Source organism: Acomys russatus, chromosome 5 (genome assembly GCF_903995435.1).
Source record: "Acomys russatus chromosome 5, mAcoRus1.1, whole genome shotgun sequence".
Classification (NCBI taxonomy): Eukaryota; Metazoa; Chordata; class Mammalia; order Rodentia; family Muridae; genus Acomys; species Acomys russatus.
The window spans coordinates 28,504,738-28,642,517 of NC_067141.1; the positions used below are offsets into that span (position 1 = coordinate 28,504,738).

General features: G+C 50.7%; 6 protein-coding genes and 1 pseudogene across 7 annotated transcripts in view; 5 read left to right on the forward strand and 2 right to left on the reverse strand.

Moving 5' to 3' along the window:
• The first annotated feature begins 14,335 nt into the window (after positions 1-14,335).
• Positions 14,336-39,881, forward strand: Majin (membrane anchored junction protein). The gene is made up of 10 exons (XM_051147062.1): positions 14,336-14,442; positions 23,626-23,671; positions 27,815-27,890; positions 28,372-28,497; positions 29,740-29,771; positions 30,245-30,336; positions 32,076-32,139; positions 37,714-37,786; positions 38,850-38,958; positions 39,759-39,881. The coding sequence occupies exons 1-10, from the start codon at positions 14,342-14,344 to the stop codon at positions 39,802-39,804; spliced, it is 765 nt and encodes a 254-aa protein (XP_051003019.1). The 5' UTR covers positions 14,336-14,341; the 3' UTR covers positions 39,805-39,881.
• A 3,609-nt stretch (positions 39,882-43,490) lies between these two features.
• Positions 43,491-44,290, forward strand: Gpha2 (glycoprotein hormone subunit alpha 2). The gene is made up of 3 exons (XM_051145961.1): positions 43,491-43,621; positions 43,749-43,933; positions 44,021-44,290. Exons 1-3 carry the CDS (start codon positions 43,522-43,524, stop codon positions 44,120-44,122), a joined length of 387 nt encoding a protein of 128 aa, XP_051001918.1. The 5' UTR covers positions 43,491-43,521; the 3' UTR covers positions 44,123-44,290.
• Positions 44,291-44,364: 74 nt separating this feature from the next.
• Ppp2r5b (protein phosphatase 2 regulatory subunit B'beta) lies at positions 44,365-52,063 on the reverse strand. Its single transcript, XM_051145959.1, has 14 exons — positions 51,744-52,063; positions 50,840-51,413; positions 49,970-50,166; positions 49,236-49,337; positions 48,985-49,077; positions 48,718-48,848; positions 47,818-47,877; positions 47,609-47,717; positions 47,213-47,266; positions 47,097-47,147; positions 46,867-46,986; positions 45,790-45,917; positions 45,497-45,598; positions 44,365-45,101 (listed from the first exon to the last, which is right to left on the reverse strand). Exons 2-14 carry the CDS (start codon positions 51,036-51,038, stop codon positions 44,954-44,956), a joined length of 1,494 nt encoding a protein of 497 aa, XP_051001916.1. The 5' UTR covers positions 51,039-51,413; positions 51,744-52,063; the 3' UTR covers positions 44,365-44,953.
• Positions 52,064-55,748: 3,685 nt separating this feature from the next.
• On the reverse strand, positions 55,749-56,729 carry LOC127190012 (40S ribosomal protein SA-like; annotated as a pseudogene).
• Positions 56,730-59,157: 2,428 nt separating this feature from the next.
• Positions 59,158-80,015, forward strand: Atg2a (autophagy related 2A). 2 transcript variants are annotated; one of them, XM_051145962.1, is made up of 40 exons: positions 59,158-59,447; positions 62,041-62,203; positions 62,302-62,454; positions 62,582-62,681; positions 63,137-63,371; positions 63,715-63,811; positions 63,892-64,053; positions 64,151-64,291; positions 66,082-66,319; positions 66,412-66,559; positions 66,638-66,730; positions 67,467-67,622; positions 67,700-67,943; positions 68,093-68,189; positions 68,287-68,443; positions 68,999-69,141; positions 69,222-69,337; positions 69,443-69,600; positions 69,933-70,083; positions 70,200-70,393; positions 70,506-70,586; positions 70,845-70,951; positions 71,038-71,130; positions 71,572-71,642; positions 71,838-71,914; positions 72,337-72,507; positions 72,645-72,774; positions 72,855-73,069; positions 73,478-73,686; positions 73,916-74,051; positions 74,765-74,968; positions 75,157-75,258; positions 75,347-75,428; positions 75,521-75,653; positions 75,746-75,818; positions 75,939-76,021; positions 76,283-76,404; positions 77,646-77,800; positions 79,008-79,160; positions 79,230-80,015. In XM_051145962.1, exons 1-40 carry the CDS (start codon positions 59,277-59,279, stop codon positions 79,464-79,466), a joined length of 5,751 nt encoding a protein of 1,916 aa, XP_051001919.1. In that variant the 5' UTR covers positions 59,158-59,276; the 3' UTR covers positions 79,467-80,015. The 2 variants fall into 2 exon arrangements, with proteins under 2 accessions (XP_051001919.1, XP_051001920.1); XM_051145963.1 differs by having other exon boundaries at positions 72,337-72,501.
• Positions 80,016-95,215: 15,200 nt separating this feature from the next.
• Ehd1 (EH domain containing 1) lies at positions 95,216-118,604 on the forward strand. The gene is made up of 5 exons (XM_051145964.1): positions 95,216-95,715; positions 99,296-99,393; positions 112,226-112,638; positions 115,747-115,911; positions 116,362-118,604. Exons 1-5 carry the CDS (start codon positions 95,312-95,314, stop codon positions 116,884-116,886), a joined length of 1,605 nt encoding a protein of 534 aa, XP_051001921.1. The 5' UTR covers positions 95,216-95,311; the 3' UTR covers positions 116,887-118,604.
• A 7,263-nt stretch (positions 118,605-125,867) lies between these two features.
• The window catches only part of Cdc42bpg (CDC42 binding protein kinase gamma), an 18,923-nt gene continuing 7,010 nt past the window's right edge, over positions 125,868-137,780 (forward strand). Inside the window, exons 1-27 of the mRNA XM_051145965.1 lie at positions 125,868-126,148; positions 128,403-128,494; positions 128,576-128,659; positions 129,009-129,104; positions 129,444-129,592; positions 129,982-130,075; positions 130,213-130,413; positions 130,519-130,767; positions 131,330-131,409; positions 132,795-132,892; positions 133,026-133,132; positions 133,228-133,407; positions 133,606-133,698; positions 133,841-133,962; positions 134,050-134,125; positions 134,352-134,458; positions 134,536-134,650; positions 134,974-135,122; positions 135,200-135,288; positions 135,533-135,585; positions 135,676-135,774; positions 135,847-135,906; positions 136,135-136,240; positions 136,490-136,623; positions 136,730-136,869; positions 136,962-137,043; positions 137,408-137,624. Coding sequence (XP_051001922.1) covers positions 125,989-126,148; positions 128,403-128,494; positions 128,576-128,659; positions 129,009-129,104; positions 129,444-129,592; positions 129,982-130,075; positions 130,213-130,413; positions 130,519-130,767; positions 131,330-131,409; positions 132,795-132,892; positions 133,026-133,132; positions 133,228-133,407; positions 133,606-133,698; positions 133,841-133,962; positions 134,050-134,125; positions 134,352-134,458; positions 134,536-134,650; positions 134,974-135,122; positions 135,200-135,288; positions 135,533-135,585; positions 135,676-135,774; positions 135,847-135,906; positions 136,135-136,240; positions 136,490-136,623; positions 136,730-136,869; positions 136,962-137,043; positions 137,408-137,624 — 3,232 coding nt within the window. The 5' untranslated portion in view covers positions 125,868-125,988. The remainder of the gene's footprint in view (positions 126,149-128,402; positions 128,495-128,575; positions 128,660-129,008; positions 129,105-129,443; positions 129,593-129,981; positions 130,076-130,212; positions 130,414-130,518; positions 130,768-131,329; positions 131,410-132,794; positions 132,893-133,025; positions 133,133-133,227; positions 133,408-133,605; positions 133,699-133,840; positions 133,963-134,049; positions 134,126-134,351; positions 134,459-134,535; positions 134,651-134,973; positions 135,123-135,199; positions 135,289-135,532; positions 135,586-135,675; positions 135,775-135,846; positions 135,907-136,134; positions 136,241-136,489; positions 136,624-136,729; positions 136,870-136,961; positions 137,044-137,407; positions 137,625-137,780) is intronic.

The window sequence follows — 137,780 nt, forward strand, 5'->3', positions numbered from 1 at the left end:
GACAGACTGTAACTGTCTTTGACAACCCCTTTTTATAGTTTTAATTTTTTTTTATCAGGAGTATCACCTGTTTTATCACTATCACTTGTTACTGAAACTGGAGGGATGTTAACTTGGGTTTTCCATTGTTGTAACAGATCTCTTCCCCATAAATTTATGGCTATATCAGCCACGTATGGCCTTAGTTTTCCCGTTTGACCTTCTGGCCCTGTACCTTTCAGCCATATGACACTTTGTCTTGTTTGAGATAATGTTCCAATTCCTATGAACTGGGTAGATACCTTTTGAAGGGGCCAAATTGGATGCCAGGAATCTTGAGAAATTATACTGACATCTGTGTCAGTATCTAGTAATCCCTCAATCTCAATGCCATTTAATCGTAATTTTAACCTTGGTCTCTTATCATTAATTGTAGTTTGCCAAAATATTTGTTTTTTATTATCTTCATTACTTTTTATTTTATCTCTAGGGGCATTATTATCTCCATTAATTGGGTTTTCTAAGTCTTCAGTAGTCCTTTCTGTTTTATCAGACCTTGAATTTTCTTGTTTTCTTTTAGAATAATCCCCTTTTGGTGAATAGGAAATGTATGGCTCCTGTTCTTTTTTGTGGGGTCTTGAGCTCAGCCCCTTAGTCAGTTTTCCGAAATCAGGGAAATGCCTTGGATATCCATGGATGACCTACATTCATGAGCCACATGACCATTCCTTCCACATCTTCTACATTTTACAGGAAACCTTCTCCCTGAATTATTATCATTATGGAATAATTTATCTTTAGGAATATTTTGTTCAGTATGATTCAAATTTTTACAATCACAGCAGTGAACATTTTGTGTTTTGATGGCTCCTGTGGTTTTTTGTCCAATCATAGCTGAATCATGAGTATTTACTTCTATGTCTGAAGTAATTTTAACCCGATCATGAAGAGGTGCAGATCTTGCCCTCAAGGGCCTAATAGCTTTTTTACTTTCAGAATTTGCATTTTCAAAAGCTAGACATGGAAGTAGGATTTCTCTAGCATGTGGATCTGCTATGGTTCTATTCAGAGCTTTAATTATTCTCTGTAAAAAATCAGTGAATGTTTCATTTGAACCTTGGGTTATTTTTGTAAATGATTCCGTTTGTCCCTGATGTTCAACCTTATCCCAAGCGTCCATGGCTATTGTTCGGCATTGATCTAAGACATTGTCATCAAAGGCAACCTGTACTACTAATTCAGAATATGGGCCTTCACCTAACAACTGATCCCTGACAATATCAACGCCTCTAGTCCTATTGTGCTGCTCCATAAGTGCGGCCTCATCTTTCCACCATGGCAGTCATTAAATCTCTCCAATCTTTTGGAATTACACGATTCTGTGTGGACCAATTATTAAGTATCTGTCTAACACACAGTGAGTGTAAACCATAACTGCTTATTGCCTCCTTAAACCCTTTAAATTCTTGTGTTTCTATAGGTTGCCAATCAAAACCCTGACAAGCTTGTGGATTTTCCACATCTCCTGGGAGTTCTCTTATGAATACTTGGAAAATAAGTTTTGGATTTTAAACAAATAATGAATACCTTGTAGTCTTGTTACAATTTTGTGTTGTATGTTCTGATCTTGTTTCTTCAGTTTCTATCTCTATATTATTATTCTTAGTTATAAGCCTTTCTAACGTCTCTTCTAAAGTTTGTTTCCAAATTTCGTATTTTTCATTTTGCTTTGTCTCCCATAGTCTAGTATTTTCCTCAGTCCAATCCATAAATTTTTTTTCTCTAAGTTATTATTCTTAGTTATAAGCCTTTCTAACTTCTCTTTTAAAGTTTGTTTCCAAATTTCATATTTTTTATTTTGCTTTGTCTCCCATACTCTAGTATTTTCCTCAGTCCAATCCATAATTTTTTTCTCTAATGCTTTTTCCTTTGAAGAATTATAGAAAGCTAGGATGAGTAAAATAAAAATAGTGTTCATAATCAGTAGCACAATTTCTTTCTCTCTTAATTGTATCACAACATTATTTAAAAAAAAAAAAAAAAACATTTAACAAGGCCCAAATATTTTGTGTTAGTGTGTCTTGCATCTTTAAACTACCAAATTATAACAAAGTATAACTTTTTTTTTGGAGCTATTTTTCCCACCAAACTATAATAAGGCATCCTTTTTCAAGGGTGTGGATATACTGAATACACTGGGCACCAATTTGTATCGTATTTTGTATCCGTTCAGCCTACAAAGCAAATAACTGACACAGGGAGACTGAAACGTACTTTAAAGCTGCCAGCATTTCACAGGGCAGAGTCTGAACTGATTCTAATCTACTCGTAAACTAAACAAACTGCTCTAAACCTTATAGCATACATATATTCCAAGCACTTGCCACTATGACCCCTGGGCCGGTCCTCGTCACTCCATCAACCAACATCTCAATGTAGGCAACTGAGACATTCCTTTTTTGTTTGTCTGTAGACTAGGCTGGCCTCGAACTCACAGCAATCCACCTGCCTCTGCCACCATGCCTTTACATACATTCTTCCTCCTCCTCTGGTACCTGTCCTTCTTTCTCCTTTCCTTTTTCTTTTTCTTTTAACTTGTTTACATTTTTTCACTGGGGGCACACACAGTTTCTCGGTGCTTGTGCTTGGGCCGTCAGGCTTACGGCATGTGTTTTCACTCTCCGTGCCTTCTCGTGGCCCATGCTCTTCTTCCTCTGTTGTAGTTACATGAGAGCATCGCTGTCTGAGAGTTCACTGATATATACCTATGGCATGTGCTATTTTTGTCTATGTCTGACAAATTTCAGTAAAGATGAAGTTTCACAAAGGTATTAATCAGCTCCAGACACATAACAATTGCTTAATTAATGCTAGAGCTTCTTCCCCACACTGCACATGTGTGTGTGCACATGTGTGTGCATGTGCGTGCGTGTGTGTGTGTGTGTGAGAGAGAGAGAGAGAGAGAGAGAGAGAGAGAGAGAGAGAGAGAGAGAGAGAGAGAAACGGTCTCCTTATGTAGCCTAGGTTGGTCTTGAACTTCTGGAATCTGCACTTGCCCTATCCCCCTCCTCAGTTTCCCAAAAATAGGGGTTACACACGTCAATCACCATGCCAAGCTTAAATTAGCATTAGTTGTGTGTATATTTGTGCGTGCAGTGCCCGTGGATGGCAAAAGAGGGTATTGGACCCCTTGGACCTAGAGCTACAGGAGGTTGTAAGTCACCATGTGGGTTCTGTTCTTCCACAAGAGGAGCAAGTGCTCTCAACTGCTGAGGCATCTCTCCAGTCCCTTCGTAAATGCTAATTCCTAAGAAAGAATGAAGCCAGGCTTTGTAGCTCATGCCTTTAATGCTGGCACTTGAGAGGGAGAGGCAGGAGGATTGCTGGAAGTTCTAGGCCAGCCTGGTGTATATAGTGACACCCTACTTATCTCCGACTCCTCCAAAATCTGAGAGTGGTGGTATGCACCTATAATTCTGGTATATGGGAGGTGAGGCATGTTGGTCAGGAGATTGTGACCAGCCTAGGCTATTTCAGATTCTGTTTCCAAAAAACTAAATCAGTCAACAAATCAAACACACACATACATACACATACACAGACAGACAGACATAGACACACACACATACACACACACAGCAATGATGGCACATGCATTTACTCCCAGCACTCAGGAAGCAGAGGCAGGCAGATCTCTGTGAGTTCAAGGCCAGCCTGGTCTACAACATGAGTTCTAATACAGCCAGAGAGAGCTACACAGAAAAACCCTGTCTCAAAAAACAAAAAACAAAACAAAACAAAAAAAGCCAGCAGTAGTACTTGGAAGGTGGAGGCAAGCAGCCAAAACAAGGACTAGAATACTTGCCTAGCATGTGCGCCATGAATGAAAGGCTGGCAGGAGACAAGAAGGGGAAGAAAAAGAGAAGGAAAGAGGTGGTTGGGGGAGAGACACACCAGGTCCTTGCTGCCAAGTGGGAGGCATTAGCAGTCAGAACCATGGACAGATCCGAGCCTGCCTTTCAGGCTTCTGATGGAGAAACAAGGTTTGAGACCCAGACCTTCCTTCGGTGAGGGCTTGTCAGTGCCTTTAGGGCCATTCCCCCCAGCAGCCAGGACAGAACTTCGTGGGGACTGTGTCTGTGCGGTCTGAGTGTAGATTTCCATTCCCTTACACAAGGCTCTACAGCCCCTCGTCTTTCTAAGGCAGTGAACACTGAAGTCTTCCCAGGGCGACTTGCCCTGGATCTCACAGATCCAATGGCTGTCCCCACCCTTGAAAGTTTTGTCTGTCTGTCACAGACTTGTGTTTATCTGGCATGGAAGAACATGACAAAGACCCCCAAACTCAATCATGACCAGACCCCTGAACCTCACCCCTATGTCCTATGTGCCATGGGTACCTCGAGCCCTTGCAAGGAGCACCCTTCTAAAGGTCTTTCTCCAGGCGTGTGTGTGTGTGTGTGTGTGTGTGTGTGTGTGTGTGTGTGTGTGTGGTTTCCTGGCCAGCTGTTCATCTTTTTAGGGATTTTACATTCCTCCTGAGATTTTTTCTTTCCCTTCTGTCCTATGTAGCCACCACCAGCATGGACCACCTCCACTCCTCAACTAAACACAATGGCAGCCAGGACCTGGAGAGGCGCTTCAGAGCTGTAGGAAGCCACTCTGCAATCCTCTGCTACCCCATCCCTTCTCTAAACCACATGTCTCACACCTGGCTGGCCAGCAGGCTTTAGCCACTTACAGTGACCCGGATAATCCAACACAGAGAAGGAGTGATACATGAGCTGACTAAACAGCAGTCTCTACTCTCGGACACACCCTGCTCCATACCCCGGGCTGCTTTCCTGAGCCAGCCAGCTTTGCTCCCACTGGCCTTGCCAGGCTCTAGCCTGGCCTGCTGGCTTTCCTGAGCCTCTGAGAGCTGTTGCCTGGCAAGTAATTGGCCCCCCGGGAAGCCCAAAGGGAGATGGGAAGGGATTGGGGAGGAGCTCTAAGTGAAGTGAAGTAGGAAGTAAGGCTATTAATTGGCTCCTCCCTCAGCTCTAGGGACCCAGGAGCTACTTAGGCAGCAGGGGTTCTTAAAGGAGACACACACTATTCTGACCTTTCATCTCTCTAGAGGATTCCAAGTCTTCCAGGTATTGATCCAACAGCCCTACAGGGTGATGGGCTCTAATCTAACACCCTACCCCTCCTCCCTGCAAGTCCACTCCTTTCTGAGGACAGGATTTGTACTGGGAGTCCCTGTGAGCAAAGGATCAGGCTAGGGTTAGATTTAGGTTTAAAGGAGGTGGGTTGGCCTACAGGGCGTGGTGGCGCATGCCTTTAATCCCAGCACTCAGGAGGCAGAGGCAGGTGGATTTCTGTGAGTTTGAGGCCAGCCTGGTCTACAAAGCAAGTCCAGGACAGCCAAGGCTACACAGAGAAACCCTGTCTCAAAAAACTAAAAGAAAAAAAAAAAAAAAAGGAGGTGGGCTAGCAGTAGCCTTGAACTCAGATCTACCTGTCTGGTGTAGCACCATGAGCAGCCTTCTGCCTTCTGGTTTTTGAGGCAGGGCTGTCTCCCTAAGTCCTTCCATTTCCTGGTGGTTTTAAAATCAGAATATGGAAGATCTGTCTTCGAGTATGCCAATGAGGATTAAAGGAGAACATATGCGACAGGGCTCTGCATAATGCCTGGCACACAGCAGAGACCTCCAAGTGATATATACTGAACTGGACTGTGCCCAGCATGGAACATGTGGGAAAAAAACAATTCATGGATAAATCTCAGTGAAAAGCACACTTGGGCATCTGGCCCATGATGACCTTAAGTGTGGTCCTGTAAGAATTAAGAAAGACAGCTTGGGACCAGGCTCAGTGAAGATGCTTGCAGCATTAAGCATGATTGCCTGAGTTCAATTTCCAAAACCTACCTGGTAGAAGGAAATGAAATGCCACGTGTAAACTGTCTACACACACACACACACACACACACACTCACATATACAAATAAATGGGAAAGGGTTTTTGTTTTTGTTTTTTCAAGACAGGGTTTCTTTGTATAGCCTTAGCTGTCCTGACACTCACTCTGTAGACCAGGCTGGCCTGGAACTCACAGAGATCCGCCTGCCTCTGCCTCCCAGGTGCGGGGATTAAAGGCGTGCACCACCACCGTCAGGGAATGGACAAGATTTTTCAAGTAACAACAACACAAAAGAGAAGCTAAAAGCACACAGCAGCCAACTCAGAATACAAAGCTGCAGCGGGATAGGTCACGAGGCTGTGCGAGAAGCCCGAGGGTATGCAGGTCTTGCATAAGCGTTAGCTTTTGTGAAGTCCCGCCCTGCCTCAAGCTTGCGCATGCGCAAAAGATTTGGCGGGAAGTTCTGAAGCTGCGCTTGCGCAGAGCTGTCTAGAGGCTGCGTTCAGTGGCGAGACGCGATCTGTATTCCTTGGCCTGCAGTCTTTTGGCTTCGGCGCTCTCTCTGAGAAAAGGTTCCTGAGCGGGAACTCAAGCGTGGCCACTTCTCTGAGGTGTTAGAGGACCCCTAATCAGTGTGGCCGAGCCTGGGCGCTTCGAGGCTGAGGTAACCGCCCGCCGCGCTGCCTGGCGTTCCTGTGAGTCTGGCTTCGAGTGTGTTTTGCCCTCGAGGGGAGTTTCTGGGTCTGGTCCCTGTCCTCAGCCTTTGTAGTGATCCCTTCTCAGGCGTGGCTTGGGGATTGCCCAGCACATCTGTTGGGTGGCCTTGAGGTGTAGGCTGGGCCCTTGGAGACTTGAGTGTGGAGAGCTGAGGTGGCAGTGAGGGAGGAATGGCAGCCGTGAGCACTGGCCAACTACCAAGTCTCAGCCAGCTTGCAGGACCCCCTGACTCCAGATGGTGACCAGCTCAGAGATGAGGAGAACCTTTGCCTTCTGGGCTACTGAGGAATGTTCTTGAACCCCATCACACCCACGGTGGTGCCGTGTTCCCTATGACACAGACTCAGCTTTTACAGCTTCCACAACCCAATCCTTCTGTGTAGAAATTTCCAGATAGTCCCTAAGCCAGGCTTATTACTCTACACACACACACACACACACACACACACACACACACACACACACACACACACACACACACACTCGCCCTACTTTCCATTGAAATGTTTACACGCATACACATACACCCTAACTTCCCTTGAAATGTTTCTCGTCGAGCCGGGTGTGGTGGCCTGCACTTGGCAGAGGCAGGTGGACCTCTGTGAGTTCGAGGCCAGCCTGGTCTATAGAGCGAGTTTCAAAACAAAAAACAAAACCCAACCAAACAAAACAAAGAAATATTTCCTGTCAAAACATCTCCCCTCCCCTCCCCTCTCCTTCTCTGGCTTTTTGAGACAGGGTTTCTCTGTGTAACAGTCTTCGGTATCCTGGACTCACTTTGTAGACCAGGCTGGCCTCAAACTCAGAGATCTGCCTGCCTCTGCCTCCTGAGTGCTGCGATTAAAGGTATGCTCTTTCTTTTTTTAATGTAGATGAGTGCTCTATCTGCATGCACACCTGCAGGTCTGAGGAGGGCATCAGATCCCTGTACAGATGGTTATGAGTCAACATGTGGTTACTGGGAATTGAACTCAGGACCTCTGGAAGAGCAAACAGGGCTCTTAACCACTGAGCCATCTCTGCAGTGGTTTTGTTCTTTGTTTATTTTATTTGTTTTTGTTTTGGGTTTTGAAGTCTCAAGGAGTCAGGGTCATATGTAGCCCAGTCTGCCCTGAAACAGTTTATAGTTTAGGATGACCTTGAACTTCTGATCCTCCTGCCTCCACCTCCTGAGTGGTAGGATCAGAGGTATGGGCTTATTTTCTGGGGCTGGAGGTATTGCTCAGAGATTAGGAGCACAGGCTGCTCTTCTAAAATAACCAGGTTTGATTCCCAGCACCTATATGGGGGGTTCATAGCTATCAGTAACAATAGTTCCAGGGGATCTGATGTCCTCTTTTGGCCTCTGTGGGCACCAGGCTTGATGTGGTGCACAGACATACATAGAGGCAAAGCACCCATACACACAAAATAATAATAATAATAATAATGATAATAATATTTTTTTTAAACAAAGAACTTACTTTACAAGACTCCCTGTTTCCCCAGGAAGGGCATATGTATGTCTTCAGTTAGGTGTTCAAGTAACCAGGGATCGCGCTTTGATTGCTCTTTTTGTTGTTGTTGTTTGGGGTTTTTTTTTGTTTTGTTTTGTATTGTTTTGTTTTTTGAGACAAAGTTTCTCTGTGTAATTCTCCCTGTTCTAGATTCCATCTATAGGACAGGGTCGTCTCACAAAGATCCACCTGCCTCTGCCTCCTGAGTGTTGGGATTAAAGGCATGTGCTACCACACCTGGCTCTTTGCCCTTTTTTTTTTTTTAAACATTTATTTTTATCCTTCTGTTTTTACATGCATGTGGTGTGTGGTGTGCATGTGTATTCACATGTGCATAAGGCCTGAGGTTGATGTCGGAATTAACCTCCGTTGTTTTTCCTCATTAACTAAGGTAAGGTCTCTCAGTCAAACCCACAGCTTGTCAATACAACTAGTCTTGCTAGCCATCTTGCTCTACCTTCTGAGGCTGGGATGACAGGCCACCAGGCCTTTCCGTGGGTTCTAGTCTTCATGCCTGGCAAACACTTCAGTCCCTGAGCCATCTCCCCGGCTATCTTTCCTTGTCTGAGACAGGGCCTGACTCCTGAGCCCAAGCAGTCTTCAAACTGAGAGCAGTTCTCCTCCTACCTCCGCCTGAGTGTTAGGGTTGCAGGTGTGAACCGAGATGCATAGCTATGGAGTCATCTTGGACTGTTGCTTTTCTTCACCTTGTCAAGCCACCAGAGCATGAGTGGGCGTCTTTGAAGTCACTCTGCATTTCAGCTCTGCTTTTATCACTAAAGACCATGCTCCTGTTAGCTGCTGTCTGGAACCGCAGTCTCCTTAATCTGATCCTTTCCATCTTCTCTTGCTTGCATTGTCTTAGTTACTGTTCTATTGCTGTAGAGACACTGTGACCAAGGCAGCTCTTAGAAAGGAAAGCATTTAACTGGGGGGCTTGCTTACAGTTTCTGAGAGTTAGTCTATAATCATGGTGGGGAATGTGGTGACCAGCAGGCATGAGGCCTCTGCCTCCCGAGTGCTGGGATTAAAGGCATGCACTGCCACTCCCTACTAGGCCAGAGATTTTTTTTTTTTTTTTATGACATCCTTCAATGCTTTCTGATCTCAGGTAGGCTCTGTGGCTCACAACCGGCCTCATAGGAAGGCCTCTGTCCCTTCTCTGCACTTCCTAGATGAGCTCATCCCTCCTAACAGCTTCAAGTGCCGCGGAAACAGTGATGACTCAATTTTGTATTTCCATCCCTTGCACAGTAGGACACTGCCTCCTCAGCATAACCATTTAAAGGGTAAGTCCTGTTAGACTTCACAGAAACTGAGCTATGGGTTCTAGCTTCCAGAACTCTTTTCTCCAGAACCCCAAATAAGAGTAAGCACTGTTGCTCACCTGATTTCCAAAAGCCATCCTTGATTCCTATATCTGTCCCTTCCAGTAAGATAAAATGTGTCTCAAGTCCAGTTAGCACTACAAAAGCTCCAGGCCCAAGTTAGCAGCAGCTTTCTAACTGTCTCTCAGCTTCTGTTCTTGTCTCTTACAGTTTTTTCTTCTTAGAAGCCAGATTCTAAAGTTCTTGGTTTTTTGTTTGTTAAAGTTTTTCAAGACAGGGTTTCTCTATGTGTAGCTCCCTGGAATCACTCTGTAGTCCAGGCTGGCCTCGAACTCACAGAGATCCGCCTGCTTCTGCCTCCCAGAGTGCTGGGATTAAAGGCTTGTGCCACCACTGCCAGGAAATATATTAAAGTTCCTAAGTCAGGGCCAGTGACATGATTCCATGGGTAAAGGTGCCCGCTGCCAAGCCTGAGAGCTGAGTTCCACCTAGGGGTTCCACTTGGCAGACCAGTCCTGTGACTTCCCCATGTTTGCTCTGGCACATGAGTACCCCCAAACACAATTCTGAGGTTAAAGGTGTGTTCCACTATTTGTGGCTTCTTGCCTCGTCTTAACCTTGCTGTCTAACTTTGCAAATCCTTCAGAGAAAACCTCTTCAACAGTAAGGGTTGGCGGGGTGGCTCTGTGGGTAAAAGTGCTTGATCTGCAATCATGAGGATACAAATTCTAATCCTCAACACCATATAAAAAGCCAGGCATGGGGGCTGGAGAGACGGCTCAGAGGTTAAGAGCATTGTCTGTTCCTGCAAAGGTCCTGAGTTCAATTCTCAGCAACCACATGGTGGCTCACAACCACCTACGATGAGGTCTGGTGCCCTCTTCTGCCTTGCAGGCAAACATGCGGGTAGAACACTATACATAATAAATCTAAAAGAAAAGAAAAGAAAAAGAAAAAAAAAAAAAAAGCCAGGCATGACTAATGACTGCATTGCCCATAACCCCAGCATTGAGGGTGTGGGAGCTCAGTGGTTAGCCAGCCTAGCCGAATCAGGAAACTTCTGGTTCAGTGAGAGACCTGGTCTGGAAGCAGAAAGGTAGAAACTGATATAGGAAAGCTCCCAGTGTCCTGCTCTGTTGTTTTGTTTTTTGTTTTGTTTTGAGACAGGGTTTCTGTGTGTAGTCTTGACTGCCCTGGACTCCCTTTGTAGACCAGGCTGGCCTCGAGCTCACAAAGATCTGCCTGCCTCTGCCTCCCAAGTGCTGGGATTAAAGGCATACGCCACCATACCTACCTGGCAGGATTTTTAATTCCAGGCCATCCTGGGCTACATAGTGAGAGCCTAATCTCATCTTTTATGTCTTTGGCACAATCCATACTTTCTGTAACTTTTCTTCCTTTGTTTTCTTCCATTGTGATTTGTAGTCACCTACAAATGGGTTGAGAGTCTGACCTTTATTCTATAATAATAATACTCAATATACTTAATATATTATAATAATAAAGCTTAATAGTTACTGACACCTAGTGTCACCATGACTACAGTAGTCAAAGTAGGAAAATAACCCTGTGAACTACTTGAGCCACTATTGCCCTGTGGTTGTTTTGGACTGTGCTGTCTAATGAGCTATTAGTGTGTGGTGTTTGTATCTGAAGCAGGCAGGCAGCAACAAACAGGAATAGACCTAGGTTAGAAGAGAGGGTTTTTTGTTGTTGCTTGTTTGTTTTCCTTTTCTCAGCCAGCCAGCTGTGGTGCAGCACAGGAAGCTTCCACTTTGGACTGTCATTTTTAGCACATGTCCTTCATTTCCTTTGCTAAGATGTCCTCAAGCCTTACGCTGCGGGGAGGTTACTGCATCTAGAGTTTCTGTGGCACCAACCTGAGCCTCACGGGGTGGGCTCCCTGCCTAATTAGAAAAATGATCTGCAACCAAAGCTGGTCAGCTTTACCTTGGATTCCTGCCATGCCTTGGGCAAGGGACATTTACCATCCAGTCCCCCATCCCCACCCCCGCCCCAAGGATATGCGCAGCATTTCCTCTCCGGTAACTTTGCAATTGGCAAAACTTACTTTTTCATTTTTGACTGAAGTTCTAGTCTAAACAGTCCCTGGCTCCAACCACCTCCCAAATGGCCCAGATCAAACACCGGGGTATCTCCTTACTGCCAGCCCAGACTTGAACCTTGGAAATTTCAGGAAATTCAGTTTCTTTGGCACATGGCTTTTGTGATGCTGCCATACAAGATCTCCCTCTGCTGACTAGAAATGGGGTACAATAATACAGAAGAAAAAAATAACGAAAATAGTACAGAATGTGGTAATACATGCCTATGATCCCAGCACTCTGGGAGACTGGGCAGGAAGATTGTTGAATGAGAGGCGAGTCTGAGCCACATTAGTGAGCTTTGCTAGGAGGCATGTGGAAACTGGTGAGGCACACCTTCAATCCCAGCAGGCAAGGACAGATGCATCTCTGACCTAAGGCCAGCCTGGTCTACAGAGTGAGTTCCAGGCTAGCCTGGTCTGCAGAGTGAGTTCCAGAACAGACAGGGATGCACAGAGAGAAACCCTGTCTCAAAAAACCTGGAGGGTGGGGTAGACACAAAACCAGAAAAAAAAACTTTTATATGCATGCCTATATGATATTTTTCTATTTACAAAATGGTTTCATGCTTATTATCTTGGTTTCTTTCTCTTTATAACTTGAAGTTAGACTACCAGAGTGGTTGAAGGACATACACTCCTTCAATAGTGCTACTGTTTCCTAGACTGTCAAGTTTATACTACTGGTTGCATACGCTTATGGCAAGTGAGATAAAACATATTCAGCATGTGGAATAGAGTGTAACAAAAATAGTTAGCTGGTCACTATGACACACCCTGCAGCCTAGCTATACAGAAGGCTGAGACAGGAAGATCACTTGCTCAGTAGTTCTTCGCTAGACTGGGTAACATACTAAGACCCCATCTTCAAACCAAAATAAAATACAACAAAAGAAAACCCTGTTATCCCAGCCCTTGGGACTCTGCTGAGGATCTGTCCAAGGTCATCCTCAATTACATGGGGTGTTCAAGGCCAGCCTGAACTCTGTGTCGATATTGTGTAAGAAAACTAAGTACAGGTGTGGTGGTGCACACCTTTAATTCCAGCACTCGAGAGGCAGAGGCAGGCGATTCTCTGTGAGTTCGAGGACACTTTGGTCTACAAAGTCAGTCCAGGACAGCCAGGACTATGAGAAACCCTGTCTTGAAAAAACTAAACAAAACAAAAACCTAAGGCTCAAGCTTGAGGCTGGAGGATTGCTATGAGTTTGAAGGCAGCCTAGGATACATTGTTCCTGGCCAGCCTGGATTACAAAGTAAGAACTTGTCTGAAATTTTTATTTTTAAAGAGAAAAGGAAAAGATGGAGAGAAAGAAGAGAAACTGATGTTCAGAAATCAAGTAGGGACATTAGGGCTGGGATTCAAGCCAAGGTTCTCTTTGGTGCCCATTCTGTTTACTGCATTTCAGTTACTTCTAAAATCAATGTCCAGAGTTGTATATAGAAAACTTTGATCCTTGGAAACTGGACCTTTTTATTATTTAAAGTTCTGCATGTAAATGCCAAGGGACTGCAGTGTTTATTTTCTCTATTTTTAAAAATTATTTGTATTTTATGTACATTGGTGTTTTGCCTACGTGTATCTATGTGTGAGGGTGTTGGATCCCCTGGAACAGGAGTTACAGACAGTTGGGAGCTGCCATGTCGGTGCTGGGAATTAAACCCAGGTCCTTTGGAAGAGCTGCCAGTGCTCTTAACTGCCAAGCCATCTCTCCAACCCCTATTTTCTCTATTTTAAGACGGAGGCATGGAAAAGCACTAATAATTTAGAAAATCACAGTGTCCTTAATTTTTTTTTAAATCTCCGAGCTGATGCCAAATGTGACCTGTCTTGGTTTGCTTTCTATTGGTGCAGTAAATCTCCATGACCAAAAGGAACTTGAAGAGGGCTTATTTGTCTGTGAGGCTCCAGTCCATCATTAGGGAAAGCCAAGGCGAGACCCGAAGCAGAGACCATGGAGTAATGCCTTTACTGAACTACTCCCTGTGGCTCGCTCAACCTACTTTCCCATACAAGCCAAGGCCTGCCCAGCGGTGATACCTCCCACAGTGGGCTGGGTCCTCCCACATCAGTCAATAATCAGAGCCCCACAGACTTGCCTACAGGCCAATCTGATAGAAACATTTTCTCAATTGAGGTTTTCTTTTCCAGATGATTCCAGCTAGTGTTAAGTTGACAAAAAACAAAAACCCCACAACTAACCAGCACAGTCACAAAATGAAAAATTAAAGCTTGAATGTTGCTGGGTGGTGGTGGCATATGTCTTTAATCCCAGCACTCGGGAGGCAAAGGCAGGTAGGTCTCTGTTCCAGGTCAGCCTGTTCTACAAAGTGAGTTCCAGGACAGCCAGGGATATACAAAAAACCCTGTCTTGAAAAACTAAAACCCACCAACCAACCAAAAAAGGAAACCTTGAACGCTGTATTTTTGTCTTTATATAGATGTTCCAATACACCATGTATCTTCACTATATAGGCAAGGGAATGGTCCAGGTAATCAATAGCAAAGCTCAGCCTGGTTTATGGCCACTGGTATTGTGGTACAGATTGGACAGGCTTCCTTTCCTATATTTAAAGAGCTATCTTCGGCTATTTATTTATTTATTTATTTTTGGTTTTTTCGAGACAGGGTTTCTCTTTGTAGCTCTGGCTGTCTTGGAATTCACTCTGTAGACCAGGCTAGCCTCAAACTTACAGAGGTCAAGTGCTGGGATTAAAGGCATGTGCCACTACTGCCTGGCTCCATCTTTTGATTTTTACTGATTTATATTTCTACTTTTTTTTTTTTTTTTTTAGGCTACATCAAGAAACAATGAGTTTAAAACCATTCACCTACCCATTTCCAGAGATAAGGTTTCTTCATGCAGGACCCAATGTGTATAAGTTCAAAATCAGATATGGCGACAGTATCAGGTAATTTGAAAGGTAGGAAGATAGCTCATGCAAGTGCACTCCTCAGGTCATCCTCTCTGCCTTACTCAGTCCAGGGAAGAGCCTGCAATAGCACCTGGCCAGGCTCTTCCCTACGTACTGCATTATCTGTTTATATAATTTCCTAAGTGAGCAGCAGTATGCCTTTGAGGAGATACTTCTCAGAATTTTTTCAGTTGGTCTCGTCTTAAAATGTAAGTAAGTAGCCAGGCATGGTGGCACACACCTTTAATCACAGCACTCGGAGGCAGAGGCAGGGGGCTAGCCTGGTCTACAAAGAGAGTTCCAGGACAGCCAGGGCTATTACACAGAGAAACCCTGTCTTGAAAAACAAAACAAAATAAAACAAAAAATGTAAGTAAATAGGGCTGGAGAAATTACTTCTCAGTCAAGAGCACTGACTTTTCTTCCAAATTCCATTTCTGTTTCCTGAACCTATGTGGTGTTTTTTCCTATAACTTTAGTTCCAGTGGATCTGATGGCTTCCATGGACACCACATGCATGTGATGTGTACATATAGACAAAACAACTATATATATAAAACCAGGGGCTGGAGAGATGGCTCAGCACTTAAGAGTGTGCATTACTCTCCCAAAGGACCCTAAGAAGATTCCCAGATCTCAAGTCAGATGGCTTAAAATTGCCTGTGACTATAGCTCCAGGGGATATGACACCCTGTGTCTCCGAGGGCACCCACACTCATCCATACACTCACACACACATCCATACACCCACACAGATACACATATATACATGTGATTAAAAATAAATATTTCAGAGCTGGGCATGGTGGCATATGCTTTTAATCCCAGCACTCGGGAGGCAGAGGCAGGCGGATCACTGTAAGTTTGAGACCAGCCTGGTCTACAATGTGAGTCCAGGACAGCCAAGGCTACACAGAGAAACCCTGTCTCAGAAAACCAAAATAAATAAATAAATAAATATTTCAGAGGTATTGCAAAGAACTTATCAGTATGGCCTAGTGCACAAATAACCAACACAGTGAGATTATAGTGTATTTTAAAGCTGCAACCACTATACTGGGCAGAATCTAAATTACTCTAATCCTATGGCCTCAAAACCTACATATATACCAATAATTTGCCAATCGATGACTCCTGAGGCATCTCCTTTCTCAACCATCAACTGTCAGCTACTAGCTCTTCCAGCCGCTTCTTGGAAGCTCTGTCTTCTACGTCCTATCCTTCTGCCCAGCTGATTGGCCAAACAGCACTTTATTGACAACTGCTACACCCACTCAAGGCATCCCTCCACAATTCCCCCTTTTAGTCTAATAAAAAGCCCCCCTTTACTCTTTATCAATGTAAAAACATCTAAACTCCTAAACAACTAAGCTTAATCGTAAACTAAATTATCTGTCTTTAATCCCATGAGAAACTTGAGAATGAATAAAATTAATTACCTGAGTAAACAGGAAGTGCAGGTTAGCAGCTTCCAAAATGGAAAAAAATGTCAGAGACATTTTGCTGCCTGAACAGTCACTCAAAACCCTCTAACACGTTGGAGCATCATCTTCAGCCTTCTGGCCCAGTATAGATGACAGACATATTTGTGAAGTAGGAACTATTAAGGACTTGCCTACCCTGTCTTGGCAGAGTTTGGCCATCAACTTCACCTGCATCCAAGCTTGCCCATATCTGTCTGTGGCAGAAAAGGAGGAGATTTTTGCCCAGTGGCCTGTTTGCCACATCTGAAGCTATCTCCATAAGGAGGTTCCTCGATGCTCATTACCTTCTTTGAGACAGGCTGGGTGTTTCTAGGAGTCAACCTGTCTTGTTTTCTTTTTTCTTTTTCTTTTTCTTTTTTGGTTTTTCAGGACGGGGTTTCTCTGTGAAATATCCCTGGCTGTCCTAGACTCACTTTGTAGACTAGAATGGCTTTGAACTCACAATGGATCCGCCTCCCTCTGCCTCCCAAGTGCTGGAATTGAAGGCCTGCGCCACCACTGCCTGGCCTGTCTTTTTTTCAAAGAATCCTTAAAACAATAAAGACATCAGCCAGGCGTGGTGGCGCACGCCTTTAGTCCCAGCACTTGGGAAGCAGAGGGAGGTGGATCACAGTGAGTTCAAGGCCAGCCTGGTCTACCAAGCGAGTCCAGGACAGTCCAAGCTACACAGAGAAACCCTGTCTCAAAACAAAACAAGAACAAACAAACAAACAAAAAACCAAAAGCAAAACAAAAAAATCTTTAAATGCCATATTCTATAGGTCTCTGAGACTTTTGAAGATCTTATCTAAATATGTTACCTTATCTATCTATAGAATCTTATCTGTCTGTTAAACGTAGGATGTATATTCTTGTGATAAAATAGAGTAGTATTTGACATGACCATGAGTTGATCAACTAACAATTAACTTGTGTTGCTAATTATCCTAAAGTATTGGAAATAAACCTGTATCATAAGGGAGTTGCCTGAGTACAATGCCTCATATTAGGGTAGAAATGATGTGTGTGAATAACAATCTTAATTTGAATTCTGTACCAATGTATCAAAATTAAACTTATTTTGCATCAATATATGAAATTCTATACAAGTGAATTAAAAATAACTCTATTTGTGAGTAACAATTAAGGCCTTAAATTGATTCAATAATCTATTTTTTGTCTTAACATCCCTATATATTTCTATATTCTCTTTTCTTTTCTTTTTTTTTTCAAGACAGAGTTTCTCTGTGTAGACTCGCTTTGTAGACCAGGCTGGCCTCAAACTCACAGCAATCCACCTGCCTCTGCCTCCCGAGTGCTGGGATTAAAGGCATGTGCCACCACACCTGGCTTTCCCTTCTTTCTTTTAAGCCCCTACCTCCATACCTAAGAAAGATAAAGGAAAAGAGAAAAAAAAATTCATGAATCCAACATTATTTTCTCTCTGAATAAGGCCAATAGTAACATAACCAATTCCCAATGAAAATAAACATCTGTAGCCCAAGAAAACAACCAAAACCTTACCCAACACCCCCTTAAGGGAAATGGAATATCACTCTCTTTTTAAGGCTTCTTCCAGCATATTTGGGACCATAATACCTTTGGAATGGCCCAAATAAAATTGGGAAAATAGTTTAAAAAGCTAGAGATAGCATTTGTGGTCCAGCCTCTAAATATTGAAAAATTCCAGGCTTAATAGAAGTCCTTTGTGGGATAGTGTGAAATGCTGGATCAATTGGAATTAGAAGCTTTCCCTGAAGCTGTCCTGGAGCTGTTCTGTTCTGATGAGGAACAGCAACCAAAGCTTGTGGCTGGAACATGAAGGATGCATGATGTCAGTGTCTCAGCATGCTGGAGGATGGCTCCTGTCAGATCTGATCCAGCGTCAGTGTCCAGTTTTTTTGTTCTGAAAACATATCATTTCTCACAAGCATTTTACAGTCCTAAAACTGTAAATGTATGAGGTGTGCAGGATGCACAGAACAGTCAAGGTTGGGTCTCTGCTTTTTATATGAGCAGAAGAAAGACCTATGTAAATCTTCATTCATGCAGTACAAAGAATGGCGTGTAATAATATGTCATGGGCATTCTGTAATTAACAAGAAGCATTGGCTATGCATAGACATTCATGTCTCAGCCGGTCTCAGTTATTCCCACGTAGTGGGGTTAGTAATACATGTTACCTGCTTACTCTGTTGTTTGAATTTATGTACGTATAGACTGACTTAGGTTAGCAGTCTCCCTTGTATCCAGGTCTGTTTCATTTTGACCTCTTTCAAAGAGGAAGTATAAGATTACCATTACCACAGAAGATACAGCCATTATCTAACTGAAATCAAAACAAGATTGTATAATTCTAAATGTCTTTCTCCAAGCTCTATGGCGCCTGATGTATAGGCCAGGCGGCTACCTGTTTCCGTAGAGAAAGCATCCTATTTAGAGACAAGCTGGTTGTCTTGAGCAAAAGAAAAGGCATTAAGCTTTAAATAAACTTATGCACACCCTAGGCATCTTGTACCTGGGTTTTTACATTTGTTTTAGGTGTTTTTGTCTCACCCCTTCTCTCCATAGGGTAGGGACACTTCCACCTTTTAAGCATATGAAGTGTAGCTTTTTGAGTTTCTGGGACCTAACTAGCCTGGTGTGTACTTTGTCACCTGTAAGTCCTCTATGTCTCTTTGAATCAGGTGTGACTGCCACCTGTCCCCAGTGAAAGTGGCTATCATTTAGAGGGATAAGCTGGCTGCTAGAGCAGTGACACCTCAACTCAATCAGCATACAAAAGCTTTTTGACATGGAAGGCTGCTGCTTGCATGTCTGTCTCCTGTAGTTTTTTTGTCCAACTATAACTGAATCATGAGAATTTACTTTTGTGTCTTCAGTGGTTTTAAACCATTCATGAAAAAGTACAGATCTTGCCCTCAAGGATCTAATAGCCTTTTTGTATTCAGCTTTAGCATTCTCAAAAACTAGAGATGAAAGTAGAATTTCTCTAGCATTTGGGTCTGCTATGGTTCTAGTCAGAGCTTTAGTTAGTCTCTGTAAAAAGTCAGTAAAAGGTTATTTGAACCCTGGGTTATTTTTATAAATGATTCCGTTTGTCCCTGTTGTTCAACCTTGTCCCAAGCATTCATGGCTGTTGTTTGGCATTGTTGTAAGACAGCACCATCAACGGCAATCTACTCTAGTTCAGAATATGGGCCTTCACCTAACAACTGATCCCTGACAATATCAATGCCTCCAGTCCTATTGCGCTGCTCCATAAGTGTGGCCTCAGCTTTCCACCATGCCAGCCATTGTAATTGGGGACCCGGCTCTAAGATGGCAGTCATCAAATCTCTCCAGTCTTTTGTAATTATGCGATTCCGTGTGGCCCAGTTATTAAGTATCTATTTGACATATGGTGAATGTAAACCATAACTGCTTATTGCCGCCTTAAACCCTTTTAAATCTTGTGTATCTATAGGTTGCCAATCAAAACCCTGATAACCTTATGGATTTTCCTCATCTCCTGGTAATTCCCTTATCAAGGCTGGGAAAATCATTTTGGGTTTTTAAACAGATAATGACTGCTCTGTAGTCTTGTTACAAAGTAATGTTGTATGTTCTGGCCTTTTTTTCTTCTGGTTCTATCTCAGTATTATCATTCTTAGTTATAAGCTTTTCTTATTTATTTATTTATTTATTTATTTATTTATTATGTATACAGTGCTCTGTCTGTATATACATCTGCAGGCCAGAGGAGGGCATCAAATCATATTATAGATGGTTGTGAGCCACCATGTGGTTGTTGGGAATTGAACTCAGGACCTCTGGAAGAACAGCCAGTGCTCTTAACCACTGAGCCATCTCTCCAGCCCCAGTTATAAGCCTTCCTAACTTCTAAAGTTTGTTTCTAAGTTTCATATTTTTCATTTTGCTTTGTCTCTAATACCCTAGCATTTTCCTCAGTCCAATCGGTAAATTTTTGTAATTTTTTTCTCTAAAGCCTTTTCCTTTGAAAAATTATAGAAAGCAAGAATGATTAAAATAAAAATAGTAGTCACACTGGGCGTGGTGGCACATACCTTTAATTCCAGCCCTTGGGAGGCAGAGGCAGGTGGATCTCTGAGTTTGAAGCGAGCCTGGTCTGCAAAGTGAGTCCAGGACAGACAAGGCTACATAGAGAAACCCTGTCTCAAAAAAAAAAAAAAAAAAAATAGTAGTCACAATCAGTAACATGATCTCTCTCTCTCTCTCTCTCTCTCTCTCTCTCTCTCTCTCTCTCTCTGTCCCTCTCCTATTTGTATCTCAGCATCATTTAAAAGAGCATTTAACAAACTTCAAAAATTTTGCATTATTGTGTCTTTCATTTTTATATGCCTTTTTGTTGTTGTTGTTATCTCTTTGGGAGCTTATTCTCCCACCAAGCTATGACAAAGTATGATATTTCAAGGGTGTGGATACATTAAATTAATTGGGCATCAATTTGTTACAAGTAACTTATCTGTATGGCCTAGGAAGCCAATAACTGATACAGTGAGACTGTAGTGTATTTTAAAGCTGCAAGCACTATGCTGGGAAGAATCTAAACTACTACTAATCTACTAGTAAACTAAACTACTCTAATCCTATGGCCTCAAAACCTACATATACCCCAATCACTTGCCAATCTGATCCTTTTTGGGTGACTTCTCTCCCCAACTGTCAGCAGTCCAGCAACCAGCTCTTCCAACCTCCCTTGAAAGCTGGCCTTTCACTGCCGGTCCTTCTGCCCAGCTGATTAGCTTAACGAGTGCTTTATTGACAACTATTACATCCGCTCAAAGCATTCCTCCACATGAAAGTCCACATGAGTTATGTCACCATAAAAATCACTTTGCCTGTGCTGCACATTACAGGTTAGGCCATTCTGGACATTGCTTTGAATATGCTGCCACCTGGCCCCTGCTACTTTGAGGCCCAACAAAATCCATTGTGTTTAATTCAACCAACTGAGCAAAAGCATCTCCAACACTAAGGTCTGGCACAGAGGAAAGGGGCCACAATAAAGCTCTTCAAATGTGCTGGTGTCCCTCTCACCATTTTCCATCTTTGAGAGTTAGTGGAGGACATATCTTCCTGGCCTTCCCACAGTGGACTATTAGGTTTTACACAGTATACCAACTTTAGCATTGCAGTTTCCCTGAGCCATAAAAGCCCTTCATCAAGCCGGGCATGGTGGTGCTCAGGAGGCAGAGGCAGGAGGATCACTGTGAGTTCGAGGCCAGCCTGATCTACAAAGTGAGTCCAGGATGGCCAAGATAACATAGAGAAACCCTGTTTCAAAAAAATATATAAATAAATATATATATATACACACACACACACAGCCCTTCATCGATATTAAACTAAAGGATATCAGGTATCTCCAACTCCTTTTCAGTAGGCCATCTTTTGACAAATATTTCAGCCAACCATTCAAACAAATTTTTTGACATCTGTACAAGCTTCCAAATTAAAACTAGGCTCAAGCTGGGCAGTGGTGGTGCATGCCTTTAATCCCAGCACTTGGGAGGCAGAGGCAGGTGAATCGATGTGAGTTCAAGGCCAGCCTGGTCTACAAAGGGAGTCTAGGACAGTTAGGGCTACACAGAGAAACCCTGTCTTGAAAAAAAAGAAAGACAAAAAAAAAAACTAGGCTCGGGGCTGGAGAGATGGCTCAGCGGTTAAGAGCACTCACTGACTGCTCTTCCAAAAGACCTAAGTTCAATTCCCAGCACTCACGTAGCAGCTCACAACTGTCTGTAACTCCAAGATCTGACACCCTCACATAGACACACATTCAGGCACAGCACCAATACACATAAAATAAAAATAAAAATAAAAATTTTTTTAAAACCTAGGCTCTACAGTAAATTAAGTCTGATTCATTTTTATGTTTCTTCCACCATTATCTCATACCCTTGAAATCCATTTCCACTCATACTCCCCAGACTTCTGCGTAGATGAATTAGCTCTTTAGCAGTGTAGTGCACCTCCTCATGGACCAGATTTCTTTCTCTCTCTCTCTCTCTCTCTCTCTCTCTCTCTCTTTTTTTTTTTTTTTTTTTTTTTTTTTTTTTGCTTTTCAAGACAGGGTTTCTTTGTGTGGCTTTGGCTGTCTTGGAACGTACTTTGTAGATCAGGCTGGCCTTGAACTCACAGAAATCCACCTGCCTCTGCCTCCTGAGGGCTGGCACAGGCTTGGAATCCCAGCACTCAGGAGGCAGAGGCAGGCAGATCTCTGAATTTGAGGCCAGCGTGGTCTACAAAGAGAGCTCCTGGACAGCCAGGGCTGTTAAAAAAAGAAATCTCATTTCACAAAATAAAGAACAAAGCCGGATGGTGGCACACGCCTTTAATCTAGCCCTCGGGAGGCAGAGGCAGGTGGGTCGCTGTGAGTTCAAGGCCAGCCTGGTCTACAAAGTTAGTCCAAGATAGCCAAGGCTACACAGAGAAACCTTGTCTCGGAAAAAGAAAAAGAAAAACAAAACAAATAAATAAAATGAAAGATATTTGTGGCTATACACTTTCTATCTCCCTTCCAGGAACTTGCTTAGTTATAGGTCTAGAGGCAGCTATTGGTGAACCCTGAGGGACATCAATATTGTCTTGTCTGGCATCTCCTTCAGAGAAGGCCATGCTGGTATAGCAGACAATGAAAGATTAGGTTTTTTGTTGTTGTTGTTGTTGTTGTTGTTTTTCAGTCAAAGGTAGAAAAGGCAATATTTCAGGGGATTGAGCTGAGAATACATCTGCTGAGGGTAGAAAGACTACTTCATCAGATGAAATCAACTCCTGAGAATCTGAGGGTTCAAAGTTCTCAGCTTCAATAGGGTCCTCCCACACATCTGCATCCTAAATTATAGGATCCCATTCCTTAACTAATAAGTGCCCTTAGCATAACTGTTGATACCTTCCAAGCTAGGACTTAACTTTTGCTGTCATTCAGCCAACCTTATAATAGAGGCTTTGGTTTGATTTTTTGAAATTTGAGTTCTGTGGCTGCTGGGAAGATTTGCTCATGCCTTTCATCCCAGCACTTGGGAGGATCTCTTGTGAGTTCAAGGCCAGCCAGGCTTACACAGAGAAACCCTGTCTTGAAAAACAACAACAAAACTTATTTTAAAAGTTAGAGTAATCCTGTCTTGAAAACCAATATGTGTGTGTATATATATATTTTATTAAACTATACACAAGTCTAATAAATTACTAACAATTACAGCAGAAATATAATGTCTTAGAAGTTTAACAGAGAAGACTTTTTTTTTTTCAAGACAGAGTTTCTCTGTGTGGCCTTGGCTGTCCTGGACTCACTTTGTAGACCAGGCTGGGCTCGAACTCACAGCGATTCGACTGCCTCTGCCTCCCAAGTGCTGGCATTAAAGGCGTGGGCCACCACGCCCAGCTTAACAGAGAAGACAGAGAGCAACCTTGTACCAATGCTCAGACCACACCGTGTAATGTGAGCACTGGGTCAGCCACAGACTGTAATATATCTTGTTTCAGATACTGGACAGAGCTTTCTCCCCCCCACCCCCAAGACAGGCTTTCTCTGTGTAGCCTTGACAGTCCTGGACTAGTTTTGTAGACGAGGCTGGCCTTGAACTCACAGCGATCCGTCTGTCTCTGCCTCCTGAGTGCTGGGATTAAAGGCGTGGGCCACGAGGCCCAGCTCAGGGCTTGCTTTCTTATGGTACCTGTGTTTGCCTTGTAGAGGAGAAGAAATCGAGGCTAAGGAAGTCATCATCCAGGAACTAGAGGTAGGGGAAAAAATCAAACAATTTCTGAAGAAATTACTCCTTAATTCAAGGATGAATCTACACCCAAACTTGTTGTTTTGTTTTATTTATTTATTTATTTATTTAATTTGGTTTTTTGAGACAGGGTTTCTCTGTGTAGCCTTGTCTGTCCTGGACTCACGTTGTAGACCAGGCTGGCCTCGAACTTAAAGAGATCTGCCTATCTCTGCTTCTGGAGTGCTGGGATTAAAGGTGTGTGCCAGCACGCCCAGATGGTTTTGTTTTATTGATAAATTGGTATCTCTGTGCAAAGAAGCCAGTTTTTCAGGAAGTTTTAAAGCCCATATCCTTTCTCAATCCTCACTAAAGTAGGAGCAGAACGCCTTTTAGTCTGGTGGTTGTTGTTTCTACTGAGGTTCCCAGACAGGGCAGCTCTGTTGTGGCAGTTGGCACAAAGTAGCTTCCGGAGGACTGCTGCCTTCCAGGACTCTGGAAATGCCATGCTCCCAACCACCACCTGGTGTTTGCCAGTCAGGAGACTGGGCAGTAAATATGCTTGATGAGTGGCTGAGTCTTCATTTAATTGGAAACATTTACCATCGCTTTACTCCAAGTTCCTGCTCATTCCTCTTCTGCACAGCTCGGCTTGTTAGAGATTTCCATAAAAAAAAGACTGAGCAGGGATACAGCTTTGTAAACTGGTAAAAGTATTTGGCCAACAATTAGAATTCTGGGGCCTGGCCTGTATTCTAGTCTGTTCCTTCACCTGTCAAATGAGGTTAATCTGTTTCCAAGATGATGGTGTGGATTTCAGATGTGTCCAGTGCTGGACACACATATAAACAAGAAAGCATTTGCATACATTTATGTGCATATTAACATTTGCATTCTACTTTTTTGTTTGGTTGGTTTGATTTTGGTTTATTTTTAGATACAAGGTCTCACTATATATTCCTGCCTTGTTGTGTAGATGAAGCTGGCTTTGAACTTTTAGTGACCCATCTGCCTCTGCCTCCTAAGTCCTGGTATTACAGGTATCAGCCTCTACTGTTGGTCTTTTCTTTCTTTTTTTGTTTTTTGTTTTTTCGAGACAGGGTTTCTCTGTGTAGCCTTGGCTGTCCTAGACTTGCTTTGTAGACCATGCTGGTCTCAAATTCACAGAGATCCGCCTGCCTGTGCCTCCCGAGTGCTGGGATTAAAGGCGTGCGCCACCACACAGGCCTTCTGCTGTTGGTCTTTTGCGTGTTTCATTTTTGCAATGAGGTCTCATATATCCCAGGCAGGCTTTTCTTTCTTTTGGTTTTTCGAGACAAGGTTTCTCTGACTGTCCTGGACCCTATTTGTAGACCAAGCTGGCCTCCAACTCAGAGATCCGCCTGCCTGGAATTATAGCTGTACATGACCATACCTGGTTTATACAATGCTGGGATTGAATTCAGGACTTCATGCATACTAAGTAATAACTCTACCATCTAAGTTGCATTTCTTTTTTTTTTTTAATTAATTTATTCATATTACATCTCGATTGTTAGCCCTTCCCCTATTTCCTCCCATTCTTCCCTCCCTCCCATTTCTCCCCTTCTCCCCTCCCCTATGTCTGTGACTGAGGGAGACCTCCTCCCCCTATATATGCTCTCAGAATATCAAGTCTCTTCTTGGTAACTAGCTATCCTTCCCCTGAGTGCCACCAGGTCTCCCCATCCAGGGGACATGGTCAGAAAACGGGCACCAAAGTTCATGTGAGAGTCAGATCTCACTCTCCACTCAATGATGGAGATTGTCATGTTCGTCGGCTAGGTCTTGGTAGGGGTTCGAAGCTTACTGCCTATATTCTCCTTGGCTGGTGCCTTAGTTTGAGGAGGACCCCAGGATCCAGATCTGCCTGTCAAAAAGTTCTTCTTGTAGGTTTCCAGGACCCTGTGGCTAAGTGCATTTCTAACTCTTTTTAAATTTTTGTGTTTATGTGTGTGGTACTTTGCATATATGTCTGTGCATTACATGTGCATCAGGTGTCTGAAAAGGCCAAAAGAGAGTGTTGGAGCCCTTAGGACTAGAGTTACATATGGTTGTGAGCCACTACATGGGTGTTGGGAATTGAACCCTGATCTTTTTTTTTTTTTAAGAGAAGATCTCACCATGACCCTAGGTTGGCCTTGAGTTCATAATCCTTCCCCTGCCTTAGCCTCCCACATGCTGTGATTATGAGCATGTGCTGCCATATCCAGCAGCAATACTTTTTATATTCTTTTGTTTTTACAAATTTTATTTATGTGTGTGGATGTTTTGCCTGCATGCATATTTGTGTACCACCCATATGCCTAATGCTTGCTGAGGCCAGAATAGGGTGTTGGATCCCCTGGAACTGGATTTATAGGTTATAAGCAGCCATGTGAGTGCTGGAAATCAAACCAGGGCCCTCTAGAATAGCCCATGCTCTTTGCCACTGAGCCATGTCTCCAGCCCTGCATGTTCTCCTTCAGTCTTTACTAGTTTCTGGGACAATATTATCATTCTCTTTATTCCTTTAGAAAATACTAACTGAGAAGTGGCATGCAGCCTTATTATTCAAAACATCAGCTCAGGGGGCTGTAAAAGTACCTACAAAAGCAGGAGGACTTGAGTTCAGATCCCCAGCAGCCATAAAAGCTGAGCTGAGCACTGTGACCCCAGGGCCAGGGAGGCGGAGACACTGGATCCCTGGAGCTCATAGGCTGGCTAGCCTCACCAGATCAATGAGCTCCAGCTCCAGTGAGTAACCCTGTCTCCAAAGCTAAGGTGCAGAGATGGAGGAAGATACCGGCGTCGGGTCTCTGGGCCCCTATATATGTGTTCATAGGTGCATCAGTTGAACTCAGGACCTCTGGAAGAGCAGTCAGTGTTCTTAACCGCTGAGCTATCTCGCCAGTCCTGGTAATATCCATTATGATGATGCCCTCTTCTGACCTGCAGATATACATGCAGGCAGAGCGCTGTATATATAATAATAAATAAAAATAATAAAAAAATAATAGATATTACCTACTATTATAGGCAATACACCATGGTAGATAGAACAACAAATGACAGTTTCTGTTTCCTGGGGCCCAAACTTGAGGAAAACAAGCCTTACCAAAGTAAATTACAAAAGTTGAAACTGGCCAGGCGGTGGTGGTACATGCCTGTAATCCCAGCACTCTGGGAGGCAGAGCCGGGGAGATCACTGTGAGTTCAAGGCCAGCCTGGCCTACAAAAGCGAGTCCAGGACAGCCAAGGCTACCCAGAGAAATCTTGTCTTGGGGAAGAAAAACAAAAGTTGAAACTGAAATTCAAAATTTATTCCAAAGAAATGAGTGGTCTTGGGCTAGGGACATGATTCAAAGGGGGAATACATGATACCCACAGCAGTAGGTTCAGTTACAGTATCCATTCTTCCCCCTAAAAATAGGTCATAGAAAATTATTTAAAAAACAAAACAAAACAAAAAACTAGCCAGGTGTGGTGGCACATGCCTTTAATCCCAGCACTTGAGAGGCCCCGGTAGGCAGATCACTGTTAGTTGAGGCCAGTCTGGTCTACAAAACAAGCCCAGGACAGCCAGAGTAACATGGAGAAACCCTATCACGAGGCGGGAGGGGGGGTGGGGAGAAAACAACAAAAACCATTTAGTGAGACAGGCATGATGGTGAACACCTTTAACTCCAGCACTCAGGAGGTAGAAGCAGGTGGATCTTTGTGAGTTCAAGGCCAGGCTGGTCTACAAAACAAAGCCAGGACAGCCAGGGCTACACAGAGAAACCCTGTCTTGAAAAACAAGCCAAAAAAGCCAACAACAAAAATACTGAAAAAATAAAATAACTGTTGGATCATAGGCTGACTCAGTAGAGTAAAGCTCCTACACTAGGATTGGGAACCTGACTTTAATCCCTGATACCCATATGGTAGGAGAAAACCAATTCCTCCGGGTGTGGTGGTGCACACCTTTAATCCCAGCACTGGGGATGCAGAGGCAGGAGGATCGCTGTGAGTTCAAGGTCAGCCTGGTCTACAAAGTGAGTCCAGGACAGCCAAGGCTACCCAGAGAAACCCTGTCTCAAAAGAAAAGAAAAAAAAAAAGAATGAAAGATGTAAATGGAAAGATAAGCTGAACTTCAACAGTATTAAAATGATTTTTAAAATCTTTTTCAGGATTCTGTCCGTGTAGTCTTGGCAAACATGGATAACCTGCAGCCGTTTGTTACAGAGCACTTCATTGTGTTCCCCTGTATCCTTTCTTTCCTGGTCTCCCCCAGCCCCTCAAGAGTGGAGTTTGATGTTTAAGGTAGGCCCTATTTCATGTGTCCCAGGCTGGGTCTACTTCCACTTCCCAGGTGCTAGGTTACAAGTGTAACCCTGTGCAAAACACCATGCCTGACATGGGCTTTTGAGGTAGGTAGCTGTGACTGGTCTCACTAGGTAGCCATGGCGCCCTGCTATTCACTATGCCGTCAAGGGTAGCACAGAATTCACAGTAATCTTCCCGCCATGGGCTCCTCCTCAGTGCTGTGATTGTAGGCATGCAACACCACACCTGGCTTTTCCTAGCTGTCACTGAGCTACAAATGACAGCTATAGATTCAAATGGAAGCAGTGAGACCAAAGGCAGTTTGGAAGGTAAATCAGAGAAAGAAGAGCTAGTGCCTCAGCCTCAAATAGTTACAGGTGCATACTGGTCTCCTTCCTCACTTCCTTAGCACCATCCTCAGATAAAAGTAAGTGGGAGAGAGTTTCCCACCTGAGATTTAAACATGGAGAGGTCACCCTGACCCCCTATCCATTTGTTTTTACTCTCTATGTAGAGATGAAATGGTTTGCTGAAAACCTGCCTTCAGGTAAGTAGGATGATGAGAATGAGGATGATAAAAAAAAAGGAAATGGGCAGGACTATGAGCTGAGCACCATGTAGCTGTCTGCACAACTGGGTGTTACCCACACAGGGCAGAGCTCTGGAACATTTCTTTCTAATTTGATTCAGTACCTTGTGGCTTAGGCACCATGATAAGTTATTTAATCTGCCTGTGTCTCCTTTGTAAAATGGTGAAGAGACACATTAATTATAGGAATTGTATACATAAGTATTGGTGGGTGGGAATACATAGTGTATGTGTAGAGTAATTGCTCAGTGACAGATACCTATGTAAATAATTTTGGTTTTGTTTGTGAAATGGGGTTTCTCTCGGTAGCCCTGGCTGTCCTAGAACTCACTATGTAGACCAGACTGCCCTCAGACTCAGTAACCCACTTGCTTCTGCCTTATGAATACTGGCCTTCTCTCTCTCTCTCTCTCTCTCTCTCTCTCTCTCTCTCTCTTTTTTTTTTTTTTTTTAATGTATGAATGTTCTATCTGCATGTATACCTGCATGCCAGAAGAGGGCACACAATCCTGTTATAGCTGGTTGTGAGCTACCATGTGGTTGCTGGGAATTGAACTCAGGATGTTTGGAAGAGCAGCTCTTAACCTTTGAGCCATCTCTCCAACTCCCTCATAAATGTCTTAACACCATCCCCGAGTTACTAATCCCTGGAGGATGTGTTTATTTTGCTACGAGGCAAATAAATGCATTCCATATTGATTTGAAATAGTACAAAAGAAGGCAGAAGAGATGGTTCAGTAGATAATAATGCTTGTTATACAAACACAAGGGCCTGAGTTTAAATCCCCATTGCTCGTGGCCACATGGGGGGCGGGTGTCAGTGTGTGTGGCAGAGACTGGGTAGGTGCTAAGAGGTCACTGGCTGGCCAGTCTACCTGAAATGTTGAGGTTCTGGCTCAGTGAGAAGTACAGCCTCAAGAGAATTAGATGGAGAACAACAGGAGATACCCAGTTATTCATGTAGTAAAATCCATCCTCTTTTGAGAGGCATGAATCAATTCCATTCCAGCTTAGAGGTAGCAGTTCTGCAGCAGGGTGGGGCGGAAGCTCAAAGACCCTGTGTAGGGAAAGTTGGACTAGGCAAAAAAGGAAAGGGCCCAGGCAGAAGTTTTGTCTCAAGCCAATTACCATAAATAAATAAAGTCTAGAAACCCTGGTAACAATCTTAATCTATTATGACAGTCAAATTTCCCATTGTAGGGAAACCAACAGACGATATTCCTCTTGAGTTGGTAAGTTTTTCTTCTTCTATACTAAATGAAAATTGTCTTTCTTGTGTCAAAAGTGCTGTTCTTGAGCCGGGCATGGTGGCGCACGCCTTTAATCCCAGCACTCGGGAGGCAGAGGCAGGCGGATCGCTGTGAGTTCGAGGCCAGCCTGGTCTACAAAGTGAGTCCAGGATGGCCAAGGCTACACAGAGAAACCCTGTCTTGAAATAAACCAAAACAAACAAACAAACAAACAAAGTGCTGTTCTTGTGTCTTCTGCCTTTGCCCCTCAGTTGCTGCTCAGGTCCCGTCACAGCTGTGAACATGAGACCATATGTCTCTCTTCCTATAGATTGCAGAAGCCATGTCTCTGGCAGAATGTCTTGCTGAGATGTTGTACATTGCCTTAGGCCAGCAGTCGTCTGTGCTAGGCCCTCCTAAACTGTGAGCCACTCTAGAAGAGGGAGGCTCCCAGGAGTCTGGTTTCCTCTCTACAGGTCCTAGCTGAGAAGGATGCAGAAGAAGCTGCAATGAAGAAACAAAAACTCATGAAAGAACCCAGCCCCCGAGGCAGGCTACAGCCACACAGGTCAGTGGCATCGAGAGGCTTTGCCACCTATTGCTGCTTGTTGGTTCTGTCCTTGCAAGTTGCTTGATTTGGAGGTTTCATCAGTACCTTGCCCACTCCAGGGCTAAACTAAGGAAAAGAAATAAGTTGATATTTTCTATTTCATTTGAAGTCTGTCAGAAAAGTAAGATTGTTCTGTTCATCAAGATGAAGGCTGAACTGGAGTTGTAGCTTGATGGAGTGCTCACCTAATAAATGTGAGGCCGTGACATCAAAAAGGAAAAATACAGACAAAGACTAAGAAGAAACACAGCCAGATCTATAGAACTGAACTCAGCATAGTCAGTGGGTACATATGGTATTATGCGTAGAAAACACACAGCCTAGGGAGTCTCAGAATGTTACACAGAAACAAAAGGAGGCCAAAGAGATGTCTTGGTTGGTAAAGTCCTTGCCCTATAACCATGAGGACCTGAATGTGATTCTGGAACCCATGAGGGTGCCAGGCCTGGTGGCACAGGCTCATAGTTGCAGTGTGGAGAGAGGCAGATGTGTAGACCTACGGGGTCACTAGCTAGCCAGCCTAGCCTACTTGGCAAGCTGCAGGCCAGTAAGAGACCTGTCTCAAATTTAAAAAGTGGACAGTGCTTGCGGAACAGCACTGGTGGTTGTACTTAGCTTTCCACACAGGTGTATACATGTGTACATTCACATCCCCGTACCTATACACATATGAATATATACATACAAAGAACTTTGAAAGAATGAGAACAAATAAACTAGAATTTGTTTTATCCCATGAGCAATTGGCTAAAATGTAAACATGTGCAAGATATTGTGTGTGGTGGTATACACTCAGAAGCTCAGCATTCAGGAGGCAGAGACAGTAGAATCACTCACTGCAAGAGGCCATCCAGGAATACTAAAAAGATCTTATCTTTTTAAAAAAATGTAGTGTCAGGCAGGGTGTGGTAGCACATGTTCTTAATCCCAGCACACAGGGAAATAGAGGCAGTTGGTGCTGTCTGAATTCTGGGATATCCTGGTCTACAAAGTGAGTCCAGGACAGCCAAGGCTACACAGAGAAACCCTGTCTTGGGGCGGGGGTAAGCAGTGTGCATGAGTTGTTAGAGGGAATGCTGAACATATCCCAACATGCTGAAGTTACTTGTGTCCTTTTGTTTTTCTGTCAATGGAAGAATTAGTCACCCTTGGCGTCCCAGAGAAGCCACCTGGAATAATCCAAGGTGTGATTTGGTCCTCAGCCCCAGGTGCTTTATGCCAGGCTCGCCTAGGACTTGAGGCCCTAAACCAAAAGAACAGTGAGGGAAGACTACCACAGGCTGACTGTGCATTTTGGGTGGGTGTGTCAGCGACAAGTAGGGAGTTTGTTCCAAACCATGTGGAATGTGAGCATATTTGAGGCATAAAACTGCTTTTATTTTATTTAGCTGGTTTGACCACAGAGATGAGGCCCCAAATATCTCCTGGGTTTTGATGCACAACTCAACATTTCATAGTCTGATACCCCTGTCCTTCACATTTTCTGCTTCTCAAACCTTCCCTTAAATGTCGGCAATTGAAGTTCTATTGTGAATTAAAGCGACCAAAGAAAATTTTGCCATGCAATTTTTACTGCCAGCCAGTCGTAGTATAAAAATAGCCAACTTGCTGAAATATTCATCTGGGCTACCTTTGCTTGAATGTGGTAAAGTTGCCACAGCCAATGACATTTTCTGGGCTTTCCTCCCTCATTTCAGAGCCAAGACAGAGCCTTGTAGTGAAGATCCCAAACGTAAGAAGGCACTGAAGGCAACCAAGAGGGTAAGCATCGGTGGAGGTGCTGAGGCTCCTGACGGTTCCTTCTCTGTTACAGGCCAGGCTCCTGTGACACGCTCAGCTTGGTCCTTGCTACAGACTGAACTGACTGAACTCATTCTTGGGTTTCACTCTCTGTAAAACGACATTCTCCTATTCTGCAGTTGTCACAGTCTGTCCCCAAAGTTGTTGTATAATGAACACACCCATGCATCTTTTTGTGTTAAGAGTCTTTTCAACTTAAAACTGCTTATGTTCAATAATTTAAAATAGGTCTGTATTGAACGAACTGAAATCCAGTATAGAATCCTCACTGTAGAAAACTTCTTGCCTTAATCTACACTGGAGTCTGGGTCTGAGCATGTCTTGTTTTAGCAGGTGAGATGAGCATGTATCAGCACTAGGAATTGGTAAGGAGTGGAAGTGCACAGCTATAATTCCAGCGCCCTGGCCAAGGCAGCGAGATGGCTAAAATTTGAAGCCAGCCTAACTAAGCTATACGTTTCAAGTCAGCCAGGGCTGTGGAGTGAGACATTCTCTGAAAAAAACAAGGAAGAAATGATGTACGAGCTGGAGGGTGAGGAGGAGGAGTGACGTCTTCAGGACACGTCCAGTCAGTGCATTCATAGACCCGCAGCAGCAGCAGTTAGCGGGATTAAACCTGTACAGGGTCAGTCAGTTATCACCCCTTCATGGAAGGGGAAGGCCACGTGAAGCTCACCCTGAGCCAGGGTGCCAGCAGTTTATGAAGTGTTCTGGAAAGGGGAGTCTTACGTAGGAGTGTAAGCACTGGTAAGCTGCCCATGGTCCAGGGAATAACCCTCCTCCCACACACATGCAGGTAACCCTAATTGAGTTGTGAGTCCTAAGGAAAATAGACATGAAAGCAGGAGAATGATGTGTTAGGGCTGCAGAGTGAGGAGGATAAAAATGGATTGGGGAGTAAAGATGATCAAAACATTTATTTTAAGCCGGGTGTGGTGGTGCACGCCTTTAATCCCAGCACTCGGGAGGCAGAAGCAAGCGGATCACTGTGAGTTCGAGGCCAGCCTGGTCTACAAAGTGAGTCCAGGACAACCAAGGCTACACAGAGAAACCCTGTCTCGAAAAACAAAACAAAACAAAACAAAAAAACCAAAACAAACAAACAAAAAAAAAACATTTATTTTACATGTGTGGAGTTGTAAAAGTATAAGTTTTAAATTATTTTGTAAAAAATGGAGGAAGCTGGTCATGGTGGACCGTGCCTTTAATCTCAGCACTTAGGAGTCGGAGGCACGATCTGAATTCTCTTGAGTCCACAGGCAGCCTGCTCTACACAGAGAGTTCCTGGCTAGACAGGGCTGCATAGTAAGACGCTGTCTCTAAAATAAACAAAGGGGTTGAGAGCTAGTTCAGCAGTTAGGGGTGTTCACTGCTGTTGCAGAAGGACTGAAGTGCACTTCCCAGCCTCCATGTTGGGCGCCTCACAACTGCCTGTAACTCCATTTCCAGAGGATCCACGACCTTCTGGCCTCTCTAGGCACCTTCACACATGTACTCATACACACACGCATATGTAAATAAATTTTTAAATATTGAAAACCAAAAAGCCAAGCTGGGCATGGTGGTAGCACACGCCTTTAATCCTAGCACTCCGGAGGCCAAGACAGGCGGATCACTGTGAGTTCAAGGCCAGCCTGGTCCACAAAGCCAGTCCGGGACAGCCAAGGCTACACAGAGAAACCCTGTCTCAAAAATCTAAAAATAAACCAAAACAACCCAAATAGCCAGTGAGATGGCTCATTCGGCTGCCATGCCTGATTGACTTCCATCCCCAGGACCCACATGGCAGAAGGAAGGAAGTGACTCCCAAGAGGTATCCAGACTTCTGTGTGCATGCTGTGACACAAGCACACCCTCATGCACCTCACACCTACATCTTATAAACAAACGTGTAAATGAACCAGGGTGAGATTGCTCATGCCTTTAATCCTAGCACTTGGGAGGCAGAGGTAGGCAGATCACAGTGAGTTCAAGGCCAGCCAGGCCTATACAGGCTCTGCCCCTGTCACCTAAAAAAGGCAATTAAAAGGACTGAAGACATGAGTCAGTGGTTTTGGAGGTTTTAAGTTTGATTCCCAGCATTTAGGCCAGGCACTTATAACTGCTTGTACCTCCAGCTCCAGAGGGGTCTTTTCTGCCCACAGGGGCCTCTGTCTTCTGTGGGTACTGCCTCACAAGCACATATCCACACACATATAGGTAGTTTAAAATACAGTAAGTCTTTTAAAATATAAAAACAACAACAAGAAAAAATGAACAAAGTAGAGGGGGGCAGGTGTGGTAGTGCATGCCTTTAATCCCAGCACTCAGGAGGCAGAGGCAGGTGGATTTCTGAATTGAGGCCAGCCTTGTCTCCAGAGGAAGACCAAGCATAACCAGGGCTACACAGAAAAATCCTGTCTTGGAACCTACCCGTTCCAGCAACCCCCCCCCCACCACCACCAAGTGGCACTTTTTTATTTCCTCCTTTTAAATATCTCTTAACTTTTTTTTGTTTTTGTTTTTGTTTTTGTTTTTTGAGACGGAGTTTCTCTATGTTATCTGGGCCATCCTGGACTCACTTTATAGACCAGGCTGGCCTTGAACTCACAGAGATCCACCTGCTTCTTCCTCCCAAGTACTGGGATTAAAGGTGTGCGCCACCATGCCCAGCTTAACTATTTATTATATGTGCCTTTTTTTTTAATTCTTTGTTTCCAAAGTAGCTCTGATCCTAAGTTGCAGACACTAACAGTCACTTCCTTCACCTTCTACGATCTACAACATGATTAGTAAAGGAGCAAAGAACTACCATATGCATTCATTCAAGACACCGTCCTCTGTCTACTGTGTGCCAAGTAGTTGGGCTCTCATGCCTCTAAAGCCATAGGAATGTCAGGCCAGTCAGATAGCTATGTGCATATGGGAAGCACAGGGTACCTAGTAAACACAAAGAGGTCATGAGGGAAGAGTTCCTTGGGGAAGCCAAGGCCTTCATGAGCCCAGGCCAAACGGGAAGAGTGTGACACTTTTTATGCTGCAGGCCAGTGCTCCTGGGGCTCAGGGTGCAGCACTGGGAACTGTTGGTAGACAGATGAGCATGGACTAGACACTGATAGGCCTTACGTCCACCAAGACCACCGGAGTAAAGTAACGAAACAATTTCACTTCCAGTCTGCTGTTTTGTCATTTGTTTAAGGCATGTTGAGTGCCAGGACACCCAACACACATATAAAGCCTGGCTGCTTGCTTCCAGGAGTTCATCAGGTCCTTGACTGGGACCTGGCATCTAGACTTCTGCCTCTGGAGACAGGGTTAGACTTGGGGTCCCAGTTTTGTGTCACAGCCCCACAGCACACTGAGTGGTTTTAGGTAGAAAGCTGTCTCCTTCTACACTCCCAGCCTTTGGAGAGTCAAGAAGAGAAATGAGAAAGTACAAGGGGGTACGTGAAGCTTTGGAGAACAAAGCGCTCCACACAAGCAAGATAATTGCTGTAAAGGAGCATTTCCCTCGCACTACCCTCCGTACCTTCCTATTCTTAGTTTGACACATCATCTCCTGCAAGAACAGTACCCACAGCTTCTTACTCAACATAATTACCTTTTCAACCTGACTCTGGGCTTAGAGAAAAGCTGAGCAAAAGGAGCATGTTTATTGATTTTGACTCAATGCCCAAAGACAGCTCTATCACAGACCCTGTTCCCAAGGAGAGGATTTCTCCTAAATTAAGGTAATCACAGTGACTCTCAGTGCAAGCCACTTGAGCTGGAAGAATTGAATTTGCTCCTATGGTTCAGTGCTTGGCATCCCCCACCCATTTGTGGGAAGTTTGAGTTATAGGATCACATACGGCCAGGAGGATTGTGCGTGTCTGAACACACTGAAAAGCTTTAGCAGGGAATGCTTTTTTTAAAAAAATACATTACTTGTCTCATGAGACATGTTTGGGGAAGAATAAGGAAGGGAAGACCCTTTCATCTTGTTTCTTCAGATCCCAGACCTAGAGACCCAGACTACAAAAAGATTAAAAGACAGGAGAGAGCAGATAAATGGCCCCAGTGTGGACCAGCCTGCCAGTGTGTTCTCCACTTCTAAGCAGGCCCTGGCCTTTCAAGGTGTGACGCCCTGCTGGCCCTCTCCAGCCGTACCACAGTCTTCCTCAGCTGTGTCTTTCCCCTCAGTTTGTGCCTGTACACTGCCTTCAAGGGACGCTACCCTTCTTGTGAGAGGAGTCTCCATGCTTCTGGGAAGACCTTTGTCCTCTATACCGCATGCTCAACCCTCATAAATGCTGGCCTCTTTGGTCATTTCTGCCACAAGATTTAAGTCCAAAATCATAGTTTCATTAAATTTGTAAGAATTATCCTTTCAAGAAACTAGAGCTAGGCCCTCTAAATCCTGCCTTATTGTCTAGGAGGGTACGAGTAGCTAGCTCTGTCTGTGTCTGTGTCTGTCTGTCTGTCTGTCTCTCTTTCTCTCTCTCTCTCTCGTCTCATCTCATCTCAGAAAGATCTACCATTCTAACTTGAAACTTACGCTTAGAGTAGGGGCCAGTACTGACTTTCTAGGGACCTACTGCAACTATGCCTCCCCAGCACCTTGTACAAATTCTTTACCAGAAGCACAGCCTGAATAGCATCCACGCTGCTGTGCAACCAGGCTACGCTGGGTGAGGACAGGCCAGCTGGCAGAGATTCCAAAGGAAATGTATGCTTGTGTTTTTGACCATCAGAGTGTGTACTGGAAATCTGGACCTGGAACCAGGTTGTAGCATGTCCTCTTCAACATACAAAGGAATTTCTACAAAGCAGTGGCACATATAAGATTGCATTGTATTATTCTGGCTGTTCAGCTGTCATGTTCCCTCCATCCCTGGCTCTAGCCATTCTGATTGTAGTTACTCAGTAATGGCATTGTGCCCTTTTCATTTGTCTCTTCCCAGAAAGCCCTGCTCTCCCTGACCGGCTCCTCACCCCAATTATGACAAACTCCCATTCATCCATCAAGGCTCCATCCAGATGTCACTTCCTCTGTGAAGCCTTCCTTGACAACTGCCACCCACTTTGCAACCATAGCACTACAGACTCCTGGGGCAGCCTCACTGCAGGGGCTTGCTTGTCCCATGGACTGTACCAAAAGACATTTGGTTCTTCTAGTTTCAGCACCAGCAGGCACTCAGCGATAGGGACAGAGGCAAACCCAGGTAGGCTTGTCCTGAGCTGCTGCAGCCGGGCGTTAGAGGGACTGTTAGGAAACTGGAGTAGACAAGAATAGAAGGAAGTGTAGGACCTGCCTGGGCAGTCGGAAGCCAGTAGCACCAGATCATAGGCCCTATAGGACGAAGTCTTAAGTTTTCAAGCCAGCACTCAGGAGGCAGAGGCAGGTGGACCACTGTGAGTTCAAGGCCAGCCTGGTCTACAGAGGGAGTTGTGGGACAACCAAGACTACATATACAGTTAAACACTGTCTCTAACAAAAGGAAAGAAAAAGGGGGGGGGGGAGATTTTATCCTTGGTCTTTTGTTGTTGTTTTGTTTTGTTTTGTTTTTTTCGCAGAGCAGGGAAGGAGAAGCCCAGCAGGAATATCAGGACGCCCCAGCTTCTGATGCCACTGATGTCCAGGAACAAGGTAGGTTTGGGAAGATTCTTGTTTGTTTGATGGGAAGCTTTGTTCTTTGAGACAGGTTCTTGTGGTAGAGCCCAGGCTGGCCCTACCTCTTGAGCCTCCTGTATGCTGAGATTACAAGCATGAGCCACCATGCCCAACCCCCCATGCTTCTGACAGTGAACTCAGCAGCCCTGCAATTCCAAAACAGTTCCTAATAGAGTGGAAGATTTCGAAGGAAAGTTGGAAGGGATGTGGTTCCCTCTTCTGTGGAGCTGAAGAACTATTTCTGGGAAGCGCTTTCTCCTCCTTGCCTGAGGCATCGGCATTAAAATTGAAGGTGCAAGCCAGGCTTGGTGACACACACCTTTAATCATAGGAGGTAGAGGCAGGTGGATCTCTGTGAGTTCGAGGTCTACAAAGTGAGTCCAGGACAGCCAAGGCTACACAGAGAAACCCTGTGTTGAAAAAAACAAAACAAACAAAAAAGATTGAGGGTGCAGAGGCTGGCACTGGAGCTCAGTTGGTAAAGTGCTCAGTTCACTTGCTGAGTCCTAGGGACAATCGCAGCACCTTGGAAAGCCAGGCAGTGTGCACATCTGTAATCCTAGAACTCTAGTGGGTCACTGAAAAGCAAGTTAGAGGCTGACCTGTGCTGCATAAAATTTTTGTCTCAAAAAGCAAAAAATTAAATTGAAGGTATAGACAGGTGCTCTGTCAGGCGGAGGAGTGCCCTTCTAGCTCTCTGATCTTTTACCCAGTTTGAAGACTTGGAGTGGGGTACAGTTATCCAGGACCAGGCTGTGAGCATGTGAATTACTGGACAAGTTGCAGTTCCTTGTGGAAACATGTCAGCTCTGGTGGATGGCTGAGATTTGAGCTGTATAAATATCTTAAGCTAGACTTTGAGAGTACGCCAAGGTCAGAATAGAATCTTGCTGAGCTGAGATGAAGTTGGAAAGGTCAGAGCAAACGTTTCACCTGGCTCTAAATAATTCTTGGTGTATGTGGCTGTCCTGTGATCTCCTCTCAGATCACGGAGCCTGTGGGCTAGCCTCTTTTCCCTGCCTGTGTGTTTTCTTTACAGATGCTAAGTTGGAACACAGCCTGCCGGGGCTGGCTGTGCCTCCGCTGCAACATTGCAATCCACCACCACTGAAAGAGGCAGGAGCCAGTGGCCTCTTTGGGTTTCTAAGGTAAGATAGAGTGTTTGCCGTCAAAGCTGAAAAGCAATCTCTAGGACCAGTTGCTTCATTGAGTCTTGGAGGGGGAGATTCTTTATTGAGATTTCTCAGTTGTATTACAGTTAGATGGTAGAAATGGAATTGAGAACAAGGACCCTAATTCAAAAGACTGTGTACTATATATATATATATATTTTTTTTTTTTTTTGAGACAAAGTATCACTGTGTAGCCCTGGCTGTCCTGCAACTCACCGTGTAGACCAAGCAGAGATCCCCCTGCCTGTGTCTCCAGAGTACTGGAATTAAAGGTGTGCTACCACACCAGGCTCCTCTCTTTTAAGACAGGGCCTCACTTTGTAATCCAGACAATTTTGAGCTTGGACTGCTCTGCTCTCTGCACATTTGTGTACAGTTCTTTCCACTGTGAGGGGCCCACATATGACCTGTTTCACAAACATTGCTAGAGCAGAAACGTTTATCTTTCTTGGGTCATTCAGATAAATGGAGTCAGAATGTTTTCAGTGTTCCCTCTGAATCTAGGTGTGTATTCAGAATCCTTTTTGCAAAGAGCACTGAGCAAATCTTTTTCTGCCTAGAGCTTAGCTACCCTACTGCAATTCTTTTTCCTTTATTTCCCCCTTCCTCGTATAATCTAATTTAGGTAGCTTTTCAAATGCTGTTTTGGACTTGAATTTCCATTCAGTGGTTCCCCAGAGCAAAATGGCTGGGCTAATGAAGCACTAATGGGAACCAAGGAGAAGGGACACGACCTTCTCTGCCTCAGCCAGCCGCCTCTGCTCTCATCCCTGCAGCACTCTCTTCCCGTTTCGGTATTTCTTCAGGAAGAGCAGTCAGTGAGCCATCCAGGCACCACAGCATGGGCCGTGGGTCCCGGGTCCCGTCGGAAAGAGGATTTTCTCCTGCAATGACTCCTCCTAAACTATACCATGCCTCTTTTACTTCCATTTTCTTTTTTTCTTCTGTTTATTTTGAGACAAGCACTACTGTGATATAGCTTGGGCTGGCTTCAAGTCTGTCTTGGCCTCCCAGCATGTACCATCACACACCATCCTTTTCTTTTGTTGTTGTTGTTTGTTTGTTTGTTTGAGACAGGGTTTCTCTGTGTAGCCTTGGCTGTCCTGGACTCACTTTGTAGACCAGGCTGCGTTTGAGCTATTGTTGATCCACCTGCCTCTGCCTCCCGAGTGCTGGGATTAAAGGCATGCACCACCACATCGTCCGACATCATCCTTTTCTTTTTTTTTTTTTTTCATCATCCTTTTCTTATAACTCCTGGGTCATGGGGATAAGAGCAACAGACTGAATCCTCATGTGAGTTTATCCTGTTGTTTTTTCCTATTTGAGACACTAAGGATGGAACTGGAGAGATGGTAGTTAAGAGTACATACTGCTATTGCAGAGGACCTGAGTTTAGTTCTCAGCACCTGAGTCAAGCAATCCACAGTAACCTGTAACTCCAACATTCTTCTGGCTTCTGCAGAAACTTGCACACACCACCCTCTCTTCATAATTAGAAAAACAAAGCAAAACAGCACTGAGAAGGGCCAACAAGGTGGCTTGGTGGATAAAGCATCTGCAGCCAAACCTGAGTTCAGCCTCCATACATGCACCATGGCTTGCATATTCACACAAAATAAAATGTAATTTAGCCGGGCGTGGTGGCGCACACCTTTAATCTTAGCACTTGGGAGGCAGAGGTAGGTGGATTTTGTGAGTTCGAGGCCAGCCTGGTCTTCAAGTGAGTCCAGGACAGCCAAGGCTACACAGAGAAACCTGTCTCGAAAAACCAAAAAATAAAAAAAAATTTTTTTAAATAAAAAATAATGTAATTTTATTAAAAACAAAACAAAAACAAAAACACTAAAGAAAGAATTTTACTGCCCCAAAGCCTATGTCTTTTGTCTCTAGTACTTAGGTTTCTAATGCCAGTAGTTGCTCATGATGGATTATTGATTAAACTTGGTGAATTAGAGCATCAGAGAGAACAGAGAAGCAGCCATGGCCTCCCCATCCCCCTAAGTCACGTGTTATGAACCGCAAGAGATGTGCACCTGCCCTCAGCTCTTAGGGCTCTTTACCAGGGTCAGGGAGTAGGGTCACACAAGGTTTGCTGGCCTGAGCCCCACTGCCCTCAAGGAAACTGTCTCTTCCTTATTTGGTTTGGCCCAAAAGGATAGTGCCTGGAATGTAAAATGCTCCCTGCCTGCTTATCTCTCTGGTTCTTTGACAGGAACACAGACTAACTAGTTCATCAATGTAACTGGAAACCAGGGCAAGTTAGCACCCCTGGAAAAGACCAAGGTACCCAAGCCCTTTCTTCACCTAAACGGCCATCTAGAGATGCATCTTGGGCTTATGTGGCCTCAAGAATAATGGATGAAAATTTAGAAAAACTCCATTTAGCTTTTTAACTTTTAGTGAAGTCCAATATTAGAATGGACTGCCTCAGGTCTTTAAATAGCCATTTGCCTGTCTCATGCCAGAGGGGTCCTAAGGGGAAGTCGGTCTAGAGTGCTGAAGTCCCTCTGAGTCCCTTTGCTTGGCTGCCTCTACCTTTGATAGGGAAAAGGAAGAGAGGTATGGTGCTCTCTGAGAGGCCAGGCAACCAAGGACCTGGGACCTGAGCAAGGAGCCAGCACCAAAAGGCAAGCAAGGGTGTAAGGATGAGCATGTGAGCAACATGGCACTGCTGGTTTCTCCCAAATCCTGTTTGTTATTTTGTCCTACGATCCAAAGCATAACTTGACTGACAGCTGCTGCTGCTGGGCACAGCTCCAAAGCCTGGAGATCTCAGTGCTCATACCGACTTGGACTATCTAAGCAGAGGACCTCTGTGGCCCTTTATTCTCATCTGGAAAACAAGAGGTAGGATTTGAAGAGCTCTGAGGAAGCCTTGAGCTCTGGCAGCTGTGGACTATGCCACTCTTCTGAGTGTGCCCATGGTCTGAGGGGCTGCCTCTTGTCACCATAGACCTTCTGGGCTGGGCCCTTAGCCAACTTCCAGCTAATGTTGACTAAGGTTTTTGTTATTGTTTAGTTTTTTGGGGTGTGTGTGTGTGTGTGTGTGTGTGTGTGTGTGTGTGTGTGTGTGTTGTTTTGGTTTGTTGGTTTTTCAAGACAGGGTTTTTTTCTGTACAGCTTTGGCCGTCCTGGTCTCTTTGTAGACCAGGCTTTCCTTGAACTCACAGAACTCTTCCTGCTTCTACCTCCCAAGTGCTTGGATCACAAGCATGCACTACCTCATTGAGATTTTTTTTTTTAATGGTGCTAAAGAGAGATGAACCCAAAACCTTGAGCTGCTAGGCAAGTGCTGTGCCGCTGAACCACATCCACAGCCCTCAACATGTCCCATTCTTGTCCTGGGTCATTCAACACCATGGGTAGGTAGTAGGTTATCTGAATGTGACTTTTAGTGGGTAACCTTTCCTGTGTAGCCAGAGCTGGACTCAGATCTACTGAGGTTGGAGTCCAGCTCTGCTTCTATGGAGACAGGTCCCTGTTATTCCAAGAATCAGACTTTCACTCTGCAGCTGCCATACAATGAGAAAGCATTCACAGGGCCTGGGGGCCTGAAATAAACCTACCCTAGTCTGCAACCAAGCACAGCTAGTGGAGTGCCCCTTGAACACAAGAATCATGTTCTTGGGCTGGGGCGTAACCCCATTGGTGGAGTGCCTCCCTAGCATGGACAAGGCCCTGGGCTTCACCCTTGGTGAATGGTGGCTCATGACTGTGACATCAGGACTTGGGAGGTAGAGGCAGGAGGATCAGAAGGAGGATCCCAGAGATTGCCTCTGGGATGCATGAGATTATCTTTTAAAGGAAAAGACATTTTCAACCCCATTCCTTTGCAGTCACTAAAAGGCAGATAGGCATCAGGGCTGAGGATGGTAGTTTTCACACAGAATGGCTGATCAGGGCAGAGTCTTGCCAAAGCTTACAGAGTGTGTCACTGGGGCACTCCTGGGCTTGCCTCACTCCCTCCAGTACTCTATGCTAGACAGCCTTCTGGAGAAAGGAAATGTCAGCAGAGACTGCCCTCTGAAGAAACCTCAGATCCTGATCTCCAGGTGGGACTGTGCAAAGGCTTCGGGCTAGGAGGGGCCTGAAAGCTGATACCTAGGAAGGCGTGGCTCTAAAGCACCCGCAAATAAAAGCCTGGCAAGCCCAGCACCAGTTTGGAGACCAGCAGGAGGCACTGGGAGTCTACAGCCCTGTTTCTGCTGGACGGGTAAGCTGCTGAAGCAGAACAGGAGGGAGGGCAGGCGGGTGGTGTGCCAAAGTGGCACCCGGCTAGGGGAAGAGGTTTGCACCCCAGATGGTGAGGGGTATTCCAGGGGTAAGTCTGCTCAGGAGGATGCTGCACAAGTCCCACCCAGAAGTGGCTGCTCATGCCCTTCCAGAGTAGCCCAAGCAGGGAGGCAAATACCCCACACGTTCCTGCCCAAGGCAGAGAGGGCAGACAGCACCACCCAGGCAGAAGACCCAGCAGGCTGGCTTGCTGTGGAGGGGCACACCTTCAAAGGCCTCCGCCTCCCACCCACTCCATTTCAGATGCCCATGGCACCACGAGTCCTGCTTCTCTGCTTGCTGGGCCTGGCAGTCACTGAAAGCCATGGTCGGGAGGCAGCCATCCCAGGCTGCCACTTGCACCGTGAGTAACTCTGCTGGGAGAGTGGATTGGGAACAAGAGCAGAGGTATCCCACTGAACTGCAGGCTGGAAATGAAGGTAACCCCAGCCAGCACAGCCTTCACAGGCTGCATGCTTATCTCTTTCCAGCCTTCAATGTGACAGTGCGAAGTGACCGCCAGGGCACTTGCCAGGGCTCCCATGTGGCACAGGCGTGTGTAGGACACTGTGAATCTAGTGCCTTCCCTTCTCGGTACTCTGTGCTGGTGGCTAGTGGCTACCGGCACAACATCACCTCTGTCTCTCAGTGCTGCACCATCAGCAGTCTTAAAAAGGTGAGGGGCCTGAGCCTGATGGGGACATGAGGGTGGGGACCCAGGGTGGGAAGGAATGGGAACAAACTTGGGTCCCTTCTCCAACAGGTGAGGGTGTGGCTGCACTGCGTGGGGAACCAGCGAGGGGAGCTTGAGATCTTCACTGCCAGGGCCTGCCAATGTGACATGTGCCGTCTTTCCCGCTATTAGTCCTGAAGGGCTCAGGCTCCAGTCCTGCCACTGATATGCTACAGGATGAGGGCGCTCCTTCGGCTCCGACCCTCTTTAGAGTCTGTGAAGATGAGGTTTCGCTGCCTTTTACCTGGCCGCCTACGCAGTCTCATTGCTATGCTTTCCTGCACTCTTGTCCTCAATAAAGCAAGCAATGTTTGAGTTTCTCTCTTTATTAAGTCTGCCCCCTAGCCAGGTGAAGGGGGCAGACCATGATTACTGTGACCCCCCCCTGCCCCAGGACAATGTGAATCTCTTCTTGCCTGTGCCCTCACCCCTCCCTCTGCCCAATAAATAAAAAGGGGACAAGGAAGTGAAGTACAGGGCAAAGGAGAGGAGAGAAGGATGTCCCTGGACAGTGTCTTATTGAGGGTGAGCTGGGCAGATGAATAGACTGTGCCCCCATGGTGGGGATGAAGAAGGCCCTGGCCAGCTGAGAAAGGCCAAGCCAGGTGCTGAGTGCCCATGCCCCAGGCCAGGAGCAGGGGGAAGAGTCCAGCTGCAGCCTGGAGCCCAGCTGTGTGGGGCAGGGGAGGATCCCTGATGGCAGCTTCCCAGTAGTACACTTGCCCTGGTCTACCCTTGCCAGAATCTTGCCACAAAGGCCTGAGAGTTCTGCTGCCAAGACTACCATCTTGCCTTCTTGTCCTGCCCCCCCACCCCCATGAAAGCTGTTCCCATGGGGCTGGCAGGGAGTCCTAGAGCCATTCTGGCAAGGCCACGGGGAGGCATGGGCTTCACGGGGCCCCTGGGCAGAAGGGATGGAGGGGCTGATAGCTCTGGGTTTAGCTTCTCCCTTTCTAGATTTGTCTAGCTCTGACCCCCACTGGTCGCCACCTGGGGTGTAGGCCGAGGGACAGGGGCTTCCTTGGCCCCTTGGGTCCCCTGTAGCCGGCGTAGCCGCAGCTCCTCCAAGCCTCGCCATAGCTCCTGACGCTCCTGGGCTTTCTGCTGCTCCCTGGGGAGAGAGGGTGAGGCAGCTCTTCCTCTTCTGGCAGCCAGCAGTCTGATCTGCCTCTCCGCCACCCTACTGTAAGTGACTGGGACTCTGTGGAAACCCTCTGCTTAGAAAAGAGGTGAGGAGAGAGAGGAGAGGAAGAGCTGGGCTGTGAGCTGCCCTGACTGAGGCATTGGTACAGGGGAGTCAGAGCAGCCAGTGGGCATGAGTACTGAAAAGAAGGGCTGGGGGTGCAGTGGGCAGCCGCACCTGCACAGGACAGCTCTAGCTCGCTGCTGGAAACAGTGAGGCTGACCACACCAGGACGGGTCCTCTTCATACTCCCTGCAGCCTGAGGGTCTGACTCCTTACTTTTCTGTCCCTCCCCAGTGGCTCACCTCCTGCCCAGTACTCACTGCTGTTTCTCCAGCTTGTAGGAGGCTGTAAGCTCATCGAACAGCTTTCCATTCATCTCCATGAAAGTCTTGAGCACATTGTAGATCAGGGAAACGATGGTTCTGGCACAGTCAAGGAGAGGTGTGAGGAGATTAGTGCATTCTGCTTGTCCCTGAACACTGCCCGTTTCCCTGCTCTTTTAACTCCCTTTGGCGACCTGACGTTGGCTCTCTGTTCAACTAGGAGTGGCCCCAGGGGCTGGACTAGCTGTGATGTCTTGTCTTCAAGGGTTGGACAAAACTTGAGCACTCACTGATTCCAGTGCTCCTTGGACACTTGGTATAGGGTCCCAAATACCGCAGGCAGCACAGTGTGGCAGTTGTCCTCAATGAGGCTCAGGATGTACTCATTGTTCCAGAAATACAGAGCCCGCTCTGCAACCTGGGCAGGTGAAAGAATAGAAAGGGCCCAGTAGTGGCTTTTGGGTGTGCAAGGTCTGTTTTTCATCCTTACCCCAAACCCCCTGATCTCCAAACCCCATCTTGAGGGTTTATCTGATGCACTGGAGAAAAACGGAGGAAAGACATGGGCAGTGTGACTCCTCCAGAGCCCGCTGCCTGCAGCACGTGTGCGGCCTTGGTGAGGCATTCAATGTCTCAGCCTCAGCTGCCTGCTGTGTGAATGGGGCTAAGAATACCCATCTCCACCATCTGTTGTCAGAACAAAATAAGTCCTGAACCTCAAGGTGTCTTAAAAGTGGAATACTGCCGGGCGTGGTGACGCACGCCTGTAATTCCAGCACTTGGGAGGCAGAGGCAGGTGGATCTTCAGCCTGGTCTACAAAGAAGGTCCAGGACGGCCAGGACTCTTGTCTCAAAAAACCAAACCAAAACAAAAAAAAAACAGGAAATACCAGAGCCATCATGATGAAGAACTAACTTCTACCAGGTTATGGCTCCTAAGAGTGTGAGTGAGTATAGGCTAGCATGGGGAACTGAGCCTTCTAGCCAGAGAGTAGGACCAATGAAGTCTAACGTTACCAAGAAAAGAAGAAAGGGGCTAACAGTTCTGCAGCCCACTCTGGGTCAGTTTCCCTAATGTATGTACAACTCTGAGCTCTTGTTCCTGCCACTACTCTATAAAGAGACTATTGCTGACCCATTTTATAGTCAAGGAAACCTACTTAGATAGTGATTTTCCCAAGGCCTCTCGGCCAGTAGACGATAGATCTGAGGTCTGACCTAGGTCTCATGACCCTAAGGCCAGCATCTTCCTATTATCAGGCGTAGGGCTAAAAGAGAATCTGAGGGGTTAGGGGGCTGGTTTAGGCCAACTGAGAAACCATGCTAGGCAGGTCCCTTCCCTGACCCCACCTGCCTTTGTCACATACCTGGAAATGGGGACTGGAGACACAGCGAGCCACCTGCTTGAAGAGGGGCTCCTGAATCTTCACAAACTGGGAGGGCTCAATGACATCAAGAATCTCTTCCATCTCCCCCAGGAACATCACCTGGGGAGAGGACAGGGCAGCATCTCACATTCCTCCAAAACACACACTTGCTCTGCTTCCAGAAGCTGAGCCCTCCCACCCACTGTCGAGGTTGGGAGAACCCATCATACCTCCTTCTGGGTGCAGGTTTTAGGCCAGTATTTGAGGAGCCCCCGAATAACCTATAGGGTGGAAGAGGGGTCAGACCAGCAGAGTGAGGGGCCCACCTTCCCTCCAAGGTACTCACATGCTCTGTCAAGGTGGCATCCTTCTCCAGGAACTGCACCACACAGTATGCCAGCTGCAGGACCAGGGTGGAAAGAAGGAGCCAAGGTCAGGAGGGGCTGGGAGCCAAGAACTAGCTACCCAGGACAGCGTGCCAGGCACTCGCTCATTACTGCCTTCACACTCTTGTTTACTGAGCACTTACTGCTGCTTTGGACTTAGAAGGCACCAGGCTCTGAGTGCTGGAGAGGCACAGAGCTGGTGTCTGAGGTCAGCTCTCAGGTAGAGGAGACTGAATTAGTAGAGACTCGGGAATAAGATATGATTCAGTGAGCGTCAATCTGACTTCCTGGCCCCACAGGCAGTCCTGAGTGTCAGCAGCAGCAGCTACTGCTGCAGGGCCGGGCCTGGGGCTCACCTGGGCATGAAAAACAGACAGTGACTTGACAGAGTGCAAGGGGATCAGGACTCGAACCAGGAACTGCTTGTGCTCAGTCTTCAGGGGCAGCGCAAAGCCATTGATGATGCTTTGGAGTGGACAGAAAAGAGGAGCAGGGCTCAGCCAATCAGGCCCTCAGGCCCTCCTATCAGAAACCCCAGCTACAGCCAAAGCCCAAGAAGAATTACCTCCCTAAGATCTCCAGCAGCTCAGCCACACCGTTGAAGTGCTCCAGCTCATAGATGAACCTGCAGAAGGAGGACAGAGAGTGGGAGAGTCTGGAGGGTGGGAGCATTGGGCCAAGGCCAGCTCGCTATCAACCTTCCCGCCAGCCACCCCAACTCACCCCACACCGCTGTCGAACTTTGCCCAACCCACAGGAGTGCTCCCTTAGAGTTCCTAAGTGGGGAGGCTAATGCACGCTGAGCTCCTGGACAACATGACCACAGCTTCTCTATTTTATCACTAGAAACAACAGCTAATGTTTCAGGGGCCCCACCTCAGGCCAGGGGCTTTGGAGGCCCATCTGGCTTCATCTGGAGAGTGGCCCCACATTAGCACAGGCAGTATGCCAACTTCAAAGGATGAAGCAAGCAGAGAGTCTTAAGGACTTGCCCAAGTTCACCCAAATACTGGAACCAAGGGGCGCCCAGTGTCCAATGGGTAAGGTGCTCAGTACTTATTTGTAGAAGGAGCTTCTCATTACAGGCAGATAAGGGTCAGAAGATCTAGATCCTAGATTCCACAGAGCTGCCCTCTTCCTGCTACACTGCTTTTGTTTCTCTGTGTAGCCTTGGCTGTCCTGGACCATGTAGACCAGGCTGGCCTCGAACTCACAGAGATCTGCCTGCTTCTTCCTCCTGAGGGCTGGGATTAAAGGCGTGCGCCACCACACCTGGCTCCCTCTACACTACTTAGCTGGCCTCTATTTCCTCATCTGTAAAATGGAAATGAATACTCATTCTCTGCTGACTTCACAGGCTTTGTATAATTGATACTACATTAAACATATAGCCCGGGAGTCCCAGCAGCTCCCTCCTTCTTTGCCTCCCTCCCAGGTCTCTGCTAGGTAGGCAGCAGGCACGCACCGGAGGAAGATATGGTTGCACTGTTTGCGGATATAGGCTCGGAGACCCAGGAACTTGCCGTACACCCGATGCAAGATGGTCTTGAGGTACTCACGTTCCCGGGGGTCCTCACTGTCAAATAGCTCCAGGAGCTGCAGGACCCAGGGTCAGGGTAAGATAAGACCAGATGTCAACCCGTTTCCCCCCCGCCCCCAGCCTATCCCCCATGTCCCTCAGAGAGCCTGTGCCTGCTGTACGGTACCACCCAGCCTGGGCTCCCCAAGTCACCATCAGGACAAACTTTTGATCCACGTATCTCTTGGCCACAGAGGGCTGGAAGTCTGGACTCTCCAAGAAACGCAGGAAAAACTCATATACCAGCTGGGAGTAGAAGACAGACCAGGAGGTGAGTTTAATTACAGCCTTGCCACTTCCCTTACCCTGCAGCTCATAGCCAACAGTCGGGGCCTATACAGCCTCCCCCCCCCCACCCTCCAATCTACTCTGAAATACAGACCCTGGTCCCCAGCCCTTCCCACCTGTAGATGTGGCCAGGAAGGTTCAAGGTTGGGCTCATCTTCTTCAGGGTCAAATTCAGGGTTCTCACTGGGTGGCAGGGTCCGGAAGATATTTACTGATATCTAGAGGGGAGGATGGGGGGTTCTTTAAAGATGAGACCATAGAGGCAGAAGTCTTGGGAACCAACTCTCAAAGTTCTATCCCAGGCAGGCAGTGACCTTGTGGCCCTCCTCCCTCAGCTTCTTAAATAACTAGGATTACAGGCATGCAACACCAGGTCGAGCACTTTCTAGGTACCCTGAGTGGGGGGGCGGGGGCTTGAACCTGAGGCCTGGCACTGAGTTTTACCACCAGCCCTTTGCTCATCCAGTTCTCCTGGACTGACCTACTACTCCCCAGCAAGCAGCTCACTTCTCTGGGAATCTCCACCTGAACACGCAATACAGAGGTCTGACACTTCCCTACGTGGATATGATTCAGAGGCGATGGGAGAGGTGAAAGCAGAAGTCCCCAGGCATTCAGGGCCAGAGAGTTTCCAGATGGACTTTGAGAGAGGGTTTCATGGACTCGCCCCATGGAGGACAAGTAGGAGGAGGACAGATGCCCTAGGCCCAGCTCCCACTGGTGCAGCAGTGGGGCTCAGTGAAGATGGAAGCATAGCCCGAGGCCAAGATTAATTCTTCCCACAGGGGTCCTAGAGGGGGCCAGAGAGAATTCTTGTCATACCCCGCCCCAGGCTGGGCACTGTGCTTACCATGCGGATGATGTCTGGGTAGACAGGCTCGATGAGGACACCCCGGGTGCTCCCCACACATTCCACCAGCTCATTGAGGGCTGCACGCTTCACCTCCTTCCCTTTGAGGTCGGCCACACAGTCCAAGAAGTCAAACATCACCCCACATTGGGCCAGTTTCCGGCTTAGCAAGTCATGCAATTCAGAGGCTGGCACATCTGGGGGGTAGGGAGAGGGAGACAGCCTGGACCACAGCTGCCAGGACTCTGGACAGGGGTGGATCTCCTCACCCCTCAGGCTGACTTTCCAGGAAGCTTCAGCTGCCTCTCATACAAGGTACTCTGGTACACCTAGCAAGCAATTCTAGTCCCACCCTTCACTCCTGGGAGTCTGGGAGTAGGAAGGTGGTCCCATCCAATACCAGAGCCCTCATGACTTTAAAGCAAGATCACAAATCCTGGATACACAGGCATCCCTCACCCCAGGACAGCCACTATCTCCCTTTGCACATGGATGGATCTATGAGCCAGAAGTTAGAAAGCAGGGCAGGAGTGAGGTTGGGGGTATGTGGCGATCACAGGAATGGTGCCAAGCGCCTGGCCCAGGGGCTAGGCAGCTGCTTTGGCTGATAGTAGCCTCCTGAAACCTAGGCTGTGTGCCCCACCCTTGGCCCTTGCCTGCCCCTGGCACCACTTCCAGATGCCCCACCTCCAAAGATGACAGGCCAGTCAGGCCATGCGTCAGCACAGGACTGGAGACTGGGGGGTCAGTTCCAATGGAGTTCCTAGCCTAAGAGGGGTATCCAAACTTCCTGGCAGCTGTTTCTCCCTTGGTCCTCCCCACTGGGGTTCCCTCTGGCCTCAAGTACCCTAGGAGCCAGCAACAGCTCACCTTTGAGCAGGGGGAGTGGAGTGAGCTCTTGTTGGTTGCTCTGATAGCGGAACTGAGAAGAGCTGTGTGAGCGTCTGGGCCGAGCCCTGCGGAGGGACCGGCGCGAGAAGCCATCTACCTTGTCTGGTGGTGGCACTGGAGACAGCCCTGGGGAGGAGGGGCTTGTGGGGGTACTCGCAGGGGGGAGCTTTGTCTCCATGGCCAGTGGGCAGCTCGTCAACCTTTCAAAGCCAGGGGGGCTCCTTGTGGGTCTGAAGTAAGCTGAATGAAGCCACACACATTAACTGGGACCCATCCTGACCAGCGTGTGGGGGTGGGGAGGGGGCACAACCACAGTCCTGACCCCCCCCAGGGCCTCTGGCAACTGCCCAGTCCTGGGGGGGCAGGCAAGGTAGAAAGGCAATGGCGCAGGTCTTTCCTGGGGGTCCAGAAGAATCCGGTCAGGGTTCCCACGCTGGCTCTTCTGAGAAGTCAGGTTAGAAAGGTCAGCAGGAGAAACAGAGCAGGTCGGTTCTTTCCAGAGACAGCCCAGGTGCTGCAGTTACTCTTTCACTTCTTCTACCTCATCCTCTGTCTAGACCCCGAAACAAGGGTGAAATGATGTCCCTCCCTTCTTCCAGACCTAAGCTCTAAAGTAGCCCCTCCCCAAATACGGCCTATGGCTTCTACTCAGGATGGGACTCTGTTTAGCATCCCTAGCTCCGTACAGCTGTGGGAGACTTTCCTGCTCCACCAATGCCTCCCATCCTGGTGCACTCACACAAAAATGAGGGTCCTGTCCTCGTGCACCCTCTTTCAGACCCTAGCATCCCTCCCCGCATCCCGCTCCTTCCTGGTCTCCAAGCCTTATGGTGGTATTGGGGTACACACTCACTTCTCAGAAACCCAGACTTTGGTTACCGACCCCTAGAGGTTGCCTCGGAGGAGGGGGCGGCGGTTCAAGGGTCCTTAGCAGCGATTCTGCCGCTCGGGGCGCTGGGGCTGGGCGGCGGCGCTCCTGGGTTCGCTCCCGGGCTCTGGAGGTGCTGGAGCATGCCCTCTGCTCAGCCCCAGAAGGGGCCGGGCTCTGGGCTGACTCTGGGCTGGGCCCCGGCAGCACGCGACCCTAGGTAGCTATCTCTGGACTCAGATCCGCGCGGTGCAGCGCAGCGGGAGCCCCGGCTCGCTGCGCACCGGCACCCGCCGCCCAGCTGCTCAGGATGACATCAAGTCACCTCCCCCCCTCCTGGCCCGCACCTCCTCTCCACTAGGGGCCTGCGTCAGGAAGGCCTTGGGGCCGCTGGGAACTGTAGTCCCCACCCTGCTTAAAGGGAGCGACCGGACCTTATGGGTAACCTCGGAGGGAGACTCCGCAGTCCTTAGACAAACTGAAGCTTTTAAAAACTGCAAGCAGCGTGGGACGAACCCCAGTTCAGAGATGGACTCCGGGATTCTGAAAGGGACACTGTGTAGGGAAAGAAGAGGATGCTGGAGTGGGAACCTGCTAATGGCAGGACTGGCAGGACAAAGGCATAGCATCATGAGCCAGGCCCATAATTTGGTCAGGGCCATCTGTGCTTCAAGCCATCTCCACAGGAGCCTCATACTCAACATAAAACGAGGCCGGACCGGACACTTCCAAAACCCCTTGAATCAGGCGTTGGAGTGGTTAATAGTCTGCTTTGCGTTAGCGCCTGCTGGGAGGGGTGTGGTTCACTAGAGGTTCCTGGGAAATGTAGTCTATCCTCCGGGCCTGCAGTGCCCCTCCCGTCACTTACTGTCTATGGTGACATCATGGTCTGTACTTTAAAGGGCCAGCCCTGGGACAGCAATGCTAGGAGAGCAGAGGATTGCTGCCCCGGAGCTGCCCCCACCCTAAGGCAACCGGACCTCCTACCTCCTCTGGCCCCAAGGTGTGCCCTGGAGAGTGGGAAGTTCTTGATCAAAACCTTGCTGCTGGGTATCCAAGGCTCAGCAGTATTCCAGGAGTTTGGTATTCTGGCCAAAAGTTCCTAGGCTGCAGTGCTGGGCTCCCCTCATAGTACCTGGACTCCAACACACTATTCCCTACAATGACTGTGAAGTCATTGCCCCGAAGTTTTGCCTGGTCCATGCTGAACAGCAGGAGAGACCAATGAGCCTGGACAGTGAGGCGGCAGTGGCGGGGGAACGAACTGGGGTACTTTTCAGCCCCGCCCAGCTTTGGGCCCTGGTGTCATAAGTGCCTGTACACCCAAGAAGTGCCCACCTGTAGAGCAATGAACGGCAGAGGTCTGTACCGAGGACCGCTGTTCAGCTGGCGTAGACCCCAGCTCTGCATCAGTGGGTGTCCAGCGACAGTACCCTCTTTACTCAGAAATAGCAGGTCTCCATCTCCCGTATCTGCTCTTGCTTTTCATCTGCCAGACAGAACAGGAGCCTCTAAACTACTACCTGACCCACCTCCGAGGCTCTGACAGGCCTCTCCTCTCCTGACCCCCTGATGATAAGCAGGGGAAGCCAGACCAACACAGCTTCCTACCGCCAGTCCAGGACTCAGAGGCCACGACAGTCTGTCACCTAAAGCAGGACCAGGCACCACCTTTATATAGTGCCTGCCACAGACCCTATATGCTATGGTCTTCAAGCCAGGCTGACCAAGGCCGACCGACTGCAAGGCAAGGGCCCACACGAAGTAGGAGTAAGACTTTGTGTAGTAGCTTGGGGGATTTTTTGTTTTCGGTACTGGGGGTAGGATATGGGGCCTGACACATGCTAGGCAAAAGCTCTACTACTGAGCTACATGCCTTGCCTCAGAAGTAGAATGTAAATTGAATTTCTAACAGGCATTGAGAGAGAGAGAGAAAGAGATAAAGATGTAGCATGTGAATACAAAAAAGATAAATCGGGGCTGGAGAGTCGGCTCAGAGGTTAAGAGCACTGGCTGCTCTTCCAAAGGTCCTGAGTTTGCCAGGCATAGTGGTGCACACCTGTAATCCCAGCAAGTGGTAGGCAGAGGCAGATTGCTGTGAGTTCGAGGGCAGCCTGGTCTACAAAGCAAGTCCAGGACAGCCAAGGCTACACAGAGAAACTCTGTCGCAAAAAAACAAACAACAAAGGTCCTGAGTTCAATTTCCAGCGATCACATGGTGGCTCACAACCATCTATAATATAATTTGATGCCTTCTTCTGGCCTGCAGGTGTACATGCAGACAGAGTACTGTATACATAATGATAAATAAATAAATCTTAAAAAAAAAAAAAAAAGAAAAATCGGGGACTACAGCTCAGTGGGAGTATTTGTTTAGTATGTACAAGGACAAACAAAAAACAAACAGCAACAAATAATAAATAAGTAAAATAAAACAGAATCTCATGGTAGGCTTGGTAGAGCATGCCTGAAATTCCAGCACAGGTGAAAGCATTGAAGAAATCCCTTGAGGAGGCAGGCTTGGTGGCTCAGGCCTTTGATCCCAGCACTCGGGAGGCAGAGGCAGGTGGATCACTGTGAGTTCGAGGCTAGCCTGGTCTACACAGCGAGTCCAGGATAGCCAAGGCTACACAGAGAAACCCTGTCTCGAAAAAAACAGAAAAAAAAGAAAGAAAGAAAGAAAAAGAAAAACCAAAAGAGCCTAGCTGTACTGGCGCCCACCTTTAATCCCTGTACTGGGGAGTCAGAAACAAAGCGATCTTTATGAGTCTGACTCAGGTCAGCCTGGTCTAGAAAGCGAGTTCCAGGACACCAGGACGGCCAGTGCTACACACAGAGAAACCCTGTCTCAAAGGAAAAAAAACCAAACCAAAAACCAACCCACAGACAAAAGTTAGAAAGAAAAGAAAAATCTCCCCTGGCCCAGAGCAGCTTGGAGGATTGCCTTGAGTGTCTGAATCTCTTGCCTCCATCTCCCAGCTCTGGGATTTTAGGGGTGCATTACCACACTTAGTTTATGCAGTGGTGGGGAGTGGACCCAGAAAGGGCTTCATGCCTGCTGGGCAAGCACTGTACCAACTGGGCTACCTCCGCAGCCCACCCCTTATCTCCCACAGGCCTCTTTTAAGACAGGGTTTACCGCATTAGATTCTGGCTGGCTTTGGCATACTGAGTCAAGCTCTCTCAAAGCTGAAATATAATCAGTTACTCACGGTGTCCTTTACATGTCTCATTATGGACAAGGTCCGGTGGACAGCTATAGAGAATGGTAGTGGGCAAACTTGTTCTGTAAATGGTTGGAAAATAAATATTTTAGGGTTTGAAGGCCTCTGTTTCAATCTCAAGTCCTGAGCTCTGCCACTGTCTCAGGAGAGCAACCCTAGACTGCACTTAACAAGTGAACTTGTCTGTACCCCACTTATAATGTATGGGCACTGAAGTGTTTTATATATGAGAATAAGATAATGATAGATACAGGGTACCAGATATTATGTTATATGAGGTTTATTAAATGAGCATGGGGAGGGGGCTGGAGAGATGGCTCAGAGGTTAAGAGCACTGTCTGCTCTTCCAGAGGTCCTGAGTTCAATTCCCAGCAGCTACATGGTGGCTCACAACCATCTGTAGTGTAATATGATGCCCTCTTCTGGCATGCAGGTATACACACATATATAGTAATAAATAAATGTTTAAAAACAAAAAGAGAGCATGGGGAGAGAAGGAAAAGAGGGAGGGGTACCCCAGAGAGAGACACACACAGAGAGCAAGAGTAAGAAGAGAGAGTAGAGAGACAGAGTAAGAGGGAGTAGAGAGAGGGTAAGAAGAAGAGAAAGAGAGGGAGTAGAGAGGGGAGAGAGGGGGGGCCACACAGACAGTGGTTTGTCCTTTTATATGGCCCTGGGCAGTGCCACACCCCCGTGGCAGGTAAGCAATGACATCATAGGTAGGCAGACTGAAGCAGAATCCTAACAAAGTAAATTTTGAGGGATGTTTTTTCATGTCATTAACTGCTATTTGTTATTCTTTTTTTTTTTTTTTTTTCAACTTTTAGAGACTTTATTTTCCTTCCATTTCTCCCTTTGCTCAGGTGTCTGCAGAGCAGCTCAGGACCACTCAGTGGTGGCTCCAACCCACTCAGTGGCCTGCGCTGTGGGAGCTGTTGACCAGTTCTCAGTGGTTGGCTGGGAGCTCCAGTCCTCAGGAGGGAACTGCTGGATGGGTACAGAGGGCACCTGCACACCCTCAGACCAGTCTGCCACCTCTGGCTGTGCAGCGGTGAACTCAGGAGCTGGTGCAGTCCATTCACCCTGGAATTCCTCCTTGGTCACTGCCTTCTCAGCATCAGCCTGCTCCTCCTTCTCAATCTCCTCTGGGTCTCTGGCGAAGTAAAGATCAGGCATAACCTCCCATGGGTGCTCATGGGAGACAGTGCCATGCCTGTGGAGTGCTCCCCGGGCCACATCCTCCACATCAGATCCACTGAGTGAGCTCCCTTGTTGTTGCATGGGATGGCAATGTCAACATAGCGCAGAGGAGAATCCGTGTTGCACAGAGCGATGGTGGACAGGGTGACCTAAGAGGCCTCTGTGAGGGGCTGGTGGTCAGCCCTGGGGTCAGTCACCACTAGAAGCCGTGGCTCCCTGAAGGCTGCTTGGATCTGGTTGGGGAAGGTCCCAGGTGTGAAGCGGCCAGCAATGGGAGTGGCTCCAGTGGCCGCAGCGAACTTCAGCACGGCTCGCTGGTCAGTGCTCCTGGAGGAGATGACACTGACGTCGGCAGGGTTCTCAATGGCAACAATAGCCCGAGCTGCAAGCAACAGCTTCTCCCAGGTCCTCTTCAGATTTATGATGCAGACACCATCACTCTTCCTTTTGTAGATGTGTTGCTCCATCTGAAAGTCAAGGTTGGTGCCACCTAAGTGGGTTCCTGCGGCAAGGAATTTGAGGACATCCTCCTCCTTCATCTGCAGGACATCAAGGGCTCCGGACATTGTGTAAGCTTCCCTTTGAACTTACGATGGGAATCAAGAACAACGCTGTGTGGACCCGTCCCTGAGCAGCGTGGAAAGGCTATTTGTTATTCTTGCTTCCATTTCTCCCTATCCATTTAAGAATATAAAAGTCTGAAGGATATGTAAAAGAAGAAGAAGAAGAAAAAGAAGAAGAAGAAGAAGAAGAAGAAGAAGAAGAAGAAGAAGAAGAAGAAGAAGAAGAAGAAGAAGAAGAAGAAGAAGAAGAAGAAGAAGAAGAAGAAAGCCCAGGAAGGAGGAGGATGCCCTCAGCCATCTATCTAGTGAGTTTTACATCAGCCAAGGCTACACGGTGAGACCTAGTCTCAGAACAACAGTTTAGATTCCAGGCGGTAGGAAACAGTAGACTCTCCATTTATGGGAAGCTGAAAGATTGAATTTAGGATTGGAGATGAGAAAAGCCATTATCTTAGAGAAAGGGCCCCTCCCACCAACTGATGAAGAGGAGTGTCCTTTAATCTCCTGCTGTACATTCCTTAGTGAGGAGTGGGAGAGAGAAAAAGAAAAAAACCTTCATAATCCTATTTTCTAGCCCTTAAATTGGGAACAGTAGAAAAGTGAGTGAGAATGAGGACGTGGCCGCTCCAAAGTGTAGACATGAGGAAGAGTACAGCCAGCGGCAGCTGGAAGAGTCCAGAACAGGGAGAGAAAGAAGTAGCCTGAACTTGGTCCTCAGAGTGAACTGGGCCATTAGAGGAGAGAGAGGAGGAGAAGAGGAGCCGAGAGGCAAAGAAGCCGTAGGCAGCCACTGGTTGAACTGCAGGGTTATGTACTAATCGGAAGGGGCGGGGGAGTAGGGTAGGTTTAGGGGTGGAGGATACCAGTTAGGATGACTGTACCATGTACTTGTGAGTTGAAGCTGAGGAAGGCCAGAGGCTAGGGTAGACCTTGATAGATATGCTAACAGATACCACGGGCATATGTTGATGAAAGAGCCATATGTCTTTTTTTTTTTTTTTTTTTTTTCACCAGAGATAAGAAGAATGATTCCTTCTAGAAGGAGGAACTAGCCGGGCGGTGGTGGCAGTGGTGGCGCACGCCTTTAATCCCAGCACTCGGGAGGCAGAGGCAGGCGGATCGCTGTGAGTTCGAGGCCAGCCTGGTCTACAAAGCGAGTCCAGGACAGCCAAGGCTACGCAGAGAAACCCTGTCTCGAAAAACCAAAAAAAAAAAAAAAAAAAAAAAAAGAAAGAAAGAAAAAATAGAAGGAGGAACTAATCCTGGGCTTGATGGTCCACGCCTTTAATCCCAGCACTCTGGAGGCAGAGGCAGGCAGATTGCTGTGAGTTCGAGGCCAGCCTGGTCTACAAAGTAAGTCTAGGACAGCCATGACTACACAGAGAAACCCTGTCTTGAAAAACCAAAAAATAAAAATTAAAATAAAAAGAAGTAAATACTATCTTTTCCCCCTCAACCAGCCCTCACAGACACGGTTTCTCTGAGTAGCCTTGGCTGTCCTAGAACTTGCTCTGAAGATCAGGCAGGCCTCAAACTTAAGAGATTCCCCTGGGCTGTGCCACCACTGCCTACCAGGGACTATGTCCTTGAGGAATTTGGGAAAAGGATTTTCTTGGGACCAGTAACAAATTTTAATGGAGAAAATCAGGCCTAGTGGTAGCTTTCCGGAAGCAGAGGCAGGTGTGTCTCTTGAGTTCAAGGCTAACCTGATCTACAGAGAGTTACACAGGAAAGCCAAGGCTATACAGAAACCCTGTATGGAAAAAACAAACAAACAAACAAAACAAACAAACAGCAGAAACAATAGTGTCTCTTAAGGGAGCTGTTAATAAGACTGGATAAAAGTTTAGAAAAAGTTTTATAGCCAGGTGTGTTGGCACAGGCCTTTAATCCCAGCACTCAGGGAGGCAGAGGCAGGTGAATCTGTTTGAGGCCAGCCTCTACAAAGCGAGTCCAGGACAGCCAGGGTTACACAGAGAAAACCTTGTCTCGAAACCTCCCTCCCCACCAAAAAAAGAAAACGAAAAACAAAAAGTTTTATAAATGAAAATGTTTGTTAGGGGCCAAAATGCAGGCTGCAGAATTAGCACTGACTTCAACTCCTCTAATAAGCAAACTACAAAGTTACGTGGGACATTGTCTCTTTAAATTCTTCCGAATCACCTAAAGAAGGTGGGCAAGCCCGCACATGCGCACTCTGCCCGGCCCGGACTGTGGCCCTACGGTTACAGGCTTTCCGTAGCTTATAGCAAGGAGGTTAAAGGTCCTCCCACACAGGATTTATGCGCAAGCGTAAACTACGATTGGGAGCATTTCGTCTCGCTGGGAGCCTAGTCCCTTTTTCGCTCCTCAAGGCTCCGCCTCCCGCGCCCAATCAGCAGGCCTCGCCCTTTGCAATGACCAATGGCAGTGAGCGTGGGGGCGTGGCTGGGCGTCAGGGGGCGCGGCCTGGAGCTGAGAGAAGCGGCGGGGTGAACCGGGGGCTCTAGTAAGCAGCGCAGCCGGACGGAGCTCGCCGGCTGGCGGCCAGAGGAAGCGGCCCGGGCCCGGCAGTTCCCGAGATGTCACGATGGCTGTGGCCATGGTCGAACTGTGTGAAAGAGCGTGTCTGCCGCTACTTGCTACAGCACTACTTGGGTCACTTCTTTCAGGAGAACCTCAGCCTGGACCAGCTCAGCCTGGATCTGTACAAGGGCAGCGTTGCTCTGCGGGACATTCACCTGGAAACCTGGGTGAGGAGGCACAGCAGAGCCAGAATTGTGTGGAGGAGGGAGCACGGCGACCGGAGAGTCCCCGCAGAAGGTTTGGGCTGGAGGACAGGCACTGAGTTTGGAGAAGCCAGTGGGTCCCGACCTCCTCCGCCAGGGGCTGGCCCTTCGCTTCTTAACAGAAGCTAGGAGAAGGAGGCGTCCCCGTCTACTCCCTCCGAGGGGAGAAACAGATTGGGGCGGGGTGGGGTGGGGTGGGGTTTGACACTTCTCAAGATAATGACACCATTACTACATAGAGTTGGAGAGCTAGTTGAGGAAGGGGATGCCCGGGAGTTAAGGAGGGGAACCTGCCAGGGCAGTGACAAGAGTTGGAACTGGGGTAGTTGTCAGGGGAGGCTTTGGGGAGGTGTGAAGAGCCCTGCCAGGGGCACCTGTGGAAAGATGTGTCCTGACCTCCTCACCCCTATGATCCTGGGCATAAAGGGTGGAGATCGCCCCCGGATGTGGATGTCAACAACAGCGTCACTGCCTGCTGTGTTGATCCACACCTCGTGTGACTGAGGCTGCTGCTCTCTACTTCCTGCTTTTGGAAGAGTGGGAGGGGCCTAGCCTGGTTTTAGGGAGGGACTTGATCCGTGGCATCTCTACCTGGTGGGCAGCCCTCCAGGAAAGGTGTAGAGGTCTAGCCTGGGGCAGGGTGGGGGGTGGGGGTCGGGGAATGAGATTGGGAGATGATGCTTGGGATGTCTGAGGCCTGGGGTATGAAGTTGGACAGAAGGCTGGGGGTGGCAGGTGAGGGGCACTGACTCACAGCTCAGATGACTAGGGAGTAGCCAAGGAGCTACCAATTAGAGGCATCAGCTTATGGCTGGTGTGGGGCCATCCTTCTTGCAGTAGAATGGGCATGTGGCAGGGCTCCATTCTAGCTGGCTTCTGGGTCTACGGCTCCCTGAGAAAGAGCTAGAGGTAGGCCGTGCCTTGAGAATAAATATGGTTGTAGAGTTGGTGGCATCTCCTAGTTCTTGGCCTAGGAGGCGTCTGACCTCAGCCTCTTAGGCTGCTCTGCAAGACATCCAACATCTGGGCTCCCCCAATTTGCTTTCAGCTCCAGAACACCTCCCCTGTCCACGCTTTTGCTCTTTTTTGGGGGGGGAGTCCATGCCAGTGGCCTCTCCCCTGACAGCACAGGCACCTTACTTAAGCCAACACCCCCTCTCAGCTACTCACCCTGCAACCCCTACCTTGAAGGCTTTCTTTTTTTATTTTGTTTTTTGTTTTTGAAGACAGGGTCTCTGTGTTATCCTTGGCTGTCCTAGACTCGCTTTGTAGACGAGGTTAACCTCGAACTCAGCGATCCACCTGCTTCTGCCTCCCAAGTGCTGGGATTAAAGGCATGCACCACCACGCCCGGCTTTACCTTGAAGGCTTTCAAGGGACCAAGTTGAGATGGGAAGTGAGGCCTGAGTACCAGTCTCAGTTTCATAGTACCTGCAGTGACTTAACACAAGTGCCTAGGCCTCAGTTTCCCCAATCGACGGATAAGAACTTTAGAGTCACTCTCTAGTTGTCTCCTGGCTCTGTCTGTGTTTACTTGTGGGCCCAGCAGGTGTTCCCTGAGGCCCTCTCTGGTACCACCCAGAGCACCTGGGCTCATAGAAGAAGACCCGTGACTCATGACCTTGGGAGCTGCTGGGCAGGCAGAGCTGCAACCCCAGTGCAGACATTTCTATCCTATGTCTCAGACATGTGCAGCTCCACTGTGGGTCTGGGACTCGGAGCCCATTTGGCCTTGGGTCAGTCCTTCTCCTGGACGCTCCACCCTTGACCTCTTTGCTGGCCTATGATGAGCATGGGTTGCTTGCTGCCCCCTTGACTAGGGTTCCCCCCCACCACACACACACTTTCTTGTGCCTGGAATAGGCCACCATCCTATTCCCTCTGCATCCTCGTCACTCTTCAGGTGTCTCAGCCTCAGTGTGCCCTGCTCACCCCTTCCTGGTGCTGCCTGAGTCTGAGACTGCCTACAACTTAGCCAGGCTGGGAGGTGAAGCCATTGATTACCTACCCCTTGCAGCCTCTGATTGCCACATAGAAGAAGGTGCTCAACAGTCTCATGTGTCATGTAGCCCAGGCTGGCCCCTAGCTCAAAAGAGATAGCTTTGAACTCATTATCGTCTGGCCTCTGCTTCCCTAGTGCCAGGGTTACACGTGAGTCTCATCACATCCAATTTCACTCTGCTGGAGATGGAACCCAGTGCTTACTGCCTGTTAGGCAATCACTCTGCCAGCTGTAGACCAGGCTGGCCTAGATCTTGAGACTATCCACCTACCTATGGCTCCTGAGTGCTGGGATTAAAGGCATGTAGGCCACCACACCTAGCAATAAATGGAGTTTTGAACCAAACAGAGAAGGAAACTTTTTAGCTGGTCCAAAGGGTTGAGGACAGTTGTATGGTGGGATGAAGACAGGCCAGGGCAAAAAGGAAGGCCCTGTAAGTAGCATAACGAAGGATGATCACCGGAAGGTGCTCTCCAAGACACTGGCCATGCAAGATTGTGGCAGGTGGCCATATTTGGAGTTTCTGTGAGCTGACTTACCTTGCCTCTTGCCCAGTCTGTGAACGAGGTTTTGAGGTCGATGGAGTCACCGCTGGAACTGGTAGAAGGCTTCGTGAGCTCCATCGAGGTGGCTGTCCCCTGGGCTGCACTTCTCACTGACCACTGCACTGTGTGTGTGTCAGGCCTCCAGCTTACCCTGCAACCCCGCCAGGGTCCAGGTGAGGGCAGGGAAAAACTAAGGTGGGGAAGTCACTGGGAATGGGCCCAGGAGCTTGTCTGGGTCTTTTTTACCCTGAGCCTCTGTTCCTTTCCACAGGGCCAGGGGCTGCGGACTCTCAGAGCTGGGCCTCATGCATGACTACGAGCCTGCAGCTGGCCCAGGAGTGCCTGCGAGAAGGGTTGCCTGAACCGGCAGAGCCGCCACAGCCCCTGGAGGGGCTGGAAATGTTCGCCCAGACCATTGAGACTGGTGAGTAGGCCCTTGGCTGCCGGTCTGTTCTTGGGCCCTCCACATGGCAGTCACCTTTTCTACACAGCCTGGCAGCGACTTGCTCTGCTTTCCACCACCCCACCTAACTCCCGACACTCTTCCTTAGTGCTTCGGAGGATCAAGGTGACCTTCCTGGACACTGTTGTGAGAGTGGAACATTCAGTGGGTGGTGAACATAGCATGGCTGTGGAGGCCCGAGTGCAGAGGTAAGGAGGACAGGGGGATGAGAGAAGACAAATGCCTCTACCCCTACTTCAACCAGGCATTGGGGAGATGGGAGAGGTGGGTTGTCGTGGGAGCCTACACTGGTACCTAGGGCCAAGGGCACAGGCTAGAATGACTGGGGTTATAAGAATTCTAAGGGGCTGGGCGTGATGGCGCACGCCTTTAATCCCAAAACTTGGGAGGCAGAGGCAGGCTTTGAGTACGAGGCCAGCCTGGTCTACAAAGTGAGCCCAGGACACCCAAGCCTACACAGAGAAACCCTGTCTGGAAAGACAAAAAACAAACAAAAAGAACTCTTAAGACTCAGAGAAGTGAAGGTTGGTTGAAGCTGCATGATGGAATCTGGGTTTCTCAGCTCTCTGGCCCTAGAACAGCTTTAAAGATGGGGCTTCTGGCCTGGGGCTGTCTGGACAAGTTCAGGTCCTTCCCTCCCCAGACTGGAGTACTGCGATGAAGCCGTGCGGGACCCCAGCCAGGCACCCCCCGTGGACGTGCACCAACCACCCGCCTTCCTGCACAAGCTTCTGCAGCTGACCGGGGTCTGCCTGTACTTTGAGGAACTGTCCTCCCAGGTGGACCCGCCAAAGGCGCCTTTGCAGATCGGCAGCTGCACAGGCTACATGGAGTTAACAGTGAAGTTAAAGCAGACTGAGGCCTTGCCGGGCCCCAAGGTGAGCCCCGGGCCTGACGGTCAGACCCAGCTGAGCCCCAGGCCACAGGAAGGAAGAGCCGGCTATGGGGGTTCAGAGCTGTAATCTCAGCATCTGGCAGCCTGACAGAAGGTTGTCTTCACTTTGAGTCCAGCCTAGGCTGTAGAGTAGCTCAGGTTCTTGTAGTGGGGATGGGGCAACTGGAAAAGCAAAGACTCCGAAGGATCAAGGGGCCAAGTTCGTACGGCTGCTTGGTAGCAGGTTAAGCCTTACAGCTGATATCTTAGGTCCCCAGGGTATGGGCAGGTGGGCTGTTGTAGTGCTTGGGCTGTAAGGGCTCCATGGCTGTCCGCTCCATCCCCAGTTGGAGGTATCAGGACAGCTGGGCTCTCTGCACCTGCTCTTGACCCCATGCCAGCTTCAGCAGCTTCAGAAACTGCTCAGTGCCATCAACCTTGCAGGTAAGGCTATGGGCACTGGGTGGCAGGTGGGGCAAGCTCCATGTGACCACACAGGCTGTACTGAACTATCTCCCCTGCAGATCCAGGAGGCCTGGCTGACAAGCTGAACAAGAGCCGCCCCCTAGGTGCTGAAGACCTGTGGCTCATCGAGCAGGATCTGAACCAGCAGCTGCAGGCTGGTGCTGTGGCTGAACCCCTGAGCCTGCACCCCATCACCAACCCCCTCAATTTGGACAGCCCTGGTGGGTACCAAGCCCTTTCAGGGGCAGTTTGTGTCAGTGCGAGAGCTGGGGTGGGGGCAGCCTATCTGTTTCTGACTGCCCCTCACCTCACCTCCAGATCTCTTCTTCTCCATGGCTGGCCTCACAAGCAGTGTGACCTCGGCTGTCTCTGAGCTCTCCATGTACAGTGTAGACCTGGGTTCCTCTGTTCACAGTAACATGGCCTTCCAACGGCCCTCTACCCCAACCCACTCCGGTGGTAAGTCTTCAAGTGGACTGTCTTTTTTAGGGGCTGATTTCAGGGGCAAGATGGAGTGGAAGGGACCTCAGGACTGTGGGGTAGATGTATGCAGCAAGCCCCAGTGCTGCCTGTAGACCCAGCATCAGTGGGCTTCCTCCACATCCTCTCTCTGTGGAAGCTGGTACGGTCATGTAATATGCACAGTCTGATTTTTTTTTTTTTCCGAGACAAGGTTTCTCTGTGTAGCCTTGGCTGTCCTGGACTCACTTTGTAGACCAGGCTGGCCTTGAACTCACCTGCCTCTGCCTCCCAGGTGCTGGGATTAAAGGCGTGCGCCACCACGCCCGACTCGGTCTGAATTTCTTAGTCAGTGCTCTTTAGACTTGGTTTCCCGTTATACAGACAGGGCATAGTATGACCAAGCTGTATGTTTTAGTTAGGTAACTGTGTAGGTTAAAGACACATCAACTGATCCCTCTAGCACCTTTAGAGGATCACACTGAGCATGGTCAGAGGGTCAGAGTCACCCTGAGGAAATCCCCTTTGGGACCTGTGGGATATAGCTTGCCACCCCACAGTCCGGCTTAGCCAGTTTCTTCATTATTTCCTCTTCTCTTTTTAGTTTTTTGAGGTGGGGTTTCTCTGTGTAGCTTTGGCTGTCCTGAAACTGTATACCAGATTGGCCTTGAACTCAGCGATGCACCTGTCTCTGCCTCCCTAGTGCGGGGATTAAAAAGGCCTGCGTCACCACTGCCTTTAATCCCAGCCTTCAACCTTGACCATGCCTGAGGTTCTCCTTTTTTTTTCTTTTTTCTTTCTTTTTTTTATTTTTAAAGCATTTATTTATTTATTTATCTTGTATACAGTACTCTGCCTGTATGTACACCTGCATGCCAGAAGAGGGCATTAGATCACATTATAGAAGGTTGTGAGCCACCATGTACTTGCTGGGAATTGAACTCAGGACTTCTGGAAGAACAGCCAGTGCACTTAACATCTGAGCCATCATTCCAGCCCTCTCCTATCCTATTTTTCCTTTTTTTAAGGTTTATTTACGGCCGGGCTGAGGTGGCCCACGCCTTTAATCCCAGCACTTGCAAGGCAGAGGCAGGTGGATTGCTGTGAGTTCGAGGCCAGCCTGGTCTACAAAGTGAGTCCAGGACAGCTAAGGGTACACAGAGAAACCCTGTCTCAAAAAACCTTAAAAAAAAAAAAAAAAAGATTTATTTATATACTATTCCTGCATGTGCACCTGCCTACCACAAGAAGTAACCAGATCTCATTATAGATTCATTATAGATGGTTGTGAGCCACCATGTGGTTGCTGGGAATTGAACTCGGGACCTTTGGAAGAGTAGACAGTACTCTTCATGTCTGAGCCATCTTTCCAGCCCTCCTTTTTTTTTTTTTTTTTTCTTGATAGAGTCTCACTTATGTAGCCCTGGCTGGCCTGGAATTCCCTCTGTATACCAAGATGAACTCAGAGATTTGCCTTACTGTGCCTCCTGAGTATGGGGATCAAAGGCGTGTGCCACCATGCCGTGCCTAGTCAGGGTTTTCCCAACCCCCTGCTCAGTAGTCAACAGTGGCTCCACTTAAGACACCCAGGAGCAGCCAGACGTGGTGGCCCACGCCTTTAATCCCAGCACTTGGGAGGCAGAGGCAGGTGGATTGCTGTGAGTTCGAGGCCAGCCTGGTCTACAAAGAGAGTTCCAGGACAGCCAGGGCTGCTACACAGAGAAACCTTGTCTCGGAAACAAACAAACAGTGATACGGAGGGACCCCTTTTGAAGCCTCTACTCCCTCAGGCAAGAAGGCCCCAACTCCTCTTCTGGACACCTTGCGCCCTGACTCGCTGCTGAAGGTGACCTTGGGAGGTGTGACCCTGACCTTGCTTCAGACAGCTGCCCCATCTTCAGGACCACCTGACCTCACCACTCACTTTTTTGCTGAGTTCGATGCTGCCAAAGATGGGCCTTTCGGCTCCCGAGACTTCCACCACCTCCGGCCACGCTTCCAGAGGGCCTGCCCCTGTAGCCATGTCCGGTACGCACCACAGCCCAAGTCAGGGACCTACACGGAGTACCCAGAGAGCCCAGAGCCCGCCCCCTGACTAAAGCGTGTGTTCCTGCCCACAGACTAACAGGCACAGCTGTGCAGCTGTCCTGGGAGCTCCGGACTGGTAGCCACAGTCGAAGGACAAGCAGCACAGAAGTGCACTTTGGGCAGCTGGAGGTGTTGGAATGCCTGTGGCCCACGGCCACCTCAGAGCCAGAGTACACAGAGGTGAGGCAGAGGAGGGGCTTGGGGCTAGGTGGGAGTCAGGGCCGCCTGACCTCCTTTACCACGTGTGTCCCCTTGTAGCTCCTCTGCTTCCCCAGTCGCTCGGGCTCCCAAGCCTCAGCCCGACCCTGTGCCCACCTGCGCCACACGCAGACCCTGCGCCGGGTCCTCAAGGTACACACCCCCTGCTCTAGCCAAACTGCGGCTCCCACCAGGGGCCCTTGTGCACCTGTCCCCATCCTGACCTTGCTATTATCATGGCCTGGTGGCCTCTTCCCTGCCTCTGCTGAACCTGTAAGGTGGGCAGAGCCAAGTGTTGATGGCTTTTGTTGGATAAGCCAGCATGATCTGGGGTGGTGGCGCAGACCTTCAGGCCCAGCATTTGGGAGCCTGAGGCAGGAAGATGAGTGCAAGGCCGGTCTGGTCAGCCGAGTCAGCTCCTGTGTGTGTGTGTGAGAGAGATATCCCGTGCTCATCGTCACTGCAGGGTCTTTATTTTATTTATTTATTTATTTACTTATTTATTTTGGGTTTTTTGTTTGTTTGTTTGTTTGTTTTTGAGACAGGGTTTCACTGTGTAGCTTTGGCTGTCCTGGACTCACTTTGTAGACCAGGCTGCCCTTGAACTCACAGCGATCCACCTACCTCTGCCTCCCGAGTGCTGGGATTAAAGGAGTGTGCCACCACACCCGGGCGAATTGGTTTCTCTCCTACCATATGGGTATCAGGGATTAAACTCAGGCTACTGCAGGGTCTTTAAAGCCTCCTTCCCTGCTGTGGCTCCTGCCCCAGCTCCTCTCCCATCCCTGGGAAGCCCAGAAGCTTTGTTTTGGTTTATGAAAGCCACTTCCTACCCTGTCCTCACTCACCCTTCAGCCCTTGCTAACCCAATCACCTTCTCTCTGACTAGAGCCGGTCTCGGCGCTCCACCGCCTACCATTGCCACTCTGAACTGTCCCTGGACCTGGCCGACTTCCAAGCCGAGGTGGAGCTGGGGTCCCTGGACCGCCTTGCCACCTTGCTCCGTCAGATCACCGCCCCCTCTGAGCCCCCTGCTGGCCTGCTAGTGAGATGCCCTTCTGGTTCTGTGCTGGGGTGGGAAGCAGGCACCTAAGCCCCGTCTAACCCCCAGCCCTTTCACAGACAGATCCCCCACAGGCTACTGAGCAGCAGACACTGTTTCGGCTCTCAGCGCCCCGGGCCACCCTGAGGCTTCGCTTCCCCATCCCAGACCTTCGGCCTGAACGGGACCCCTGGGCTGGCCAGGCTGTGCGGCCTGAGCAGCTGCGACTGGAGCTGAGTGAGCCCCAGTTCCGCTCAGAGCTCAACAGTGGGCCTGGTCCCCCAGCTCCCACCCGCCTGGAACTTACCTGCTCAGACCTGCAAGGTAGGGGTGTCCAGGGAACAGCTGGGACAGGCTGCAGTCCAGGCAGAGAGCAGAGAGGTCCTTTTTATCCAAGGGACACTGGCCTGACCCAGCAATGGCTAGGGAAAGGAAAGGTATCAGTGAGACCCTGTCTCCTCTGTCCCCTCCAGGAATCTATGAAGATGGCGAGAAGCCACCTGTCCCCTGCCTACGCATCTCCAAAGCTCTGGATCCCAGGAGCTCTCAGGCCAAGTACTTCCTACCTCAGTAAGTGGAGGGCTGGAAGGGGAAGTTCTGGGGGTGGGGGTCAGGGGCGGACAACTTGTGGTGGTGGCAGGCCACCAACAGTCCTGTGTCTTGGCAGGGTAGTGGTGACCCTGAACCCCCAGTCCAGTGGCACACAGTGGGAGACAGCTGAGAAAGGCCGGGATCTGGAGCTGTCCACTGAGAGCCTGTGTGAGCTGCGGCAGCCCTCCCCCTCCCCCTTCTCCTCCAAACGGACCATGTACGAGACCGAGGAGGTGAGGCGCCCCCTCCCTGACTCCTCCACCCCAAGTGCCACTCCTGAGAGGAACCCCTTCTGTTCTGAGTAACAAGGGACTCAGAAGCACCCGTTCTTGCCCAGGGGGAGGGATGGAAGTACACAGAGGAGGCCATTGCGTGCTTCAGCCATCTAACAGCTACACCTGGGCCTCCGGATGCTCCGCTGCAGTTGATGGGGATGAGTGCTAAGTGCCAGGCAGTGAGTGGCCTGAAGCAAGGCCACCTGGGGTCCCGGACAGGCTCTGCTCCCTGGTGGCTTGTGTGTTTGCTCCCTGGTGGAATTGCTCTCGAAGGCTAGTGTGAGGATTATAGGGATTCACATCCACGAAGCCTTTAGAGTGGGGGGAGGGGGAAAGCTCATGCACTGTGCCCAGAGGAGCACCCCCGCCCCGGGGGGAGAGATAGATAGATAGATGGACAGACTGTCCAGTGAGCACATGGGTGGATGCTGGATGGATGGATGGCAGCATCTCCAATTCTGAAGCCAGAGGCAGGCCTGGCAGGCCTCCTGGTGACCTTCCTCACCTGTCCAGATGGTGATCCCTGGAGACCCCGAGGAGATGAAGACATTCCAGAGCCGGACGCTGGCACAGTCACGCTGTACCCTGGATGTGATGATGCCCAGTGCCCACATCTTCCTGCCCAGCAAGGAGATCTACGAAAGCATCTACAACAGGTGGAGACACAGGGCAGGCTGGGCTGGGCCAGGCCCTCGGCCCTGTCCTCTGACCTGTGCTATCGCCACTCCCATGTCAGGATCAACAACGACCTGCTCATGTGGGAGCCTGCAGACCTGTTTCCCACGTCCACCACTGCTGCTTGGCCGCCCGGCTCAGTGGGGTTCAAGATGTGCAAGTCAGCCTTCAAGCTGGGTATGAGAGCGCTCCTGGCTGCATGGGAGGGAGGAGTAGGTATGGCAGGGCTGGGCCTGCCCGCCCCCGACATCTGCTCCCCACCCAGCCACCCTGTTCCCTCAGACTCAGACTCAGATGAAGAAGACACCCAGTTCTTCTCGATGGCATCGGGTGCCCCCCAGGCTCCTGCTCCTGAGCCTTCCCATCGTCAGTCCCAGAGCGCCTTCTCCACACTGGTGACCGTGCTGAAGGGTCGGGTCACCGCCTTCTGTGAGGCAAAGGTGAGGCAGCCCAGAGCAGCGAGTAAGCCCCCCACTCCAGAGAATTCCTCTTGTAGAGCTACACACACAAGCCTGCCAGCTTCAAGTTAGGAACCGAAAGAGCAGAAGGGCTAGTAGCACCCACTGCCACAGACTGCCCGCCTCCCCACACCCCCATCAGCCCTCACAGCGGCAGCCGCCTCCTAGCTGGGTGGCACTTGTCCTTCCCCTTCGGCAAGAAGCACATGGTACTGATCTCCAGTAACATCTGGAAGGAACTGGGGCTGCCTCAGGCGTCACTGTGTCAGGCATGCTGGGTGCTGCACTGAAGCTAAGCTTGTGCACACCTGCAGGATGAGACCGGGAAGCGGCTGGATGTCACTCATGGCGAGCTGGTACTAGACGTGGAGCAGGGCACCGTTTTCACCGTCGCCCAGTACTGCGGCCAGCCAGGGCTTGGCTACTTCTGCCTGGAAGCTGAAAAGGCGACACTCTACCATCGAGGTGTGGGGGCCACTGCACTGGATATCATGCCAGGGTGGGGAGGTTTCCGGAGGGATATGGGCTGTCGGGGGGGGGGGGTCAGCAGCCTCAGCCAGGCTCACAAGATTCCTTCTCAGCGGTCATTGAGGACTACCTGCTGCCCACTCACTTGGAACTGCCCAGCTTTGCTCCGCCATCTCAGCTGGCTCCAACCATCTACCCATCAGAGGAAGGGGTGACTGAGCGGGGAACCTCGGGCCGCAAGGGCCAGGGCCCCCCCATGCTGTCTGCAGCTGTCCGTATCCACCTGAACCCCCATAAGAATGTCAAGGTACAGACTCCCCCGCTGCTCGCCCACCCACTGGACTTGGGAAACTTCCTCCTCAGTGCACACGGAGCCCATGGGCCCTCACTATCCTGGCTTACTGTATCTCCCTCCACAGGAGTTTTTAGTGACAATACGGCTGCACAAAGCCACTCTACGCCACTACATGGCCCCACCTGAGCAGAGCTGGCACTCCCAGGTGAGCAAAGGTGCCTGGGAAGTCATGTGATCCTGTGACTCTGGACTTCTGATTTGGGCAACCAGGTCAAACATGGGCTGAGAAGACCAGGGTGAAAATATGGACTCAATTAGAGCTGGCCCTGGTCAGAGCTCCTAATAAGGGGTGTGCTGGGCAGCTAACAGGTAGGGTGCCACAGGTTCAGGACAGGAAGGTATTGGAGCAGGAGGAGGAGGTCACTGTGTCCTCACTATCCACCCCCCACCCCGACCTGTGTAGCTGTTGGATTTCTTGGACGTCTTGGACGACCCTGTGCTGGGCTACCTGCCCCCAACAGTCATCACTGTCCTACACACACACCTGCTCTCCTGTGCTGTGGACTACAGGTACCCAGGCTCGGGGCTAGAGGGGGCAGGGGCAGGGGCCATCCCTCCATGCCAGAAACCTGCTCCAGCCCCAGTCTGCCCCACAGGCCCCTCTACCTCCCTGTGCGTGTCCTCATCACTGCTGAGACCTTCACCCTCTCCAGCAACATTGTCATGGACACCTCTACCTTCCTGCTCAGGTATGCGGGCTGCCCCAGGCCTGGTCCATCTACTCCAGCTGGCCTGCAGCTGACTTCCTGCTGCCTGTTTACCCAGGGTCTCTTGGAGCCTGTCTGATTTTGGGGTGATGGTGCCCGTATCCTCACACATCCTCAGGAATGTCAGTTGTCTCCACTTCTGAGCCTCAGCATCCTGGATTTGTAACTCCATCCTGGGAGTTCTGTAAAGATACAAAAGGACAGAAAGAAAGCTGGAATATAGCGCAGAGCTAGATGCAGCCCAGCAGGATGCTGAGGCTCAGAAGTGGAGACAACTGACATTCCTGAGGATGTGTGAGGATACGGGGCACTTGGGCCTCTCTGCCTGTTATCTCCAGGACCCTTTCTACCCCCTTGCCCAGCTGCCACTGAGCTGCCCCCTGCAGTGGCTCCCGGGCCCTTCTCAGCCCTGTTCCCTGCCAGGTTTATCCTTGACGACTCCGCTTTGTACCTGTCCGACAAGTGTGAGGTGGAGACCCTGGATCTACGGCGAGGTGGGCAGGGCCTGGGTCGGGCTCCCCTGACATGGAGGGGACAAGTCCCCGCCATACTCAGAGCAGCCAGGTGTCACTCAGGCTGCCCATACATGCATGTGTACCAGACACAGTAAAATCTTGCCCTGGTAATGGGTAGGGTAGGGTCAATGTGCAGGGAGACCATGAGAACCTTACTTCTGCCCTCTGCCTCAGACTATGTCTGTGTCCTGGACATTGACCTCCTGGAGCTTGTGATCAAAACCTGGAAGGGCAGCACCGAGGGCAAACTGGTAAGTGTGAGGGGTCAAGGGTTAACCAGGAGGGTCACAGTGCATGCCCTTGCCTTGCCGGGCTAGTATTCCTCCAGGGAAAGACCAGGTCCCTTGAGTATCTTTCCAACTCACTGAGGCCAATAGATGGCACCTGCAGGCAGGACAGAGGGAAGACCCAGGGAGACGGCCACCGTGGGGCCCAGTTTTCTCATCTTCATTAGACTGAAGTCAGGGCGGGTATCTGGGTGAGTGGCAGCCCCATCGGCTATCTGGGATGGCTACACATTTGGACAGTGAGGTACTGCTTTAGCTGGCCAGACAAGGGAAGGTCCCCCTTGCTCTCCTTCCCTCTGTGTGGGAGACAGAACTGAGATGCCCTGTGGGAAGGGGAGCCTGGCTGGTGGTGGCTCCTGTGCCAATGCCATGGCCATCACCCACAGAGCCAGCCACTGTTCGAGCTGCGCTGCTCCAACAATGTGGTGCATGTGCACAGCTGTGCCGACTCCTGTGCCCTGCTGGTCAACCTGCTCCAGTATGTAACCAGCTCTGGTGACCTGCACCCCCCACCCCGGCCCCCCAGCCCCACGGAGATCGCCGGCCAGAAGGTACAGGTGAGGCCTGGCCACAGAGGCTACCAGAGCTCGGCCAGGCTCCTCTCTTTACACAGACACAAGGCGGGGAGTACAGGGGCCCTGGAGCTGCCCCTCCCTCTGGTGCTCACTCCTGCCCCTTCCCTTTTCTGGCCCAGCTGTCGGAGAGCCCTGCCTCCCTGCCCTCGTGCCCCCCAGTGGAGGCAGCCCTCATCAACCAGGGAGACCTGAACGATGCTCTTCTGGATACTGAGCGGCGTAGTCTGCGGGAGCTGGCCCAGTCATCGGGTCAGTGTGGGCACTCTGGGGACAGCAGACCCCAGCAGGTGCCCTCGGCCACATCTCACATTGACCTCTTTCTTCCATAGGTGGCCCTCTTCCTCAGGCCTCTCCGGTCTCCGTCTATCTGTTCCCAGGTGAACAGAGTGGGGCCCAGGCCTCTTTGCCTCCTCCCGGGGCCCCTTCTCATACCTTGGGGTCCTGTTCTAAGGCAAAGGAACATGAAAAAGAAGAGGAAGGGGATGGAGACACCCTGGACAGTGATGAGTTCTGCATCCTTGACGCCCCTGGCCTAGGCATCGCGGTGTGTTGGGATGGGAGTTCTGGATGCTCAGGTGGTTGCTCAGCCCTTCTAGAACTCTTGGGTAGGAGAAGCAGCCTGGGCTCTGGGCTCAAAAGAACAGGTGGGACAGTCAGAAGAGGAGACACAATGTATTATACAGAGATGGGGACAGAGGAAGAAGGCCCAGTTAGCAGAAGGGCGGAAGGGGGGACGCATGTAGCTACACAGGTCAGTGCAATGTCCAAGCTCATTGAGGTTCCAGGACCAATAGGAACAAGGGACCCCTGGACAGACCCAGACAGGCACTGGGCTGGTAATCTGGAAGGCCCATTGTTTTTTTACATAGAGGAGGAGAAGAGGGAGACATAAAGGCAGATGCTGGGGGACCACCTCTTGGTCACACTTCTTCCCTCTGCTCTTTCCTGGCAGCCCCGAGATGGGGAGCCCATTGTGACACAGCTGCATCCGGGCCCCATCGTCGTGCAGGATGGACACTTCTCCCAGCCCCTGGGAAGCACTGACCTGCTCCGGGCACCTGCGCACTTCCCGGTGCCCAGCAGCCGTGTGGTACTACGAGAGGTCTCCTTCGTCTGGCACCTCTACGGGGGTAGAGACTTTGGCCTTCACCCCACTTACAGGTTAGAGGCACATGGGTGGCAGCTGGTAGGCCTAGGATCTGGGCATAGCCTAGCTGTGGCCTCCAGCAGCTGGCAGCCTCATGCATTACACTGCCCTGACCTTGCCTTCTTCTTCGTCCTGGCCTGAGACTAAGGGTCTCCTGCCCCAGGCTAGAAGGAAGGCCTGTGCCGAGGCTGTAAAGAGCTGATGTTTCCTCAGTTAGCTTGTCGCCATGTGTCTTTTTCTCAGAGCAAGAGTGGGCTTCACAGGCCCCAGGGTCTCTCCTTCGCGCTCCTCTGGTCCCAGCCGGCCCCAGAACTCCTGGCGTACACAGGGTGGTGTCGGCCGCCAGCACCAGGTCCTTATGGAGATCCAGCTCAGCAAAGTGAGTGCAAGGCTGATTGGGGACGCGGGGTGGACACACAAGTGACACTCTGGGGAGAGGAACCGTGTCAGCTAACGCAGAGCAGCAGGGTGTGATGAGGACGGATTCCGGGAGCCACAGGCTCCACACTGTCTCACGCGAACAGGGGGTGCTTAAGCGGGTGTGAACCCGAGAGGGTGTTCAAGGAATTCCAGCTGTCTTAGAGCTATGTGAGGACAGGTGACAGAACATGCAAGGCTGTTGGTGGAGGGAGGGCTCAAGAGGCAGCATCCTAGCAGAAGCTAGAAGGCCAGGTAGGAGCCAGAAGCATCCAGAAAGAGAAGCTTGACTATGAGGCAGGCCTGGGCCTGCAGCATGGAAGCCAGTCAGGCACACAGTGCAAGAGCAAGGCCAGGTCTGGAGGGGACTCCCAGCCCATCTAGGACAGGGCAGAGAGGATGGGGCCAGCCTGGGCAGAGGGAAGACATCAGAAGGGACAGTGTCTGACAAGCTAGGCCCCTGCACCTTCAGTTCAGCAGAGGCTGTGAGGGGCTAGGTTGAATTTGGACAGGCCAAGTTTAGTGTGGCTAGGTTGGCGCCAGTAGGATCAGCTGTGTTAGCACCCCCTGAGGTAGGACTGGGACAGAAAGTGTCTCTGGGAGGGAAGGGGCCTCAGCCAGATCTCCCCAACCCCCTTGGGCCCAGGACCTAACTCAGGTCTCATCCACCCTCAGGTGAGCTTCCAGCATGAAGTGTACCCAGAAGAGTCAGCCATAGCTGGGGGCCCTGGCCAGGAGCCGGAAGAGCGGCCACTATCCCGCCAAGTGCTCGTCGTTCAGGAACTGGAGATCCGAGACCGGCTGGCCAGCTCCAAGATCAACAAGTTTCTTCATTTGCACACAAGCGAGCGACTGCCAAGGCGCGCGCATTCCAACATGGTGCGAGTGCACCTGGGTGTGGGCAGCCTCTTCCCCAGAGGCCCTCCTGAGGGTGTTGTCTGTCTGGAGGACAGAGCCCAGCTAGGGCTCGGTGGAGGGGACAGCACAGAGGCAGGGTTGATGGCAGCTGGGAGTGGGGCTCCCAAGGCCCAGCAGATCCCATGTTATTCTCTGCTTTCTTTGTTTAGCTTACCATCAAGGCGCTGCACGTGGCTCCCACTAGCAGTCCGGGAGGGCCGGAGTGCTGTCTTCGGGTCTCCATGATGCCTCTAAGGCTCAATGTGGACCAGGTGAATAGATGAGCAGGCAAGGGCGGAGCCCAATGTGACCCTCTCGTTAGTGCCAGGCCCTGGATCTGACCCAAAACTCTCCCTGCAGGATGCCCTCTTCTTCCTCAAGGACTTTTTCACCAGCCTAGCAGCCAGCATCAACCCCATGGTCCCAGGAGACAGTTCTGAGGGTGAGAGACCAGGCCAGAGAGGGGAAGTCTAGATCCTGAGTGCCCCAGCATTCTCCGTCCACGCTGGATCTGTGTGACCTCTCTTCCTCCAGTTCACCAAGAGACGCCTGGCCAACCCAGCAGCCCCCAGGAAGGGCAGCCTGCAGGCACAGGAGCAGCAAGCAGCCCACAGGAGGCTCCAGGCAGTGGCCACAGTTCCTCTGACCAACAGCCCATCTACTTCAGGTAGGGAAGAGGGGCTCTGGGCCAGGCCGTGTGCAAAGCTGGCCGGTGACCAGGTCAGGGAGCAAAGACGCTCTCTTTTCTTCCCCTTTCAGGGAGTTTCGCTTCACGTCTGAGGTGCCCGTGTGCCTGGATTACCATGGCAAGCATGTCACTGTGGACCAGGTGGTGAGTGCTTTTGGCAGGCAGGCCCTGTGAGCTGCTCTCTGTGGGTCCAGTGTCTGGGACCAAGATTCACAGTGTGTGTCCCCAAACACAGGCACACGCACTCTGTCCCCCTCCCAACAGGGTACTTTCACAGGACTCCTAATCGGCCTGGCACAGCTCAACTGCTCCGAGCTGAAGCTCAAGCGACTTTGCTGCAGGCATGGGTGAGCCCCCGGCCCCTGTGGGCAGCGGTCTCCAGCCCTCTCTGCTGTTTCTCGTGGGTTGGATGGCTTTGCCCAAATCCTCACTGTTCTCAGGCTGCAGCCTCTTCTATAGTGGCCTGTGTCACTCCACACTGCCGGGTAAGACCCTGGGGTAGTCAGCAGTGCTCACGGTTCTCAGCTTAGATGTATCCAGTCACACTTGCCCTGGGCTCTCAGTGTGTGGCTGTCCTCTGTCTCACCCTTGTTGCCTCTCCCTTGCAGCCTCCTGGGTGTGGACAAGGTGCTAGGCTATGCCCTCAACGAGTGGCTGCAGGACATCCGCAAGAACCAGCTTCCTGGCCTGCTGGGAGGTGTGGGCCCCATGCACTCAGTTGTGCAGCTCTGTGAGTGTTCAGCACTGACAGCTCTTGTTTTGTTTTGTGTGTGGTGGTGGGGTGCATGCCACAGAGTACATGTGGACGTCAGGACAGCTTACACAGATCAGTTCTCCCCTTCCACTCTGTGAGTCCTGGATACTGAGCCGGGTCAGCAGAGCTGGCGGCAGGCACCTCTACCTGCTAAGCCATCTTGCTGGCCCTCCTGTTTATTTTATTTGACTTTTAAGACAGAGACTCACTATGTAGCTCTAAGTGTCCTCGTACACACAATTTTTTTTAAAGATTTATTTATTATGTATACAGTGTTCTGCCCACAGGCCAGAAGAAGGCATCAGATTACATTACAGATGGTTGTGAGCCACTATGTGGTTGCTAGGAGTAGAACTCAGGACCTTTGGAAGAGCAGGCAGTGCTCTTAACCTCTGAGCCATCTCTCCAGCCCCCATACACACTATTCTTGAACTCACAGAGGTCCACCTGCCTCTGCTTTCCAAGTGCTGGGTTAAAGGGCCCTGGAACCCAATGTTATTTACTTTTGAGTCTTATAGAGCCTGTGATGGCATCATGGGTATGTGACAGCGCACCTGGCCTGTGCTGTCAAGCCTAAGAACTCTCGGAATTGCCCTTGGGTACCTGGAACTGTCATGTTGTGCCTGTAATCCAAGCTCTAGAGAGGCAGAGGCAGGAGGGTTGGTTGTTAGTTCAAGAACAACCTGAAGAGGGGCAGGCCAGGGGAAGCTACTTATAGAAAGATTTGTCTTGCTGGGTGTGGTGGCGCACGCCTTTAATCCCAGCACTTGGGAGGCTGAGGCAGGTGGATCTCTGAATTCGAGGCTAGCCTGGTCTACAAAGTGAGTCCAGGACAGCCAAGGCTACATAGAGAATCCCTGTCTTGAAAAACCAAAAAAAAAAAAAAGAAAAGAAAAGAAAAGAAAAAAGAAAGAAAGGTTTGTTTAAAAAAAAAAAAAAAAAAGTTAAGGGGCTGGAGAGATGGACTGACTGTACTTCCAGAGGGCTTGTGTTCAAATCCCAGCAATCACATGGTGGTTCACAGCCATCTATAATGTGATCTGATGCCCTCTTCTGGCATGTGGACAGAGCAGTGTATACATCATAATAATAATAAATAATTGAATCTTTTGTAAAAATTAAGGAAAAAGAAACTGGATTTGGAAAGGGGTAAGGGTCCGTGGGCAGAGGAGGAAGGCTGGGGCAGGCTTGGCATCCCTGATAACCCTGTACTCCAGTCCAAGGTTTCCGGGACCTGCTGTGGCTGCCCATTGAGCAGTACAGGAAAGATGGGCGCCTCATTCGGGGGCTGCAGCGAGGGGCTGCCTCCTTTGGGTCATCCACGGCCTCTGCTGCTCTGGAGCTGAGCAATCGGCTGGTCCAGGCCATCCAGGTGAGTGCAGGCTGGGACAGGAAGGGGCCGAGAGTGTTCTGGGCTATCGGAGCCCACCGCATTGCCGAGCTCACAGCTATCTGTAAGTGGTGAGCCTACAGTGAACAGGTGCAGAACTGGCTCTGGCCACCTCCACCCCCAGCACAGCCTGGTCTCCAGGGGAGGGGTTAAGTTCTGGGGTCCGGCTGGGTGAGCCTGCAGGCATGTAGGAACACTAGGTTTTGGGAGCCCCTTGAGCTCAGTCCAGAAGGGGAAGGCCAGGGCTTCAGGGGGTCTGGAGTGGGAGAGAACACCGGCTGCAGGGTGGGTAGTCAGAAGGTGGGCTTACTTTGCTAACTCTCGGGTCTTCTGTACAGGGGTGTCCTCGCTGGGGAATTAGACCACTCAGGCAGGTCTCAGCTGGGGGCAGCCTCGGTGTGAGCCCCACAGCAAAGCTTTCTCCAGTGGCCAGTGCCCATACCCACTGAGCCATCTCACCAAGCCCAAAAGGTTTTCTCCCTTCTTTCCTTCCTTCCTTCTTTTTTTTCTTATTTACTTATTCTTTGTGTCTACAATGACTAATATTTTAGGTCAGACAATTTTGGGGAATCAACTCTCTCAACCATGTTGGTCCCCAGGTTTGGGGATTGAATTCAGGTCACACTGAAGCAAGTGCCTTAACCTTTGTAACCATCTTGACAGCCCCAGAAGGGTTTGTAAATGTCTACAGTTAAGGAGGCCTAGCACGCATGGGTGCCTGTATCCCCAGCACCAAAGTGTCTAGTGCCCTCTTCTGGTCACCAGGGGCACTGCATGCACACGCCACCACTTAAATAAAAACAAATGATAGTATGAAATTTTAAGAAGTTTCTTTTGTTGTTGTTGTTGGTTTTTGTTTGTTTGTTTGTTTGTTTGTTTCGAGACAGGGTTTCTCTGTGTAGCCTTGGCCATCCTGGACTCACGTTGTAGACCAGGCTGGCCTCGAACTCACAGCGATCTGCCTGCCTCTGCCTCCCGAGTGCTGGGATTAAAGGTGTGCGCCACCACGCCCGGCTCTTTAAGAAGTTTCTTAATCATCACTGAGGTGGGTGATAGGGACTGCTGAAGGAGAAGAGGAAGGAAAGGAGGTAAAGGCTGACTAGGACAAGGAGCAGTTATGCTGAAGGAGGCCTTGTCCCCAGGCTGGCCTGCAGGCCACCTGTCATTGTCCAGTTCTGCTCTCCTTCAGGCTACAGCTGAAACAGTATATGACATCCTGTCCCCTGCATCTCCCATCTCCCGCTCCCTACAAGACAAGCGCTCTTCACGGAAACTGCGTAAAGGCCAACAACCTGCTGACCTCCGCGAGGGCATGGCTAAGGCTTACGATGCTGTTCGAGAGGTAAGAACCGTCCTCGACCCACTCCCGGGAGCCCCACCCCCACTCTTACTGACCCTCTGACCTCCACAGGGTATCCTGGATACAGCTCAGACCATCTGTGACGTGGCATCGAGGGGCCATGAGCAGAAGGGACTGACGGGTGCCGTGGGGGGCGTGATCCGACAGCTGCCCCCAACAGTGGTAAAACCAATAATCCTAGCAACTGAGGCGACATCCAACGTGCTAGGGGGCATGCGCAACCAGATCCTGCCAGATGCACACAAGGACCATGCTCTCAAGTGGCGATTGGAGGAGACCCAGGACTGACTGCAGGCACCCAGGATCCACCCACTGCCCCACAGTGGTGCCGCCAGCTCCCCGTTTTCCTGATTGCTGTGACCCACAGCTAGGCCACCAGACCCTTCAAGGGATAGCCTCTGTGAAGGATGCCTACCCAGCCTGCCTGTTGCCAATTGGCCGAGAGAGCAGGGCCTCCCGGCTTTGGGGCCTCTGCCCTGTCTGTGCACTTTCGTTTGGAGAGGAAGGACATTGCTCCTCCCTGTTACCTGGGCCCACACTGACGCCTTGTTCCAGCCTGAGGACGGAGGCTTGTGGACCCGTGGACCCCACTCAGCCAAGTGTCTCTCCGTGTCTCATGGGGAGGTGGGGGATAGCTGCCATGTGGGTCAGTGTATTTTTAAGATCCCTGAGCGTGTGGGTCAGTGTCTGCATGAAGTGGAATAAACTTGCCCACCGCCAGCCCCTCTTCCAGGTCCTCTACCTGTGAGGCCCCAGTCCGCCCTTCTCTGCCTATGCCTTCACCTGCCCGGTCCCACTTCTGCACGCAGTACCCACTCGTTGCCACCAGGGGGCACCGTACTCCATCCTCATCCTGCGGCCGCAAGCCAGCCTCCCTCTTCCACTTTGAGCTCAACCTATCCTGGGTGCCTGTTACCTTGACTTCTTAGTGGTGGTTGCTGAGTGAAGCTGGGAGGAGTTAGTTACCTGGCGGTCCCAGAGAAGGAAGAGCCCTAGGAGGCCATACCAAACCCCATTTATTTTTTTGGTTATCCCTATCAGACCCCAGGGTCCAGCCTTATTCTTGGGGCTAGAGCAAAGCAGGGTTTCTGGCCCCTCCTGGGACGCTCTGGATTCTGGCCTAAGGCTGTATCTGTTAGTCTGACAGTGTCCAGGTCTGTCCCACTCTGGAAGGCTGAGTCCTGGGCCCTCTGGAGGCTGGTCCTACCATTTTCAGAGAATGGCTTTTGGCATGTCTGTGCCTTATGCTGGGACAAAATGCCCTCATCCTACATGCCTTGTTGACAAGGAAGCCGCCCCAGCCCTCACCCTCATAGCACTGCCATGAAGTGGACGGGCCTGTGGGAAGATTGAAGATCAAGTTGGGAACCAGAGAGCCCTCACCTTGCTAGTCATCCCTGGTGACCTCTGTGTTTGCTGCAGTCTTCTCCTCTTTTTTGGTTTCAAACATCATAGAACTGAGTTTTGAACAGAGAAGACTCATCCCTGTCACCCATCCCTAAATTTGGCTGCCTGTGGTTAGCTAGGGCAAACAGAATAGGCAAGAGGTCAAGCCAATGTAGCCCAAGGAGAAGACAAGCCCATGGCAGCTAGGGTCTGATGCCACCAGGGAGCTGGCACTTCCTGGACCCGCCCCACCAGCTGGGGCACAGTCCAGATCTACTGCCCTTCGGACCCCGCTTGCGATCAGTATTGATGGCAGTGGGCTAATGATTAACGCTACTAGGGTTGGGCCAACGGCTCAAAAAGCTCAGCCCAGGGTGGCCCCACTTCCTCGTTCCCCGAAGGCCGGATAGGTCTGAGGTAAGAGCTCCCAGACTGTCTCCTGGAAGGCTGAGCACCCCCACTTCCAAGCCTTCCTGAGGAGCCATCAGCCCTTCTGAGAAAAAAAGAAAAGGGTGGGCCTGGGGACTTTGGGGAAGCCCATTGCTGTTCTGTGCCTCAGTTTCCACCTTTGGGTGAGGTGGCTGCAAGCATCTATGCCTGGAGCTTTCCTAAACAGCTACGTCTGTCTTCCAGAAGTGTGGCTGCCTGATGCAACAGGAGGCTGGGCTTGTTGGGGTTCCTGGGTCTTGGGAGACAGTTGGTCATCCAGTCGGCCATCTTTCACAGCCTGTCCTTCAAGGGGGAAGGCAGGACCCACCCCACTGCCCTCCAGTGGGAGCTTGGGCAGCGTCCTTTGCTTCTCTGGGCCTTTTTCTACCACTGCCAAGATGGGGCAAGACCAAAACCCACTCTAGAAGCTTCCTTTCCCTGGATGCTGGGTCCCGGGGGGACAGACTCTGGCCCTGTCTGAAGCATCTTGGGCTGGAATCTGGAAAGGATGAGAATACAGATGTGTTCCTGGGTTAGCTCAGGGCTCATAGCTCCTTGTCACAGTGGAGACCTTCCCACCAGTACAGGCCAGGGTGCAAGATGGCCTCCTGAGGCCTGCTTTCCATAGGAGGAGAGCATGGTGCTTCAGAGAAGTTAAGCTGCTCATTTGAGGATGCATAGCTCCCTGGTCCTTGCTGGCTTAGACTGTTGAGGTACTGAATTCTAGCTGCCCATAGTCCTGCCTTTGGTACTCACAGGACTTGGTTGTTACCAGTACCCACTCTCCCTCCTCCCCCACCCCACCCCTACCCCCAGCTTTTTTTCTCTCCCTTAGAGTGAGGGTTTCTCTGTAGCGCTGGCTGTCCTGGACTCGCTTTGTAGACCAGGCTGGCCTCAAACTTACAGAGATCCACCTGCCTCCTGACTGCTGGGATTAAAGGTGTGCCCCACCACACTGAGCTTTTTTCCCTGTACTGCTGAATAAACCTAGAGCCTCCAGCAAAGCCTTGTGCCACTGAGCGTCACCCTGGGGTCCCTGTCCCTCCCCACCCTTTCCCCTTTGCCTCTTTTGTTCCCTATCTGTTCTCATCTGTTTCTTTTCAGCTCCTAAGCCTCAGTTTCCCTCTTTCTCTCATTCCTCCTGTTCCTTCATTTTCTCTTGTCTCTAGCTTCCTGGTTAGCACCACCCTAAGGAGAGTGGTCTTAAGAATCCTTGGAGATTGCAGCCCATTGTCCTTTCTTGTCCCTCTGCCCCATGGTTGCAGCCAGGAGGGTGAGCAGAAGCTGTAACTAGGCCCAGCTCTTTTTCAGAGAGAAAGGAGGTGCGGAGGGTGTGGATGTCAGTGGACTGCTGGGGAGCTGTAAATCAGAGCCACACCCGGGCTGATGAGGAGGGGGTTGAGCCTGGACTTCGCCCAGGAAGGAGGTTGGCGTCCTATGGGTGCCAGGTGTGGGCCTTGGATAAATGATAAGCCTCAATAAAGAGTGGACCTGGAGCCAAGAGGGCCTAGGGGCATGGGTGGGCACTGTGGGGCTCTTCCCAGGATCCTGCCAGAGAGGAGGTGCCTGTGACTGTGCCCTGACCCCAGTGGCCCCCACCCCCTGTAACAGCAACTCCATGTGGAAGTGCCCGCTGGTTCCAGTGGGGCTGCTGTTATCTCGGGTGGAGGCTGGTGCCTACAGAGGAAGAGGAGCCACAGCCGCCCAGCACACCAATAGGGCCTTCCATGGCAGTCCTCAGGCCTGGGGAGAGTAAAGGGTGGTGGTGGGCGGGCCGTCAGCAGGCTGCCAAGACCGAGTGCACAGGGCTCTGACCTATGAATTGACAGCCAGTGCTCTGGTCTCTCCTCTGGCTGCCAATTCCATAGGTCACAGGTATGTTCGCCTCAATGCCAGCCATAAGGACACGGAAGGGGGGTGAGGGGTGTCGAAGTCAAGGCCCAAACTCCTTCCAGACTACTCCCACTTTCCATGTTCGCAGTCCTGCCTGACTGCCCTGTTGTATGCCTAGAGTTCTGCATGCTGTCTCCTTCCCAGCTTCTTGGCTAAATTTTTTGTTTTGTTTTTTGAGACAGGGTTTCTCTGTGTAGCCTTGGCTGTCCTGGACTCGCTTTATAGACTAGGCTGGCCTTGAACTTACAGAGATCCTCCTGCCTCTGCCTCCCGAGTGCTGGGATTAAAGGCGTGTGGCACCATGCCTGGTGTAAACCCTTTTCTTAAACAATGGTGCTTGGAGAAATATCTATTTGAAAAACTGGTTCCAGTTACAAAAAAACTTTATTTTTTTGTTTTTAAATATTTTTTAATTAATTTATTTTTATTTTTATGTGCATTAGTGTTTTGCCTGCGTGTATGTCTGTGTGAAGGTGTCAGATCTTGGAGTTACAGACAGTTGTGAGCTGCCATGTGGGTGCTGGGAATTGAACTAGGTCCTTTGGAAGAGCAGTCAGTGCTCTTAACTGCTGAGCCATCTCACCAGTCCCCTTTAAATATTTTTTTTTAAATATTTTCTTAATGGTCTTGTGTAGCCTCAAATTTGTTATTCATTTTGTCTTTGTCTTTTCCCAAGACAGGGTTTCTTTGTGTAGCCCTGGCTGCCCTAGAACTCAATCTATATACCAGGCTGGCCTTGAATTCACAGAGATTCCCCCTTCCTCTACCTCACAAGCGCTGGTATTAAAGGTGTACACCACCACGCCTGGCTTATCTTGTCTTTTTAAAAGATTTGTGGGGCCAGCAAGATTGTTCAGCAATAAAAAGCACTTGCTGCCAAGCCTAAAGACCCAAGGCATGTTACTGTAATCCTAGCACTTGGAAGGCAAGTGGATCTCTGTGAGTTCAAGGCCAGCCTGGTCTACAAAGCGAATCCAGGCCAGCCAAAGCTACACAGAGAAACCCTGACTCGAAAAACCAAAAAAGAAGATGAAAAAATAAAAAATACAAATAAAAAGCTGGGCATGGTGGCACATGCCCTTAATCCTAGTACTTAGGAGGCAGAGGCAGGCAGATCTCTGTGAGTTCGAGGCCAGCCTGGTCTACAAAACAAGTCCAGGACAGCCAGCCAGGACTACAAGAGAAACCCTGCCTCAAAAAAGACCTGTGTTTGGAAAGGCCAGGTGTGGTGGCTCGCGCCCTTAATCCCAGTGCTCAGGCATAATCACTGTGAGTTTGGTCTACAAAGTAAATCCAGGGCAGCCAGGGCTACACAGAGAAACCCTGTCTCAAAAAAAAAAAAAAAAAAAAAAAAGAAAGAAAGAAAGAAAAAAAAAGAAAAGGAAAAAAAGTTACAAATTAGAAACCCAGGAATAAAGCCAAATTGCTTAATGACACAAACCAGTCAGCAAGTGATCCCTCTCTGTGTGCCAGGTACTCACACACCTTACCAATGGTCCAGCTAGCTGATGAGGACACCTGTGAGTCTGTCTCAGAAATGAAGATACAGCAGAGGCAGGCAGATCTCTGTGAGTTCAAGGCCAGCCTGGTCTACAAAGCAAGTTCAGGACAGCCAAGGCTACACAGAGAGGCCAGGTGTGGTGGCACACGCCTTAAATCCCAGCACTCAGGAGGCAGAGGCAGGCAGATCGCTGTGAGTTCGAGGCCAGCCTGGTCTACAAAGTGAGTCCAGGATGGCCAAGGCTACACAGAGAAGCCCTGTCTCGAAAAAAAAAAAAAAAGGCTACACAGAGAAACCCTGTCTACAAAATAAAAAAATTTAAAAAAGAAAGACCTCCACTGAAGACCTGTGCAACAACAAAATGGATGACTGACGACTCAGGTCCCAACTTCACCTCTCGTCCTTCCTATACAGGAGTGGCTTTGGCCCCATGCCTCAGCTATTTCAACCCCTGGGGTTCCCATCCACCACAGCTAAGGCACAGAGCAAGGACCTTCCCTGGATCCTGCAGGATCTGCCTCTCCCACCTCCCTTATCTGAACACTTATCTTATCCTTCTGGTCTCAGTGTCTGGAGAACAAAGTCCTCAGTTTACTCATCTCGCAGGGCTGGGTCCGCGCCTACTGGCGGCATGGTGGGTACCAAAGTGCCCTGGCTGAACAGATGGGCCCTGTAGTCTGACACTCTTGGGACCATCCCTTACTCCATCCCAGGTGCTGGCAGGCAGCCCCTGGCCAGGGTCCCCTCTGTCTCTGCCAAGCTCATAAAAGCCTTTAATGGTCCAGGGAAATGTGGTCTCAGCTCAGAGCACACCCAGCTCTCTTTGGTCCAATGTCTTGACTCCTGTTGACTTGTGCTTTCCCTATCAGGCCCCAGACCTAGAACATCTTTCCTTGCTGGCTCCCTCCCATTTTCCTCTCAGACCCCTCATTGCCTCCAGGACACCTGCCAGAGCCCTTGGAAACTTGTCTGAGTCACTTGCACCTCCCACTTCACTGGTGCAGGTAGCTTGTTAGTGACCCAGTCATACCCCAGTCACCAGCATCTATTTCCTTTACAACCTGTGGACTCTTGGGCGTTCACTGTAGCCTCAGAGACTAACACAGGAAGTGCTTAATAAATGCCTATTTGCCGGGCGCGGTGGCGCACGCCTTTAATCCCAGCACTCGGGAGGCAGAGGCAGGCGGATCGCTGTGAGTTCGAGGCCAGCCTGGTCTACAAAGTGAGTCCAGGATGGCCAAGGCTACACAGAGAGACCCTGTCTCGAAAAACCAAAAAAAAAATAAAAATAAAAAAAAAAAATAAATGCCTATTGGAGGACCCGACTTGTGTGACTAGAGATTCCTAGGGAGGGACACTATGAGGAGGGGTTGGCATAGTGCCTGGGGACCAGAGATCCTTAGGTGCCATACTATGAGGAGGGGTTGGCATAGTGCCTGGGGACCAGAGATCCTTAGGTGCCATCGGTTGCCTTCCCCACCACTGTCATCATAGCACACTTGTGGAACCACCGTGTTAACCAAGCATCCTGGTTATTTACACGTGCAAATAACTCACATTCCCACATCAAAGAACGGGCCAGTAGGGAAAGGAGTCTGAGGGGGAGAACATAACTAAGAAAGATTCCTGAGAGATGAATTTGAGCTCAGCTTTTGCTGCAGTGAAGGGTGACAGTTCGCCGGGAGCCACTAGGTAGCTCCTGGAGGCAGCTTGCCCTTCTGCAAGCCTCGCTCCCCGGACTCACCACCAGGGGGCGCCCGGGACACAGCTACGAGCTGGATGGGTTTGTTCCATACTTGAAGGCGACCACTCTCCACCACGAACCAACCGCCCTGCTCTTGGCTCTTTCCTAAGCCAAGCACAGCATCTCCCCAGGGTTCCTCTCGGCGCTTCTGAGCTGTACCCAACCACAGTTTTGTCTTCCGCTGAGTGGGGTTGAAAATGGGCCCCCGTGTAATAATAAGCACATAATGGGTAGCCACTGTTTATATACAGAGAGTGGTATGGCTGGGTCTGGCCAAGTTCCCCTGAGGTTTCTGGCACCCAAGTTTATTCTTTCACTGCTGAACAGTATTCCATTATATGAATGAAAATATAATTGTTTGTTTTTTGTTTTGTTTTTCGAGACAGGGTCTCTCTGTGTGGCCCTGATTGTCCTTGACCCACTTTGTAGACCAGGCTGGCCTCAAACTCACAGAGTTCTGCCTGCTTCCCCGAGTGCTGGGATTACAGGTGTGTGCCACCGCCTGTTTTGTTTTTCCATTTTAAGTGTAAATGGCCTTGGTACCCATCCTCCTTAGGGCTTGGAGCAACGGGGCCCCAGAATTCAATCTCCGTGTTGAGGGGGAGGGGACACCTGGGTTCAGGCCCTTTGTAAAATTTTTTTTACAATTGTGAAACCTTCCAAAATGTCGCAAGAACAAAGCAATCAGCCCCCACAGACCCTTTATTTGGATTCATGGACAGCTGGCGTTCCAACATCTGTCTCCCTTCTCCTGCTCTCTCTTACACACGTTTTTCCTGAACTACTAGAGACCAGCGCACAGGTTGTGACCCTTACCACCAACTCTTTCCACATGTGTCTCCTAAGGAAGAAACGGTGCCCTTACACAAGCACGAAGTTGCCAAACGTAGGTCCGCCCGCTGATGCAACCCTGTTCTCCCGCCCAGTCGGCCTCTGCACGCGGTCATGGAGCCCTGGCCAGCTGGGCCTGCCTGGGTTTTTTTCAGTGTTGCTCTGTCCTGTAAGCTAGAACCATGAGGGTTTTTTGTTTTGTTTTGTTTTTCAACACCTTGGTACTTTTTTTTTTTTCTTTTCTTTTTGAGACAGGGTTCTCTGTGTATCCTTGGCTGTCCTGTAACTCTCTGTAAACCAGGATGGCCTTGAATTCAGAGGTCTGACTGCCTCTGCTGGGAGTAAAGATGTCTGCCACCACTGCCTGGCTGTTTGTTTTGTTTTGTTTTTTGTTTTTTAATGTTGCAGAGGTAGGAATCAGAATTCCCTTTTCAGAGGAATCTACTTCCAAATTCATCTCTTTCTAGGCAGCGCCATATTTTTGCCACTGTGAGAACGATGTTAGGGCTGAGCTGCAGCTCTGACGGCTGCCCCTCTCCAGCTCCTCAGAACCCGCCTCTCTTTCCAGGCTCACTCCATCTTCAAGGCAACAGGAAGAAATGCTCTTAGTGTTTTGCAGTATCTGGGACTGAACCAGAAGCCTCCTGCATACCAGATGAGCGCTAAGCCGTGAAGAACATTCCTAGCCTACTATTTACCTTCTATTACCTTTAATTTAAACAATTTTATATTTTATATGTATGGGTTTTGCTCGTATGTCTGTATATAATGCATATGAAAGGCCCCAGGAGGCCAGAGAGGTGCCAGATACCCTGGGGAAAGGAGTTATAGATGGTTCTTAGCTGCCATGTGAGCACTGGGAATAAAACCCAGCTCCCCTGCAAGGTCGACAAGTGCTCTAACCTCCCAGCCACCTCTTGCAGCCCTTGTCTAGTTTTTATTCTCATGTGTGTGTGTGTGTGTGTGTGTGACTGTGTGACTCAGTGGCCGTCAGGGGACAACTTTCAGTAGCCAGTCCTCTTGTTCCACCTTGGGATCTGGGCTTGAACTTAAGTCCTCAGGTTTGCATAGCAAACGCCTTTACCCGCAGAGCCGGCCTTACTTTCACTTTGAGACAGGCAGGCTGCCCAGGCCGGCTGGCCTTGAATTTGTAATCTTTCTGCCTCAGCTTCCCAGGTAGCTGGGCTCACAGGCCTGAGCCACCAATCCCAGATACATGACTCATTCTTGTGCTTTGAATCTCTGATTTCCTTTTCTGCAACGGTCCAGCTGGAGAACACTGTGGAAGTTCACTGAGAGCCACGCACGGCAACTCCTAGCTGTAATTCCAGCACCTGGTAGGCCTAGGCAGAGATTCAAGGCAAGCTTGGGCTGCTTTGCAAGACTATGTTAAAAAACTTCAAAAATAGTTGGGTGTGGTGATACATACTTGTAATTCTCCAATTTGGGAGGCAGAGGCAGGAGGATCACTATGACTTCTAGGCCTGCTTAGCTACATAGTGAGTTCTTTCAAAAATAAAGAAGAGCCAGGTGTGATAGCACGTGCCATCATTAGTCCCAGAACTAGGGAGGCAGAGGCAGGCAGATCTGTGAGTTCAAGACCAGCCTGGTCTCCTTAGTGTGTTTCAGGCCAGCCAGGGCTACATAGTGAGATACTGTCACAAAATAAAACAAACCCATTAAATAAACAAGAACTAGTGTAAGTCCTGCAGTCTGCAGGGACAATGGCCTTATGTAAAGGCAGGTGTGCCTTCTGACACAGTCTACCAGGAAGACTCCACAAAATGCTCAGTCCTAGGGTGAGGTATGTACCCAAAGACTGAGGGGGGATCTTGGAAACATGCCACATTGACCAAAAGGGCAAGAAAGAGTTTCTGGTGAATGGAGGGGTCAGGACACAGGAGAAATAAACAGGAGACCTTGGCCTGACCTCAGCTCTGCGAAGGGTCCCACTGCACCCCTGTCCTTGGGATGTCCGTGTCCTAGGAGTGAGCATGGCGCAGGGCACACGTGGCCTCGGTGGAAGGATGTGGTTTTCTCCCTTTCAGATGCCTCTATTGCCTGTGCTTCAGAACAGGATGAAGGAGATATGGTCAGAGGAAGGCTCCGGGGGACCACAGGGACAGTAAGTCAGGTGTTAGGTCACAGCTGTCTGGGGGACCACAGGGACAGTAAGTCAGGTGTTAGGTCACAGCTGTCTGGGGGACCACAGGGACAGTAAGTCAGGTGTTAGGTCACAGCTGTCTGGCCAACTGCAAGGACTCCCCATGAGCCATCTCCCAGCTCCTGCAGGAAGACAAGCTGAAGGGATGAAGGAAGGGAACGCTAAGGCCATGGAGTAGCCTGCACACGCTACTGAGGTGTGGACATGAGATGCGGGGCCGCAGGGCAGAAGGGATGCACTTGCTACAGGTGGGCCAGGCTCTGGGTCAGGGTACTCTCTGCGACACATGGCTGGGAACACAGGTGCTCTCTAGTCCTCAGACTGTAAGCCTCGCAAGGAAGCTGTGTGTGACCCCTGGCCACAGAGGAGACAGAACGGAGGGGCCATGATGGAGAAGCAGCAGAGGGCAGCCACGGACTTCATGAGCCCCTCAAGACACAGACAGGCCAGAGCCACCATCCAAAGTGCCTGGAGGGGACATGAGGAGGCTGATGGCCAGGCTCACATAAGATGACTAAGCAACTTGGAGCCAAGCTGGGAAGCCACCTCTGCACTTCATTCATATATTTTTCTTTTTGAGACAATCTTGCTGCATAGCTCAGGCTGGCCTCACACTTCACAATCTTCCTGCCTTAGCCTCCTACAGGCTGGGACCATGGGTGTGAACCACTATGCCCTTATAGCTACCTCTCATCATGTAAATTAAGAGGAACCCCAGGATCCTGTTCCTACTCTATTGTAGAAGGCAGAATGTTCCTGTTTCAAATAATTACTTCCTGTGAGTCCTTAGGGTAAACCACACTGCACCCTGCACTGGCTCAGCTCAGGAGGCAGAGGCCTAATATATGGAGCCAGGTGTCTTCTTTAGCCTGGCAGTTAGCTAAAGTGTTTTGGTTTGTTTGTTTGTTTGTTTGTTTGTTTGTTTCGAGACAGGGTTTCTCTGTGTAGCCTTGGCCATCCTGGACTCACTTTGTAGACCAGGCTGGCCTCGAACTCACAGTGATCCGCCTGCCTCTGCCTCCCGAGTGCTGGGATTAAAGGCTTGCGCCACCACGCCCGGCTGCTAAAGTGGTTTTTCTTTTTTTTTCTTTTTGGATGGCTTTATTATTTGTTTTTGTTGAAACAGGGTTTCTCTGGGTAGCCCTGGCTGACCTGGAATGGAACTTACTCTGGAGACCACCAGGCTGGCCTCAAATTCACAAAAAACCCTACTCTCCAGTGCTGGGATTAGAGGTGTGTGCCACCACTTGGCCTTTGTTTTTTTGTTTTCTTTCGAGACAGAGTTTCTCTATGTAGCCTTGGCTGTCCTAGACTTGCTATGTAGACCATGCTGGCCTCCAACTCACATCGATTCTCCTGCCTCTACCTCCTGAGTGCTGGGATTAAAGGCATGTGCTACCACGCTTGGCTGGTTTTGAATTTCATAGGTAGCCAATGGCGACCCTGGATTTTTGGTCCTCTTGCCTTCACCTTCCAAATCCATCATCATGCCTGGTTTATACTGTGCTGGGGTACATGAAACAGTGTTTTAGGAGGCAAGCACTCCACTAACTAAGCTACCCCACCCTGAGTTATCACTTGACTAAATGTTCAGAGGTGTCTAGACCTTAGCTCTGCAAAGCACCGTGAAGTGGACTGTCCATGCACATTGTCTAGTACAGACATGACCTAGTGCAGGGACATGCCTGAGGTGCATGGTGCAGGGGCATGCCTGAGGTGCATGGTGCAGGGGCATGCCTGAGGTGCATGGTTCGGAGCAGCACGGGGTTGGCCAGCTTCAGGTCACAGTCCCCTCTAGCTTGTACTTTACAAAGAAGCTCTAAAACCTCTCTTTTCCACCTGCAAGGCCCTGCAGGTAGGATGGGCCAGAGCTTTAGCATTTCAGACACCAAAGGCCTAATTTCTCCTTAGAGTCTGTGTTGTTTCAGGCAACTCACCTGACCCCCTGGATCCTTAGACTTTTTCCTTACTGGTATGTGAGAGCAGCCAAGATTCCAGCCAACACTGGGAAACCCAGGATGTGGAGGAAGAACAGATCCCACTCACCCATCCACCCTTTTTTGATACAGAGACCAGTCTCAGCACTTTAATTCTGGCTGGCCTCCAATGCACTTTATAGACCAGGCTGGCCTCGAACTCACCTCTGGCTGGGATTAAAGGTAGGTGCATCCATGCACCCATGTGAGCCCACGTGCACCTGGAAAAGCCAGAGGAGGATGTCAGGTGCCCTCATCTCCATCTTATTCCCTGAGGCAGGTCTCTCACTGGCTTAGCAGCCAGTTTGTCCCAGAGACCTGCCTATCTTTCTTATCACAGCATTTGGGTTTTTATTTTATTATTTTTGGTTTTTTGAGACAGGGTTTCTCTGTGTAGCCCTGTAGACCAGGCCAGCCTCGAACTCACAGCAATCCACCTGCCTCTGCCTCCCGAGAGCCGGGACTAAAGACGCGTGCCGCCATTGCCTGGCCAGCACTTGGGTTTTTAATATGGGTTCTGGAGATTTGAACTTTGGTCCTCATGCTTGTATAGCATGCACTGTTAACCACTAAGCCATTTCTCCAGCCCTGCTTACTTTTTAATAGAACTGGCCCGTTGCCAGATCTACTCAACTGCAGCAGCAAAAAGGCTGTGCGTATGAACAGACTTCCTAAGTGGAAAGAATGAACCACTGCCCGGCCAGGGAGAAACCTGTGTTCTGGGCTTTCCCAGGCCAATTCTTTTGTCATATTTGGACAAAAGCTCCCACACTGAATTGTCTTTAGAAAGCCTGATATGGCAGTATACTTTCATCTCAGCACTCAGGAGGCAGAGATAGGCTGATCTCTGAGTTGGGGGCCAACCTGGTCTACATAATGAGTGTCAGGCCAGCCAGGAGTAAGCAGTGAGACCATGCCTCTACAAAGGTTGCAAGGTTGACTATGAAGAGATGGCTCAGCACTCGAGTCCTGGTCACGAGGGCCTGGGCTTGAGTCCTAGTATTCACATGATCATTCACAAGCGGCTTTGACTCCAGTCCCAGGGGATCTGATGCCTCTTTTATCCTCCAGTGGCACTAGGCATGTATATATTGCACAGGCATACACATATACAAAACACACATGCACAAATTTTTTTAGTCTTTTTGAGACAGGATTTCTCTGTGTAGCCTTGGCTGTCCTGGACCGTGCTTTGTAGGCCAGGCTGACCCCAAATTCACAGAGATCTGCCTGCCTCTGCCTCCCGAGCTCAGATTAAAGCCAGGTGCCACCAGGTCCTGCCCACAACTTTCTTAGAACAAGGCAACAGGGGGAGCAAGAAGACTGAAGGCAAGAAAGTACAGTTTTCCTAGGGGCAACGTCTATTCTTCCAGTTTATATCAGTGTGTGTGGGCACGTGTGTGTGTGAATCACTGGCAGCGGAGCAGAGTTTGTTAAGGAAAATAGCTGGAATCCTGCCACCTGTCCTGGACCCAGGCAGACAGCAGAAGGCCAGACAGTAGAGAAACCGGAAGTGCAGTTTGCTTGCTCACTGTCTGCACCTTCCTACCACACAGAACGTGCCCTACTCAAAAATGGGAGGGAAATTAGGAGTTTCGCAATCTGGGACATTACAAAGTTGGAAGGCACACAGGACTTGGGGACGCAGGAGTTCATTTCTGGGCCCCTGAGCCTCAGTGAGGGAGGGATAGAGGAAGGGTCAGCATCCTTCCAGCCCTCTCAGTTCCTTGGACAAAGTCGAGTGAACACACACGTCTCATTTCATTTATAAATAACCCAGGAACATTTTGTTTTCGGTTTTCTGGGGCTGGGTTTTTTCAGTACACAAGGCTCTGGGGAGATGGGGAAACTATGGCTGGTCAGTGTGCGTGTTGCCGGAGACAGAGCTCCCAGTAGCTATTCCGTGTCTAAACAACCACCTCATTTAGGCTCCTCTGCCTCCGGCTCTTCTCTGAACTAACCCTGAAATTACATCTCCGGGGTGGACCCCTCATCTAGGCTGTGTAGGAGGCAAAAATCATTTAGCTTCTAAGGCTGGCTGAGGAAATCTGGCTGGGCTTGCCTGAGGCTCCTAGTCACCAGCTGGCGCACAGCTGATGGTGACAGGCCCTGTCCAAGAGCTTCTTTCTTTTTTTTTTTTCTCCGAGACCGGGTCTCTCTGTGTAGCCTTGGCTGTCCTAGACTCACTTTGTAGACCAGGCTGGCCTCAAACTCACAGAGTGCTGGGATTAAAGGCATGTGTCACCATGCCTGGCAAGAGCTTCTTTCTAAAAAAGGGCCCATGACTTGTTTTACTGTGGATGAAAAGAACGCTGATGAACGAGGGCTGGTGAGATGGACGCTGATGAACGAGGGCTGGTCAGATGGCTCAGTGTGAAAAAAATACTTGGCAAGGCGTGTCATGACCTGAGTTCAGTTCTCAGGACATGCATGGTAGAAACAGAGCTCCTGAAAGTTGTCTTCTGACTTGTACCATGCCACACTCACACACCCCCATGGCACACTCACAACACCACCCCACAAATTCCAGATCAAAAGAGGAAGTCAGAGCCTGCAAGCAGGTGGAATTTGCTCCTTTCTCTGGCAATGATCTCAGAAGAGGCTGACCAAACCTCCCCACCTTGGCTTCTCTGGGTCCCAGACTTAGACCCCCCCCCCCAATATACATACCATTCTGTCTTCCATTTGGCTTCCTGCGTTTTCTCCTCCCAGCCTGATTTGTTCCCTGACATAGGTGTCTAGCCCCTAGGTTTCCAAATCTCTCAAAGCTATAAAATTGGATCCAAGTCTTTTTGTTCTAGTGGTGCTGGGAAGGCCCCATTGGCAATGCTATGTAAGTGCTCTATCATTAAGCTCTGAGCCTAGCTAGCATCATCAATATTTTCTTTCTTTCCCTTTTTTTTTTTTTTCTTAAGACAGAGTCTGTTGCCCAGGCTGGCCTCATATTGGTGGGTTCAAGTGCTCCTCTAAGTTTCCAAACGGCTGATGCCATAGCTGTGTGTTTAATCAATACCAACTTCTCAGGTTCACTTTAGATTTTTCCAGCGGCCCTTAGATCCTCCTTCCATTTAGGTGACCTGCTACTAGTTACCTAACAATCACAGTCCCCACATCTCTGACATCACCCACTGATGTCTCACTAACAGAGACAGCCAAGGCGTCCGGGGATGACGGCTGGGGCTCGAGCCCCGTGAAACAGCCATCAACTGGTAAGGAGGTTGCGACTCAGAACGGAACAAAAGATGGCACCGGTGGTGGTGTCCCTGACGAGAAAGCAGAAGTTTTTGGGCTTTTGATTTCCCCTAAATTCCCACAACATTTCATTGTTGCCCAACATTTCCCCTCTCCTCACAGAGGGAATTTCCGATTTCACTTCCTCAAAACCCATTTAGCTAGAAAAGCCTCAACTTCTTCACCCCATTCCGCAGCTGAAACCTCTCTGGTGAGACCTTGGCTTCTCTCCGCCAGGTCACGTCATTTGTGTCCATCTGCCTGAGTGGAGTCCCACCGCGCTCCTCCTTTCTTACCTATTTTCCTCTTCCAGGTGTCCTCACTTTTCCCTATTCCCACTGTCCTGTCCCTCCCTCTCCAGAGCCGCTAAAAGACCAAAGAGGACGCAGTGTGTGGCAGAGAAGCAAGGAAGAGGCAGAGCCCGGGCTCCCAGTGCTTTTGGGGGTTCCGAGCCGGTGGAAGCACTGTGGTTGCGGAGCGTAGTTGAAGTGCTTGAGAGTAGGCTTAGCACATCTTCGCGATAGACTCGGGCACCCGCAGCAGCAGCACCAGCACCACTTCCTCCCCTCGAGGGGCGGGGCAAAACAGGTGCGGTTGCCAAGGCACCGCGGCCACGGGCTCGCGAGATTTGAAAGCAACCAATGGGAAGCAGGGGAGGACGTGGCACGCGAGTGGGGCGGGGCCTGGAGGGCTCTTTCCCCCGCCTCTTCTCCGGCCCGCCCGGAGGCGGCGGCCAACGCGCCGGAAGGTCGGGCTCCAGCCTATAAAGGGGCCCCTGGCCCAGGCCGCGCGACCCTCAGCAGAGGGCGCTCTGGTGATCTTCGCGTCGGTCTTCGGGCCTGCGCCTGCGTAGTGCGGGTCGCGCCCCGCCCCCTGCCCCGCTGCCCTCGCCGGCCGGCCGGCCCCTCCTCGGCCGCGCGCCCTCGTCCCGCTCAGCCGCCGCTCCGTCCCGTAGCAGCCAGCTCGGTCTCCGGCAGCATGTTCAGCTGGGTGAGCAAAGATGCCCGCCGCAAGAAGGAGCCGGAGCTCTTCCAGACGGTGGCCGAGGGGCTGCGGCAGCTGTACGCGCAGAAGCTGCTGCCGCTGGAGGAGCACTATCGCTTCCACGAGTTCCACTCGCCCGCGCTGGAGGACGCTGACTTCGACAACAAGCCCATGGTGCTCTTGGTTGGCCAGTACAGCACCGGCAAGACCACCTTCATCCGCCACCTGATCGAGCAGGACTTCCCGGGGATGCGCATCGGGCCGGAGCCCACCACGGACTCCTTCATCGCGGTCATGCACGGCCCCACCGAGGGCGTGGTGCCGGGCAACGCGCTCGTCGTGGACCCGCGGCGCCCCTTCCGCAAACTCAACGCTTTCGGCAACGCCTTCCTCAACAGGTACCCACCCCTTGTCCCCGGGCGCGAGGACCTCCGAGGGCCTCCACAGCCATTGCCCCCGCTGTCCTTTGTCTCCGAAGGGCCCCTGCCAGACCCTAGGCGACCACTCCCAGGGATAGTGGCCTTGTTTCGTCCTACTGACAACTACCTGGGAGTCGGAGCTTCTGTAATGCCGGAGAACCTTCCAGGTTATAAATTTAGCTCTCAAACCCTCCTGTAGACCCCAGACCTACATCCCACAGAGCTTGGGGTGGGGGGGCCTCCGTGAGAAGATGAGCCATGGCTGTCCTCCCTTGTCCCTGATTCTGGAGGCTCCCAGTTAATCCTCATCAACCTCCCTCCTTCCCCGATGGGGTTTGTTTTAAGTGTCATGGGAAAACCCAAGACTTACATGATTTGCCTCACTCTCTGCTAAACATCCCCAGGGACCAGTGGTTTTGTGTAGGAGGGGTAAGGGAAGAAATGCTTTGGCCGGCTGATTTGAGGGCAGCCCCCATTGCAAGCAGGGGATGAAGGAGTTTCAACACCCCTCCTAAAAGCAGCACTTAAGTGAATTCCAGGCCAGTCAGGAGTAGGTGAGACGACCCTGTCGCAAGAAAACGTTAATAAGTCAGTGCTGCCTCAAGAGACTTTGCACTCGAGAGGCAGAGGCGAGAGATCTCTGTGAGTTTGAGGCCAGCCTGGTCTGTAAAGCAAACCTAGGACAGCCAAGGCTACACAGAGAAACCTTGTCTTGAAAAACAAACAAACAAACAAACAAACAAACAAAAAAGACATCAGGGTTGGTAACACTGAGATCCCTGAAATGACAAGACCCATAGTCTACTATAGAGTTGATAAATGTTTGTGCACATTTCAGCTTCACCAGTTTAAGGGGAGCGGTGAGATTCGCCCTCAGGGTGCTATGAATGAATCACAGCGGCCTGCATGAGGTGCTTTAACAGCCAGGATCACTTCTCTCAGGGCACTGGGGCATCCCAGCCTCCACCCCCAGGAGGCATGACAGGACTCAGACCCTGCCCTCTGTGCTGCCTCTTTCAAGGAGTGACTCTACATGCCTTTCTATGTCTGCCTTCAGCCTGGGGACACAGCCGAGGAAAGAATCTGAATCCTGCTTTCCAGGTCTCCGCCCTGCATGAGCACATTCCTCTGCAGACACTGTCCAGCACGCAGGGCGGGCCAGCTTGTTCTGGAGCGAGCTCAGCTGGGCGCCTTCTTGCACAGACCTGACCTTTAGTGTCTTTTTGTCCCTTTTAGGCAATTTCAGCCACTCTTGTTTCTTGGTGTTTGCTTGACAGGCCTGGGTTGAGCACAGAGCTCTGGCCTCCATAGCCTAGAGCCCTGCCCTAAGGATGTTTGTGCTTTGCTGCACCTGTAGGGAGGCCACTGGCTTCTTGTGAGAAGTTTGACTACTGGGCTAAGGAGTTCATTCATGCTTTAGGTCTCTGCTTCAGGAGCCACAGAAGACTCGATGTTCTAACCACAGCTGTCCTATGTCATCACCTCATTGTGAGGGCAGGCCTCTTTTGAAACAGGTTTCCCACCTGTGTAAATGAGAGCTTTAGAGGTAGACCAATCTTACACACCGTCCCAGCTGCCCCAGCTCGGTGACTCATGAAGCCCAGGCCACACTGAATTGTCAAGGTTAAGGCCCAGCTGATGAACTGGTCTTTGTGCTTTGTGCACTCACTTCCACTCTGCCCTCCCCAAAGGAACAACTCCAGAGCCCTTGGCCACAGACAGGCACTTGGCACTTGGATAGCATGGGGTCTAAAGGACCCAAGAACTATATTTATGTTTCCTTCTTGCCACCACCCCAATTCCAGAGGGTCTCTAAATGCTAGTGCAGCCCAAGACCGGAGCTGTGTCAGGATGTGCAGACCATGGTGCCTCTGGCCAGGGAGGGCATAACAAAGGGGGCTTTTCTCTGCCTGATACAGCTCTTCCTGGCACTTTGAAAGGGACCCATTGAGTCGTGGACTTGACTTGCTAGCCTTTTTCTCCCGAGTGCTGCTCAGAGATAGTAGAGGAACAGATGGAGATAGGCATGAGGGAATCCCAAGAGTGGTTATGCTCTTCCTTGCAAAGCTGGGCCCACCCACTAGTCCTAAGACACAGTCTCCATCCTTATTGCCAGGTAGGCGTCATTACTGCCCCTGCCTTTTTTTGCTTTCCGTTCACTGGGCCTTGCAGAGTAGTGGCTTCTCCTGGCCCTGCAGGTGCTCCTTTATGGACTTTTTTATGTATGTTACTCACAGCTAGCTCCACTTCCGCTCCTTTTTTCCTGTCACTCTCTCCATTGAGTCAAGGACTTTCTTCTCAAGCAAGGGGATTTCTGGCCTGGTGTACAGTGACTTACAGCACTGGGGGCTGCTACACTTGGAGACAGTATCTTTCACTTTGGCCTCCTGTCCCTAGCCTGTGGGGACACTGATCATCATCATTTGGGGGTGTGGGGCCACAGGAGACACTCATCTAGTGCAGCATTGAGCCTGGGTCTGTATTTTCTTTGTTCAGAGATTTGTTTTGTTTTGTTTTGTTTTGTTGTTTTTCGAGACAGGGTTTCTCTGTGTAGCCCTGGCTGTCCTGGACTCGATTTGTAGACCAGGCTGGCCTCGAACTCACAGTGATTGCCTGCCTCTGCCTCCCTAGTGCTGGGATTAAAGGCGTTCAGAGAGGTTTTTAAAGGAGCTTTTCTCTGTCCACTGAAGGACTCTGCCCTTTGCAACAGCTGATCGCTGCTCTGGGCTGTTCCTGGACACTCTTAGCCCAGCTCTCCCCAAGAGTTCCCTTGTATCATGGGCTCCTCTTCCTATCCTGGTTTTGACTTTCGAAGAATGGTATGCCTGTACTCCCTCCATACCACTGACTACTGGTTGCAGCAGGAGAAAATGTCCATCCCAGGGGCTGGGCATGGCGAAGAAGACCTGAGTTCAGAGCTCCAGCACTCCTGTAACACTGGGACTCACTCTGTAGACCAGGCTGGCCTGGAACTCACAGTGATCCACCTGCCTCTGCCTCCTGAGTGCTGGGATTAAAAGGCATGCACCACCATGCCGGCCTGCCTCCGCTTCTTAAGTACTGGGGTTATAGGTGTGTAGCACCATACCTAGGTGAAAATTTTAAGGTGGAGTTGCAAGGTCCTGGTGTCACACTTCTGCTTCTCTCTCTCTCTTTTTTCTTTCTTTCTTTCTTTTTTCTTTTTTTTTTTTTTCAAGACAGGGTTTCTCTGTGTAGCCTTGGCTGTCCTAGACTCACTTTGTAAACCAGGCTGGCCTCAAACTCACAGTGATCCTCCTGCCTCTGCCTCTTGAGTGCTGGGATTAAAGGCGTGCACCACCGTGCCCAGCTACTTCTGCTTCTCTTTAGAACTGAAGCATGGTCTGGGCTTGTACAGGTTTCACCAATAAGTCAGCAGCTGGGAAGCTGCAGCCCTGAACTCTAGGGGGGAAAGAATGCAGGGAGGGAAGTGCTGCAGTTCTAAAGCTGGACCCTTCTGGTAGCATTTTTCGTTAGTTTGTCCTCCTGTTAGTGTCAGTCCCACGCTGATGTATCTATATCTGGCATTGCTGTCCTGCAGGTTCATGTGTGCACAGCTGCCCAACCCAGTCCTGGACAGCATCAGCATCATTGACACTCCCGGCATCCTATCTGGAGAGAAGCAGCGCATCAGCCGAGGTAACTGGGCTCTGTGCTGGAGAGCCACACCCTATGCTGCCCTCTAGGCTTTAAAAGTGTGTTCAGGCGACAGACTTCTTACCTCATACCTCATCTACACAGTGGAGGGGCCTGAGGCCACAGCTGCCTCCCTGTGCTCAGGTGATCAGAATAGCCCTGCTGAGATCACAGTCTGTCCATGCTGGATGGCCAGGTGCTTTTGAACCTATGAGGCCTGGGCCTTGGGCTGTGAAGTAAAGTAGCAGGAAATTGCCTGATAGCTGTGCCTAAGTGTCCCAGCCAGCACTGACTGGCTTTCCCCTAGACTCCTTGTCTCTGTTTGCATGGGAACACTGTGCTTCTCGTGTCTTGCAAGTTCCTAGTAAGTTTACTCAGTGTCTGTGCCAGCCAGGCAAAAGGAGAGACTCAGTGAGATGTGTAGCTGCCAGGTGCTGGTGGGTGTTTGCTTCCATTTGCTTAGCCCAGGGGCTGTCTGCTGGTGCAAGAGTTTCTTGAAGGCTCAGGGCCCTGGCCAGTCCAGGTGTTTCAGCTCTGGTCAGCTTTTGCCATGTTTTGTCTTGTTTTAAATTCTCTTATATTTTACAACCAACCATAGTTCCCTTCTCTCTTCCCCGCCTCTTCATCCCACTTCTCTCCCCGAGATCAACTCTTCTTTTGGGAGGCGGGTTAAAGTAGAGTTTCTCTATGTGTCCCTGCCTATCCTAGAACTCAATTTATAGACCAGGCTGGCCTTTAACTCACTGAGATCCGCCTGCTTCTGCCTCCTGAGTGCTGGGATCAAAGATGTGTGCCACCACACCCAGCCTTTTACCATACTTTAAAATATTTTTTTAGTTTTTTTTAAATTTAATGAAATAGAACTTTATTTCCATAAACATCAAGATAACGCCTTTTCAAAAGTAGTTAGAAGGGGCTGGGAGGGCAGGGGATGTAGCTAAATTGGTGACACTTACCTAGCATGCAAAAGCCCTGGACTCAGTCTCCAGGACGGCATGAACTGAACGTGGTAGCACATGCCTATAGTTCCATCATTGGAGCTGGAATAGAGGCAAGAGGATCAGTAATTCATGAGGGTCATTCTCAGTTACACAGCAAGTCTGAGGCTGCCCTCGGTTACATGAAGCCCTGTCTCAAAAATAAAGACAGACCTCTGTCTCAAAGAGGGGCTGGAGCCTCAAGAAAACAGTCCCCGAGGGTGACTATTCAAGCACTGAGCACAGAGGCTAGGGGACCCTCCCATCTGTTTGTCACATTGCTATGAGGTCCTGGTTCAGGACGAGCCTGCCTTTGTGTCATCCCTGGCCCTTTGGTAGAGGATGGGCAACGGCCCTTAGGTTGAAATACCTTCTAGGAGATTGAGGGCTGGAGGAAGTGGAGTTAGCCACTGCAAAGGAGGAGATAAAATAGCCTCACTGGAGATGTAGCTCAGAGGCAGAATACTGACCTGGAATGAGCAGGGCCCTGGGTTCAGTCCCCAGTACTAGGAAAAAAAGACCAAGAAAGAAAGAGCCAAGGTGTGTGTTGAGGGGCAGTGCTGTACAAGCAGTGAAATGGCGCAGTAGGTAAAGGTCAGATAGACCCCTGGAGCCCACATGTGCACCAGTGCCCACCAGTGCCCTCTGACTGCATATACGCACTTTGACAGATGTAGTTGAAAAGTCTGGAAGAAAGAAAAGGGGAAACTACAAGAGCTTGGTGTAGCAGCTCTAATCCCACCATCTGGGAAGCCAAGGCAGGAGACTACATCCATTCTCAAACTCTGCAAGGCTTGGTTTTCATTAACTTACTCTTCCCTTTGGCCCTTGCCCTGTGGTGGGGGATGTTGAAGCTCACAGCCTTCGACCAAGCATGTGTCTCTGCATGGCTGTGCTAGGTGGGGCTCTCTTCTCTTTCCTATAGTTGTGGCCCCAGCCAGCATGGTGTTGCATCAGACTACAGTGCAGTAAGCTGCCTGTCTCTAATCAGGTTAGAAGCTGTCAGATCAGCGCTTTTTCTTTTTCTTTTTTTTCCCAAGACAGGGTTTCCCATGTGTAGCCTTGGCTGTCCTGGACTCACTTTGTAGACCAGGCTGGTCTCAAACTCACAGGGATCCACCTGCCTCTGCCTCCAGAGTGCTGGGATCACAGGTGTGTACCACCATGCTTTGCTTGACCTCCAACTTTCTATCCATCTGTCTCAGCATCCCAAATGACAGGATTACAAGCGGGCCTCATGGTGGACACTGGTTAAGTTTTTGGGCTCACTCATTCTTCATGAAAGTGACTGTGACAGAAGTTCAAAGGAACAGATTTTGGGACCCTTTGTAAAAGAAGCAGGGGCCACATTTCTTCTTTCTTCCAGTGGTTCCAACTTGTTTTTAAGAGAATGCCTATTGACAACCTGGTCTACAAAGGGAGTCCAGGACAGCCAAGGCTACACAGAGAAACCCTGTCTTGAAAAAAAAATAAAAGAAAGAGAGAAAGAAAGGAACCCATAGTAGCTTTTTCACCAAAGCTAGAACAGAGCTAGAAAACCCAAGTGAGTTTCTCTTAAACAAGAGAAGAACTGCAGGAGGAGGCCATTCCAGCCTGCACTGGGCTGAGGTATGCTGGCCATTGTTTGAGGCCTGCAGACTTATCTTTTGGCTGAGGCAGACTCCAGCAGGCCTGCTGTGTGGTGAGAACAAGGCCTCAGATAAGGGACAATAGCCCACCCTCAAAGGCTTGTCTTGCCAGAAGGCTGCTGCTGGTGAGACCTTCAGGCTTGGAGGAAGGCATGGGATAGGAAGGGTTTGAGGTTCTTGTGGCCTTTGCAAGCTCCTGAAAAGGAGCTCAGAGGCAGCCAGTGTGCAGCGTGCCTCAGCGCGGTTCATCTGTTCTGCTGCGTCCTCAGTGGTTTCCAAGCAAGAGCAGCTTGGACTTTATGTACTGGCATCTTCAGCCTGCCACTGGGACCTTTCCCCTGGCCTTCCTGTGAGGAGAGAGACATACCAGGGTTTAAACTTGGTTGCTATCTGTGGGAAAACCACCAAAGTGACACTTTCAGAGTGATTTTTCTTTTTTTCCTGTGCTTCCAGCATGCTAGTCTCATGCTCTTACCACTGAGCCACACCACTCCCCATCAGCATTGTGGGTTTTGTTTGTTTGCTTTTCGAGACAGAGTTTCTCTGTGTAACAGCTCTAGCTGTCCTGAAATTCTCTCTGTAGACCAGGCTGGCCTCCACAGATCCTCCTGCCTCTGCCTGCCAAGTGCTGGGATTAAAGGCATGCTCCACCACCACCCAGCAGCATTGTGGGTTGTTTTTTTTTTTTTTTTTTTTTTTTTTTTTAAGATTTATTTATTATGTAAACAGTATGCATCAGATCACATTATAAATGGTTGTGAGCCACCATGTGGTTGCTGGGAATTGAACTCATGACCTCTGGAAGAGTAATCAGTACCCTTAACTGCTGAGCCATCTCTTCAGCCCTGTGGGTTGTTTTTTTTTCTTTTCTTTTTTCAGATTTTTTTTAAAAATTTCTTTTATGTATGAATGCTCTGCCTGCATGTACATCTACATGGCAGAAGAGGGCATCAGATCACATTATAGATGGTTGTGAGCCACCGTGTGGTTGCTGAGAATTGAACTCAGGACCTCTGGAGGAGCAGTCCCTGCTCTTAACCACTGAGCCATCTCTCCAGCTCCTGTTTTGTTTTTTCAAGACAGGGTTTCTCTGTGTAGCCTTGGCTGTCCTAGACTTACTTTGTAGACCAGGCTGGCCTTGAACTCACAGCGATCTGCCTGGCTCTGCCTCCTGAGTGCAAGAATTACAGGCATGTGCCTGCTTCCGCTCCAAGCAGCATTTTGATTGGGGCTGTTGAGCTGTCCAGACAGTACGCACTCATGTAGCGTGTAGGTGACGTGGCACACTAGTTCTGTGGGCTGGCTGTGCCTTCTAGGTAGCAAATGGCTTCCTGCAACCAGGTTCCTCTCTATTTGCAGAAGACTCTTTCTGATTGAAGGGGGATTTTGCAGTGAAATACCAAGATCAACTAATTTTCCTAAACCATCCCCGGCCCCCATGTTCCCCACAGTCCCCCTTTAAATGTTACCCAGTTAGGATTTGGGGGTGAACATTTTATGGCAGTGAGTAAGACGATCATTTGGCCCCTGTTAAGGGGTGCTGAGTGGGCTCCAAGGTGGTTACAAACTTGTGGATGGAGGACCCTCCTCAGAGATGCTACCCACCAGTCCTTCCTTGTGTACAGAGGAAATAAGAACAGGAGAGTGCTTCCCAAGTGGAAAGCAGGCGTTTCCCTCTCAGAAGATAGGTCCTGAGGAACACTGCCTATACCGACAGCCTTGCTGCAGTCCGTAATTGACACTTGGAAGCACAGCACCCTTGAGGAGGCCAATTGTGCTTGAGCGTGGCCAGTTTCCTTTGAGTCCACTCCTGTTGTGTGGGCCAGCCCCTCCTGACTTTTTGCCCTTTCCCCCACTGTCCTCATGTGCAGGGAATTCAGTCAAGAAAGATGAATGGGACTGGCAAAGTGGTCAAACTGCCCTGGCTCTGCTGGGGACCCCTGATAATTATATCCTTTTGGGGTCCTAGGTTCAGCTTGCTTGACGTGCTAATCTGCTGTCGCTTCAGAGATAACATTCTCTTGTGTCATCGGGGAAAGGTGGCCTTTGGGAGGACCATTTATTCCTGAGTGCTACCCATGTGACTGATAAAGGGATTCAAAGGGCATCCAGGGTTGTGTGGAGCTGGTACCCTTGGCTTCCAGAGTCATTACCATGCCTAGGACTGGGCTCTTGTGTCAGTCCTCTGTGGACAGTGGCAGGGAGCATGCAGTGCTCTCTCCACCATTGTCATGTGTGAGTGTGAGGTAAGCCGTGCTTAGATCAGCAGAGGGAGTGTGGCTGCAACTTGGATTAGCAAGTAGCGTCCTGTCTGGCCTAGTGCCTGCCTTCCTACTAACATGGCTTGTCCGTGTGCACCTCTGTTTGCTCTGCACCTATGTACGGGAGGAAGCTGCTGTCTCTGATGAGTTCCATCTGAGGAGATGAGTCTGGGGGACTCAAACCTGTGCACACTGCAGTGCACACGCAGTACTGGCAGCATGTGCTCTGAGCTTTGATCGGACCGTGCTAAGGCTCTTGCTGGGCTGGGCTTCTTAGAAGCACAGCCCCCCACGGCCAGGCCCTAGTCCAGAAGAGGACTAAAGCTTTGAATAGCTATCCTGTTACCTTCTGTCTTCCTTGATGCTTTGCCTCTAGCTAGAAACTAACCCTGCCTTTCCATGGAGGGTTTACAGAGCTCGGGGCCAGTCTGGCTAGTCCTCTGGGTTTTCGCTTGCCTTCCTACCCAATGTCATGATTCCCAGGCTCTACCTAAGCTATTCTGTTCCTTATGGCCCAGACTCCTGTCCATGCATCTGGAGCCCAGTGTCAGAAGTGGGGTACACCATGGGTAGGTAGCTCCTCTGCCGTATTGACCATTCCCTGAGATGCTTGCCACAGGCATCCTCCAGCCCAGTCTGAGGATGTTTTGTAGATCTGAGAATGATGTCAGGGGTTGCCCAGAAGTCTGGGGCAAGTTTCAATTCTCTGTCACTTGGTTTCACAGTGTTTACCACACAGGTCAGTACTGCAGGAGCCTCGTGACCATAACACATGAGCCTCTTAGGCTGTTGAAAGCCATGATAGGGACTTGTATGTGCTGAGCCCTGACCTAACCCTGGCACACAATAAAATGTGCAAAACAAGTATCAGCCAATTAGTAGTGATGAGACTAAAACTCCAGGGTTTCACAGACTTCAACTGTTTTCTGAGTAATGTCTCAGAGGGGAGCCTTAGGCCATTCTGCCTAAGCCAGGCTTCTCCTCAGACTCCACAGACCCCTCAGGGATGACTATGCCCAAAGCCTTCATTTCCCATCCTGTCTCTCCCTGTCTCCCCCTCTCTAGGCAAGCATGCTGCTTTGGCCTCACTTTCTACTGTGGGTGCGCCGTCTCTGCCTGTGGAGGCGTCGTACCAGGCTGTGCTGGCCTTGGCACCTGTTCCTCAGGCTGCCAGTCGGCAGTGGGCTACAGAGCAGCTGGTCCAAGTGCCTGCAAATGTTGAGTTTATATTTGGGGTACGTAGCATTCTTCACTCCTCAGAAGTTGCCCTTGCCTACACATCCATCAGATCTCAGCTTCTTGGGACCAATGCAAATGCCTCAAACAAATAAGAGCAAACGTTTACACAGTGCTGGTTGTCTGCCAGGCTTGCACTCAAGGCACGCACCCAACCTTCCCCATGTTACAGAGAAGGGACCAGGGATTCAGAGAAGGTAAGCAACTTGCTCCAGTGGCCCAGTTGCCTCCTGAGCATAGGGAATTCAGTGTTGAGATGTGGGCCCAACCAGAGTCTGCCTTTCCTCCCAACCCTGTGCTGTTACTAATTCTCAGGTCAGATGTGTTTATGGCCATGGTACGTGTGTTAGATTAATCCTTTTTTGTTTGTTCTGTTTTTCGAGACAGGGTTTCTCTGTAGCCTTGGCTGTCCTGGACTTGGCTTTGTAAACCAGGGTGGCCCCCAACTTACATTGATCCTCCTGCCTCTGCCTCCAGAGTGTTGGGATTAAAGGCGTGCACCACCACACCTGGCTTTGGATTAATCCTTTTTGCAACAGCCATTATCACCTTGTTACTAGGCTGGAGAGCATCCCTTGAATTGGAAAAGTTCCCTGTATAGTGCCTCTCTTCCTGGCCCAAGAACTCATTTGTCTTTGACGCTTTTCCAAAGTCTCTTAAATGGAGTCAGGCAATGTAGACCTGTTGGTGTACCAGGCCAGCTTGGTCTGCAAAGCAAGTCCAGGACTGTCAGGGCTGCTACACAGAGAAACTTTGTTTCAGAAAGAAAAACAAAAACAAAAAGCAAAAAAGACCCCAAAACAACGGCAACAACAAAAATTGTTTTGGGGGACTGATCGGATCCCAGAGCTTCATGTTCTTTGGAGAAGCACTGTACTGGCTGGGCCGCATCCCAGCCCCGAGGCTGCGCCTTTCGGCAGAGGGTGTGGCGTCCCCTCCTTATCACTGTCCTTCATTCCAGGAGGAGGTCTGGGCTGTCCCTGGTTTGAGACAGTGTTGAATCAGGCTACCAGAAACATTTGTGCACTGGACTTGATACGGACCTGAGCGTTTGTCGCCCGGGAGCAGAGGCTCCACACTTGGCCTGTGCTGTTTGGAGTACTGCTTACGCTGAGCGGGAGGAGTCCTCCCTGCTACTTGTCCCAGCTCTGGGCTCCTGTCTCCAGGGTCTGAGCAGTTGGAAACTGTGATGTAGCTTTTTTGGTGAGAAATAATGAGGCCTGTGCAGTTTGAATGACAGGAAACAAGAGTGTACAGGAGACAAGCACTCCATTGTTTTATGTTCCAGAAATTTTTGGAATGTGTGAAGCAACTTTCCCTGGCTGCTGGAACTACCTGTGTTGGGAGAGTGCTGCTGTAGGGCAGGTGCTGCCTCACAGCCCAGGCCCCCACTCTGACCCCTTGTCAGGAAGGTCAGCTAACAGGGAGATCAGCCAGCAGCACCTGGGGCGACTTGGGCTCCCTTCACACCGTGGGCCTATGGGAAAGCTCTTGTGCTGGCCTTCAGTTCCTGTCATCCTGTCAGCAGCCACAACCCTTCCTTGAGCTCTGCTCCTCCTCTCTATTTCTGCTTCTCCCCACTATGGCTTTTAGTTTAGTTTTTTTTTTTTTTTTTTAATTTTTTTATTTTATGTGCATAAGTGTGAGGATGTCAGATCCCCTGGACCTGGAGTTATAGACAGTGGTAAACTGCCATATGGATGCTGGGAATTGAACCTGGGTCCTCTGGGAGAGCAGCCAGTACTTTTAACTACTGAGCCATTTCTCCAGCCCAGTTTTTATTTTATTTACTTATTTTGGTTTTTCAAGACAAGGTTTCTCTGTGTAGCCTTGGCTGTCCTATACTCACTTTGTAGACCAGGCTGGCCTCAAACTCACAATTATCTGCCTGTCTCTGCCTCCCAAGGGCTGGGATTAAAGGTGTGTGCCACCACACTCTGCTCCCGGTTTTTAACTTTTTTTTTTTTTTTTTTTTTAATTTATTTATTCTTGTTACATCTCAATGGTTATCCCATCCCTTGTATCCTCCCATTCTTCCCTCCCCGGTTTTTAACTTTTAAAAAGTATTTTATTTTGTGTATGTGTTGCCTGTGTGCTTATTTGTGTAACACATGCCTGCCTGCCTGGTGCCCTTTGAGACTAGAAGAAGGTGTTAGATCTGTTGGAACTGGAGTTACAGGTGGTTGTGAGCTACCATGTGGGTGCTGGGAATTAAATATGGATCTTTTGGAAGAGCAACCAGTGCCTCAACTGCTGGGCCATCTCTCCAGCTCCGGCTTCTAATTTTTTGGGGGACAGGATCATCCTTGGATGGCATCAAACTTGCCATGCATCTCCTCAGCCTCTGAGTGCTAGGATTGTGAGATGCGCACCACCATGCCTGTTTTAGGTTTGTGCTTAAAGACAGAATATCAGCCAGGTGTGATGCTATGAGCCTTTAATCCCAGCCTGAGGCCAGCCTGGTCTACAAAGAGAGTCTGGAACAGACAAGGCTAACACAGAAAGACCCTGTCTTGAAAAACCAAAAACAAACAAACAAACAAACAAACAGAACATCATATAGCCTGGGCTAAGCCTAACTCCTTATTTCCCCGAGGATGACCTTGATGCCTGATTTTCCACCTCTACCTTCCAAGTGCTGGGGTTATAGACACGCACTATCACACCTGAACTTCTGTGACTTTTTTCATTGTGGTAAAATGTACTTAATTTATAAAGATGTACTGTTTACACATTCTTAATTTATAAAGATGTACTGTTTACACATTCTTTTTTTTTTTTTTTTTTTTTTTTTTTTTTTTTTGGTTTTTTTTTTCGAGACAGGGTTTCTCTGTGTAGCCTTGGCTGTCCTGGACTCACTTTGTAGACCAGGCTGGCCTCGAACTCACAGTGATCCACCTGCCTCTGCCTCCCGAGTGCTGGGATTAAAGGCGTGCGCCACCACGCCCGGCTTTGTTTACACATTCTTAATTTATAAAGATGTACTGTTTACACATTCTTGGGAACAGTTGAGGGGTTGGTGCCTTTGCGTTGCTGTGCAGCCATTACACTATTGACCTTAGAACTGCCTTTTCCTAGACCCTTCTCAGTAAACGCTGGTCCCAGCCCTGGCTCCACCGTCCTCTCTGAGTATGACACCCTAACTTCTACATAGGGGATCCATGGTTTACAGGGTTGGTCCTCTTAGACTGCTTTGTTTCACTTATTGACATGGCTACTTGTCCCTTACCTGAGGTGTCTGGGTTGCTACTACAGTTGGCTTCTCTGTGTAGCCCACCCTCTTGGGCTGTGTGCCCTGTAGGGCCCTCTTTTCCTCTTGGTAGACACACGGCTCTCTTTATGCTGTGGGTTTGTTGTGGGTGCCACTGACATGTTAGGAGTCCTAGGCCCATTGCTTTGAAGTCCTGTCAACTGCTGGAGCTCCTTGCCGGATAGTGTGCTGTGGGACCACTTTGGGCATCCAAAAATAATTAACCAGGAAATTTTCTTCACCTGGAAAAAGGAAAAAGAAGAAAGACTTAATGGAGCTGGACATGGTGGTGCACTCCTTTAATCCCTGGACTTGAGAGGCAGAGGCAGCTGAATCTCTGAATTTGATGCCAGCCTGGTCTCATAGTGAGTTCCAGGCCAGCCAGGGCTACATCGTAAGACCGTGTTCGCCCAGAAAAAGAAAAACAAACACACAAAACACAGCTAATATGATGATGACCATGAACTAGGCTTGTGGGAGAGGCACCAGCAAAGAGCCTCCTCCCACTTCTCTCATTTCTGTGTTCCCTTCAGCCACCCAGAGGAAAGGGATTGAGGCCGCACTGGGTAGGGCTTGGGAAGGTGACCTCAGCTTCCCTGCTGCAGTCCTGGCCGCCTAGCCAAAGCCAACAGGACCAATGGTGCTTGGCCCAGGGTTCCCCTGTTCCCAGGAACTGGGATTTGGCCTCACTCCTGCCCCAGCTGTGTGAATTAGCTTCAGCTTTGGGTGAGGCCAAATGGGTTGACTGGGAAGGAGCAGAGGCCTTACTTTGTTAAGCAGGAGCATTAGAGTTCCTGAGTCAGCGCTTCTTCAGCACTGTGCTGTCCTCCTAGAAGGCTTCAGTGCCCCAGGCAGGCCCCTGGGGTCAGTTGGGGTGCAGCCCAGAGAGCTCTGAGCAACAGCTACCTCTCCTGGCCTCTACTTCCCCACTATTCTGCTGCTCTAGAGCTTCCCTTCCGGTTTTCTGCTGACAGCTCACTCCTGGGGCCCCCTCCCTGCTCTCAGCCAGCTGCAGGGAGCAGGGGCCTTGTACTTTGGAACTGGCCGACTGCTGGTTGCTGACATGCAGTGACCTGGCACTTGCTGGAACTGTGCACAGAAACCTGAAGCCCTGACACCCAACCAAGCACACATAGGAGAGGATCTTTTCTGCCCAGACTGCAGCTCAGTGTACCTTTCCCTGTGAGGTAGCCGCAGCCTGCTGGCCTGGTGCCCCAAGTCCCTGTGTGCCAGGCATGTGCAGGCCGGAAAAAAACCATATAGAGATGGTTGTCTCTCAACCTCCACATGGGTCCCAGGACCAAACTCAGACCACCAGGCCAGCACCTGCATCTACCGAGCTGTCTCATTGGGCCTGCTTTGTTTTTGTTACTTGTTTTCTGGTATTGCCTGAGATTGAACCCAGAGCCTTCCTCGTGCTATGCAAATAAATATGTTGTCATATTTCAAAGCCTGTGTCCCTATGGATGCCCCAGTGTGGGGAGAGGCCTATTTCTTTGTGGCTTTGGCTGCTGTCCGTCCTGAAGCCACTTGTCTGACCTCGCAGAGCTTTGTATCTGCTTGACCTGTCTAACCTAGCACCTCTTAAACTCCACCATCCCAGAGCTCAAAGTCTTTACACACAGGATGGGGAGCAGTGACCAGGCCAGGCCAAGGCCCTGTGCTGTGTGATGCAGTATCAGCAGCCTTTGGGAACGGGATGGTGGGTGTCAAGTGCCATATCTAGTCCTTGACACTATCCTTCCCTTGGGATTCCCCCTACCCCTGCAGTCTTCCTGCCTTCCACATCTGGAGATTGCATGTCAGCCCTCCCGAGGTGGAGTGGTTTTCCCGGAGAGTGCTGGAGCATGCTGTCGGGTGAGAGCCTGGCTCTTTCAGTCTGTCTGTTTTCTGAGTGGCTTCCATGCCTCATCTTTTTTGGTCTTGGCAACTTTCTCGGAAGTACTTAGTGGTTCTCAGAGGGCTGGCCTACATTTGGGGTGACCCGGAACTTGTGCATATGAGGTTAGTGACAGGAGACTGAGCCCAGAGCCAAGGAGAGTGTCCAGATTCAGCTGGAGAGGCCAGGCTGTTCCTATGGCTCTGGGCTGCTGTTTCCGGTCCTCTAGCTTTGCCTAGTGTTCCTAAAAGCTGGGGCATTCTGGGAACACAGGAAAAGCATCAGAGAGGCACAGTTGTCAAGCCAGGTGCAAGTTAAAGCACTGTTTGAGTCTAGAAGTCACTGGCCTACGTTTATATGGGAAATGACAGGCTCCACCATGTCAGACATGCAGCTTTCTTTTTGAACCCCAGGCTGTGACTCCCTTCAGGACCTACCACCTCATCTGTATCCTGGCCCTCAGCAAGAAAACCACTAAAGCTCATGCGCATTTTCATAGTTTTCATTGTTGTTTTGTTTTAGGTTTGGTTGGTTGGTTGGTTGATTTATTTATTTATTGGTTTTTCAAGACAGGGTTTCTCTCTGTGTAGCTTTGGCTGCCCTGGACTTATTTTGTAGACCAGACTGACCTCAAACTCAGAGTGATCGCCTACCTCTGCCTCCTGAGTGCTGGGATTAAGGGCATGCACCACCACGCCTGGCTAAAGGTCACTTTAGTTGGGGTGAGAAACAGCATAGAGTAAGGTTTAGGGCTAGAGTCTGCTCAGGTCAGCGGCTTAGTTTTAGAGAAGTATTAAGACCTACAAAAAAGGGAAGTGGTCTGTGGTACTTTTGAGAGCTTGTTGGAGAGCAGAGGTCAGCAGACCTTTTTCTTGGAGGGTTGGGAATTGGTCTTGTCAGCTATGTAGGACTTTTGGTTTCTGTTGCAACATTTGGACTCAGCTATTACTAACAAAAGTTGGCATAGACATGTAAATGAATGCCTTTCTTTCAATAAAATTTTACTCACACAAGCAAATGATGAGCAGTTTTGGTCCCTGAGCTTACCAGCCCCTATTGTAGAAAATGAGTGGGGCTTACCCAGGGATCTGGCATTTAAACAGACCCTAGATGGATGGAAGCTGCAGGTGAGAGTGTTGCTGCCTATAGTCACTGTGTTCAAGGCACACAGCTGATGCTACTGTGCTGAGCAGGCCATGGTGGTGCACGCCTTTAATCCCAGCACTCAAGAGGCAGAGGTATGCAGATCTCCATGAGTTTGAGGCCAGCCTAGTCTATAAAGTGAGTCTAGGACAGCCAAGGCTACACAGAGAAATCCTGTCTTGAAAAAACAAAACAAAACGTTACAATGCTGAGCTGTCACATAAGCTCAGTGGCTTGCTTTGCCTGAGCATCTGTCCATGTCACATGGTAAAAATACTGTCCCTTGGGGCAGAAGAGACCATTGAGTCTGCTTTTCGGCTGCTGTACTGTTCAAACCAGAGCATTTTAGGAATTTACAAGTTAACTTCTGACCTAGAAATTCCGGCCATCCTCTTGCTCAGAAGCAGCAGGGCAGCCTGGGCCTTGGGGCCATGCTCAGTCCTGTCCTGATCCTCCCTCAGGTTATGACTTTGCGGCTGTCCTTGAGTGGTTTGCTGAGCGTGTGGACCGCATCATCCTGCTCTTTGACGCCCACAAGCTGGACATCTCAGATGAGTTCTCAGAAGTCATCAAGGCCCTCAAAAATCACGAGGACAAGATCCGTGTGGTGCTGAACAAAGCTGACCAAATTGAGACCCAGCAGCTGATGCGAGTGTATGGCGCTCTCATGTGGTCCCTGGGGAAGATCATCAACACCCCTGAGGTGGTCCGTGTCTACATTGGCTCCTTCTGGTCACACCCACTGCTCATCCCTGACAACCGGAAGCTCTTCGAGGCAGAGGAGCAGGACCTCTTCAAAGACATCCAGTCTCTACCCAGAAATGCTGCCCTTAGGAAGCTCAATGACCTGATCAAGCGGGCCAGGCTGGCCAAGGTAGACCCTGGGGCTGGGGAGGGGGCTCTGGGACTGGCTCTTGGGGCCCAGTTTACCAAACACTTACCACTTTTCCTGTGTGTGGAAACCAATATCCTGTGTAATCACTGTGTAACCTATGGCTGACTAAGGGCCTTTACCTGGGTCATTTCAGCGTGTTCTCTCTGATGCTTATATCCCATCTAGAGCAGAGAATGCAAAGGACATGCATACTCCTCAGAACTATCAAACAGGAAGTTACTGTAGAAGAAAGGAGGCCACCAGGAAATGGAATGTGCAGGCCTGCTTGTGTGTGCTCAGCTTGGCACTGAACAGTGTGGACTCAGGGGTAGGAAGTGACACACACAGCTCCATTCACGCTTTCATGGAAGAATACATTTACAAAGTAGAAGCACTGGCTATTTGGTGTTGCTGGGTAGGCGCTGGGTTCTGTCTGAGTGGAGGGCTGAGGAGCCATCCTGGTAAGATACAGGGACTTAGGAGGCCGCTGTGGGACCTGATGTGTAAGCTGAGACAGGAAATAGCTAGGAAAAAGATGATGCCAAGCTGTAGCCCAGACAGTGCTAGATGCTGCAGTCCAGACTCCTGGTGGCAGCTTTGTAGACAGGCCATATAAACACGCTTTCCTGTCTATGGGGGTTCAGGCCATGCCCAGGCTCACACTACCTTCTGAGCTGCTTGAAGCCCTGGAACCTTAGTGGCAGCTAAGCCTGTTTGAGAGTCCAAAATGAGGCCGGGCTTGGTGGCGCAAGCCTTTAATCCCAGCACTCGGGAGGCAGAGGCAGGCGGATCGATGTGAGTTCGAGGCCAGCCTGGTCTACAAAGTGAGTCCAGGACAGCCAAGGCTACACAGAAAGACTCTGTCTCGAAAAACAAAAACAAAAACAGAGATAGAGTCCGAAATGGCCAGAGCTAGGAAATAAAGATCAGTGGTGCTAGTGGGCCGTTGGCTGAGTCTCACAGCGTGGGCTGCTGAGAGAGTCACAGGAAGGGAGCATTTATTTGGTGATGAACAGGAAGGCTTGACGGGATGGATGGTGGGGTAGTGAACTGGTCCAGACCCTTTTAGCAGGGGTCACACTTTCAGTTTTCTTTCTTATTTATTTATTTTTGTTTTTTTGAGACAGGGTTTCTCTCTGTAGCCTTGGCTGTCCTGGACTCTATTTGTAGACTAGGCTGCCCTCAAACTCATAGAGATCCACCTGTCTCTGCCTCCCCAAGTGCTGGGATTAAAGACGTGTGCCACCACGCCTGGCTATCAGTTTAGTCTTTAAAAACGGACTCTACCTGTCTCAAACAAACAACAACAACAAAAAAACAAACGGACTCTAAGCAGATGCTGTGATGAGCCCATTATCAGACTACTCTGGAGGCTGAGGCAGCAGAATCCTTTGAACATATAGTTTGAAACTAGCCTGAACAACCTAGCAAGACCTGGTAGCGCACACCTTTAATCCCAGAACTTGGGAGGCAGAAGGAGGTGGATGTCTGTGAGTTCAAAGCCAGCCTAGTCTACAAGGAGAGTTTCAGGACATCCAGGACTACACAGAGAAACTCTGACTCAAAACACAAAAAACAAAACACCGCAAAAGTAGTTTCCTGATTGTCTCCTCCCTTGAAAGGGATTGGCTCTCTGCTCAAGAGACCTGACCTATGAGCTACCGTCTCTCCAGGAAGACATCTCAAAGGGCAGGGTGTTTACAGCCAACTGGGGCACATAGAGAAGGAGAAACGTGCACCATTGACATAATCACTTCTGGACCAGAGGAGGTGCTTCCCAGCCATCCCTGTGCCATTGTTTTTGCAGCTCTGAGGCTAGTGTCTGTACATACACTCAGTACCAGGCACCCACCGGTGCCTCAAGACCAGTCATGGAATATTTGGGGGTTCCCTAGCCAGGGCAACCAAGACTGATGTTTCATCCTTTTCTACTGCCAAGTGTCCATCATTGTCACTCAAGTACCCTGGCTAGCAAGGTGGTAGCTTATGGCATTTCCCGTTCTCTCTACAGGGCACAGAGCTGGAGTTGTTTTCGGTATCTCCAAATGTCTACATGTAGGGCCTCCTCGTGAGCTGAGCAATTCTGAGAAGGGAACTCAAGAGACTCCCCGTGTAACTGGCCCAGGGTCCTAAAGGTCCTAAGGGGAACTGTCAGGTAGTGCTCAGCTCTCGAGGCCACAGACCCCCTCAGCTCCACACCACTCTCACCCCACTGTTCATTTTTCCTGGAGTGAGAGGAGCTCTCCTTGACTTGTGTCTGCAGAGCTATGGCTGGCTTTGTGTGACCTGCCTACCATAGCTTTCCTGGAAAAGCTGGTGCCAGCCTTAGGTCGGGGAGGGTGCTCCCCTGGCTGGTTTGGGGTCAGGCTGAGTAGGGAGCAGGGCCTGCTGGGGGAGCTGGAGAAAGCTGTTCTGGAATTTTCTGGTTTTGAGTCATCTCAGCCGATTCTGTTGACATATGGATATCACTCAAGTGGGACTCAACTAGGGACTCATCTTGAGCACCGCTCAGATGTATGTCGGGCAAAGGCTCCTCCTACACAGCTTTCTGTGGCTCAGCAGTGTGTGCCTTATATTGTTGAAAAGGCAGTGCAGGAGAAGCCAGCAGACAGAAAGGCAGAACTGAGCTGTAGTCTGCTTCCTGCGGTCCCCACGCTAAGTTCCTTGGCAAGCCTTTGCCTCAGAGCCTTCCTCTGGCCACAGTAGAAACACCAGTGCACATAGAATAAAAATAACTAGGTTTTGCTGGGCCAATGATGATACATGCTTTAATCCCAGCACTCAGGAGGCAGAGGCGGGTGTATCTCTGAGTTTCAGGACAGCCTGGCCTACACAGAGAAACCTGTCTAGAAAAACAAAAACAAAAAAGAATATCACCTGTCTTCTATTAGGGTACCCTCTCCTCTCTTCCATCCCCGTGGCAGTGAGCTGTTACACCCTGGTCAGAATTGGGTGTTACTCTGAGGCCATTGGGCTCCTGTGATGGTGGTTTCAACTTCTAGCTTGACTTTGACTTTCTGCTTCCCTTTGCCCAAGCAGTGAACTTCAGGTACTAAAGGGCAGTGTGCCAAGCAAGTCCCTGAAGCCCACTTCTTCCTGTCCGTTCAGGTCCATGCTTACATCATCAGCTCCCTCAAGAAGGAGATGCCCAATGTCTTTGGGAAAGAGAGCAAGAAGAAAGAGCTGGTGAACAACCTGGGAGAGATCTACCAGAAAATTGAGCGGGAGCACCAGATCTCCTCTGGCGACTTCCCAAGCCTGCGCAAGATGCAGGTACAGTCACCAGGCCAGCCTGGACCATTCTGAGTGCTTTTTGTGGGGCTGAGGCAGGCCCAGGATGCTGGGCAGTGATTCTGGAGGGAATCCCAGCTCTCTAGGGCAGGGCCTCCACAAGAGGAAGCAGCTGGGTTAGTCACCAGTTCCCCAGCTCGAATCAGAGCTGACCTAGGTCGAGACACTGACACAAAAGAGGAGAATGTGGTGACTCAGTCCTGGGGTGGGGTATGGCTGTCGGTGAATCTTCACAGCAGCCTGGGATAGATGGTGGTGCTCCTGTGACCTCATGCGTAGAGTGAGGAGCCCAGGCCTTCAGCACTAGCTCAGTGCCTGAGCTGCTAAGTGGGAGCACCACTCTCCCCTCTTGGGTAGCCTAGCTCAGTTCACTGTGCCTGGAGTCTGGGAGGCTGCCCCATCTAGGCCTCTTTCCTCCTCCCCTGCTCATAGGAACTCCTGCAGACCCAGGACTTCAGCAAGTTCCAGGCCTTGAAACCCAAGCTGCTGGATACAGTGGATGACATGCTGGCCAATGACATAGCCCGGCTGATGGTGATGGTGCGCCAGGAGGAGTCCCTGATGCCCTCACAGGCCGTGAAGGGTGGTGCTTTTGATGGCACCATGAATGGGCCCTTTGGGCATGGCTACGGCGAGGGGGCTGGTGAGGGTATTGATGATGTTGAGTGGGTGGTTGGCAAGGACAAGCCCACCTACGATGAGATCTTCTACACACTGTCTCCTGTCAATGGCAAGATCACAGGCGCTAATGCCAAGAAGGAGATGGTGAAGTCCAAGCTGCCCAACACAGTGCTGGGGAAGATCTGGAAGCTGGCTGACGTGGACAAGGATGGCCTGCTGGATGACGAGGAGTTTGCCTTGGCCAACCACCTTATCAAGGTCAAGCTAGAGGGCCATGAGCTGCCTGCTGACCTTCCTCCACATCTCATCCCACCCTCCAAACGGAGGCATGAATAACAGCCCTGCCTGATACCTTCCCCCACGACCCCCAGGGCTGCTGGCACTTTGTACCTGCCAGCTCCTTGTCTGCCCAGGTGGTCTGTGGCCTGGAGGGGCAGAGATGGAGGGAGGGAAAGGGTCACCATTTTTCAAGGTCCATAAAGACTGAGTGATGCTTCCTCAGCTCTTAAATAGGAAAACCATCATCTTTGTTTTCAAGCTGTTCTGGGGTTCAGCAGGGAGGCATGGGTGATGCCTGGATGTGAACAGTGGGATTTTGTGCACAAGAACCATGATATTTTTAATATATAACGTTAGAGGCAGCCTTCTTTCTTGCCTCTTCTGTCTGACAGCCCCACCTCAGCCTCTCTCCCTTTCCCCAGCCAGGCAGTTACAGTGACTCTGGAGAATCACCTCTCCCCCACCCTGGCATACCTGTATCAGCTGCCCCGGGCTGTTTGACCAGGAGGCCCCTAGCTCCCTCTGTTTTCAGACTGGGGCTTACTCATGGGGCAGTCAGTGGCTTGTTTCCTACTAGCTGTGTTCTGTGCTTGGGTGAGCTCCTCCATGCTTCTGGTGTGGTCTAGGGTGCAGCACCTTCCCTTTGTGTCCACACCCCCTCTCTGACATCCCAGCCAGCACAGCAGCCACAGGCAGAAGACCCAGCCACTGTTAACTTTTGTGGGGGGCTGAAGGGCCAAGAGACAGTGTCTTCCAGGAAAATACATAAGCTACATATTGTTCTACAAAGTGACACTTTATACGTGACCAAATTTCCCAGTAACTTTCACAACACTTGTTCAAAGCTGTGACTTTTGTCTCCCCTGCCCTACACGCCGGCCTAGGAGCAGCTTCACCCCAGACCCAGCACTGAGAAAGCCCCCTGAGCTTGAGTTTGCTTTCTGGCTGAGGGGAGGTCACCCCAACTCTTGCTCAGACAGGTGTCAGCCTTATGGCAGCTTCCTGGAGCCCCTTTCTGCCTTGGGGCAGGTCCTGTGACCTGGGGGTGTTTGGAGGCTGTAAGAGGAAGCCTGTGGCCCTGGCCTGGGTATAGTGTCCATGCAGCAGGACAGTGGAGAAAACCCAGCCCCTTCCCTCATCCTCTCATTTCCTTCCTCTCCCTCCTCCCCTGCTGAGCCAAGGAGGTTTGGGTGTCCCGACGTCCCCAGACTGAGCAATAAGAAGCCAGAGCTAGAAAATGACCACTTTAGCCACCTCCTTGCAGCCTTGGGAACCTGGACACCTGTGGCCAGTGGTTGGCTCTTGGGCAGGCTTTCTGTGGAGATGAGTAGAGCAGTGAGGCCTACTCACCTGCCACTGCCCATGGGCTCCAGGGAGCTGCCTGCCAACCCCCAGCACCCCTGAGCCTCACAGAGGCTGAGCTCCAGCCTGGTCTGCTACCTTCCTGCCTCAGCCCTCCACTCCTGCTAGTGGCTGAGGATGGGTGACAGGCTCTCAGGTTCACTGTTCAAAGTCCAGCCAGCTCTGTCCTCACCTGTGGGAAGAGTGGCTGAGTGAAGACCGTTTTGTTTCTTGCATTAAAGAAAGTTTAATTGTGCCACAGCGTCTCATGCTCCCTTGTCTTTCCTGGCCAAGGAGACATCCCTGGAATCTCTGCAAGGGGTTCCCCAAGGAGTCCATGACCACTCACCCCTGTGCAATGTTGAAGCTGACAAGACTGATGGGAGCTGAACTTGATGGTGCATACTCATAGCCCAGCACTTGGAATGTGGAGTGAGGAGTTGGTCGGCTTGGGCTCCGTGAGAGCCTGTCTCAGAAGTCCACAACACCAATTATGCTGGGCTGCCTCCCACCACCTCCACATTGTGGCCACCATTCCAGACTGCCATAAGCAGGCGATGTGGCAGAGTGCGGAGGGATCTTGTAAACAAAAGTTCCAGGGCTCCAGAGCCACTTGGCTCCTCGCTTGCCCCAAGGCAGGTTTGGAGACAGCCCAGCCAGCTTGGAAGACAGCCAAGGCTGAAAAAAATCCACAGTTCTGGGTGGGGTTGTTTAGAGCCAGCTGATGTCACAGATAGGCAACCTGTTTCTGACAAGAGTGGAAAGGATGACAAATTGGGAGTGACACACCCAGGAGAGACTGCTCCGGGCAAGGTTGGGACGGAAGCAAGGATAAACAGGTGTTTACCTCAGACCAGCAGCTGCCTCTAGGGTCCAGCTGTTGTGGCTAAGGCACGCCTGACTGTCCAGGCGCCGTAGACTGACACTCAACTCTCCCATGGTCTTAACTTTGTGCTGAGTTTGCCTGAGCTTCAACATGAAGTGTTCCTGCTTCACAGATTAAGGGCCCAACACAGGGCAGCACACACAATGGTAGCTAGCCAAGGAGATTCAAACTCAAGTCTACCAATTCTGGTCCCACTCCTGAGGAGATTCTCTTTTAAAGCAACGATAGTTTCTGGATCTCCCTACCATTTCACCCTCTACTGCCACTCTTCTCAAACTCAAAAGGCCCATGGTGTGATTCATCCCACCTCAGGATTTAGACACTTGGGAGCACCTGACGGCAGAGGTCCCACAGAGATGCTCTGTGCTTGCTCAAGCTGTTAGCACCAAAGGAAATGGGCCCCAGGAGGCCCCCAGAATGTTAGAACCCACCTTCACCATACTAGTGGGGCTCAGGTATACTGAGCCCTCATCCATGAGATGACCCCCCGCCCCAGAGGATGCTGGGATGGTGCCCACTAAGCAAGTTTGAAGAAGAGCAGGAGCAGGCATCTGACTGCTGGCCCTGAACTCAGGCAGCAGGTTTGGGTTTCAGGACTCCTCTGGGCCATGGTGGGGAGTGAAGGAGAGATGTCCACCTGGAAGGCTGGCCCTCGGCCCCTGCTTCCTTTCTAGTTCCCCAAAAGCCAAGATCCATCAGGAAGGAAATCCTCTCCACCCTCCTCCCAACCCATAGGGTAAGAGGCCTTCAGGACAGTCTGTCATCCTAGCCCACAGCATCACACAAACGAGGCACAGGACCAACTCTGCTGTACATGCCTGCAGTTTAATATGCTGAGGTTTCTTGTAGGACCATCTTACCTAGTCAGGGCTTGCCTGAGGCCAGTGGGCTGGTAAGAGGACATTGGGGGAGGAGGGCTGCAGAGGGGCTTTAGCAACTTAGAGTACTGGATGCTCTTGCAGAGGCTTTGGGTTTGATTCCCAACACATGGCAGCTCACAACCACCTATAACCCCAGATCCTCAGGCTTTCAAGACTGCTCACACGTGGTGCAGAGATATATACATGCAGGCAAAACACCCATACCTCTAAAATAAAGACACCAGCCAGCTGGGCACTGTGATGCACGTCTTTAATCCCAGCACTCCGGAGACAGAGGCAGGTGGATCTCTGTGAGTTCGAGGCCAGCCAGGTCTACAAAATGAGTCCAGGACAGCCAGGGCTATTACACAGAGAAAACGTCTGGCGGGGGTGGGGGGGAGGACACACCACTGTTCCCTGTCCTTAGGCTGGGGTGATGGCTAGTTCAAGCTGATAAAAGCCAATGTGGAATGCATACTCATAACCCCTGTGCTGGGGAGCAGGACAGGCAGCCCCTGCGATGTGCTGACCATCAGCCATGCCGATGTATCTGAGGAAGAACATCAGGACACAGGCCTGCACATGCACTTATACACAGATATCTCTGCGCACACGCACACACGCACACACACACAGAGTAAAGTTTGTTGGTTTTTTGTTTGTTTTTCAAGACAGGGTTTCTCTGTGTAGCCTTGACTGTACTGGACTCACTTTGTAGCCCAGGCTGGCCTTGAACTCACAGATTCCACCTGCCTCTGCCTCCCGAGTGCTGTGATTAAAGGCGGTCGCCACCACGCTTGGCTTGTAAAGTTTGAATGTATAGCACTCACAATAACACTAGGTTTGATTACGCAAATAAAATAACTAAAAAATTGTCAGCTGTCAGAGCCGGGCATGGTGGTGCACGCCTTTAATCCCAGCACTCAGGAGGCAGAGGCAGGCGGATCGCTGTGAGTTCGAGGCCAGCCTGGTCTACAACGGGAGTCCAGGATGGCCAAGGCTACACAGAGAAACCTGTCTCGAAAAACCAAAAAAAAAATTGTCAGCTGTCAGTGATCAGACAGCAAGCAATCTCAACCAAGTACTCAGGAGGCAGAGGCAGGTGGATCTCTGTGAGTTTGAGGCCAGCCTAGTCTACAAAGCAAGTCCAAGACAGCCAAGTCTACAAAGAGAAACCCTGTCTCAAACAACAAACAAACAAACAAACAAATCCCAGCTCTGCCACTTGTTGGAGTCAAGCCTGGCTTTTGCCTTCTAAGCTTATTAGGGCTCTGAAGAGAGCTGTGCTCAATGGCTTCCTGCCCTAAGCACCTTAGGTAGGGCAGGGAGTAGGGGCAGCCGGTACCCCACCCAACACCCAGAACAAAACAGGGGGACCCACCCTTCCCTGAAGCAGCTCAGACAGGGTGGCGCCCATGAGCTGGAGGGGTTCAAGGCAAGGGGGCTTGGGACTGGCTTCCTGTGCACCCAGAGAGACTGATAATTGCAAAACCACATGGGCCTCAGCTGAGCAAAGCGTGGGAGCCCCTGTGGTGAGCTGGAGCAGCAGAGGGGAGGATTTGGGAAGAAAGCTCAGTGTGATGAAACCACCATATGTCCACCCATTTGGAGCGTTGGACATTTCACAGGAAATACCCACAGTGTGCCAGGCAGCAAAGTGGTGTAGGAGCCAGCACGGGTTAAAATATGAGGGGTCTCCATCGGCCCAACAGAAACGTCCCAACAAGCCCTAAGCAGCAGAGGCAGGGTCATTGAGCTCCGGTTCGTATGACCCCCAAGCTATTCCTAGACAGACCAAAAGGAGCCCCATAAGGAGCCCTTGCCAGCTCTTGTTTCCAAGCAGATGCCTCTCTCCATTATAAATAGAGAATGTTCAGGACTTGCCCAAGGAAATAATACCTGGGCCACAGCAATCAGACCTATGGGATCCCACAGGCAGCCTCCTGGCCTCAGCTCACTGAGGTAGAGAGGGGCAGGCTTCTGCCTTACTTCTGAAACAGCCTGAAATGTGGCTGAAAAAATTACAGGCACAGTTGTGCACGCTTGTAATCACAGCACTCAGGGAGGCAGATGGATGGATCTCTGTGAGTTCAAGACCAGTCTGGCCTACAAATTGAGTCCAGGACAGCCAAGGCTACACAGAGAAACCCTGTCTGGAAAAACAAAAATAAGAAAGAAAGAAAGACAGGCGCCTTTCCCCTAACCCATCTTGTATCTAGGTTCTCTCCAGACTCAAAGGCTGTCAGAAACACCTAACTTCCTGTTCCAAGTACCTTCCCTTTCTAGGTAGGGCCTTGCCTTGTTTCTTATGCACCACAGCCTGTGGTACTCTGGCAATGGGGAAGCCAGACACTCAGGGTGTGGACTACAGAAAGAACCTAAGAACTGTTTGTCACTGCCTCCTGGCCTCCAGTGTCGCTCTCTGAAGGAGGTGGCTAATAATATGCCTGTTTCTGGTAGAGATAAAAGATCTGTGACCACTTTGAAACACCAAGCAGCTCCTTACTGTAGTAAGGTGTTATCTGTTGCCAGGGCCTCTCCCCAAGAGCTTTGCCACCACCACCAAGGGCTCTTGGGATGCAAGGGAGGGCTGTGGGGCAGCAGGTCCCTCCTGCAGACCTGGTTGAACCTCCAGGAGAGGCAGTGACCACGGAGGAAGCCTTTGGAAGGGGATGCTGTGAGAAGAGGCAGAATGCCAGTGGCCTGACTGCTCAGACTGGCTGGGGCTGACTGAGGCTCTGGGACTGACAGATCCACTCCTCCACTGGGCTGGTTCATGAGCTAAGCGTAGTGCTCTGTTGTGGGCAAGGCCAGGCCTCTAGCTCGGAGCCTCGGTCGCTGGAGATCAGAGAAGAAGCACTAAGACGAAGGGTGCAAAGTCCAGGGGCGTCTGTGAGTGTTAGGGCTGGAAGCCTGGCCAGCTGCTGAAGCCAGAACCCGATCTGGTGGAGAGTGAACATTTAAGGACTTTCTCAAGCTGCAGAGAAGTTAAGTGAAGCTACAAAGAAGTAAGCAGCAGGGAACCACTTATCCAGACAAGGAAGCAGCAGCTTGCAAATTGATGAGTCAAAAAGTAATACAGGTGACTGAGGCTGCAGGTCAACAGGTTGAGGGTTTCCCTAGTATGAAGAAAGACATGGAGTTGGCTCCTTGGAGCTTCAAGAAATTGCTAGACAGGAGGAGGAGGAGGCAGAAGTTCGAAGTCAACCTTTGCTATATAGAGTGCAGAGAGAACTGAAGTCCAACCCAGGATACATAACTGAGCTTCAAAATAAGCAAACAAAAACCTTATACAGAACCTAAAACAACTGAGTGCCTGGGAGGTTTGGTGCGCCCAGTTATTTACTTACTGACACAGGGTCTTTCTACATTGCCTTGGCTATCCTAAAAGTCACTATGTAGATCAGGCTGGCCCCGAAAGAACTCAGAGATCTTCCTGCCTTTGCCTTTGGATTGCTAGGCCACCACACCCAGTCTGGAGTGTCCATTTCTTTTTCTTTTCTTTTTTCAATTTATTTATTTATGTATTTTACATACATGAACGCTCTGTCTCCATGAATACCATTCAGATGGTTGGGAATTGAACTCAGGACCTCTGGGAAAGCAGCTAACGCTCTTAAGCGCTGAGCCATCTCTCCAGCCCCGGAGTGTCCATTTCAAATAAGAGTCCCAGCTCTGGCCCCATGCAGCAGTAAACCTTGAATTCAGTTTTCCCTCTACTCTGGTGCGGAGTTGAAGGCTTCTGGAGGTTGGGCTTTTCTCAGAATTCAGCTTCCGGACAGGTTAAGGGCCTTGTAGAAGTTAATACAAGGAGTGTGCTAAGACCCGAGGCTCTTGACTGACTCCTGCAACTAGAGAATAGGCATTCCAGGTTCTAGTCCAGGACTCCCAAATTCTCCAAAGAGACCTTGAGACTACGAGACATGCGCTCCTCCCCTGGTCTCTGGCGCCACCTTGTGGCTAACCTGTCTCTACCCGGTGCCAAGGAAGGCTCAGAATCCCTCAGATGAGAGCCAGCAGAGCTCCACCAAGCCACCCTGTAATCTCAGCACCTAGGACACGAGGCAGTAGACTCCTGAGCTCAGAGTCATTCTTGCTAAATAGTGTATATGAGACACTACAAAATCAACAATAAAAACCACAGATCCAAACCCCTGCCCCCCAGCCCCCCTGCCGAGGCTGCCCAGATATTTTTTTATTTTTTATTTTTTTCTTTTGCGGGGGGTGGGGGGGGGGGCGGGATTTGAGATAGAGTTTCTCTAGCTAATCTTGGCCGCAGTCCTGGGCTCGCTTTGTAGACCAGGCTGGCCTCAAACTCACAGCGATCCACCTGCCTCTGTTTCCCGAGTGCTGGGATTAAAGGCACCATGTCTGGGCCAGATTTGAATTTGAATCCTGAGTCTTCTTCCCAGCCTAATTGATCTGGAAAAGAAATATCCACCAGTGTTGACAAAGAACAATCGAGAAGCAGGATGCTGTGGTGCACACCAGTAATCCCAGCACTCGGGAGGCAGAGGTAGGTAGATCGCTGTGAGTTCCAGGCCAGCCTGGTCTACAAAGAGAGTCCAGGACAGCTAGGGCTGTCCGCAGTGTTTCCTTTTCTTTCTTTCTTTTTCTTTTTGTTGTTATTTTCAAGACAGGTTTCTCTGTGTAACAGCCCTGGCTGTCCTGGAACTAACTTTTTAGAACAGCCTGGCCTCACAGAGATCTGCCTCCGAAGTGCTGGGATTAAAGATTAAAGGCATGGGCAGGCGAGGTGGCACTCAGGAGGCAGAGGTAGGTGGATCGCTGTGAGTTCGGGGCCAGCCTGGTCTTAAGTGAGTCCAGGACAGCCAAGGCTACACAGAGAAACCCTGTTTCGAAAAAACCCAACCCAACCAAACCAAACAAAAAAGATTAAAGGCATTCCCCCGCCGCCCCCCCCCCCAGTGTTTTTAAACCCGGTTTGATGGCAACGGGATGTCCCATTCAATTTGGCCCTCAAACATCCATCAACTCTGAGAACCTGGTCCTCTGATGTCTCCAGTTCACAGTCTGGAAGGGAAGGCAAGCCCCCTAAATAAGTCTTAGAGTGAAAGATCAGTTATCTAAAGACATCACAACACCCTTCTGTTTGGACGCTGGTTCTGTGCAGACCCAGCACAGCTGGCCACAGCTGGCCAGAAATCAGAAACCTCACTGGACAGAGCCAGCACCTCCCCCTTCTTTGACTCCTTCAGCCCATCTCCGACTTCTCGCGCCCTCCACATTCCAGGTCAGGCCGCTGGCCTTGTTCCCGCCGAAGCCTAAAAAGCGGTACCACCTAAGTCTACAGGAGGATATAGTTTCAGAGGGTCCCCACCCTCGGCCTTCGTTCTTCCAAAGCCATCTGCTAAATGAGTGTGCCCATCCTACCTCAACTACATGCCTCTCTGGGTTACCTTTAACGATTTAAAAGAGATCAGAAACTTTTGGGGGAAGGTGGGTGTGTTGCCTTAGCGCGGCTTGCAAACCCGAGCGAGAGCGGACTACAACTCCCATCCGGCTCCTGGGCTGCACCCGTCCCTAGCCCCTCTGGCCTGGCTAAGAGACGGGCCGCTGGCCCGGGCGCGCGGGAAGCTGCGGTACCTGAGGCATGCCCCTTCTAGGTTAGAGCCCCATAAAGGTCTAAGTGGGGCTGAGACTGGGGCGGCGCGGAGACCAGACAGGTCTTTTGCGACCCCAACGGACCCCCTCCAACCCCGCCCAGGAGTTACTTTTCGCGGCCCGCCCTCCCACTTCCTGGCCGAGGGTCGGCCCCGCCCCCGCGCGCCTCCGCTTTCCCACCTTCATCTTCAGCTGCGGCTCCCATTGGCCGGCGCGCACCTGCCCGTCCGTCGGGGGGCGGGCTTGGAGGGCGGGGCGGGCGGCCAGGTGAAGGAGCGCGGGTGGCGACGGAGGAAGGTGACAGCGGGGAGGGCGGGAGGGTGGGGGGAAGCCGCGTAGAGCAAGCCGCGAAACCACGGACAGACCGCCGGGCGGACGGACGGACGGACAGACGGGGCATGCGGGCGGCCTGGCTCTAGCCCAGATTGTGGGGCTCCAGCCGCAGCCATGGAGCAGCGGCTGCGTGCGCTGGAGCAGCTGGTACGGGGCGAGGCCGGTGGCAGCCCGGGGCTCGACGGCCTCCTGGATCTGCTGCTGGGGCTGCACCACGAGCTCAGCAGCGCCCCCCTGCGCCGGGAGCGCAACGTGGCGCAGTTTCTGAGCTGGGGTGAGTGGTCTGGGCAGCACCCGGGAAGGGAGGCTGGAGGGACAACAGCCGGAGCGCCATGCCCCCAAGACCCTTTCCCAGGGATGGCATGCCCCAGAAACTTCCTCCTGAAGACACACTAACTCCTTGCGCTGCATCTTAACGCTTGCCATCGGACTGCACAGCCCGCTCACTCACCTGCACCTCACCTCAAACTCCCAGACACAGAGGCAGGTACTCAACGTACGTTTCACACACACTCTCATTCCCAGCTGCAGACCCGAGATATGTTGCCAATACACATCTTCCACAACGGTCACCTGCAGGATTCCTTGGTCACACGTCACACCTCATGCCCCAACCAGAACACACATTCAGGTGGACACCTGTTTTGTGTCACAGAAACACACAGCCTTTCTCGATCTTCTTCGTTCCTCAAGAGGTGGGCACTTTGTTCCAGGACACCCTCTCACTGTGTCTAGCTCTGTCACACACTCATGCAAGTCCCCTCACCCCACTTCCTAGCCAGGACTGAGGACCAACCTCGCCACCGTTGTGGGATTTGGGGCCTAATTTGATGTGGCTCTGCGCCCTTTCCTGTTGGATTCATCTGAACCCTTAGGGATGGCTGACCTAGGTTGACCCTGAACTAGCACAAGGGTTCCCTGGCCAGGCTTTGCTGGGAGGGCATAGGAATTGGGCCTTGGAGGGTGGGGTGAGGTGGGGTGTTTGCCCAGCAGGTGATCAGCGTTCCTAGCACTCCTAAGTTATGGGCAGGCACGAAGCTGGGCCTGGTATGCTTGGGAGGTCTACCATCCAGACTGTCCATTTCTTTCTGGGGTAAGAGCAGTTAGAGGGACCTGCCCCTGTTACTGGCTGTTTCTCTGTGACTCTTAATTGTTATGCGTATGTTTGAGCTGTCACCATCCCTACATGACACCCCAAACCTCGCTTGTGTGTGTGTGTCTCCCTGCCTGCCTCTGGCACCTTTGCCTGGGACCCCAACATAAGGGACTGTTGACATCTCCCGAGGTAACTCTAAGGCCGGGCGTGACTCACGCCTCTCCTGCCCCAACTTGTCCTTGCTCCTGCCCAGAGCCCCCACCCCCCCTGGCAAGACAAAGGTACTGGGCATCCTGTCCAGGGGGGTTGGAGCCTCTTGGTTCTGGGCAGCCTGTGTGGCTGGTGGTCACCTCTGACGGCTCTTCAGGCTGGTAGCTGCTCCTCCCTTGTTCTCAGCGTAAACCTGGGAAGAGACAATTAATTTTTGCAGCGAGGTTTCCACACCGCCCCCGCTGTGGGGGTTCTGCCTGATAAACCTGTGGAGCAGCTCTCTGTCCCACCCACAGGCCCGCCCAGCTGGCAGGGAGTTTACCTCCTGGAAGGGGGAAACTGAGGCAAGGCACCCAGAGCATAGGTGCCCCCGACTCCTCACTGGTCACTCCTGTCTTCATCAGTTCCCAAGACTCAGCACCCTTCCCCCTGGCCTAAGGCCACTGCAGTTCTGGGGAGAACCTGGGAGTGGCTGGACATAGCCCTTGGGGCGGGGGTAGGGTGGGGAGTGGGGGGTGGGGAAGCTGTGATGCAGGAGGAGGTTCCTGGCTATGCAAAAGCCCCATCCAGAGGGAGGCAGGGCTGTCAAGGCTGTAAGGAACCCTGTGTGCTCACGCCCTCAGGTGTTGGCATGGGGCTCCAGGTGAAGGTTTTGGCTCTGTTTGTGTGTCTTGTGAGTACCTGAGCAGACTGGTATCTGTTCCTGACCCAGGGGCCCCACTTGGGGAACAGAGAGCCTATCTTTCCGGGGCACTGCAGAGACTGTCCTCCCTGCCCTCAGGGACTGCCCCAGGCCCTACATCTGGCCAAATTGCTCTGTGCCTGCAGGGTCTTCGGACCCAGGCTCACAGCTCCTGAATAGCAGAGAAGCCTTTCTGGAGCAAAGAATGTGACCTATCCAGTTTCCCAGATTGGCCCTTGGCTGGCTTTGAGGGGCCAAAGGCTGTGAACTAGGGGTGCGGGTGGAATCCGGATTGTCTCTAGGGTGACCTGGCCAGCCAGGATCGTCTGGGAAGGACCACCAGGTCCCTCTGTGCCTCAGATGGAACAAGGGCCGCGTGGTCCACTGAGTCAGGACTACTACCATGCTTGTTCATCATGACCAAAGGAGCCTTGGCTCTGATATGTCCCTTGGCTGGGTCGTCTCTGGGAAAGTCACCCCCTGTCCTAGTCTCATGGGAGGTCCCAAGGAGAAAGCTCTGAGTCTGTTCTGTCCCCTCAGCCAGCCCCTTTGTAACAAAAGTGAAAGAGCTTCGTCTACAGAGAGACGACTTTGAGATCTTGAAGGTGATTGGCAGAGGGGCCTTTGGGGAGGTGAGTACATCTTGGGATGGGTGGGGAGGAGGGACCATGCCCCTGGTCTGCTCTAACCCAGTCCCCGCTTCGTGCCCTCAGGTGGCCGTGGTAAGGCAGAGGGACAGTGGCCAGATTTTTGCCATGAAGATGCTACATAAATGGGAGATGCTCAAGAGGGCTGAGGTCAGTGTGGGGTCAGGTGCACCCTGCAAATGGGTGGGAGAAGCTGTGTGTGCTGCCAGGAGGAGGGGCGGGGCACCGGATGCCACCCTCAGGAGTCACCTGCTTCCTCCCCTACACAGTAAACTTTATTTAAGATGGAGGGACCGTTCCCATCCCTTTTTTTATGGATACACTGAGGCTCAGGTTCATCGGAGGCTAGCCTGGCCCAGGGTGGAATGGAGCTGTTCCTCTGATCAAAGTCTCTGGGTTTTTGAGTTATCCGTTCCCTGAGCTGGAGAAGGGAGAGTTTTGGGGGAGCTGATCCCTTCCCCCCCCCCCCTCCACCCCATGCTCTCCAAACCTGCTTCAGACGGCCTGTTTCCGGGAGGAGCGAGACGTTCTTGTGAAGGGAGACAGCCGCTGGGTGACTGCTCTGCACTACGCCTTCCAAGATGAGGAGTACCTGGTGAGGATCTCTGGGTAGTGGACGAGCCTTGCCAGGGATAAGAGACAGGGCTGTTCTCCCACCACTTCCTGGGCCCACGGCCTCCTTCCTTAGCTCTGCTTAAGAGCTGGCCACCAGCCGGGCGTGATGGCACACACCTGTATTCCCAGCTGTTGGGGAGGCAAGAGGCATGGATCTCTGAGTTCAAGGCCAGCGTGGTCTACAGAGTGAGGCACTGTCTCAAACAAACAACTAGCCACCCTAGTTGTCAGGGACATTGCTCAGCCCCAAGAACCATTGTGAGGTTGACAGGTGTCCCTATTCTGAGCCTGACTCTTGACTGCCCTCACTGCCCTCCAGTACCTGGTGATGGACTACTACGCCGGCGGGGATCTCCTCACACTGCTGAGCCGCTTTGAGGACCGCCTCCCGCCGGAGCTGGCCCAGTTCTATCTGGCTGAGATGGTGCTTGCCATTCACTCACTGCACCAGCTGGGCTATGTCCACAGGTGGGGTCCCACGCTCTGTCACTTTCCAGCCTTCTTCCCTAAAGCCCTCTGGTAGTGCTTGCCGGTGTGCCTATCTCACAGCTGAGGAGATCAGAGCCCAGGGCAGGTAAGCCCCTAGCTCGAACCCACCCAACTCATTGTGGCAGAGGACATCTGACGACCCACGGTGCACTTTGAGGCCCCTAGAGTCACTCTATGGACTGCCTTGCTACCCTTTTTTCTTCCTTGACGCTTGCTTTCACTAATGTATACACACACACATTCCTCTGTCTGAGCGTGCAGGCATGTGCACAGGTATTGTGTGTGAACATGCACACACACACACACACACACAGAATCATGTGTGAGTGTGTACACACCGAGCCCTTTGCTCTCCCACCTTCCTTCAGGGATGTAAAGCCTGACAACGTCCTGCTGGACATGAACGGCCACATCCGCCTGGCAGACTTTGGCTCCTGCCTGCGGCTTAACAACAGCGGCATGGTAAGGAGCCCACCTAGAATTGGAGACGAGGCTAACAGGCCCCGTGCAGGGGCATTGGGTTCCAAGTAGGGGGTACCTGAAGAGTAGGGTGCTGGGTCCAGTCCCAGAGCCTCATGGCTTCAATGTCCCTACCACAGGTGGATTCATCCGTCGCAGTTGGGACCCCGGACTACATCTCTCCTGAGATCCTACAGGCCATGGAGGAGGGGAAGGGCCACTACGGCCCACAGTGTGACTGGTGGTCACTGGGAGTCTGCGCCTATGAGCTGCTCTTTGGGGAAACACCCTTTTATGCAGAATCTCTGGTAGAAACCTACGGCAAGATCATGAACCATGAGGTCTGACTGTCCGGCCCCGGGACTCCTACACTGTGTGATTGCAGGTAAATTCAGACCAAGGTGGGCTTCCGGCCTGACCCACCTGCATCCTCCTTTGACCCACAGGACCACCTCCAGTTCCCCTCTGATGTGCCCGATGTGCCTGCTAGTGCCCAGGACCTGATCCGACAGCTTCTGTGCCGCCAGGAGGAGCGGCTGGGTCGCGGCGGACTGGACGATTTCCGGAACCACCCTTTCTTTGAAGGTGTGGATTGGGAGAGACTCGCAACCAGCACAGCCCCTTACATCCCCGAGCTTCGAGGGCCTGTGGATACCTCCAACTTTGATGTGGATGATGATACCCTCAACCATCCAGTGAGTGACAGATGTCTCTGTAAGAGGCTGGGCTTGGAGCCGGGCATGGTGGCGCACGCCTTTAATCCCAGCACTCAGGAGGCAGAGGCAGGCGGATCGCTGTGAGTTCGAGGCCAGCCTGGTCTACAAAGTGAGTCCAGGATGGCCAAAGCTACACAGAGAGACCCTGTCTCAAACAACCAAAAAAAAAAGAGGCTGGGCTTGGTATGGGAACTTACCCCCAGATGTCTTCTAGAATAGTGGAGGGCCTGGGGTGAGGCCCTTGGACCCCTGGCTCATGAGAGTTATGGCTCACCTTGGCTGGCTCACCTGTGTGGTGAATTGTACCAAGTGAGAGCCGTTTCACCTTAGCTGTTATCCTATTAAGCCAGAGTTCATGTAAGGAAGGAAATTCCCTGCAGCCTCTGGGAGACCTTGAATGCAAAGGCTTATGGGAGTCGTGATCCCTTTCGATGGGGGCTGTGTTATTCCCTAGGTATTCGTCTGAGTAAATGGCCAATTCATGGGCATCACCTTGTTCTCACTTGGTCTGTGGCTCTGACTCTCCTTCCCTCTCCTGTAGGAGACGCTGCCACCATCCTCCCACGGGGCCTTCTCGGGCCACCATCTGCCATTTGTAGGCTTCACCTATACCTCAGGCAGGTGAGTCTGGTCCTCGTACCTGCTGGGAAGCTGGGAACACCCTGAGGGAAGGGACAAAATGGCTTCAGCATGTGACAGGCACTCCTCCATTCTCTGTTCTCAGGGCCAACCAAAGTCATGGCTATGCCCCTGGGACATGTGGCTACCCCATGTGACAGACTGTTAAGTGCACTAGATCCTGAGCAGGAGCTAGGAAGGGTCTCTTTTGTCCAGCCTCAGTGGCCTCTTTAAAATGAGTGGGAGTATCACTGACTCTAATACCGTGGGTCGGCCTGAGACCCAAGAGAGGCGCAGATGGAAGGATGCTCTGAGCCGTGCAACCTGAGCGCCACTGGGTATTGGATGTGGACCAGCGGGCTCATCTCACCTTGTTAACTTTGTCTATTTCTTCTTTAAAAAACAAAACAAACCTGTATATACATATATTGGGTTTTGGGGGGGGGGTTGTTGTTGTTTTTTGTTTTGGTTTTGGTTTTTCAAGACAGGGTTTCTCTGTATAGTCACTTTGTAAACCAAGCTGGCCTTGAACTCAACAGCAAACCACCTGCCTCTGCCTCCCGAGTGCTGGGATTAAAGGTGTGCACCACTACACCCAGCCTATATATTTTCTTTTTTCCTTTTTCTTTTTTTCCCCGAGACAGGGTCTCTCTGTGTAGCCTTGGCTGTCCTAGACTCACTTTGTAGACCAGGCTGGCCTCAAACTCACAGAGATCTGTCTGCCTCTGCCTCTGCCTCCCGAATGCTGAGATTAAAGGCGTGTGCCACAACCGCCCAGCTTATATTTTCTTAATATACCTCCATGCATGTGGCATGATGTGCCAGTGTACTTCAGAAGTCAGTATAGTCAGTCAGTTCTCTCCTTCCACCATGTGGGTCCCAGGGATGGGATCTGGTGGTCAGGTGTGGCAGCAGGCAGCCTTTCCAGCTGTTACAGCTCAGTGGCCCCTGGTGAGCTTTGGATGAGGCCTTGTAGGTTTTGCTTGGTTGTTTTTTTGTTTTGTTTTGTTTTTAGACAGGGTTCCTCTCTGTAGCCTTGGCTGTCCTGGAACTTGTTCTTGTAGACCAGGCTGGCCTCGAACTCACAGCGATCTTCCTGCCTCTGCCTCCTGAGTACAAGGAGTAAAGGCATGCGCCATCACCGCTGGGCAAAGCCTTGTTACTTCCATTTTCCTGTTAGAAAACTGTGTCTCAGATGTTATCCATTACTGTCCAAGGTCACCCTGCTTATACAGTCCCAAAACTGGGGTGTGGTCTAACAGTTCAGTTCCTGGCGTAGAGCCTCGGCCTGGGTCTGGAGCGATGTGCCCTGGGTGCTTCTTGGATGGATAGACACTTGGTGCGTGAGGATGGTTTTCTGTCAACTGTGTTCCTTTGTCCCCTCTCAGCCCTGGTGGGGAGAAGAGCACTGACCTAGTGGCTGCCCCAGAGTGGAAGCACCACTGTGTGGAGCGGGAGAAAGTGGAAGTCAGGCAGAAGTGTCAAGGTACAGGGGCAACTGGGCAAGGCTGAGTCTGCCAGGCCAGGGCGAGGGGACGTCCCTGTGGGATCCTGCACACGGAATGCGTAGCTGAGGTAGGGTTGGTCTGTGTGTGAGTCTCATTGACTAATTCTGACAGAGACACTGAGGGACAGCAAGGCCTCCTTCTCACAGACTGATGGCCTCCCTACTAGAAGCCCAGGCCCAGACATCCAACTACAACAGGAAAAGGACCGCCTCCAGCAGGTGAGCCCTGGGGGAGGTGGGTGAGTGACCTAGGGCTCCATGTCTCTGAGGTCAGTGCTCTGACTTGGCTTTGCCCTTCCTGCCCTGGTCCTCAGGAGCTGACTGACACTCAAGCAGTATTGCGAGTGCAGGCTGCTGAGCTGTGCCAAGCCCACGAGCGGCAGGAAGAATTCCTGCAGAGGCTTTGGGAGGCCCAGGAGAGAGAAACAGCCGCAGCCAGCCAGATCAAGGCCCTGAGCTCCCAGCTGGAGGAAGCCTGGGTTATGCAGCGAGAGGTTAGTGATGACAGGGGGAGGGAGAGCTCAAGGGACTGGGAGCCCCAGGTCCCTTCGCACCCCTCTGTGGCTGGGGAGATGGGTACCTGAGGCCACCTGTGTTTGTCACTGTATGAGACTAGGAGTCTATGTGACAATGACGCAAAGAGACTTAGATGGAGAAGGCTAGCTTTACCTTGTCTCTGTACCCCATCACAGCTGGAAGGCCAGGTGGCCACCCTGAGTGAGGAGGTGACACGGCTCCAGGGACAATATAAACAAAACCATGAGAAGGAGTCTTCCCAGGCCAAGGTTTGGTGGCTTCTCCCCCTTGGCAACAGATATTCTCCCTTAGCCTGACCCCCTTAGAGTCCTAGGGGCAGACCCTTGTCCCAGGGTAGGGAGGACCATGGCTTCTGAAACCCTTGCCTTGTCCCCTCTCCACATTATCAAGACCGTCCGTGCAGCCCCTGAGACCAACGGCATGGGGTCACCTGAGGGTCAGTCTCAAGAGGCCCAGCTGAGGAAGGAGGTAGTTGCTCTGAGGGAGCAGCTGGAGCATGCCTGCAGCCAAGGGTGAGTGCATGGTAGGGACAGCCAGGAGGGGACAGGGCAGCATTGGGCTGGGAGTCAACTCCATCTCCTTGGCCTTCTCCTCCCCAGGATCAGTGTTGGGAAAGAGGAGGCCCTGTGCCGACTGCAGGAGGAAAACCAGCGCCTGAGCCGGGAGCAGGAGCGGGTGAGGAGGGTGGACAGGCAAGGGCTGGGCGCCAGCAGGGTCAGGGCAGAACTCTAGGGTCCCAGCTGCTGCACACACCATAGCCTGTGAGAAACATAGCGGGAAACAGGGCTCAGGACAGTGGTGATCTGTGGGGAGACCAGCAGGGGTCGGGGGACTGATAGACTAGATGGCCAGAGCTGCCAGGGCCTCTGGGGACTGAGCCCACTGTCCTCTGTGGCCCCAGCTGGCAGAAGAGCTGGAGCTCGAGCTACAGAGCAAAAAGCGTTTGGAGGGCGAACGGCGGGAGACTGAGAGCAACTGGGAGGCCCAGATCGCCGACATCCTCAGCTGGTGGGTGCCGTGGGGCATGCTGGGGCCTGAGCTTGGCTGGGGACCCAGGCCATGACACCCAGCTCCTTTCTCTTCAGGGTGAATGACGAGAAGGTATCCAGAGGCTACCTGCAGGCCTTGGCTACTAAGATGGCTGAGGAGCTAGAGTCCTTGAGGAATGTGGGCACCCAAACACTCCCTCCCCGGCCTCTGGTGAGCCCCGTGCATGTGCGCTGTGGGAAATGCGTACATGTGCAGAGGTCAGAAGGCAACAGCTTATGGGAGTTCCCCCTTCCAACGTTTAATCCCCAGGGATCGAACTCAAGCTGTCAGGTTTGGCAGCATGCCTTTGCCTTCTGAGCCATCTTGTCCCCCAAGCTCCAGGTCTATGCTGTCTATGCTGAGGGGTGAGGAAGGAAAGAATAGTGTCTTTGGGTCTGGCTGGGTGGTACAGAAGCTATATACTTGGGTGAGAGGGAAGGGGGTCTCTGAAACTGCTAGTCTCAGAGAGCATCTTACATCTTGGCTGCTAACAGGACCACCAATGGAAGGCGCGGAGGCTGCAGAAGATGGAGGCCTCAGCCCGGCTGGAGCTTCAGTCAGCACTGGAAGCTGAGATCCGTGCCAAGCAGGGTCTGCAGGAGCGGCTGACGCAGGTGCAGGAGGCTCAGCTGCAGGCAGAACGGTGAGGCCATGGGCAGATGCTACCGGAGTGGAGTTCGTGCAGAGGCCTGTGGTGAGCCCCTGTTTTTTTTCCCCCAGCCGCCTGCAGGAGGCTGAGAAGCAAAGCCAGGCCCTGCGGCAGGAGGTGGCTGAGCTACGGGAGGAGCTTCAAGGCCATGGACCCGGGGGTGAGTACCTGTTGACTGCCTTATCCTGGAGCCGGTGTGCACCTCCAGTCACATGAGTGCTAGGCAGCTCCCGTGACAGCTGTGTCTGTGTGAGAGAAAGCTGTTCCTCCTACACACTGCGGCTTACACAGCACCTACCTGCCACTAAGCACTTACTGAGGTGGAGACTGAGGTCCCCGCACACACACTCCTGGTTTCTTAGCCTAGGGCAACAACATTAGCTATTTGTGTCCTCTCTCTACAGATGCCAAGCCCTCCACTTCCCTCATCCCCCTGCTGTCCTTCTGGAGCATGGAGGTAAGAGCCAGGAGGTGGGACGTGTTAGTGAGGGGTCCTGGTGAGAGGGCGGCGGCCCCACCTTCCTCCATCCTCACTTCCCATCTCCAGAAGGACTCTGCCAAGGATCCTGGCAATTCAGGAGAGGCCCCAAGGTCTGGAGCAGAAGCCGAGTTGAAGCCAGAGGGCCGCCGCAGTCTGCGCATGGGGGTGAGGACCGGCGGGAGTTCCTCAGGTGGGACTCTCTGCCTTCTCACTCACTCACTCACTCATTTTCTGCAGACTGTGTTCCCCAGAGTGCCTGCCACCACCACTACCCCTGCAGAAGGTCCTCCTGCTAAGGTCAGTAGCCAGAGGGGCAGGAGAATGTTCAGCTCTTTGGGGACTGCCTCCCCCTCAAGGTCATATTTAGGGTGGTGCTGGTAGTGTTTTTTTTCTGACATGGCCTAACAGGCACTCAGAGTTGACATTGCCACCTGGCTCAGCCTCTTGGCCACCTGACCCTCTGAGGTGGTGCCCAGGGTGCTGGGAGGCCCTGGCAGAATTGTGACGGCATGTACCCTTTCACAGCCCGGCTCACACACCCTGCGTCCCCGGAGTTTCCCATCCCCTACCAAGTGTCTCCGCTGTACCTCGCTGATGCTGGGCCTGGGCCGCCAGGGCCTCGGCTGTGACAGTAAGAACCCTTCTCCTTCAGGATCTCCACTCATACCATAGCCCTGACACGCCCAGGCTGTACCGCAACCTAGTATCACCCACATCTCTCGGTTAAATTTCCCCTACTCGTTTATTCCTTTCTCGGTTGATGACAATGGGTGACAGTTCAGGTGTCATTAGTCGCAAGGGAGCTGCCTGGGAAGGCTCAGTCCTTGTCCTAGGCTGCATGACCCTACCTCACTCTCCTAAACTGTCCATTTCTCCACAGCCTGCGGCTACTTCTGTCACTCAGCCTGTGCTCCCCAGGCCCCACCCTGCCCTGTGCCCCCTGAACAACTTCGCACAGCCCTGGGGGTGCACCCTGAAACAGGCACCGGCACTGCCTATGAGGGTTTCCTGTCGGTGAGCTGCGGCTGAGGGCTGAGGAGGTTGGGCACGGGAGCCAAGGCCCTGTGCAGCCCTCCATGCCTGTCCTCCCCCCACCCCCACCCCCTCACCCCCTGACTAGGTGCCACGGCCTTCAGGCGTCAGGCGGGGCTGGCAGCGTGTGTATGCTGCGCTCAGTGACTCCCGCCTGTTGCTCTTTGATGCCCCTGACCCTCGAGGCAGCCTGGCCAGTGGGGTCCTCCTGCAGGCCTTGGATCTGAGGTGGGTGCCAGGCGGTGACACAGGACAAGTCATAGAGAGGGGGAGAGGTTCATTCAAGGGCTATAAGTCTCATGTGTCCTTTGTACTCCCAGGGACCCCCAGTTCTCAGCCACCCCTGTCTTGGCCTCAGATGTCATCCATGCCCAATCCAAGGACCTGCCACGCATCTTTAGGGTGAGTGCTCAGGGCAGGACGGACCTGACCTTTCATCTCCCTCCTTTTGCTGACCCTGTCTTGGTCACTGCTGTATCTCCACTCTCTGCCAGCCACCTCACTTCCACATGCTGTCTGTCCTAGCCACCAAGAGCTTGCCACACAGCAAACTGGCTAATTCCTGCTTTGTTTAAAACCCTTGGAAGGCCTGCATTAGGGATTCTGCTATGGTGCCCATCACCCAGTTCTGGAAATAGCAGTGTGTTTGTCTGACACCCTGGGTTAGTCCCTAGCTGGCAGCCGAAGCTAACAACATCAGTAGATGAATGAGGAAAGGAGGCTAGGCTCTTGGTTGTAGTCCCCGCAGCCTGACCCCTGTCCACAGGTGACAGCCTCCCAGCTGACAGTGCCACCCACCACATGTACTGTGCTGCTGCTGGCAGAGAGTGAGGGGGAGCGGGAGCGCTGGCTTCAGGTGCTGGGTGAGCTGCCGCGGCTGCTCCTGGATGCACGTCCAAGGCCCCGACCAGTGTACACGCTCAAGGAGGCCTATGACAACGGGCTGCCGCTGCTGCCTCATGCGCTCTGTGCTGCTATCATTGGTAAGTCTTGTTCTGAAGGGCTGTCACTTTTTTTTTTTTAAGATTTATTCATTTATTATTATGTATACAGTGTATGCAGAAGAGGGCACCAGATCACATTATAGGTGGTTATGAGCCACCGTATGATTGCTGGGAATTGAACTCAGGACCTCTGGA

Bases quoted from the DNA above. Each gene is read 5' to 3' on its own strand.
- Atg2a (XM_051145962.1), top strand. From the start codon at position 59,277: ATGTCACGATGGCTGTGGCCATGGTCGAACTGTGTGAAAGAGCGTGTC. The intron at 73,070-73,477 runs GTGTGTTGGGAT...CTTTCCTGGCAG, and splicing joins CCCCTGGCCTAGGCATCGCG to CCCCGAGATGGGGAGCCCAT. The intron at 76,405-77,645 runs GTGAGTGTTCAG...CCTGTACTCCAG, and splicing joins GCACTCAGTTGTGCAGCTCT to TCCAAGGTTTCCGGGACCTG.
- Ppp2r5b (XM_051145959.1), bottom strand. From the start codon at position 51,038: ATGGAGACAAAGCTCCCCCCTGCGAGTACCCCCACAAGCCCCTCCTCC. The intron at 49,078-49,235 runs GTGGGAAGGGCT...TTCTACTCCCAG, and splicing joins CTTCCTGGCCACATCTACAG to CTGGTATATGAGTTTTTCCT. The intron at 48,849-48,984 runs GTGACTTGGGGA...TGGGTCCTGCAG, and splicing joins ATCAAAAGTTTGTCCTGATG to CTCCTGGAGCTATTTGACAG.
- Ehd1 (XM_051145964.1), top strand. From the start codon at position 95,312: ATGTTCAGCTGGGTGAGCAAAGATGCCCGCCGCAAGAAGGAGCCGGAG. The intron at 95,716-99,295 runs GTACCCACCCCT...GCTGTCCTGCAG, and splicing joins GGCAACGCCTTCCTCAACAG to GTTCATGTGTGCACAGCTGC. The intron at 115,912-116,361 runs GTACAGTCACCA...CCCTGCTCATAG, and splicing joins CAAGCCTGCGCAAGATGCAG to GAACTCCTGCAGACCCAGGA.
- Gpha2 (XM_051145961.1), top strand. From the start codon at position 43,522: ATGCCCATGGCACCACGAGTCCTGCTTCTCTGCTTGCTGGGCCTGGCA. The intron at 43,622-43,748 runs GTGAGTAACTCT...ATCTCTTTCCAG, and splicing joins CCCAGGCTGCCACTTGCACC to CCTTCAATGTGACAGTGCGA. The intron at 43,934-44,020 runs GTGAGGGGCCTG...CTTCTCCAACAG, and splicing joins CCATCAGCAGTCTTAAAAAG to GTGAGGGTGTGGCTGCACTG.
- Majin (XM_051147062.1), top strand. From the start codon at position 14,342: ATGAGTTTAAAACCATTCACCTACCCATTTCCAGAGATAAGGTTTCTT. The intron at 23,672-27,814 runs GTAGGGGAAAAA...AATCTTTTTCAG, and splicing joins TCATCATCCAGGAACTAGAG to GATTCTGTCCGTGTAGTCTT. The intron at 29,772-30,244 runs GTAAGTTTTTCT...TCCTCTCTACAG, and splicing joins ACGATATTCCTCTTGAGTTG to GTCCTAGCTGAGAAGGATGC.